The 134,059-nt window shown below is 33.5% G+C and overlaps 21 protein-coding genes across 44 annotated transcripts in view; 11 read left to right on the top strand and 10 right to left on the bottom strand.

Annotated features, from left to right (window-relative positions):
• Nucleotides 1–12,426: 12,426 nt before the first annotated feature.
• On the bottom strand, nucleotides 12,427–17,870 carry LOC122534235. The gene is made up of 2 exons (XM_043664670.1): nucleotides 17,352–17,870; nucleotides 12,427–15,642 (listed from the first exon to the last, which is right to left on the bottom strand). Exons 1-2 carry the CDS (start codon nucleotides 17,471–17,473, stop codon nucleotides 15,399–15,401), a joined length of 366 nt encoding a protein of 121 aa, XP_043520605.1. The 5' UTR covers nucleotides 17,474–17,870; the 3' UTR covers nucleotides 12,427–15,398.
• A 44,655-nt stretch (nucleotides 17,871–62,525) lies between these two features.
• On the top strand, nucleotides 62,526–68,531 carry LOC122534241 (dopamine receptor 1-like). 4 transcript variants are annotated; one of them, XM_043664683.1, is made up of 6 exons: nucleotides 62,526–62,619; nucleotides 63,143–63,452; nucleotides 63,534–63,675; nucleotides 64,561–64,664; nucleotides 65,249–65,531; nucleotides 67,296–68,531. In XM_043664683.1, exons 2-6 carry the CDS (start codon nucleotides 63,292–63,294, stop codon nucleotides 67,578–67,580), a joined length of 975 nt encoding a protein of 324 aa, XP_043520618.1. In that variant the 5' UTR covers nucleotides 62,526–62,619; nucleotides 63,143–63,291; the 3' UTR covers nucleotides 67,581–68,531. The 4 variants fall into 4 exon arrangements, with proteins under 4 accessions (XP_043520618.1, XP_043520615.1, XP_043520617.1 ...); XM_043664680.1 differs by having other exon boundaries at nucleotides 62,535–62,615; XM_043664682.1 differs by having other exon boundaries at nucleotides 62,543–62,619; nucleotides 63,116–63,452.
• A 213-nt stretch (nucleotides 68,532–68,744) lies between these two features.
• Nucleotides 68,745–72,800, bottom strand: LOC122534240 (methionine--tRNA ligase, mitochondrial-like). The gene is made up of 7 exons (XM_043664678.1): nucleotides 72,361–72,800; nucleotides 71,145–71,300; nucleotides 70,778–71,052; nucleotides 70,479–70,698; nucleotides 70,175–70,401; nucleotides 69,862–70,096; nucleotides 68,745–69,785 (listed from the first exon to the last, which is right to left on the bottom strand). Exons 1-7 carry the CDS (start codon nucleotides 72,614–72,616, stop codon nucleotides 69,223–69,225), a joined length of 1,932 nt encoding a protein of 643 aa, XP_043520613.1. The 5' UTR covers nucleotides 72,617–72,800; the 3' UTR covers nucleotides 68,745–69,222.
• Nucleotides 72,801–73,673: 873 nt separating this feature from the next.
• LOC122534227 (casein kinase I) lies at nucleotides 73,674–78,039 on the top strand. The gene is made up of 6 exons (XM_043664660.1): nucleotides 73,674–74,112; nucleotides 75,178–75,287; nucleotides 76,215–76,437; nucleotides 76,520–76,813; nucleotides 76,943–77,215; nucleotides 77,403–78,039. Exons 1-6 carry the CDS (start codon nucleotides 73,981–73,983, stop codon nucleotides 77,409–77,411), a joined length of 1,041 nt encoding a protein of 346 aa, XP_043520595.1. The 5' UTR covers nucleotides 73,674–73,980; the 3' UTR covers nucleotides 77,412–78,039.
• A 2,045-nt stretch (nucleotides 78,040–80,084) lies between these two features.
• On the bottom strand, nucleotides 80,085–87,845 carry LOC122534222 (dynactin subunit 1). Of its 5 annotated transcripts, XM_043664651.1 has the most exons (15): nucleotides 87,539–87,845; nucleotides 87,213–87,412; nucleotides 86,974–87,131; nucleotides 86,833–86,865; nucleotides 86,624–86,680; nucleotides 86,176–86,320; nucleotides 85,676–85,738; nucleotides 84,619–84,756; nucleotides 84,102–84,239; nucleotides 83,786–84,025; nucleotides 83,468–83,719; nucleotides 83,241–83,357; nucleotides 81,103–83,154; nucleotides 80,844–81,005; nucleotides 80,085–80,762 (listed from the first exon to the last, which is right to left on the bottom strand). In XM_043664651.1, the coding sequence occupies exons 2-15, from the start codon at nucleotides 87,378–87,380 to the stop codon at nucleotides 80,547–80,549; spliced, it is 3,939 nt and encodes a 1,312-aa protein (XP_043520586.1). In that variant the 5' UTR covers nucleotides 87,381–87,412; nucleotides 87,539–87,845; the 3' UTR covers nucleotides 80,085–80,546. The 5 variants fall into 5 exon arrangements, with proteins under 5 accessions (XP_043520586.1, XP_043520585.1, XP_043520587.1 ...); XM_043664650.1 differs by having other exon boundaries at nucleotides 87,213–87,845; XM_043664652.1 differs by lacking the exon at nucleotides 85,676–85,738 and having other exon boundaries at nucleotides 87,213–87,845.
• A 346-nt stretch (nucleotides 87,846–88,191) lies between these two features.
• On the top strand, nucleotides 88,192–90,494 carry LOC122534228 (nuclear inhibitor of protein phosphatase 1). The gene is made up of 6 exons (XM_043664661.1): nucleotides 88,192–88,502; nucleotides 88,631–88,691; nucleotides 88,759–88,912; nucleotides 89,144–89,364; nucleotides 89,439–89,642; nucleotides 89,719–90,494. Exons 1-6 carry the CDS (start codon nucleotides 88,474–88,476, stop codon nucleotides 90,079–90,081), a joined length of 1,032 nt encoding a protein of 343 aa, XP_043520596.1. The 5' UTR covers nucleotides 88,192–88,473; the 3' UTR covers nucleotides 90,082–90,494.
• A 341-nt stretch (nucleotides 90,495–90,835) lies between these two features.
• LOC122534224 (tubulin alpha chain-like) lies at nucleotides 90,836–93,668 on the bottom strand. 2 transcript variants are annotated; one of them, XM_043664656.1, is made up of 5 exons: nucleotides 93,637–93,668; nucleotides 92,577–92,796; nucleotides 92,149–92,450; nucleotides 91,448–92,029; nucleotides 90,836–91,267 (listed from the first exon to the last, which is right to left on the bottom strand). In XM_043664656.1, exons 2-5 carry the CDS (start codon nucleotides 92,779–92,781, stop codon nucleotides 91,028–91,030), a joined length of 1,329 nt encoding a protein of 442 aa, XP_043520591.1. In that variant the 5' UTR covers nucleotides 92,782–92,796; nucleotides 93,637–93,668; the 3' UTR covers nucleotides 90,836–91,027. The 2 variants fall into 2 exon arrangements, with proteins under 2 accessions (XP_043520591.1, XP_043520590.1); XM_043664655.1 differs by lacking the exon at nucleotides 93,637–93,668 and having other exon boundaries at nucleotides 92,577–93,257.
• Nucleotides 93,669–93,776: 108 nt separating this feature from the next.
• On the top strand, nucleotides 93,777–99,525 carry LOC122534221 (ATP-binding cassette sub-family C member 4-like). Of its 2 annotated transcripts, XM_043664648.1 has the most exons (18): nucleotides 93,779–94,050; nucleotides 94,168–94,278; nucleotides 94,354–94,488; nucleotides 94,585–94,789; nucleotides 94,859–95,084; nucleotides 95,171–95,327; nucleotides 95,410–95,659; nucleotides 95,752–95,943; nucleotides 96,025–96,311; nucleotides 96,386–96,569; nucleotides 96,639–96,979; nucleotides 97,056–97,257; nucleotides 97,331–97,547; nucleotides 97,622–97,852; nucleotides 97,935–98,165; nucleotides 98,243–98,544; nucleotides 98,619–99,266; nucleotides 99,340–99,525. In XM_043664648.1, exons 1-18 carry the CDS (start codon nucleotides 93,977–93,979, stop codon nucleotides 99,415–99,417), a joined length of 4,071 nt encoding a protein of 1,356 aa, XP_043520583.1. In that variant the 5' UTR covers nucleotides 93,779–93,976; the 3' UTR covers nucleotides 99,418–99,525. The 2 variants fall into 2 exon arrangements, with proteins under 2 accessions (XP_043520584.1, XP_043520583.1); XM_043664649.1 differs by lacking the exon at nucleotides 97,935–98,165 and having other exon boundaries at nucleotides 93,777–94,050.
• LOC122534229 (DNA replication complex GINS protein SLD5) lies at nucleotides 98,636–100,823 on the bottom strand. Of its 2 annotated transcripts, XM_043664663.1 has the most exons (2): nucleotides 100,105–100,823; nucleotides 98,636–98,870 (listed from the first exon to the last, which is right to left on the bottom strand). In XM_043664663.1, the coding sequence occupies exons 1-2, from the start codon at nucleotides 100,605–100,607 to the stop codon at nucleotides 98,822–98,824; spliced, it is 552 nt and encodes a 183-aa protein (XP_043520598.1). In that variant the 5' UTR covers nucleotides 100,608–100,823; the 3' UTR covers nucleotides 98,636–98,821. The 2 variants fall into 2 exon arrangements, with proteins under 2 accessions (XP_043520598.1, XP_043520597.1); XM_043664662.1 differs by lacking the exon at nucleotides 98,636–98,870 and having other exon boundaries at nucleotides 99,907–100,821.
• Nucleotides 100,824–101,891: 1,068 nt separating this feature from the next.
• Nucleotides 101,892–104,770, top strand: LOC122534226 (rhodopsin, long-wavelength). The gene is made up of 6 exons (XM_043664659.1): nucleotides 101,892–102,079; nucleotides 102,642–102,972; nucleotides 103,098–103,345; nucleotides 103,450–103,708; nucleotides 103,794–103,960; nucleotides 104,042–104,770. The coding sequence occupies exons 2-6, from the start codon at nucleotides 102,649–102,651 to the stop codon at nucleotides 104,178–104,180; spliced, it is 1,137 nt and encodes a 378-aa protein (XP_043520594.1). The 5' UTR covers nucleotides 101,892–102,079; nucleotides 102,642–102,648; the 3' UTR covers nucleotides 104,181–104,770.
• On the bottom strand, nucleotides 104,608–106,947 carry LOC122534225 (rhodopsin-like). The gene is made up of 8 exons (XM_043664658.1): nucleotides 106,497–106,947; nucleotides 106,156–106,394; nucleotides 105,977–106,083; nucleotides 105,790–105,896; nucleotides 105,533–105,680; nucleotides 105,348–105,461; nucleotides 105,112–105,278; nucleotides 104,608–105,011 (listed from the first exon to the last, which is right to left on the bottom strand). Exons 1-8 carry the CDS (start codon nucleotides 106,667–106,669, stop codon nucleotides 104,897–104,899), a joined length of 1,170 nt encoding a protein of 389 aa, XP_043520593.1. The 5' UTR covers nucleotides 106,670–106,947; the 3' UTR covers nucleotides 104,608–104,896.
• Nucleotides 106,948–107,070: 123 nt separating this feature from the next.
• On the bottom strand, nucleotides 107,071–108,260 carry LOC122534230 (COMM domain-containing protein 2). Its single transcript, XM_043664664.1, has 5 exons — nucleotides 107,961–108,260; nucleotides 107,810–107,887; nucleotides 107,661–107,743; nucleotides 107,412–107,585; nucleotides 107,071–107,339 (listed from the first exon to the last, which is right to left on the bottom strand). Exons 1-5 carry the CDS (start codon nucleotides 108,025–108,027, stop codon nucleotides 107,133–107,135), a joined length of 609 nt encoding a protein of 202 aa, XP_043520599.1. The 5' UTR covers nucleotides 108,028–108,260; the 3' UTR covers nucleotides 107,071–107,132.
• Nucleotides 108,261–108,648: 388 nt separating this feature from the next.
• Nucleotides 108,649–109,756, bottom strand: LOC122534263 (prefoldin subunit 6). Of its 2 annotated transcripts, none has more exons than XM_043664733.1 (4): nucleotides 109,538–109,756; nucleotides 109,273–109,342; nucleotides 108,984–109,179; nucleotides 108,649–108,909 (listed from the first exon to the last, which is right to left on the bottom strand). In XM_043664733.1, exons 1-4 carry the CDS (start codon nucleotides 109,538–109,540, stop codon nucleotides 108,780–108,782), a joined length of 399 nt encoding a protein of 132 aa, XP_043520668.1. In that variant the 5' UTR covers nucleotides 109,541–109,756; the 3' UTR covers nucleotides 108,649–108,779. The 2 variants fall into 2 exon arrangements, with proteins under 2 accessions (XP_043520668.1, XP_043520669.1); XM_043664734.1 differs by lacking the exon at nucleotides 109,538–109,756 and adding an exon at nucleotides 109,464–109,482.
• Nucleotides 109,757–110,335: 579 nt separating this feature from the next.
• On the top strand, nucleotides 110,336–112,098 carry LOC122534259 (splicing factor 3A subunit 3). Its single transcript, XM_043664728.1, has 2 exons — nucleotides 110,336–110,605; nucleotides 110,674–112,098. The coding sequence occupies exons 1-2, from the start codon at nucleotides 110,393–110,395 to the stop codon at nucleotides 111,964–111,966; spliced, it is 1,506 nt and encodes a 501-aa protein (XP_043520663.1). The 5' UTR covers nucleotides 110,336–110,392; the 3' UTR covers nucleotides 111,967–112,098.
• Nucleotides 112,099–112,475: 377 nt separating this feature from the next.
• On the top strand, nucleotides 112,476–115,614 carry LOC122534255 (serine/threonine-protein kinase grp). The gene is made up of 7 exons (XM_043664722.1): nucleotides 112,476–112,994; nucleotides 113,132–113,355; nucleotides 113,434–113,754; nucleotides 114,039–114,242; nucleotides 114,829–115,067; nucleotides 115,137–115,271; nucleotides 115,362–115,614. The coding sequence occupies exons 1-7, from the start codon at nucleotides 112,933–112,935 to the stop codon at nucleotides 115,545–115,547; spliced, it is 1,371 nt and encodes a 456-aa protein (XP_043520657.1). The 5' UTR covers nucleotides 112,476–112,932; the 3' UTR covers nucleotides 115,548–115,614.
• Nucleotides 115,615–115,801: 187 nt separating this feature from the next.
• On the top strand, nucleotides 115,802–118,523 carry LOC122534207 (glucose dehydrogenase [FAD, quinone]-like). Its single transcript, XM_043664599.1, has 11 exons — nucleotides 115,802–115,988; nucleotides 116,130–116,329; nucleotides 116,401–116,509; nucleotides 116,570–116,701; nucleotides 116,759–116,874; nucleotides 116,939–117,106; nucleotides 117,193–117,346; nucleotides 117,410–117,570; nucleotides 117,741–117,918; nucleotides 118,005–118,209; nucleotides 118,282–118,523. Exons 1-11 carry the CDS (start codon nucleotides 115,835–115,837, stop codon nucleotides 118,469–118,471), a joined length of 1,767 nt encoding a protein of 588 aa, XP_043520534.1. The 5' UTR covers nucleotides 115,802–115,834; the 3' UTR covers nucleotides 118,472–118,523.
• Nucleotides 118,524–118,640: 117 nt separating this feature from the next.
• On the bottom strand, nucleotides 118,641–119,633 carry LOC122534219 (splicing regulator RBM11). The gene is made up of 2 exons (XM_043664645.1): nucleotides 119,433–119,633; nucleotides 118,641–119,145 (listed from the first exon to the last, which is right to left on the bottom strand). The coding sequence occupies exons 1-2, from the start codon at nucleotides 119,520–119,522 to the stop codon at nucleotides 118,663–118,665; spliced, it is 573 nt and encodes a 190-aa protein (XP_043520580.1). The 5' UTR covers nucleotides 119,523–119,633; the 3' UTR covers nucleotides 118,641–118,662.
• A 701-nt stretch (nucleotides 119,634–120,334) lies between these two features.
• On the top strand, nucleotides 120,335–123,813 carry LOC122534206 (origin recognition complex subunit 1). 2 transcript variants are annotated; one of them, XM_043664598.1, is made up of 6 exons: nucleotides 120,336–121,192; nucleotides 121,406–122,098; nucleotides 122,158–122,431; nucleotides 122,502–122,767; nucleotides 122,835–123,118; nucleotides 123,198–123,813. In XM_043664598.1, the coding sequence occupies exons 1-6, from the start codon at nucleotides 120,363–120,365 to the stop codon at nucleotides 123,362–123,364; spliced, it is 2,514 nt and encodes an 837-aa protein (XP_043520533.1). In that variant the 5' UTR covers nucleotides 120,336–120,362; the 3' UTR covers nucleotides 123,365–123,813. The 2 variants fall into 2 exon arrangements, with proteins under 2 accessions (XP_043520532.1, XP_043520533.1); XM_043664597.1 differs by having other exon boundaries at nucleotides 120,335–122,098.
• Nucleotides 123,673–124,473, top strand: LOC122534218. Its single transcript, XM_043664644.1, has 2 exons — nucleotides 123,673–123,931; nucleotides 124,056–124,473. Exons 1-2 carry the CDS (start codon nucleotides 123,673–123,675, stop codon nucleotides 124,400–124,402), a joined length of 606 nt encoding a protein of 201 aa, XP_043520579.1. The 3' UTR covers nucleotides 124,403–124,473.
• Nucleotides 124,474–124,648: 175 nt separating this feature from the next.
• LOC122534220 (guanine nucleotide exchange factor MSS4 homolog) lies at nucleotides 124,649–127,186 on the top strand. 2 transcript variants are annotated; one of them, XM_043664646.1, is made up of 3 exons: nucleotides 124,649–124,898; nucleotides 125,144–125,362; nucleotides 125,447–127,186. In XM_043664646.1, exons 1-3 carry the CDS (start codon nucleotides 124,773–124,775, stop codon nucleotides 125,513–125,515), a joined length of 414 nt encoding a protein of 137 aa, XP_043520581.1. In that variant the 5' UTR covers nucleotides 124,649–124,772; the 3' UTR covers nucleotides 125,516–127,186. The 2 variants fall into 2 exon arrangements, with proteins under 2 accessions (XP_043520581.1, XP_043520582.1); XM_043664647.1 differs by having other exon boundaries at nucleotides 124,654–124,898; nucleotides 125,144–126,080.
• Nucleotides 127,187–132,286: 5,100 nt separating this feature from the next.
• LOC122534208 (glutamate-gated chloride channel alpha) overlaps nucleotides 132,287–134,059 on the bottom strand; it is a 111,877-nt gene continuing 110,104 nt past the window's right edge. For all 11 annotated transcript variants that reach the window (XM_043664600.1, XM_043664601.1, XM_043664607.1 and 8 more), the window contains one exon: nucleotides 132,287–133,307. In XM_043664600.1, the coding sequence (XP_043520535.1) occupies nucleotides 133,176–133,307 (132 nt within the window). In that variant the 3' untranslated portion in view covers nucleotides 132,287–133,175. The remainder of the gene's footprint in view (nucleotides 133,308–134,059) is intronic.

Below are 134,059 nucleotides of genomic sequence, written 5' to 3'. Positions count from 1 at the left end.
TTCTTAACGCTCGAGGGATTAAAACGGCGGGACAATGAACGCCGCGGGGGAGGGTTTTGGGTTAGGCCGATAATAATCGTAAAGACCTAGCTGACGAGGCGATGTATCCGTCCTAATAATATGGCGGACGAGGATTCACTCCGGTCTCTATGCACCTGCTACCGGTAAATCAATAGCAGATACGCTGTCGCGTAATTTCTGCGAGTAGCGGCTTGCACGCGTTGCGCTCACACCCTCGTGTGCGCACCCCGTGTGTTACACCCTCTGTTCGACCGATGGCAGCCCGATGGTGGTCCGGTCTGGTGCCCCATTCGACCAAGTATAACCCCCCCCCCCTCCCCCTACGCCGTGATACCGTAAGATAAATTCTCTTTGGCACTAATAGGCGTTAAATATTGGTTATGTACCCGGTGGCTCGACAAACGTGGTCGCGCGCAACCGGCCTCGCATAATTCGGTAATCATATCGACATGATCCGCTGGTCAAGCGATCCACCGATCGTGGCGCAACTTCCGCCATTGAACAGCTTATCGAGAGTGCTCCACACGTGACAGCGGGTTAATTATTCCCCAGCGTCATCCGACGCTGTGTTTTTCCTACAGATTCACTGATAAAAATGTTATTACCTCGTACAGGCGTGTCCATAAAGTCTCTTTGCAATGTCAAAAATTTATCACGAGGACAAATGAAAGGACAGGTAAGCGGAAATTATTACAGAACGAGACGTATATATTTAAGTTTGTTTTACCTCATTTAATGCACCTTTTGTATGGGAATCATTAATTGCACGAAGCATATCGGGTATTTGATTTCTTACACGATCGATGTTTTTCTCAGATGTTCTTGGTCGTCCGCTCCTCTCTTTATCGAACACTGTCCCTGCCTCGATAAATTTCCTGTGCCATGAATGAATTGATGGACGGTGGATCTCTTCCATACGCAGTTTTGAAGTTTCGCTGAGTCTGCAGATTCGATTTGGTTTCAATAAACCATGATATACACTATGCCCTCTCTTGAGAAGTAGCCATTTTGTAAAGGGTTCATTTAACAGTATCTTATTTATCAACAGGGTACCTAAAATGCAATGTAATAAAAACTTTGATAACCACTGAGTACATAGAACGAATCTGACGGGGATATCTCATCAATTGCCTTTGTAATAAATTTTTGAAATTGTAAAGAGACTTTATGGGCACCGCGTATATACAGTGGGGTGCAATTTTTTAGAAAAATATTTTTTATTGTTAAATAAAGTATAAAAATATGAAAATAAACTTGACTATCTGATTCTTTATAGTTTTAAGAAACTGAAACTATTTTTTAACTTTTAAGATTAGGTTTCTTTCTGGCTCAAAAAAATTAGAAAACGTAGAATCACTATTGCACCAGAATTTTTTCATAGTCAGATTTACAAGCTTTATCATACCTTAATATTTTGTCCATAAGCCATTTGTTTAGATAATAGCTCTAATACGTTTTGGCATACTTTCAAACTGATCCGGACCCGAAACACACAGCGAAAAGTGTAACTAATTAGCTGACTGCTCAAGCACTTTCGATCTTAGATTGGCCTGCACGAAGCCCTATCGAGAATCAATGAGATATATTGAAGAAAAAATTCTAGACGCATACAAATCTTCTCCTAACTCAGTACTGGAACTACATGTTCGTGTTATAGAACAGTAGAATCAAAGGCCAGCTGATTTCTGCTCAAGACTGTTTGAAAGTATGCCAAGACGAATTAGAGCTATTATCTAAGCAAATGGCTTATGGACAAAATAAGGTATGATAAAGCTTGTAAATCTGACTATGAAAAAATTCTGGTGCGAAATTGATTCTACGTTTTTTAATTTTTTTCAGCCAGGAAGAAACCTAATCTTAAAAGTTAAAAAATAGCTTCAGTTTCCTAAAACTATAAAGAATCAGACAGTCAAGTTTATTTTCATGTTTTTATACTTTATTTAACAATAAAAAATATATCTCTTGAAAATTTTTGTTACTGACTCAATTTTGCACCCCACTGTATATCGCGGCGGAATAATTCTGGTCGAGCGAAAAGGCGAAATCTTCAAAGTGAAGCAGTTGTTGGAAATTTCCGCGTGATTTTTGCGAAAATATAAACATTTCCGTGTAGAAATGAGAATGTTGATGAATCGCTGCTCCGCGAGCTTGTACATTATACACTCGGCTTATACTCGGCGAGTTTCCCCGAGTCATGTAAAAGTTTCACGCGGCATAAAACGAGCACGAAGCGAGTAGATTCCTCTTTTATGAATTGTAATTACGGTCTTTGCGTTTCGTGCGTTTCACTTCGGCTTTTTGCGCGCACTTTCGTAGAAAGTACTTACCGTTTGTCGGTATAGGCGATTCAAAAGCGCGGCTAATTAATACATTTGCCTGTTGCGTTGATTGAAAAAGCAAGTACCCGGTGTAGGTTGTTCGAACGTGTACGTACTTAAAAATTTTACACTTTGTGAGTAGAAGCTGTAGAAGATACGAAGAACAGAACAAAGAGCAATATTTGGAGTGTACAAGTTTCAAATGTAAACGTATTACCGAATACTTTCAAACGTCATTGAAATAGAAACAAACGAATTACAAAATATTATTTATTGTAATATTCATATATATGAAAATAAATATATATATATATATTTTATTTTCATATATATGAACATTACAATAAATAATATTTTAATAAAATACATATATATTTTATTTTCACATATATGAATATTACAATAAATAATATTTTATTACAAGATCCGACTGAAAAGAGCGAGAGCAACATTTCATTTTTGCTAATCCCTTCTCTAAAAGGGGAGACTTTTGCATAGTTCATTAACATCAATAAAAGTATCGAAGTATATACTAATCGTCTGTTTTCATTGAAATACGTCGAAATACATTCGGTACGTACGGACGCTCGAAGGGGAAGAATATTGAACCGGGCGTGCAAAAACATCAAAGAGTATATTTCCTTTCATCTCTGCTCGATTGCGATTTCAATGGTGCCGGATCGAAATTTTCCAAATCTAAAGCAAAAAGGCTGGCTCGATCGGGGTCCGGCTCTATCGTTCCCGTCCATTCAAGCAACACAACGTAAAAGTTCGAATGAGAAAGCGGTTTGCCGCAACTCGAAGACGAACCAACCGCCCTCCCCTCCTGAAAAGTTAGACCCGTAAGAGCGTAACGCAATTTTCTAGAAGAGCTTTGCATCCTTCCTCAGGTTGCATTGTTCTTTTCTCGTTAACAAGAATCTCGCAGTCTCCGAACGTGAAGTTAGTCTCTCAAAGCCGAATGTTTTCTCATTGGTGCCCCGATAGCGTGAAACTTACTTTTCTATTTATACGTATTATGTGTATTGTGTATTTATGTACACTGAATGGGGGGGATATTTCAAAATGAATACGAAGAGATAAAAAGGAGAAGCATTTTTATTAAACAAGAACATCAGAAAAACGACAAGTCAGAGATAGTTGTTCTTGTTTAATAAAAAAAAGATCAAATACCTCCTTTTTTTTTTCTATCGCATTCATTTTGAAATGTCCCCTGATTTCAGTGAGCAGTATCTATATTATATGTATATATGTTTATATACATTATATATATTATAATATTATATATATTTATTATATATTTATATATATTTATATATATTATAATGTTTATATATATTATATATATTATATGTATTACGTATTCATATATATACAAATAAAAAATATTATTTATTAATATTATTTATTATATTAAAATATTACTTATTGTAATATTCATATATATATAAAAATAAAATATATATATATATTTTATTTTCATATATATGAATATTACAATAAATAATATTTTTTATTTTCATATATATATGAATACATAATATATATATATATATAATAAACATAATATTATTTATTATATTAAAATATTATTTATTGTAATACTCATATATATGAAAATAAAATATATATGTATATATTTTTTATTTTCATATATATGAATATTATAATAAATAATATTAATAAATAATATTTTTTATTTTTATATATATGAATATATATTATGACTTTAAAAAAATTTAAAAGTTTCGTAAAATTATTTCCTGTTTCGATATAAATGATCTCGTATCTCGAAATTCATCCAAACAACGAAAAAACTCCCCCGAAACTTGAAAGTTTCGCAAAAATGTTTGAGCTGTCTGCGTGTGAATGCGAATTCGACATTCCCCTTTTGCCAAGGAGAGTTCATCAAACTTGGAATATCGACGTTTAAAAATACGCACCTTTAATTAGCTTTCTCCGTCGTTTGACTCGACGATGGCGGCGGCGCCGCGCGTATTTGTGGATCGTCTGGGGTCCCCAGATGCACGCGCAGCCGAGCTTCACTCGAAAATATATTACGTCGACGTTTTGCGTAAGTCGGGTGGCTTTGAAACAGCCCGAGCAGCCCTTTGAAAACGCGCGACATGCACAATCGTCCCTGCCGCCGCCGCCGCTGCCGCGTAATTTTCGCCGGATTAATTACGCCGACGACTATTTTATTTGTGCGCGATTGATCGCGACATTGTGAAATCGTTGTCGCTGCAACGAATTTATCTTTTTTCTTCTTCTTCTTCTTCTTTTTCTCCGTCGTCGCACGACTTCGTATTTGCGAAAAACAATTTTTTACCTTTTTCTTCTTTACGAAAAACATCGGATCGCGACGTCGCGCGCACGGCGCCCGGTGCAATCTCGCGGATTAATTGCAGAAGGAAACCAAAGTGGAAAGAGAGAAATTTAAATAATTACACGAAAATCTCTCTCTCTCTCTCTCTCTTTTCTAGTAACATTTCGTGAGGTAATGGAAGATAAGTTTTTATAAAACATATCTTAATTGGCCGATAAATCCCTCTTGACTTGACAGACTCGTTTAAATAACGGCGATTAAAAACTAGCTGATCCATTGGACAAGAGAAAGAGAGAGATTGGGACATCTTCCGTATCGACTGAAAGATTAATTCGCAAGAGTGGAGGATATCGGAAAATCGAGGGGAAGGATTTGACGCAATCGCTGGCATCTTGGTGATTTCTACTACTATCGCGTCACCGGTGAAATTTTCCCGGGGATTAACGGGACGGCGCGGCTGGAGGATCTCTCGCTCGTCCTCTCCTGGGCGTGCCATTGAACCTCATTCAAAGTGCAAGAGGAGCAGAAGCGGGATGGAAAAGGTAATTCAAGGGCCGAACTTCCGAAAGCTGCGTTTGCATTTAGCATCGGCGACGTTATTTATACAGTGGCAAATTAAATGATCCCGCCCGGCGAACGGGGTGGGTATTAAAATTACAAAAGAGCTCTCGCAGCCATCCGTGGGCCGCGCGCACGACCGGCTGTAGTTTGTTGCACCTCTCATTTACATAAAAAGCGCCCACGATTCGTACTCGCCGACGCGCGCCTGCATGTTTCGAACGGGCAAACTTTTTCGAAAATATTATTTGCCTCGAGCTCGCGAGCGATGGAGGGAGTGGGGGGGGGCTGGACGCAAAATGTGTTTTACGACGACGCTGTAAACGACACGCAATGAATAATACACTCCGAGCAGGGAATCAGCGTCCGATTAAAAAAAATTACCCGCTCGTGCTGATTCACGCGCGATCGCGCGCAACATATTTTTCGAAAATTGCCCGGTGGAATATTCAGCGATATAAATACACAATGCGCAACAACAGCGATAGAATTTTAAACCCGGTTAATGAAATCTTTCTATTATTCACGCACGCTGCGCACGCGAGATTATTGTTTCATTCCCCGCCCTCCGTTTACGTCACTGATAACGAATTTATACGAACTCGTTTGTGGGGGGGGCGAATGTAGGCCGACGTAATGACCAATTTTACGAAAATTGTTCACCGCTTTACTCCCAGTGGAAATTTGTAGGTTTCCTCTGAATCTGACTCGAGATACTCTTACTTTTCTCTCCTCTTCTTTTCTATTTTTTTCTTTTTTAAATGTCTCTCTTGTCCCTTACTGCGCAACTCCATTTACAATCGTCGGTTCCCTTTGTCGGCGAATCGTTCGCCAGGGGAACTTCTCCCCGATACCCTTACTACCGTTTTAAAAACCGATCGAACCAACCACCCCCAGTCGAACTTCCAATTTCCAAGCGTAACGAATTTCCCGGTAAACAGCCGCCGTGTCCAAACGCAGAGCAGGGGAAGCGTTCTCGTTGGCCAGGCCTCGTTATCACTGCAGACGCATAAATTGGGAGAAGGCGAGAAGGAAGAAGGACAAGCTCGTCGCATCGGCGCGGCGCGGCGCGGCGCTGCGAGAAGGGGAACGAGACAACCACCCCTTCACCCTCCGCGACATTCATTAGGTAACTTGTAGAGAGACGCGAAACGCGGGCGTACACTCCGCCCTGCGTTTATGAAGTAATTTCACCTTCGCCGAAGGAAGAAAGTTCCGCAGCTGGTAATAAACTTACGTTGCGAAGGCGGTGGCAGACGACGGTGAAAAATCGACGACGAATCGGCCCTCTCGAAGGGAATGAAACAACTAATAACTTGTGCTGCTGCGAAACAAACATCTGCCTGGCCTCTTTTAGCTGTGAACGACGAGTATACTCGTCGAGAAATGTTATTGCAATTTGAATTGAGCTTCTCGTGGAAATTAAGGCACATATTTGTGAATCTTGAAAAACGTTTTGGAATATTTCGCGACTAGACTTCATTTCAAAACACTTTCTTGCTGTTGATATTGATGTAATTATTAATTGATTATAGCGTTTGTTTTGTTCTGAGAATCGTGCATCGGCGTGCTTAATTATTTTTAGGGGACGATGAGACACACTCGACGAAAACACAGTAAATGCACCTGCTGTAAGTTGAATCATAACAGAGATGATAAATGTTTCTTTTTTGGTGTTTCTTTGAAAAATCTTCAATTTAATTTTATTTTTTTTCTTTTTTTGTTTTGTTGCCTTGAAATATTCTAAAATGCTAAAAAAAATTTTACCTAAATTTGACAATAAATGGCGAAAGCGAATTTTCTTTCTACACGATATAAACGTTTAAAGGATGACGTTGAACAATAAAATTATCGATTTTTCGTCGTCGATTCTTTACAATTCGACATAATTTTTACAACAGCTGCATGTACTCTGCCGAAAGAAATCGAAAGCCAGAAAAAGAAAAAAAACCCGAAAAAGAAAAAGGTTTTCCAGACTTTGTTGGAACACTGAAAAAAAGTCGCAGTCGCGTGGTAATTTGCGCCGGCAGCTCGAGGGCACTGGATACTCGATCGGGTCGCGAGTTCAAGATTATGGCAAACAACGGGCGACGGCATTGCGCGAGGAAACAATAACGCGCGGCCAGGGGTTGGAGGTGGCGGTTCCGTGGCAAACAGGCTTGCTTTCGTTCGGCAGTAAATAGCCACGGAATAAAAAGGGCTCGAAACGCGTCCGATAGGGCGAGCCGATAGAGCCGCTAATCGCATTGTTCGAATTCACACGTCCCCGCAGTGTGCGGTACACACGGCTCCGCCGCGACATTATTACGAGTCTCACGATCGTGACACACCGCTGCTACGCTGCGCTACTACCCCGATCCGCTCATTACGTTTCATTTGTCCCCGGGCCCGTGAGCGCCATTTATGCACGCCAGGCATCATTAACCCTTTTAGCGACGGATGAGCAAGCTATCGATCGTTTCGCAACGCACACGCATATTCGTCGTGCACTCGGATTATGCGAGGGTAGCCGCCGCCGTGCGTGCGGTCGAACGCGCATCGAACGATCCCTGTTCGTTGTGTTCCCCGATCCGATTTCGTTCGAATTTTGGCTCGGTTTGGATCGAGGATCGAACGACAATTTCACGAAAGCAGCGAACGTGGGAAACACTCGAGTGCGTGAAATCATCGATCGAGTATACGATCCGCGCGGCAAATAATCGACAGTTGGACGACAGCGGACACATCACACAAGTTGTGTAACTTCACATGTTAATGATTTATTAACTTATTTTTCACATACAATAGTATTATGCGTGAACGATCAAACATTGTATAAACAAAATTTACAAAATAAAGTATAAGTCTTTACAGCTAAAAGCTACTAGTAGTAGTGGATCACATAGCTTCATACTTTTCCCCGGTCAGGCAAAAAATTGCCCATCCGAGGCTATTCCATTTTTTTTCCTTTTTTTTTTTTTCTTTTTGTTTGTTTGTTTTATTTTATGCTCTATCTCTCGTGTGTGTGTGTGTGTGTGTGTGTATATATATATATATTCATTTATATTTATATATATATATATATATTTATTTATACTTTGTATTTATATTTGCATTTATATTCATATTTATAATCATATTTATATTTTCCGTATTTATATCCGTATTTATATTCATATATTTATAGTCTTATTTATATATATATATATATATATAATATATATAATATAATATTTTATATATATATAAATATTATGCCAAATATATTAAATAAGCTAGCTTCCCTAGTAATTTCTTGTCCTAGCACGGAATTTTGGGAACGCGAAGGATGGGAATGGATGGGGATTGCAAAAATGATGGGGTGTCCATATAAAGGTGTGATAGGTGTACAATACGCACGTGTACAATATGCTTTCGTGGTGTGATGTGTGTTCACTTCTTTTCACAGTACAGACGTATATTACACTCGTTTAGATTCTCAACCGTTTCTTCTATCTTGTAAATATAAAATTATTATCTCTTATTGTATAATACCACTGACAAATGATATCGTAATATGTATAGCTATTATCTGCGTCAAATAGTCATGAGTACACACCAAGAAGTGCATTCGTCGCTGTCCTCTAATTTCTTCTTCTTTTTTTTTTTTTTTTTTTTTTTTTTTCTTTCTTTCACACGGTTAATTGTTGATCATCATTGGATCGTTTCGTTCCTACAAAGTTTCTCATTCTTTCGTCTTTCATTTTTATTTCGGTGCTTCTTAAAACTATCCTCGTTCCCCAAAATTTTCCATCGTTCCTTTTCTTTTTTTTTTTTTTTCTTTTTTTCTTTTTGGTTAATTTAAACTTTTGTTCTCACTCTATCCCTCACTCATCTCACTCTAGCAACACATCACGCGACAATGAAACAAAAGTCGCCTCGCACTCCTCCACTCTTCCTTCTCCTTTATCCTTCTTTAATTCTTTTTTCTTTTTTTTAGATCTCTCTCAAAACATAACAAGCGAACGAAACGCTCCGTCAAACATAACTACATCTTCCTTCTTTTTTTCTTTTATTTATTTTTTGATAAATAATAATAGCAATAAATATTTGCCAAAAAGGACTCGCGCCTCTCTCAGTCACACTTCGATAACTATCGGTATATAGTTCTCCAAAAAGGTTTGTGTCCCGCAGTTACTAGTCGCAGCGCTTGGCTAAACGCGTTAATTATTCTCTAGTCGCTGCTTTGTTTTCTTTTTCTTTTCTTTTTTTCTTTTTCTTTTTTTAATCGTACCCGTCTGTCCGTCGCAAGAAGGAAAAGAAGACGCGAGAAAAGACGATTAACGTAGGCCTCTGTTTCAATATTATTCGTACTCTCTCTCTCTCTCTTTCTCTCTCTTTCTCTCTCTCTCTCTCTCCGTTCTTATCGATTCGACGTTTGATTCGTATTCGAGAAAAAGCAACGTGTTCGACAAAATTTTCCAAAACATTTCACTTAAAAAAGAAAAAAAAAGGGGGGCGAAAGTGAGAAAGAATTCCGAAGAATGACAGTGTGTAAAAAAGAATAGAAAAGAACAGAAAAATGCACAACGAAGACAAACACAAAGATAGATAGATACATAAGCGTTTACACGTGTTTATTCATACATGTTTATTCTCGCCAGAGTTCGCTCCCCTACGGAAACAAATCTCCACTAGAAAACACAGAGACAATGGACAATGATTAATAAAAGGGCATCGGGCTTTAGCCAACAACTAAAATCAATCAAATACGAAAAAATTACACATGTATAATACAAAACGTGTGCTACGAGCTACGCGAGACTGCGTGTACACCGGAAATATCAACACGCTGTGTCGTGAAATAATATACAAAACGTGCGCGCGTGTGTGTGTATAAAATCGATTCAAAAAGTCGTGCGTAGATGAAACGATTCGCTGGAAAAAGAAAAGAAAAAAAAAAGAAGCAAAGAATCTCGTCTCTCACGTCGCTTTTTCCGCGAGCTCGCCGAGGCCCTCCGATGATCTCGTCATAAATATTAAATAAGTGCGCAGATCGACGGTTATCATACAGCGACAATTAAATGTCGACAAGGCGTATGTATAATTATGTACAGTTACGGAAAAATATACAAAGGACGTCGGCTCCTACGTGGTGTGTATACGTACTCTCGATCATAAAGACGTTTGATTCTTGCGTACATTACTGTTACTGAGGTAAGTCTTTACTGTTTTGCTTTATTCTTATTTCTTCTTCTTCTTCTTTTTTTTTTTTTTTTTGCATTTTGTATTTTTGTTAATAAATTCACTTCAAAGGAAAAGAAAAGAACGACCGCCCCCCCATTTTTCGGTCAGTGTTCGACTCGATCGAAATGTTGTCGAAACATTGTCAAAGGGGGGCCGTGAGACGAAATCACATTCCGTCGCACGAAGTAGTAAATCGAACGATAAAATCGAAAGGAAAGAGTGTCTTATTTTTAAACGGTCCCATGGTTGTGTAATAGCGATGATGCCAGCCGTTCGCACGATCCTCCCGCTAGATCCTTCCCACCTCTCTCGGCATTTGCCTCTCACCTATGAGCTCATGCGTGTCGATCGTTCGAATATATCGTCATTCGCGGCCGGTGATATGTCTTTCGCCTTTCACTGATCAGAGAAAAAAAAAAAGAAAAAAAAAAAAAAAAAGAAACAGAAATCTACAAATCTGAGATAATGCATCGTCTTGGTCTTCCTGAGGCTCTAAGTGTCTCTTTGTTGCTGCTTTTTTTTTTTTTTGTTGATTCGTCCCGTCAAAGGGAATATTTTTTTTTTTTTTTTTTTTTTGTCCCCCCAAAGGGAAAATTTTTTTTTTTTTTTTTTTTGGATTTGAACGTGTTCCGCGAGGAAAGGGCCCGGCGCAAGACCACGGTCAGCCTTGCCGCGAGCTTTTGATTTCGTTTGATGTACCGTTCGTTTAGTTTAGGAGGCGCGTGAACAACCGACTCAACTCGGAACAAAGGGAATACTGAACGACGAGGCTTGTCCCTCGATGGAAGAAAAGATAACCACCGGCGGTGTTTCTTCGTCGTTCGAGTTTCGCCGCGATTACTCGTTGCTACGCTCGAAACTCGTACGCGTTATACAGTGGTCCTTGCGTTTAGAATTCGTCCCGTTCACCAATTCGATCGACTCGATCTACCTGTACTAGAGAGATAAAACTAGCTTTCGTAAAGTTTAAGCTTGGTCGAACTCGCGCTCGTTCATCTCGTCGAACATTTTTTTTTTTTTTTTTTTCACTCGCTTCTTCAACCACTTGCGCTGGAACGACGTCGAGAAACGTTTTTCTCCCAAAATTGCAACAGCTTTCTCAGTTTCGAGTAATATTTCAATGTAATCCAGGCAAAACAAACGATATTATTTGATATCTACTACTTCCGAATAATTTCCTCTGTGAAATGAGAAAGAAAGCGACGAATCACTGTATTTACGGTTCGGTCACTCGTTATGGTCCGCGAACCAGTTGCCAGCGCAGATGGTTGAAGAAACCCGATGGATTATTGTTCGATTTACACCGTTCTTTCATTCTCTTCGCCAAAGACTCGACAATTGAACAATTTAGAAAGCGACTTGGTCCTCGGGGGGGGGGGGATTTATTTTATAGTTCGCTCGTGACAATGTCGTCACGCGTTGAAAGGTTTTCGCAAAACACCAGTTACGATAGAAAAATCTGCGAAACTCGCGAAACGAGACGTTTCGTGGATCGTGACGATCTCTCGGCCGGACATTAGCAACGAATAATCGCCGGCTGGATAGAGATTCGTTCGACTCGAGGATGTTCTTCTTCGAAAGTCGAAGTTTCGACAAGTTTCTCTTCGCGGGAAGAGTTCGCGCAGCTCCCCCTTCTCTTTTGATACTTGCATTTTCTTTATTGTCTGTCTGTTGCGTGTGTTCAGATCTATTGGAATCTTAACACGTTGCTCATCAAGTTGACGTGAAAATTGCCGAAAGCAATCGATCTTAGTAGCACGCTACTAGTGGAACTAACTCTGCGTATCACGATTTTCTTGCATACCAAAAATAAAGAGCTGACCTGACGTAGAAATCTGACGGACGACGCGATGGTCGTTTGTCGACGCACTGAGAGATTGAAGAACTATCTCCGATTGACGAAGCAACGTTTCCCTAGATCGATCAATATCTTTTCTTTTTCTCGTGGACAATGGCTCTTCGACCAGATACTCTCTCTCTCTCTCTCTCTCTCTCTCGATCAAATAAAATATCCATTTAATACTCGTACATCCTACTAACTCTTAAACATTCGCTCTGTATGGCTTTTGTACATATTATTTATGCGTACATGCTTTCAAAGGAACATTTTCTCGCGTCTCAGAGTTAAATTGTGCGCTGAACAACGCGGTACCATAGTTTTGGATTTTCGTGTTTCGATACAAAAATAAAGACACGCTAAAATTACACGCTGTCGTACTCGACTGAGATTTAAGAGAGAAGAAAAGAACAAAAAAAAGGGGGGGAAAGAACAGGAAAGAAGAAAGGGAAAAGAGAAAAAAAAATATGGTTGGACACGCACTCAGAGAGAACGTGAAAATGAAAAAGAGTGTATCTTTTTAAATTTTCTCGGCGTTCTACGCTTCTTCCATTGCGTTATCTTCCTCACTCTCTTTTCTTTTTTTTTTTTTGTCTTTTGGTTTTCGTTCTCTGTTTTCTAACTTCTAAGTAAAATTTACTTCAAGTTACTCGAAAGACACCCGATATTTTTTTTCTTTCTTTTTTCTTTCTCTCTCTTTTTGTTAAAAGTGGAAATTCAACGTGTGTCCCGTGATTAAAAAATCGGATAAACGACACTTCGCAGAGACCTCTTTTTTTTTTTCTCCCGTTTCATTAACTCGAATCGTTTCTTATGTACACGTCTAAAGAATACGCCTAATTAGAAAACGATTCACGCGGATCAAAAAACGTCGGCCGTGGTTAAAAAAGAGCTCTCGACGTGTTGCTTTAACTACATAACGCAACACGATGACCTCCCGGGTAAAACTTGGCTTGCTTCTCGTACATTCACTTGTCTGTATAGCCGTTTAAAAAAATGATGGACCGGGAACAATGACTTCTTTTCCTATAGTATACTGTGATGTTGATTCTTTCTCAAAAATATCGTTTAAAAACTACTTGTTCCTGTATCTCGAATGCAAGTGTACGTATGCATGCTCGCGCGAAAAAAAAAAAGAAAAAAAAAAGGAAAACGAAAAATCGACCGTGACGCGTGAGAGTGTGTTCGCCGTTTTAAAATGGAACGCTCCGATCGTAGGTTCTAACTGGTATTACGTTGCACGTATTTTACGCAAGTCTCGAAGATACAAATTGCCACTTACACTCGTATGTTACATTCGAAACAACGTCTCGAAAGTTCGAAAGTTGCAAGAATCGCTCGCGTTCGTTTACGCGGATTTTTATTATCTGCAGAGTGTATTATCTTTCGCGTTACAATTCGAGTTACACTCGTCTTTGCTAGCTGTAAGTCTGGTTTCAGTTCGACGACTCGAAAAGAAAAAAAGAAAAAAAAAAAAAAGAAAAAAGAAAAAGAAAGAAAGGTCTGCACAGTATTCTTTACAATCGATGCGCTTAGCTACGTAATACTTTTCAAACTCGTCGCGTCGTTTCAATAGTTCTCGAACGAAAGAAACTTTCCAGTATCACACCCGATGATCGTAATCACGTAAGTAATCACGCGTGTAACGATACAATCCGGACTCTTTCGTTCTAATAACGCCGATTATTACATTTTCTTTACAACTTCTCCCCCCTCCCACCTTTTCTTCGTGTTAATCCTGACCATCAAAGGAAAATATACACTCGACATTCAACAATTTCGCCGCCGGAAGCAAATTTCTCGAGTAAATATTCTTTTTTTCAAAAATATTCTTAACAAACGAAGGATCCAACAGGCTCTGGTTTCAGAATTAGACGATTAGAACAGCTAAACGATATTACAACGCGACAATGTTGTTCGTGGCAACGATTTGCTTCGCGTAACGCTTTGAACGCTTCACCTCGCACAGTAGGAAATTATGGTGTTTTGCCAGAACGTTGGACGCTCGCCCGCAGTAGCAAATCATTGCATCGCAAAGACAATAACGACAGAATTTATCCTATATCACGTCGAGGACCGACTTTCGATCGATAAAAATCTCTTCGTAACTTGATTACATAGTATCTCTCTCTCTCTCTCTACTTCTACTACAGATTCAGTCGCTTCAATCACATTCGATTGACTTCTCTCTCTCTCTCTCTCTCTCCGCTTTATCAACGTGATGCACCCACACAGTTTCTACAAACTTTCACGCCTTTCGTTATCGTCGACACTCACGTATGTATGTACGCATGTATGTATGTATGTATGTACAAGAAAAATAAACGTGCTCGCGCGTGTCGCAAGAAGAACGTCGATCGAATCGTTCGCGAATCTACGTTTTTCACCTACGTTTCTTTTTTTTGTTTTTCTTTTTTTTTTTTTTTTTTTTTTTTTTTTGATTCTATCAAAAGACAACCGTAATAATTTTCTTCTCTTTCGGATGCTTATGGATTCGTCGATTTTGTTGCTTTGTTCGTCAACAAACTGGACCGCGATATTGGTTTTCTTTTTTTTCTTTTTTTACTCTCTCTCCTGCTTGGAAAGAGCGATATATATGTATAATACTTACTTAGCGCTCCGTTACCTTCTAGAATCGAACAATTCTCGTTTACTACGACAGAGGAAGAATGTATGTACAATTTTCGTTTACTCTACAATCGATCTCGCTTTCGTTCAACAACCCCCCCATCCCCCGGTTTCTGCGTCGCGATTCTCATCATCACTGGAATCTCAATTCTCTCGTCTAGCGTTCTCGCTTACATCTCTCGCGTGCAACACGTGGCTCTCGTGACATTTTACACGATTCGAACGATTTTCACGCGACGATCGCAACGCAGAAAGGTAAAGCTTCTAGGAAAATCCGAATCTTGGTACTTGGAAAGTAAGACCACCGAAAAACCGGTGTGTCGATGTTGAAGAATGTAGAATTTCGTAGAATTTCGAGGCTCAGTTGGTTCTGTCGAGTACAAACAACGCGTTGCGTTAGCGAGAATACGAGTACAGAGAGTCAGTCGGCGAAAAGCAGCAAGTCGCCACTCGGTGACAATCGGTTTCTCATCGCAGAGCAGCGCAGCTCGTCGCCGTGAGTCGATCACCTACACTCGTTCTGCTCAGCCGCGACGTTGTTCAAGGAACCGACGGACTTCTTCGACGACCTTTTGCCCTCTTGCCTCGAAACGGCGCCGCTGCTCTCCGAGCCCTTGCCGCCACCTTGCGTCGTTCTGCAGGACCTGCTCCCGATGATCTTCGGCTCGTTGCTCCGCTCCGTCGCCTTGTCCAGCTCCGCCATCGCTTCCTGTATCGCGTTCTCCAGCTGCATGTTCAATTTACGACTTCTAGAAAAAGAAACCGGGCAAACGAGAGAATCGTGGGATTAGTCGTGGCATTCAGTCATGATCGCGATTCCAATCGGGGGAGGGAAGGGGCAAACGAGCAAAGCCACGATCGCGATCTACGATCAACGCGCTACGCAACTACGGGCACGCTACTTTGGCTGCTCTTTTTTGCATCGAGTCGATCGAGAATAAACGGGAGGAAATTTTACGCTGTTTGTTTCTCCAGTGTTCGATTAATCGGCGTATGGGGGGAAATGAAAAAAAAAAAGAAAAAAAAAGAGAATTTACTCGGACGTGTAATTGCTTTTTCCAATTGTCAATAAGAGCTTCGATCCAATCAACCAAATTTAAATATCCGGCTGTCGGATATCCTTTATAAGCGGATTTCGAACAACGAACGTTCGCGTTATTATTAAAACATTCTCAACCGTGAATCTGTCGCTTTTTTTTTTTTTTCATTCGATATTTCACGCGCATCATTGAACGCTGAATGCAACATCGAGAAGAATCTCATAAAAATTTATTCGTTATCTGTTGCGTAGCCGTATTGCGACAATAAATACTTTCTTTTTTTTTCTGTAAACGAGACACAGGAAGAATTTACTACTGAACAAGGGATACGTAAGTTATGTTTAAACAGCAATACTAAGCGAATATGAATAAAAATTGCGCATGTGTTTGCAGAGTGTGGGCTAAAGTACATCTAAAAAAAGTCGCGCAACTGCGATCAACGTGAAAACAGAGTGAAAAGCGAAATTCCTTCCAACTCGGGAGATTTTTTTCTATAGATACTTGTTGAAAGCATTCTACTGTTAAACGAGTAATAATCGCGAAATGAAAAATCGCAGCTACGCGAAAGGTTTTCCTATAATGAACAGAGACTCGATCATCGTTTTCGATTATTGGCTGTTGGTTTGCTAATAAATGCTTTACAACGTTGCTCCGTTGATACAAAACGCGCTGCAAACGTAATCAACGATAAAATAACGAACAGGAAACGCTAGTTGTCAATAACTACGTGCAGATCAACTGTGTAAAACATTTATCAATCTTTGTATATTTCGATCTATCTCGAATACCGGGTAGGACAAACGATAACAAAATACGAAACAGAATCGCGTTATTTATCTTCGATTATTAAAAAAAAAAAAAAAAAACATTCGCTCGCGTTACAAAAACACACGCGGTACGGGTTTGCAAAAGTAATGCACATAATATTTCATCGACAGGGAAATCCGATCCGCGCGAAAAGTGATTTATTACTTTTATTAATCCCTCAACCAGAAACGCTTTACTCGGATTGCTATGAATTTTTTTGCACGGCAACAGAGACTTATTTTTTTTTTGTTTTTTTTTTTACGGAAATTTTTCAATAACTACGAAAGTACAAAAAAAAAAAAAAAAAAAAAAAAATGAAAAAATTTATACATATACACATGAAGCGCAAGAATGTCGGTGGAATATCTAAAGAGAGATCATGCAACAACGAACATTTATCGAGAGAAAAACCTCGCGTCGTGTTGATCGTTGCGTAAATGGTAATCGTTCATCCCTCTGTCCTCCCCTCCCCCCTCCCCTCCCCCCTCCCCTCCCCTCCCCTCCCCACCCCGCAAAGAGAGAGAAAAAAAAGCAGAAAAAAATTGGACAAAACCCTCTAGATAAGTCTCTATGAAGTTGATGTCCGAACGACTGGTGATGGTGCGACTCACTTCCTAAACTTTTTTCGCGCACGGTGGTGCGCCTCGAGGCCTTCGGAGAGTGACTTGAGAGCCTTGACCTCGACCTGGCTGCGACCGCCCCCGCCCCCGTACCAACGGACCCAGACAGTCATGGTGCCCGGTGGGCCCAAAGACTCGACCTTGCCCGGCCACGCCGGACTTCCTCTTGCGGCGCCCCACACTAGCTCACCCACTTCCAGTTTCCTCTGGCTCCTCTCCTCCGACTTTGCCTCCGTTACTAAAGGGGTTTTGAAACAAGGTACGCTCGTTTTTTCTTTCACTTCATTTCATTTCAATTCATTTTCACTTGCATTATTCTCTCTCTCTCTCTCTCTCTCTCTCTCTCTCTCTCGCTGCACGCATTTCTCTTCTCACTCTCGCTCTAGTTCACGTTACCTCTCTTCGACTGAACGCGGTGGACCCGTGCGAACGATTCAAGACCAAACTCGTAATTTGGAAAAAGCGGGGCGAGCCTCGGGAGATCGTGAAGTTTTCAGCTATGAACGGTGTACTTTCGAGCACAACTGGTCGTTGACACAGTTACTAGTATATAATACTAGTATACAACACTAGTGTACAGTATAAAATACTAGTATATAGTATATAGTATAAAATACTAGTATATAGCATATAGTATAAAATACTAGTATATAGTATATAGTATAAAATACTAATATACAGCACTGGTATACAGTATAAAATACTAGTACACAACACTGGTATACAGTATAAAATACTAGTATAGAACACTGGTATACAGTATAAAATACTAGTTTAGAACACCGGTATACAGTATAAAATACTAGTGTACAACACTGGTATACAGTATAAAATACTAGTATATAACACCGGTATACAGTATAAAATACTAGTACACAAAACTGGTATATAGTATAAAATACTAGTATACAACACTGATATACAGTATGAAATATTAGTATACAACACTGGTATACAGTATAAAATACTAGTATACAACACTGGTATACAGTATAAAATACTAGTATACAACACTGGTATACAGTATAAAATACTAGTATATAACACTGGTATACAGTATAAAATACTAGTATACAACATTGATGTACAGTATAAAATACTAGTATACAGTATAAAATATAACTAGTATAGAACACTATTTTATAGTATAAAATACTAGTATACAATACTTTTCGAATTGCACAGTATTTATGTTCAATAATTAGAATGTCCTTTGCTTATGAGAAATTATCGCGAGCTAGGCGTTGCAAACATTTACTTCTTGAAATTTTATTATTTAGTTGTAATATTGTGTATATATATATATACACACACACACAATATAAAATACTAGTACACAATACTTTTTGAATTTCACAGTATATTTATCCTCAATAACCGGAATGTTCTTTGCTTACGAAAATTATATAATCTCTTATCGCGATTTAAAAGTTACAAATATTTACTTCTTGAAATTTTGTTGTATAGTTGTAATATATATATACACACAAAATACAAAATACTAATATAATATTGTATACAATATAAAATACTAGTATAATATTGTGTACAATATAAAATACTAGTACACAGTACTTTTCGAATTGCACAATATTTATCTTCAACAACCGGAATAAGAAACTGAGAAATTACATGACAATTACATAATTTGTAATTTGATCACTGAGAAATTACAATCTCTCACCGCGATCTAGAAATTACGAGATTATCTACTTCTTGAAATTTTGTACAGTTGTATAATTACGCTAATTCATACAAAAAAAAAAAAAAGAAACTCGTACTACTATTAAAGTATATGTATATTTAGCAATCACGATCCCACGAGTCTTCGTCTGGTTAAAGATTGTGTGTTAATTTCGATCAGTATGGTGCATGACGCATAACAGCGAAATGAGTATGCTCTCGGTGCGTGCCTTGCGAAAGTTACGAGATTACTCCGGGACACTTCCTAACTGTAATAACCACTACGTCTGTATCTGTAGGGCTGAACTTTACGTTTTGCATTGAGATGTGCTTCTTGCTCGCGCGTGTGCTCGTTAAAAAATGATTAGTAGCTTCATTCAAACTGGTGGTAGGCAAGATCAGTGGCAGAGAATGAGGTATGTATGTATATAACATATCGGAGTATGGTTTCTCGAGCACATGCAATATGACTTGACTCCATTTTCGACTCGGCGATTAAAAGCGAAAACGAAGTTTCCTTCGTACAGTTTTCCCCTCAAGAATAACACACACTTACGAGTGTGAAAAAAAATTCGACGATCAGATCGTTCCCCCGTTACTTTCACAGATGCGAATCGCTCGAATTCCAGACGTGTCGAATTTTCGAAAAACTTTTTGGAATTGCGCGATAAAGCCGAATTGCGGATTTAGCGTGACGAATTCCTGCTCAACGACACATACGAGTCCCGAGCTTTGTCTCTCGGCTTTCAAACGGAAACAACGTGATTCCCCCTCCCTCAAAAAAGATGTTGCACATGCGACGCGTGAGAAACGTGAGGATGATTATGTACAGGGGAAATGGGCCGCAACGAACGTAACAAAACCACGGCGAGCCACACCCGCGTGACGAGAAATGAACGTGTGTGACCGAAGCCCCTTGGCCCCATCAATTGGTACGTGACAATTACGTGGAGAATGAACATTAACAAACCTGACAGCCAATTAGTAGAAAAAAAAAAAAAAGAGAGAGAGACGCAGGAACGGAGCAAATCCTTCCAGCAATTATTATTTACAATTCAATTAATTCAACGTCATCGTCATTCAACTTTATCTTTTTTCCTTTTTTCTTTTCTTTTCTTTTTTTTTTCTTTTTTTTTTTTTTTTTATATCTATTCGAGAATTACAACGGGGCGAGAGAGTTACGGGAACGAGTAAAAAATATCTGGACAATTTGTTTCCCGCTGGGAGTAACTCGATTGTAAAGTTACAGAATGATCGTTTTACGAAACAGTTTTTACAGTTTATTTTTCTAGCAGATGCGAAAGTTGGATTTTTTGAGGCACATTACGTTATATAATATAATAAAGATATATAAATAAAATATATAATATAATAAAAATTATAAATATATAAATAATATAATAAATAAAATAATAATTTTATTATATATAATATATATAATATAATAAAATTATAATATATAAATAATATATAATTTTATTATATATAATATATATAATATAATAAAATATAATATGTGCGTTGTGAGTGAAATATTTTTTAAATTAACACTGTAACGAGACACGATTGTTATGATTATATTGGCGAAATTTACAGCATGAATAACTGTTTTAAGTATAATAAAAGTTAAAAAATTATATATAAAGTAAATATAAAAATTAATTATATAAATATATAAAAAATTGTGAAAATTAAAAATTGTTTATATACATATATAAATAAAATAAATATATATGTATATATATATATAAGTTAAAACTGAATATTCAAGTTACAATGCATTGCTATTACTATTTCAATACTTTTGTCTGCAATATACTATATATTTGCATTATTCTCAGAGCTTCTTCAAAATTCACATGTCATTGTGCTAATAAAATTTCGTACAACACACGTAGCATATTCATAAAAAGTTCCAACAAACGTTCGAATACTTTCATCGTGCGAGCAACTGCAATTCTAACCTCATCATACGATGGTCTCTCGCTATTAACAGATAATTAAAAGTGTCATTTTGAATATCAAGGAACTGTCATTATTAAAAGAAGCGTCATTGACATCATTCTTAATTATCTACTTTGTCACTTTTTAAAAGCCAACCAATTACAGTGAATCAGATCATTCAACCACTTGCGCTGGCAATTGATTGCGGACCATAACGAGTGACCAAATCGTACATAATAATTCGCCGTATATGATATCACTGGATAGAAATTATTGAGAAGTAACGAATTTATTATTTCTTTTGCCTATTTTGTTCTTCTTAAATATACTTAAAACTGAGAAAGTATTGCAATTTTAGGCCAAATATTCTCGACGTGCGTCATTCTAATGCAAGAGGTGAAATGGTAGGGCACTAAATATTGAAACATATAATTTTGTAAAAAGGAATTGTACAATGGTAAACTTGGCATCATTTTGAAGCTTGGGGCCTCTACTTTCGAAATTCATCATTCATGCTATTTCAGGATGTTTTTCCATTACGAGGGAAACATGCTATTCAGGATGTTTTCCATTCGTGCTATTTCAGGATGTTTTCCATTACGTCAAGATGAAGACACTTTTCTTCTCGAAAGTGCTGGAAATTATTATTGAAACATTCGTTTCATTACTAAATCTACAAGCTTGAATTTGAAAATTGAAATGACTGTTTACAACATACAATTTATCGAACTTTGAATGATAGATGTAAGCCTAATGTACAAAGTTCAATAAAATGACAAAGAAAACAAAGTCACTCAAATCCACTATAAATTCAGTCATAAAAAAAAAAAACTTTCCAATTTTTTCATATACCATTACAATTAACATTAGCCTGTTACGCGACGCAAAAGCATTTTAATAATAATACGACAAAACACGTTTCGAAAGTGGTGGCCTCGAGCTTTAAAACCAGCCCCTTTTACAAATTATTATTAAACAGTTTCATTATTCAGTGTTCGAATATTGATGGGAGTCGCTGTGAAAATTATACGCTTCGGCCACGTGGTATCATTGACGCGGCCTGTAATTTATCTGCGGTATTTCTCCCAATTTTTCACCAAACTTGATCTCGTAATATTCCCCTGTCCTGACAGCGGGTAAAAATGAGATTCATAAAACATTCCCAACGCGAAAATTCCGGCGCGAAAGCAAAATACGGACTGACACTTATGCGAGCGAGAACAGTACACATGTGCATCACTGTATTCATTGAAAACGTTGTAAAATATCACTGCTATTTATGCAAAGATTCAACCGCGTTACATCTTCTTTTTTTTTTCTGTCGCTATTCAGCCTTCAGGTGAAAAGTGGCAGCCTTCAAAGTGACACATGAAGATTCAAGTGCATATTTCTGCGGGGGAGGAGGGGGAGAGAGTTCGGATATTTTCGAAGGGAAATTACCTTTCGCTCACTTTCCTTTTTTTTTCTTTTTTTTTTTTTTTTTTTCTAACCGTGGAACGTAACGAATTTCTTTGGAATCGAAGGAAAAATTGCTCTCGAGTTTTAATAGCGAGCGTACCGGTTTCCTTCCGGCGGCGGAATAATTCCCTCCGCGACTCTCTTCCGACTCTCTCCCTCGAGCACTTGACCGAGAATGCAAATATTACAACGCATCTCGTAAACCCGATACTTCTCTTTGTAGCGGAAATAAATGTCCCTTTATTGCTCCAGTTTTTCCGCGGCGTTTTCCGCTCGAATGCTAGAATCTTATCGCCGTGCACGAGAAATATTCGACTAGAGAGATTACTATCGCTCTTACTGTAGAGTTAATTTGATGGAACGTCTGTCTTTCTCGTCTACCACGTTTCGGAGAAGGACAGAGAATCCTATGCAAATAGACACGCGATACACACATCTTCGACGCCATTAATCACTCGTTTCTATAGTGCAAGCATTCATTTGATACGGAGAACAAGTCTGCTGAGGTCGCTCGCCTAGTTTTATCGCAGGAGCACAGTGTAAATAGTTTAATAACTTTTGCTCCAGATTTCAAATGCCCTGGCAATCACACCTCGGCATCTTATTCCCTGATTGTATTAATGATTAATGGAATCCTCCATCCGATCTTTCCAAGCGCTCGCTGGAAATTCTGTTCTCTCTCGTCTGGCTCTTTCACAACTTCCATTGTATCAACGCAGATTAGTCTTAACATTTATTAAGACGCAAGGAGATTTATCAATATTTGCAACTTGCAAACGTTCTCCAATAATGTTAATTTGATCACGTTGTCTTTTTTTTTTTTTTTTATTAAGAATAATTAACTCTATTAACTCTCAAGCGATATTATTGGACGGTAGTAGATCACCAAAGTTCAGAATATTTGATTTTATTTTACACTTCACATTCTTCGTAACGAAGATTGGCAGCGAAATTTAAACTGAAAATATGAAAATTTTCACGGCCCTCGACGACCTAATAATGCCAGTTAAGAATTTAATAATTGCACGGTGATATTCAACTCTCATACGTCATTCAGTTTTCGGACATGATTTGTCTCTCGACAAACTGTTCTCGAGTTGACATAATAGCAAAGAATTAATACCTACGACGAGAATTGTATTTGCAAATTCTCAAATTGACACGCGACACTTCCATCAGATATTTCCATTAAAGTAAAAAAAAAAAGAAAATAGAAAAACTTTTTATTATATATTCGCGGAAACTTTTATTTATATATTCGACGAAAAATCATTGAAATCTCTAAAATAAAATACACTGTGTTTCGCGTGTATGAAATTTCTAAATTATGGTCAATTTATTTATTTGTCAATTGACAAATTCACCATACGTATTAACGATAAATGGACTAAATTCCGATTCAATTAAACTTATCGTAAATATTTCACACCATGATTTCACGCAAGAAAAATGTGTCGGAAATTTGTAGAGCCTCTCTCGTGTTACGAAGAGTGAACTCCACTCTTTTTTTCTTCCAACGAAAGTCCACTCGTTTGTTCCATCAGAACGATCTGCTCTTTTTGTATCTTATTACTTGTTAAAAATTGCGTGGAAAAGCGCCTAAAATGAACTGCTACCACTACTCGAATTCAGGATCAGGACAGTTTCTTATGCGGGGCAAGACCCCTTTTTGCCTCGGTCGTTCTCTAAAGCCGACCGTACTTACGAACTTCCTAATACAATGTATTCAACGATGAAAAAAAAAAGTTGAGCTCGAAAAGGAATGAGAAAAGTGAAAAATTGCAGACTGTGGTCTCCAGAACACCATTTTCTATCGGTCGTACAATACGACTCTCTTTCGTTCTTAGAAGAAAGAAACCTGACTCGCGAAACAAACGGTGGCGAAGGAAACGCAAAGATGGAACTGACAACCCCGAGAGGAAAAGAAATTCTCAAAAGCATTTGTTTATCGATGTTTTCAACAACCGTGGCGACGATTTGAATGAAATTGTAAATTGAATTTTTTCAATTCTCTTCGCCTTTCTTTTCCCCTCTTCCCTTTGAGAAAGATTAGTCTTGTCTTAAAAATCTTAACACGTATACGAGAATTTTTTTTCAATTGTTTCTTGCAGAGGAAGAATTACATTTGCAATTTATATTACGCGACTTTTTACGTTGATGCTTTTTCCAAAAGATTGCGCCACCTGGCGCTAAATGAGTTTGAAAGAAATATTAGAAATATCAGCCTGGACTGGTTACGTTTGTGAGTAATTTATAGATGCAAAAATATACATATATACATATATATACATTTTCATACGTTTATGAGTAATTTATAGATGCAAAAATATATATATATATACATTTTCATACGTTTGTGAGTAATTTATAGATGCAAAAATATATATATATACATTTTTATACGTTTATGAGTAATTTATAGATGCAAAAATATATATATATATACATTTTCATACGTTTGTGAGTAATTTATAGATGCAAAAATATATATATACATTTTCATACGTTTATGAGTAATTTATAGATGCAAAAATATATATACATTTTCATATGTTTGTGAGTAATTTATAGATGCAAAAATATATATATATATATACATTTTCATACGTTTGTAAGTAATTTATAGATGCAAATATATATATATACATTTTCATACGTTTATGAGTAATTTATAGATGCAAAAATATATATACATTTTCATACGTTTAGGAGTAATTTATAGATGCAAATATATATATATACATTTTCATACATTTATGAGTAATTTATAGATGCAAAAATATATATATACATTTTCATACATTTGTGAGTAATTTATAGATGCAAAAATATACGCAGAAAACAACAAAGATATATGAAACGTTCAAAAACGCAAGTGAAAGAAGTCTGAGAGTGCACGCTGTTTAATGCAAGTTTGCAGAAACGCCCGCAGATACTCGGAATATTCCGGTTAATTAAATCATCCGAAAGATCTCTGCTTACTTTCTCGGATAACCTATATAATCTATTTTCGACGAGGAAAAATTGATTTCCCTTAAAGGCGAACGGCCAACAAACAACGTTCAGCAACGATTAAGCGAGAGGCGGAGGCCATCTTCCATTTTCCACGTTATTATTCGGAAAAATTGCGACGCACTGCCGAATTTTCACGAACGACGACGATGAATACGTGTACGCGGCGTGCCGTTGCTTATAAATCGCGAGGGAAAAGCCTCGGACGCGACTGAAAAGCAACACGACGCTCGCTCGATCGATATTCCAATTTTGCAACGCTGATCGATCTGGCTCTGGAACCGAAATAGAAGGCTCTATCGGATGAACGGCAGCGTCCATGCAATGTAACCACTCTTTCCTCCGGGGCTATCCGAGCGAATTCGCCGGCGAAGACGATCGACGAAATTGAAACTGATATATTATTTTCCGTCTGAACGGGATGCAGATCGCCCGGATAATCCTTTGCCACTCGGATGTCACGTTCTCGTTATCTCGTTCGTTAAGACCCGTTCGCGATCGATTCGCCGACGATCCGCTATCCGCCATGAACATTTTATCGACATTTGAAATTCCATTATTACAGCCCGCAAAACGGGAATTGCGCTTCAACCGTTGGGCGCAATTGGAAACGGAGCTGGGAGCACGAGTGTGTTATATTTTGTATCTCTTGCGTGGACGCGAGCGCGAATAAAGATATACGATGCTGTGCTCGTCGTAACAGCTGAACAAACAATCGTTGGAAAATTAGCATAGCTGCAGTCGATGATTGACTGTTTTAATAATAAAACGGAAAATAGTTTCTATTTATAAAAAAATAGTTGTGTTTGATAATGAAAATACATTTAATGTTAAAGTTATATGTTTATATGTTTAATACATCAAAATTGTTATATTCGACAAGGTGTAATTTAATTGGAAAAAATTAACAAATGGAAGGAACTAGATCGATTTTATCACTTGCCATTGTAGTTATGTGACACGATGAAATTCAGTCTCAATGATAGTTGTATTTGACAAAATGCAACTTAATTGGAAAATATATTTAATTATATTAATTGTTATAATTAATTACAACAATTACATTAATATATATATTATAATTATAATATTATTATATTATATTATTATTAATATATATATTATTTAATTATTATAGTTAATTACAACAATTATATTAATATATATTATGATTATAATATATTATATATTAATTATTTACGGATATATCATTTGTAAAATTTAGTCTTAAAGATAGTTGTATTTGACAAGGTGTAATTTAATTGGAAAAACTATAAATTACAAATGGAAGGAACTAGGTCGATTTTATCACTTGCCACTGTAGTTATGTGACACGATAAAATTCAGTCTCAAAGATAGTTGTATTTGACAAAATGCAATTTAATTAGAAAATATATTTAATTATGTTAGTTATTATAATTAATTGCAACAATTATATTAATATATATTATAATATATTATATATTAACTATTTACGGAGATATCATTTGTTAGATAGAATGTTACGACAACGCGATGAAATTTAGTCTCAAAAGTTCATACATTTACGTACGTTGAACATTCATCACTCTAATGACCTAATTTCCTAGCAAAGATGTCAACGCGCGCTGTAAAACATTTCTAATACATCAAACTTGATGTTTGATTTTTCCAAAGTCACACCGGGACGCACCGATGTTACGCAAAGCGTCTAATACGGTGTAACTGATAAAGTGACCACGATCGATTTTACAACCTCGTTACATCGTTTCTACCCACTATCCTCGGAACATCTACTACGAGAGGTGGAGCGAGCGAGCGCCGAGTATAAAACTTACACGTCCTCATCCAATACGTTCGCGTGTTGAATTAATTCTATCGTACTCTCGAGGTTCAATCTCTCGCGCCGAAAACGCTGGAATTTCCTTGCCCCAAAATTGTAATATTTTCTCAATTTCAAGTGCATTTAAGTTAAAACAAATAAAATAGGCAAAACAAATAAGAAAATTCATTGCTCCTCAATAATTTCTACCGAGGAAGAAAGCGACGAATTGTTGTATATACGGGTTCGGTCACTCGTTATGGTCCGCAATCAGTTTGCCAGCGCCAGAGCGGTTGACACATCGTCGTAACAAGTAGAAAGATAGGCGAATCACCCGGCCACCGTTGAATTACCGGGGAAATCTCGACGGATTTCGGCAGTACGAATGACAGCGCGAAAGTATTAAATGACCGTGGGATTTTGCGATTCAGGTGGATGAGAAATGGCCAGGAATTATTGCAATATTATTCGGGCCGTCTTCGCCGCAGGCAATTAACCAGCTTCTCCCTTTAATATCGCCTCTATTTTTCACTGCCAACGGCAACGAATTTATTGTAATAATTATTGCCTCTGTACATGCTGCTGACAGATGACCGTATCATCCTGATTTAGAGGGACTTTGGTGTCGTTTTATGATAATTATTCGTTTATTTATCAATTGATTGACGGTGGGTGGGAAAAGAAAAAGAAACGATTTGCAACTGAACGATACAACATGTAAAATACGTAGTACATGTGTCTAATCGAATATATAGGAGAAGTTCCAGACTTTTCTAGTCTTCTGTCGACATATATATAAATAGGAGGCAAACGTTATTGTATGAACGTAGGTTGTCGGAAATTTTATTAATAGTCTGCGTGTGAATGTTTATGCATAATTCATATTTTCACGAACTCTGTATTTTGAACTGAAGTTGGAAAAAGAATATGTGCCACCGAAGCAGAAATCTCCTTCGCCTATTGAATATCGCGCTTATTCGAATATTTTCTACATTTTTTGCATACCACGCGCATTCTGTGTGCAGTCGTACGTATCATCTATTCGAAACACTATTTTTTTTTTTTTTTTTTAACACCTAGAACCATCGACGATTGAAGCGCAAAATTTCCATCAGAGACATTAAAGTAAAAACTATAGAGAAACTTTGGACACACAATGGAGAGGAGAAGCTTTTGTTAAAATTCATTTAAATCTCTTTCCACTTTTTTTTAAAAAATTTCAAACTCGTCGTTTTGAACAGTTCGATGGTCCCGGCGTTAAATAAGAAACAACTATCCGGACAATCGCTCGAAATTCGATTCTGTTCTAATTTCTTTTTATTTATCACTCATATATTGATAAAGTTCGACCAGAAAACTCGAAGTGTTACTATATCGTTCAGTGTGATTGTTCGCGTCGATGAGCGTATTTCCGAACCTCGTTTGCAGGAAGCTCGTTCACAAATTTCCGGCAGCCAATATTTCAGTCAAATAAATGGAATACGTTTCGTCGGTACATTCTGCCGAATATTAAAAATTAATTTTATAATCTCCTTCGTTTCGTTAATTCGTCGTAACAATGAAGAAGGGAGGAAAACAAATATTTTTATGTAAAATTGTCAATGTTTCAGCTATTTTAATATTTCTTCTGTTACTGACACATGCCCAGCCCAGTTTCAATTATTTAAATAACACAATATAATATAAATTCATCGCAATAACGACAAAGGGAGATTAAAGAAATTATTTTAATATTTCATAATACTGTCGATTTTAATATTTTTCCTGTTACTGGCACGTGCCCTGCTTTAAATAACAAAATATGCGGCTCTCATACTATTTGACGCCCTAATCAGTTAAACGAACGTGTAATTCCAAGGATGAAGAATTACAACTTTTTACTAGTGAACGTGTTATAAAGATATTAAAATAAAACCAATCCACCGAGGCGACAGTATAGCGTCTCCCGTTGAGAATTAAAAACAGAAAGAGAACTTGACGGCGTCGTAAACACGTTTATCATAGTTCCGCAAGCGATCGACTATAGGATAGAATGCATTTCGCACTCGCAGCACGCACACGGACCGCCTTTTTACGATTTCAACCAGCCAGCCAGCTCCGTGCCAATAAAATTTCCTTTTATACTTTCGACTCTTCGCTCGTAAATTCCGCGATTCTTGGAAAAAACGATGAATTTACAATGATCGTCATTGATATGTGCATAGTACGATCATCGTATTTTAAAAGTGCAACGTCGTTTTTAATTCTCAGCGCTCCGTAAAAACAACGTAGCATTACCGTCTGCCATTTATGCACGGTACATCTAATCCAATTTATATCACACGCGTCTCTTGACAGCTTCTATTCACGTATTGTGCCCTGATTCTTTTTTTTTTTTTCAGAACTTTATATGCGATGCATTCGAACATATTTTTCTAGAAAATCTAGTATACAAATATAAATACACGAATACGTGACGAAAATATGTAAGTGAACAAACAACGATGAAACATTGTCGATAATTTAAATTAAATAAAAGGATATAACTTCTACTTTGACAAACGTTTTTTTTTTTTTTTTTTTTTTTTCAAAAAAAAGTTTTTATATTGCGCCGCGGGAGAAAAAAAAAAAGTGCTTTTTTTTAAAAAATTTTTNTGTTGCGCTGGATTCGAGAATCCTCTGGTTTCCGTTTTACTCTACGTTTCTGCGCGATTCAAACGTTTTTTTTTTTTTTTTTTTTTTTTTCTCAAAAACGATTTTACATTACGCAGCGCGTGAGAAAATAAAGATGCTCTTTCTTCGAAAATTGTTTCTGAAAGCAATAAAAGAATTTTTTCACAGCCAAATCCATTATTATCTTCAAGAGTGAGATATTTTTACAAAAATCTCCGAACGATTTTTTTTTCATCATTTTATCAAACTTTAAACATTAGGATTAAACGATCAATTTCTCGTTCAAAGTTCAATGAAATGATGAAAAAAATCGTGTAGCAAATTCTAAGAGCTTGTTGTAAAGAGAAAGCTTCATTTGATCGCGCATTTTATCACGAGAAAAATTTTTCAGAGATTCTTTTTCCAAAGCTGTTTGAATTTTTACAATTTTCGAAAGAAGAAAAGTATCCTCGCTTTTCCACTCATTTGAAAAGAACCAACTTTGCATTAACAAAATAGAGGTTCTACATATAGTTTAAAATGAGATCAAACAAACTATGATTTTCTCTTACGAAATTACAACAGTTGAAATTATCGACCATTGTTCATCATTATTATAGTCTTCACTTGTATATATTCACACGTACAGTCCTTCCAGACAAAGTCAATCTCCAAATGGCAATTTTATCGAAAATCATAAACTTTCCCAATTACGCACAAATTTCGCTCGAATTTCGATTATCAGAACTAATTGGAATACACGTGAAATTGGTTCGGTTAACAGGCCCTGATTAATTCGTGTCCACGTACGCTGTAAGTCTCCTATTCGTTCGACTTATAAACGATATTTAATTCGACGAAAAACCGACGGTCGGAATTCATGAATAAATCCCTCTGATTCGAGGGACATTCGGAAAACAACATTTTCGCTTGTTCCCCTCTTTTTCACATATTCGTTCTCTTCCCCCCTCTCTCTCTCTCTCTCTCTCTCGTTTTCTCCTCGTCCCATCGCCGAAGCGCACCCTCCGCACGTGTTATCGATCCTCACATAGATACATACTTGTCTTCTGTCGTGTAGCCTTGACAATTTTCTCCACGAGATCGTGGACAAGTGAAAGCTTCCGCCACTACCTCGGACATCCATTTCCCAAGTTCGAATCTCGGACCACAACTGCCACGGCTCATTTCCATTTCACGCTTTCGTTCCCGTAACTAGAAATAGGATCGAGTACCTCGAACAGGTTCAAATCTTCGTACTATTTCGTTTGTTGGTTGTTTTCTTTCTTTTAAGATTCATTTTATTAAAATAATTGAAACGTATATTGTAATTTAACTAAACAACTAATGTAGAAGATAATACGGAAGAATTGATAATTGTTCGGATGATCAGTATGAAAAATTACAGATGGACGATTTTTGACATAGATCTGTGATATAGGAACATGCTTCTTTATAACCTTTTTTTGATAAATATTAATGCCTCACGCATATACGTGATTATGCATGTACAATACAAGCTGTGTTACGTCCGATCTTTGGAATTCTCCTTTAGGTGCTCGACAGAAAGGAATTTGTAAAATTTGAATATTATTTCTGAAAGTTTTGAGAATTTTGCAGGCACGTATTTGAAAGACCTGAGAGACCTGACCTTTAAAATGAGTGGGCACTCACTTTAAACTTTAAAGTCAGCTTCTATAAAACGAATATATTGTTCATGCATTGAACTACTTATAAATACGTAGCTCAATTTCGTGACTCGTAGCTATTCATTCTAGCTTTTGAAGTCATCTTATATAAAACATATTGCTCTCATACATTTTACCCATGTATTATACTCATAGAATGAAAACAATATGTCATTTGTACAAAATCCATTCGTTGCTCTATACATTGTACTCATTGAATAACTTATGAGTTTTTAAGACCTGTGTACTCATTCTAAGGTTTGAAACTAACTTGTATGAAATGAATTGCTCTTGCATTGTTCCTGTACAATGAGAGGATCAATATATTTGTATCAAATGAATACATTGCTCCCATACTTTATATTCATACATTGTACTCATGGAAACAAATACTTAAAAGTATATTTTCAAAATTTATAGATACTCGTTCTGAGATTTGAAACCAGCTTGTATAAAATAAATTTACCTTTTTGATACATTATATTCACACAATGAGAACATGAATACATTGCTCCTATATATTCCACTTATACGTTGTGCTCATTGAACTAAATACTTATGAGTATATTTTCAAAACTTGTAGATACTCATTCGGAGATTTGAAACCAGCTTATACCGGTATAAAATAAATTCACCTTTTTGGTACATTATATTCACACAATGAGAACATTAATACATTGCTCCTATATATTGCACTCATACGTTGTGCTCATTGAACTAAATACTTATATTTTCAAAACTTGTAGGTACTCATTCTGAGATTTGAAACTGATCTGCATAAAATGAGTTCATTGTTTTGACACATTATGGAAACATACATTGCTTGTATCAAATGAATACATTATTTCCATATATTGTACTCATACATTATATTGGTACAATGAGAACATCAATACAAATGAATACAATGTTTTCATACATTGTACTCGTGTATTGTACTTTACATTGATACATTGTATTTGTACAGTATATTCGCATATTGCACTCGTACACCAATACACTGTGAACGTTTACTCATTGAGACATACCTTCGAATAATATACGAGATCTATGAAACGAAATTTACCTCAGATTACTAAATACATATTGGGCTTGGTCCTCCATCCCTCAATTCGTAATTTCCAGCCGGCCGATTGAATTTATAGCGGTTCAGGGCCGCGCGTCACTTCGCAACGTTGTAAATCCAGTTTCCATCGACTTTTCTTTCTTTTCATACGGCTAATTACAAACAAACCGACCTGATATCTCTAATTCTCAACTCGCAACCTGCGCTTTTATCCGCGTTCAGTCCACGCAAATCCTCGCGCGTAAATTCGCAAATTTTGATTTTCTACGCGCGTCGAATAGCTGTTAATTGTCCATCGAAATTTCGAGTGCCACGGCCAGGCAATAATTTTCGCGATGTGCACGATATATAGCGCAATTCGCGAGAAACCGTCGTGGGTAATTAATATTTGGAGCGGAAACGGTTGGAATTCGGTTCGACAACGTTGGTCGAGAGGCGAAATGGCGAGTTGCCGAAGAATGGGCTGCTAGATAAAACTCTAACAGGAGGATAATAAGGCTTTTCAGACGAAAGCTTGGTGAATGGCAAAACGCGGCGAGTGTTTTGCGTTCCACGGTGTTTGCAATATACAGGGTGTCCCGCACATTTTTCCGCACATAATTCGGCAGTGTGTTCTACAAGTAACAGTCTACAAACATTGCGTTTGAATTGATGCTTACAGCATGTGGATTATTACAAAAACAGTAAACATGTCCCAGTGGAAAATTAAAATCGACGCAAACAAATCAGCACACATCACATTTACTACCGGGCATGTTAAGTCAGTCTGTACAGCCAAAAAATCTTGATACATAGGACTGTATTAGATACCTTGGTCTACACTCACATAAAAAAGAAGAGAAAGCAACTTAACCACAAAATGAAAACTATGTATTGGATCCTGGGACGAAAATCTTACATTGTGCAATAAACTACTCCTGTATAAGGTCGCCATTATTCCAATTTGGACATGTGAGATACAACTCTTGGGATGTGCCAAGAAAAGTACATCATCACAGACATCATCCAAAGGTTTCAGAAGATTCTTGAGAACTATTGCCGCTGCGCCATCGTATATTTCCCACATAAGGATCTAAGTGTACTGAATATCAAACAACAGACAGGAAAATTCGCTACAGCCCATAGGAATCGACTGTTAAATCATCCCAGTAAATCTGTCAAGAATTTAATTCACAAACCACAATACAGAAGACTAAAACGGTACGAGCCAATCGACTTGCGTAAAACGTAAGTTTAAAAAGGGCATCACATACATTGTTAGCGGCAACGAGCCACCTCGAACTTATCAAATCTGCTAGTTAGCTTCATGAGGCTAGTTGCAGATATATTATAATAATAAAAAGAAATATCCCAATCTACGTGTTTAGGTTACTTAACATAGACATTGCGGATACCGTCTTGCCCTGTATTAAACTGAGAGAAATAGCGTTGTCATAGTTTTCACATTTCTTATTTCTTGTCGTAACTTTTCAACGAGTCATTTATGGATACTTTTTGTTATATAACATATCAGTCTTATTTATTGTAGAACACACTCCCGAAGTGTGTACGAAAAAATGCGGGACACCCTGTATATAACACACCGGATAAAACCGGTAAGCCCGCGCAGCTTTATGCGGAAGTTTTTTTTAAATAAACTTCCCCGTATTATGACTCGGCAAAGCTCTGTCATTCATGTTTCGCGATGTATAATCGCTTGAGAGAAGCGGAAACGTGTAGGAAAATTGTTAGCAGAGAACAGAGAAACCGTGACGAAACGTTATAAAACTGTCGCTCGTCACACGCATAAATTAATCAGACATTTACCGAGACAATATTTATCGTCCTCTTGTAGAACGATCAACTATAGTTTGGAAATTCGACTTGAAGATATCCCAAGCTACTGACCTCAAACATTGAATCACTTGGACTGAATAGAACAGAAATTTAATCCTATTTAATCCTAGTAACTTCGAAACTCTCGGTCTCTGACTCGTGGTAATTTATTAACGTGGAAACAAATATTTAATTTGTTACGAGCTTTATTCAGCATTTCGCGTCCACGTTAATTACTTAAAATGCCAATTTCACCGGTGACGTGTCGCTAGAATAACAACGCGGAATGCAGTCATTTATTGATGAGCTACAGAATTTTGTGACTCCCTGACGTTGCGATTAAATTACAGCGACGTGAAAAATGATCGAACTGTCCGAACATATTTGAGGGCTGGCGTGTACGTTGCATCTCGTCACCGAAATCAGGCGTAAGTTGCAAACAACGGAACGCTCGACAAACAGTAATTCCGGAAAGTGCGGGTAACGCGACATAATGCACGCATCGTATCGCGACTACGCATTTGTAAATTCCGTCGTCCTATCTACAAATATTAATCAGAGAGACGAGGGGAGCATCCGCGGTTGTCCTTGCCACGGCACGCGAGAGCAAACCTGTATCATTTTCATGCGACAATATCGGTTTAGAGAACCGGCCACCTCTGCGCATCATGCAAAATCATTTGCTCGTTTCAACCTGCTGAACTGCTAAATAATCGCTTAACGCGCCTATCATTCCTCGCTGCGAAAATTATCCTTCGAATTATCCACGCTTGTTGGCGATCCGCGTTCCTCTTTTCAATTCGTCGGTCGAGTTTCTGTGAAACTGAGCCGCTCGACGTCGACTTAAATAACATACTTGAATAATCTTCAGTTTGCGGTGATCGTTAACGCCTGAAAAGTGATTTTAGTTGATTGAGGATATCCGACTGTATTCGATCTCTTGTGTACTTGATTTTTGTAAAAATTGATCGGGCGATTTGACACTATATTTGCTAATATTTGCTATTATATACTAATTGATATATACTATTAATATATTAATATTATTATTATAAATATATTATATATTATATATTATATATAATATGACTTTTGTAAAAATTGATCGGGCGATTTGACACTATATTTACTAATATTTGCTAACATATACTAATTGATATATACTATTAATATATTAATATTATTAGTATAAATATATTATATATAATACTACTAATATATTAATATATATTATAACATATATTATATATAACTATTAATTATTATAATATATTATATAACTATTAATATCTCTTGTGTATTTGACTTTTGTAAAAATTGATCGGGCTATTTGACACTATATTTACTAATATTTGCTAATATATACTAATTGATATATACTATTAATATATTAATATTATTATTATAAATATATTATATATTATATATATAATACTACTAATATATTATATATTATAATTTATATTATATATAACTATTAATATATTAATATATACTATATTGACTAATATTTGACTACATTTGTCGTTGTGAAAAATTGACGAGAAGATCTGACGACGAAAATTTCAAATCACACTGGGAATTAATTTTCACCAAAGAGAAGAACCAAAGAGTCTCGCAATCAGTCTCAGGAGGAAGAGATGGGATGAATAAATCCCAAGAATAAATTTCAAGACGAAAAGAATTTCGAGACCAAGAGTGACTTTGTTGAACGGAGCGACGAAGAATGAAAAAAAAAGAAGGAACGTACGCAAGCAGCGTCACGTTTGGTTGTATATTCGCAAGTGTCCATGCATTATCGGGATATCGATTTTAAGCATGGCGAACGGCTTCGATAAAAATATCGGGAATTCAGGCTGAAGCAAGGGACTGGAAAAACCGAAAATAGGCGGCGATGGTCGTAATGACGTTGCTGCAACGACATCCGTTCACAATCCACGCTCACACCCTCAGACAGAGAAACTTTAAAAGCCGTGCGCACGTTTTTTAAAAGCTCCGTTAAATCGGAGCGAAAGCATTTTGCCTTGGAGACGACCGAAATAACGTTAATAAAATTAATGAGAAATTCGAACGACGCGTCTATCTCGCGTCACTTCGTTCTCCACGTTTACGTGATCGATTTACGGTCGTAGATGTCGCAGAAAACCTCTAAATTTAATCGCCACTGATCGCTTTAATTGTCATATCATTCTCGCGGTTAAATCGGATCAGTGTTCAATTGAAGGATTGAAAGCCAGAGTGTTACAACGTGGGCGGGAGTTTGATCAGAATTGTTCCGACTGATTTCGTCGAGATTTCGAAAGAGACAGATTTATGGAAATGGAAATCAGTATGATTGAGTAGGTTTAGAACGATAGTCTTCTGTTAACCTCTTGCGCTGGCAACTGATTTCGCGGACCATAACGAGTGACCGAACCGTCATACGATAATTCCTCGCTTTCTTTTCCTTTTTCAACTCGTCGGTACGATGTCACTGGATTGAAATGATTAAGAAGTAATAAACTTTGTCATTCGTTCTGTCTGGGTTATGTTTAAACATACTTAAAACTGAGAAAAGTCAGGTCAGTTTGCAAGTCAGGTCTTGATTCTTTAACCCCTTGCGCTGGCAACTGGTTTCGCGGACCATAACGAGTGACCGAACCGTCATACGATAATTCGTCGCTTTCTATTCCTTTTTGAACTCGTCGGTACGATGTCACTGGATTGAAATGATTAAGAAGTAATAAACTTTGTCATTCGTTCTGCCTAGGTTACGTTTAAACGTACTTAAAACTGAGCAAATGTTGCAGTTTGGAACAAAAAATTGTCGACGTGCAATTCTTTACAGGCTTCTACACCCCTAAATCTCTGATTTATAAATATTTGCAAAAAGGGAAGCCACAATTGCTACGTTCACGCATGCAACATTAAACGGAGGTTTAATACTGAGATTTGCATTATCGCAAATGATTAGTGTTAAGCCGAGCATTGATTATAATCGAACAATCACGCCAGACTTGGCAATGGTTTATTTGTAATCGGATTATTTGTAAATATCAGCAAGGCGGATCCCTTGAGAGGGATGAACATTCATGAAATTCTAATATAAATCCCACGGTTCGATTAACAGCCATATAAGGTAACGTTTCAACGTTGCTTGGATTATCAGCCAAGGGTCGAGTTTACGTTGCTCGAATATCGATGAACGATCGGTAGCGAGGGAACTGCAATAAATTCGGAGGTGAATTAGAGTACGTCGAAGGTGCAAAGTAAAGAGAAAATATTCGAAACCGAAAAAAGTGATTCCTCTGGAGAAATATACACATGCATGCACCCAGCGTTTGTTCCTCGAGCGTTGTTGTTTTGATTCGAATGCAATTTACAAACTCAAGACGCATATCGCGCTTTTGGTCGCTATGCATGCATAATAACACATATGTATATACCGTGCATATGCAGCTTTATCTATCCGTGGGCATTGTTTTGGCCAATGGCTGACATTGCTCGATATATACGCGAACTAATCCAACTTTGCATGTTCGTTTCCACTAAAAAGTGTTCGCCGTACGGTGAGCAACGATCAGGTTGCAGTAATTGGAACGTAAACTAGGCGCTAATCAAAATTGAAAACGATGTAAACTACTGTGCTGATATTCGAAAGGTTTAATTCGTGGCAAATTCGAGAAACAGAGACGTGAATTGGTAGAATGCAAACACGGAACGAGTGAATTCAAATATGAGATGTTTGAACGAAACGGAAGGATTGGAATATTAATGATTGTTCTAATAATTTGATAATAATAGGATATTAATTAAAATTATAAACAATATTAGAATATTAATATTATAATATATAAATAATGTTATAATATGATACTATTGTATATCAGTATTATAATATATAAATTAATATTATAATATGATAACATAAATAACATTGGAATATTAATAAAATTAATATTCGATTAATTAAGATATTATTATTTACTGATACACTATACTGATTACTATAGAATATTATTATAAACTGAAATTCGAAGGAAATTCTATATATACACCACGCGATTTAGGTGTTTGCGATGGATGTGATAAAACATTTGAAAATCTGGTTAATTAGACACAAGTGACAGATCGATAAAACCACGATTTAACGATGAGTTGCGATGATTTGTATTCAAATATAAAATAGAAATAAAACCAAGTGAAAGGAATAAGACGAAACTCGAACTACATGCAATTTGGAAAGTTAAAAATTGTTAATTAACAATTAGGAGGCCCATGAATAAATAGACGCATATAAAATCGATGAAATCGCAATTTAATGAGTTGCGGCGATTCAAGCATAAAATAGAGAAATTGAAATGAAACGAAACTGACGAGGAGAGAAATTAGCGAAACTCGAAATGCACCGTGCAATTTAGAAAGTTATAAATTGTTAATTAACAAGCAGGAGGAGTAAATAGGTACAGATATAAAATCAATGAAGCCACGATTCGACGAATTGCGGCGGCTCAGCTGTAAAATAGAAATGAAACTGAAAGGGAAGAGACAAATTAGCAACTGGAAAACTAACGAAACTCGAAAGTACACAAGTGCAATTCAGAAAGTTACAATTTATTAATTTAACAGTAAAGGATCTGAACAGAGTGGGCACATAGATACATAGAATAAAAATGGAGGAAACAATTTGTACAGCGACAAGCAGCGATGATTCGATTCCGTGAGAATAGAGATTAAAATGAAACGGAACCGGCGGAGGGGAATTAGCAAACGGAAGTGGAAGTAAGCCGGAAAACTGAGCAAACTCGGAATACACCATTTTAGAAAGTTACGGTTAATTAATCAACAATGGGTGAATCGAGCGAGTGGATATACAAATATAAAATCAACGAGATCACAATTTAACGACGATGACACAAAAATGGAATTTTTAACACTGAAAAAATGAAACGGAGTAGGCGAAACAGATATTTAGAGACACCGCGCAACCTTCGGAATTTATCGATGTACGACGATGACTAAAATTTTTCTTCTTCTCGAGAACTTGAAGCACAGAAAAATTTACGAACAAAGGTACAGATACAGTTGACACATGACCTGAGAATTAGCGAGACTACCCGTGGGAGCAGGTGCGATACCGTTTCGTTCTCGCAATGGCGTGGTTGCGGCGATACGCGGCGCACGTAGCGCAATGAAATTCCGCGTAGGCTGCTTGATTGCGTCTACCGTGCATCGAGCACTGCGTCTATCGACGCTAGCCACGCTAGTCCATTTACACACATTCACACTTACAATACCCCGATTATACAGCATGTTACTTGCCACTATGGATTAATATACCAGCCATTCGATGCACCCTGCCGTGCACACCCACGTAAGATATGCAAGTGCTCCTACCAGTCCGGTAACAACAACGTACAACCAGTTGTACGTTGTATAACTAATTAACTCGAAAATCCCTTTGTCTTCTATCCTCGTTACTGTTATTACCGCCCGAGCCGGAATAACACGCCGATTCGATCGTTTATAGCGTCGCATCTGCGACACTAACTATCGAACTCGCGAGGCGGCTCAATGAATATCACGAAATTTTTCCTTTCGAGTCTTTTCTAGAAACATTTCTGGAAACTGAAATTGCTCGCGTTGTTGCTATAAAAAATTGATACGCGTATAACATTTGCGCGTGGCTTCGTTTCGGTGCTTCATTGGCATGACAAGCGAGACAAGAGTAAATTGTACTGATTGAATTTGATATCAATTTGATCGGTGTATGTATGTATGTATGTACAGTAGCTACGAAAAGCATTTGCACGTATCTCTTAACAGTATGCAAAACTACCAAAAATGATCGATTTGTAATTCTTGTTGGATACTTCGCGTAATGTCGAACGGTGTGTCTTTAATCGCGGAGATTTAAAATGATTTCTCGTAAAATATATAAATAGAAACTCGTGTGCAAATGTACACTGTAACAAGGATTTTCAATTTCTTTCGTTTATTCTTGAATGTTTCTGATGGATATTTGATGCTTTAATCGTCGGTAATTCTAGCGCGGAACTGAGAGATCAACGAAATGAATAATTGATTGTTTAAATACTATCGTGGTCTCTGCAAATCATCTGCATATATATATAGATATATACTTGCATCTATATATATACAGATAGATAGATAGATAAATAGGTATGGATATATACTTACATCTCTCTATATATATATATATATAAATACACACTTATATATATAATATAATATATATATATTAGTATATGTAATATTTTAAGTATATACTTAATATATTACATATATATTATAGTAATTCTATATATATTAATATATATTAATATAAATATATATATCATAAATATATTAAATATATATAAGTATATATGTATTATATATATATACTTGCATTAAATACTTCGTGGCTTTTACGTAACTTAAATACTTAGCGTGTGCTTAAATACTTCGCGTATTACGTTTTATATTTTCAGACACGTTTCAACGTTTATTGCCGTTTCGATTAAAATTGTATCCGCTGGCGAATCTATCGGGTGAAACCGATGACAAAAATGCCGGTGTACCGTCCATTATACGCTCCCAAGTTGACCCAATTTTACGATTATTCGTGTAAATACGTTAGCTTATGTTAAAACTGTCGCTCTGAAACTGTTTAACACGCTTTTATTCCACCTTAGGCCAGGCAGGGAAAAAAGTGAGATGGTAAATCTCGTTGCAGAACGGGCTTCAGAGTGAATTTGTAACTTAAAGAAGATCAGGGCAATGAAATTTCCACGCCGCGCGAGCAACTCCCGATCCTCTTAAAACGTCGTTATTTCTCGCTTCTTCCTTCCTTTCCTACTCTCGCATGAATATTCTCCATCAAAGGTTTCATCTTCCATCACGTTCCCGTGATTCTTAATCGAATCGTGGCGCGACCGCTGCCCCATACAAATAGGAAATTCAGAAAACTCTGAATAAATCCGAATTTCCGATCGGGAAACCATGAAAGTGAACGAGCTCTCTCCGGTTTTCATAGTTTCGAGGAACTATGCCAATTTTTATCGAGACAGCAAATTTATCTCGCGAATTTATTTCCAGGTGCCCGCGGAATACTCTTTTTTCTTTATTTTTACTAGTAAAGGGACGATAGAGAAAAGATCAACTTCGTAATAAAAAGAAATAACTGAGGCAATAGAAATAGCAATATCATAAAAAAAAATCATAATGTCGATATTATATCGTATCTACGATAGCTGTTGGTGCTACTAAATTCCAAATATATGCAAAAATTCGGATATCAGAAAAATGTTATTAATTTTCATATGCTCCTATTATAAAGCTCTTGCACAATGATTAAACTTTAAGCGAATCTTGTATTTACTTTTATCTTAACCAAATTAAGTACTTTTAGAATTTGTTTAGATTAAAAAAGAAAAAAATACAAAATAGTACACATATTTATAAAAATTATATTCAAATCTTTGTCAGTTCATGGAACGTATAGATTAAAATATCAGAAAAATATTATCAAATTTCACACATGTACTCCTATCATATAAATTTTATATAATGGTGTAAACTTTAAACAAAACTTATATCTACTTTTATTTTATATTAAATACTTTTAGAATTTCTTTAGATCTCAGAAAAAATACAAAAAATACAAAAAATACAAAAAATACAAAATATCTACTCATATCTACAAAATCTGTATTCGAATTTTTATCAGTTCATAGAACATGTATCAGAAAAATATTATCAAATTTCACACATGTGCTCCTATCATATAAATCTTACATAATGGTGTAAACTTTAAACAAAACTTATATTTACTTTTATTTTATATTAAATACTTTTAGAATCTGTTTAGATCTCAGAAAAAATACAAAAAATACAAAATATCTACTCATATCTACAAAATCTGTATTAGAATTCTTATCAGTTCATAAAACATGTATCAGAAAAATATTACTAAATTCCACACAGGTGCTCCTATCATATCAGATTTTACAGAATGATGTAAACTTTAAACAAAACTTTTACCTTGACACTACGTAACAAATTAAATATTTCTGGAATCTGCTTAGATTTTAGAAAACAGTGTATCTACAAAAGCTATATTCTAATTCTTATAGAATTTTTTATTGCCTAATAAAATAATTTCATCGATTCGATCCAGCAAAGCCTTTTATCTGCTCTCGAAAAGAGCGTCGTTCAAAAGCCGCAGATATGAATACACATTGCCTATAGCGTATCGATTGCAACCGTTTCAAGTTTGCAATATTCTCGGTGCAATCTAGTTAGCGACCACTTTACGAGATGAATCATAGAAATAAGTAAAGTGCATCGTACCGGTCGACTAGAAGACACACACAAACACAAACACAACCTGGAGAGATCGAAACAAAAGCACGTCTCGCGTGGAAATCGATACGTTTTCACAAAGTAGGACAAATTTGTCTGCGCGTAATTCAGCGTTTAACAAAGCTCCGCGGTAATCAGCGCGGTTGAGCTCCTCAACCGCGAATGTTACTGAACGACAGATCCTTCTTTCAGTTTGCCCGTTCAAGTCACGTGCGCGCCAAAGAAATTCTTTTAATTAAGATTCTAAGGATCTCAACCGGGATTTAAAACCCGAGCTGGTCTCCCGAACGAGCGATACCGGCGGCGAAAATTCAGATAATTAAAATTCTTTAATTAACGTGCAAGCATAAGCGAATAACGCGCGTTATTTTTCACGCCGCGTTAATTATACAACCCGGTTGTGTCCGAGGAAGAACAGAGAGAGATTAGAAGGGAGAACGAAAATCGGGAGGTGAAAGAAAAAAAAAAATGGAGACCGGAAGAAGCGTCAAGTTTTCCACCGGCGTGGAAAATGGAATGGGCAAAGTTATCACAACGATCGACTGCTGCGGCCGCTGAACAATTAATATTATTACCACCGGAGAAAGCTTCCGATCGAAGTTCCATCGAACTCTCATTACATCGAGATGGCGCGATGAAAATTGGATTGCTCGACCGACGGTCGAAGGAATGTACGAGCTCCTCTCCCGGGGCGAAATGTTGCTCCCGTGTAGCTTATTGTTTCAACACGCGTTACGGAGAAGGTTCGTTAGAACTTCCCTCCCCCTTGTTACGTTCACGGGTTCTTCTCGAGGGCGAAAACTCGAGAAATGTGATAGGTCGCACCTCCTTCTGACTTTTATTATTGGAAAACCCATCGAAAATTCACTCCACCTAGTCAGCTAGATTTCGCACTACGTAAATCAATGTTTTTTCATTTGGTTTGGAGATGAAGGGTGGCGTCGACGAAGGCCTGCAGAGTGAGAACGTGACGAGGAATTTTAAAATTCAACAATCGATTCCGTAACGGGGTGTGGGATTACCTACTTACATTTTTGATGCCCTATTGAATATTTGAAAAAAAATTTGCCTGATTGTTTGTAATATTCAAGAGGTATATCTTCGAATCTATAAATTGATTAGTTTTGATAAATGATACTTAATACTTGTTTTAATTGTTTGTAATATTTAAGAGGTATATCTTTGTATCTGACAAATTGATCTCCGTCAATAGAAATATTAACAATATACACAATAGTTATAATTAATAATATTATAATATTATATAATATGATATTAATAATTATATATTAATATAATATTATATTATATAATATGATATTAATAATTATATATTAATATAATATTATATTATATTAATATATATATTATATTTATATTATTAATATAATATTATATTAACATTATACAATATAATATTATATTGTATGTAATAATCAGTAATATTATATATAATATTATATTGTATGTAATAATCAGTAATATTATATATAATATTATATTTATTAATAATTATTATATTTTATTATTATATTATACTGTATATAATAATCAGTAATATTATATATAATATTATATTTATTAATAATATTATATATATATTATATTTATTAATAATTATTATATTATATAATATTATATGATATTATATTATATATAATAATTAATAATATTATACACAATAGTTATACACCTAGTAATATTTATTTTCATGCGAAACTTCTCGAATTCCTAAAGGATAACATATCCTCAGATTTAACGAATAATTTTTCTTCTCTGTAACTACACAGAAATAAGAAACCAATGAATACAATTCTAACATTTCTCCCGTTTCTTCAATCATAAACGACAAGATAAGCGCATTGTCGTGTTAATACTCAATCCTCGAATGTCAACTGTCCAATAATTTTCACGGAGAACGCGAAGTTCCCCATTGTCGACTGTCGCGCTGTGTTTTTATTTCCTCGCGTCGCCGCGGTTCGCATCTGTCATTGTTGTAAAACTCCAATTGTCAAGTTTCTATCGCTGTTTTCGCAGAACGTAGACACGCGACGCTTTTTCAAGCTTCGCTCCGTATCCGTATGAAGTTTCAGCAGCGCCAAGTTCTGAAACATTCTTTCGCTGAAACGACGCGTGAATTCGACGAGTACACGGTACAAATAAATTTTACAGTATCGCGCGTGTAACAGTTTGATTACTGGCGAACCAGTAGTTATATTGGTTGAGAGAAGCGTCTAACAGAGACAGGATGTCGTTAGCAGACAGTCTGCGACAACAGAGCAACCACAATTGTTATCCTGCCTGTTAAACGTGCAAACACCTTGCGAATTGTTGAGATATTTTCTGGGTAATTTGCTTTGCACCGCGAGATTTATGAGACAGTTGTTGGAGTTCAAAGAAAAATATAAATTAATAGAGAAACGACGGACATTGATATGTTGAAGAAATTGATGACAGTCAGCCGCAAAGAACGAAGATAATTGACAACTATCATTACATTTTTTATTCTCTTTCATACGAATTTAACGCCCTATCATTTGCTGCAACAATCTTAAAATATTGCGCAAGGGAAAAAAATTTATCACAACAAAGTAACAATACAATAGTCGCGGTACTAAAATTTCAAGAATTTTCCAAGGTAGAGAACTGATAATTCAGAAACGAATAATACATTATTACAAACATTTTGTATTTAAGAATTTTGTAGGATAACTATCTGTTATTCCCATGTAAAGTTACTGCCATGTTACACATGAATGCAAATACAACCATTAGCTCTTTTCCACGACTTAATATTCTCCTCAGCAGAACGGCGGATATTTATGCAATATGGAACATAATCGGCACTTCTCTATACACATATTGTATATTAAATGCTTGCTGAAATTTAAAGCAAAATGTAACAAAAGAAAAAGAAATTGTCACAAACACCGTCCGTTTCAGTCGAAATATTCAATTCACATTATTTATGCAAACTGTTCTAAAAGCGCAGAATGCATGCTCGACAAAACAGTGAAAATTTATGCGCGATACGTTGTGCCATCCTTTTAATGGACGACCCGCTCGTCCGTCTATTTGATAAACTGATGTTAATCTAAATCAGCGTAATGCACTTGGGGCCTCGATATATTTCGGTCTGGCTCGCCATGTTTTATTTATTCAATTATCGCGCGTTACGATGCAACGGCTGTATCGGAAAAATACCGTTTCGAGACAATTCACAGGACCAATAACCGACTGACTTCGATAAAAAAAAAAAAAAAAAATATCCCCTCAAACGAGGGCTCCGTTTTTGTGCAATACCAAGGCGAGATCAATATTTCCCGGCTGTGGACAAATATTTCGAACAAAGCAATTGACATTTAAGAAGTGGGACAGTCGGACTAATTCAATCAAATCCAAATTTGGTACTGGGGATGATATCGATCGTTCCTACTACGAATCTCTAACATAATTTTCATTCCCGAACATCGAAGAATATATTGTAGCTCGTACGATAAATGGACGGCAGATTTTACGAACACTAGAGATAGAACCTGAATAGAAATTTGTTTTATTTATTATATTTATATTATATTTATTTTTATATTATATTATATTTATTTTATTTACATAATATTTATTTTTATATTATATTATATTTATTATATTTACATAATATTTATTTTTATATTATATTATATTTATTATATTTATATAATATTTATTTTTATATTATATTATATTTATTATATTTATATTATATTATATTATATTTATTATATTTATATTATTTTATATTATATTATATTATAATTATTATATTTANTATATTTATTATATTTATATTATATTTATTTTTATAGTATATTATATTTATTATATTTATATTATATTTATTTTTATATTATATTATATTACGTTATTATAATAATATATTATATTATATATTACGTTATATTTGTACTATATAATATGTTACTTCATATTATTATATATTATTGTATTATTACAACGAATACTCTGCCTTAGATATTTTACGTATTTTTGCGGCTTCCAATTTCCCGCAAATGCATGGAATCCAGTAACAATATTAGAGCCATCGAATCACTCTTCGTAATTACGAAAATCGTGCGCAGAGTTCTGACACGAAATTCGTTTTTGACAATTAGCTCTCTTCAAATCAGAGAGAAAAAAAGAAGTGTTGCAATTAAAAGCTCATCTGCTAATAAAATGTGTATCGCGTAGAGCGGCTACATGTCGCGATCAAGCGACAGTAAAGCACTTTTGACAGAGAGAGAGAGAGGCTCTTTGTGCCCGTTTGAAAATATTTTAATAGAAAATTTCTCGCTGGGTCTGGTACACCCGAAGCTCGCGTTTCACAAAAATAAACGTGCTCCTTCAGCTATTTGTCAATAGCATTTTTTGAATATTTGTTCACGAGCTTTGTTGCACATCCACGCTCTTTCCGTAAACAATTTAATTTGACAATGCTCTTTTTCGACGAACCAGAAAAATCGTTAACAGCTTTCTGTGGTGAATGAAAATTAATCTATTGCCATCTTTATTCATCGTAATTCTTCTGAATTACGTCGTTGTTTAAGTCACTTCTGGATCGAGTTGTAATTTTTTTCAACGGGAATCGTTGAAAAATTTCTTCGAAAAAGAGAAACACAAACGAATCGTTGCCGCGCGTTAAATATTTCAGCGTGGCGACTTAAATAACTTAACCGAGAACGTTCGAAATTATTTCGAAATAAAAGAGCAACGCTGTGAATGCACGAAATGCTCGCTCGATATTTAAAACGGTGATCAAACGAAATATCGAGGAATTGAATTTCGTATAATATCGCAGTTAAAACGACCGGGGATAAGCAATGGGTGTATTGTTGAAATCCGGGCATAATACTCTCTCGCCTTTCCATTAACGAAATTAACGAGCATTGTGGAAATTCTGGCTCTCCAAGCAGCATCCATCTGCCTTTTCCCTCGGTACGCGAGTCAGACGCGAGGAGAACAGATTTCAGCCGGAAGACCCATCGACGGAAATTGCTTTCGCGTTATAACACTAGGAAACTGGCTATAAACTAACGCCACGTGATATGAATTTACTTGGCAATGCTCCTCAATTTTGGCAACGAGACGGAAGAACCAGACGGAAGTAATTTGTCTTTGTGTCCGTCAAATTATATTCGAGAGTTCTATGTTTTTGATCACTGGAATTCTATCTTAAGATATTGAACAGAATCTTTCTTTGAAACAGAGATGGGAAAAAACAATGGATCGTTTCAATTAATTTATCATTCTTATTGTTAGCTGAAACGTAGTTTAGGAGGGGTAACTTTATCTTGGGTACAGATCAAAATAAATCATTTACGGATGACCTTTCATTTGAATAAAATGACGAATAATTCCAAAGTAAAGTTCACACACAATTAGGATTAGAAACTGTTTGAGAAATTGTTTGTGGAAACAAATACAAACGTTAATTTATTTAAATGACCAAATGAACTAACGTTGGATTATTTCAATAATTAAATAATTAAATTACATAGTGTTTAATTTATTATAAAAAATAAATATATTATATATATTTATTAATAAATAAAACATAACAATATTTAAAAGTATATATGAAATATAATAAATATATATATTATATATAATATAGTAAATCAACTATATTATATATATTAAATAATTAAATAGGACGATGTGTTGTTCAAATGATCATTTTTAAAATATTTTATACAAATAATGTTACAGACTTGTTGAGACCTCATTCATTGTTATAAATCAACCAATTTGATACTTTTCTGACGATGAAATATAATAGTAAAGCGATACGAAATAAAATCATAAATTTACTGATACAAATTTACATATGTGCAAGGATAAACTTTCAAGTTACACAGTGTTATAGAGAGTTAATTGTCCGAATTACTAATACTTAAATACATCCGAACACTCGCTCGCATTTATTTAGCAATGTTTATTATAATTACGAAGTTGCGAATAAATCAAGTTGCAGCGATTTCATCCCTTATCGTTATTTTCACCTGTCGATTCGATTTCGATACGCGTGCACTAATCGTTAAAGTTGTCTCACTGACGATGGCTTTAGCTTTCACTTCAAAAACAGCCAGCTGAGATCTGGAAAACTTGTTGGAACACAGCGGCAACGTAAGTTCGTAAAGTCAAAAGTGACAGTGTCGCGACATCGTTGAGAGAATATCTTTTTCAGAGGAGTCTCGACGAAGACTCCGAAGTCGCGAGCCAGATAAGAAAGGATCGAGCGAATAGGGAAGAACTACATTCCCAGAGGATGAAACGGAAAATTACATTTTTCGCGCAGAGGAGATGGAAACGACGCTCGATAAGCGCGGCCTAGCCTCTGGCTAATACCGCTTCCATCGCACCCCTCAAACATGCTACTTGCAATTCTTCTGCTGACAAAAAAGAAAATTTTGAACCTCTTTATCGTTCGTAAATATTCGGACGTGTTTCTGTGTCCGTAACATTTGTCACCAAATTTATTAACAAACATTTCAATGTCGTTTCGTGTCTTGGCAGAATCATCGTTATGTCTGTGTCCAGTAAATTTGTCATTTCTTAATTGAAGTACAGGTTGTCTCGCGATTTGAGCATGATTTTGGAAAAGAAGAAGGAATAAAATTTTTTTAAATTAAAGCCTCCGTTATTAAATAGGAAATCGAGTTGGAAATTTTATCAAGTACGTTCACAGTAATTTTTAATCAAACACGTTCACAGTTCATTTCCTTGAAAGCGACATTTTAAATGGGAAAATTTTGTTCTACTCTTTTCACTCATTTTTCTTTTCTTTTAGTTTTTGCATATAGAACATCCTCGTGCCAGTATGAAATTATTCGCACCAGTATGGAATTAGCCAAACTCAAGTACAATTGGTAAATTTTCAAACTCGACTTTCTCGAAAATGGAGGCTTTAGTGGAAAAAATTTTTTCTCCCTTTTCGACACACTTTTAGAAATGTAGAATCACACTTTGCCAAAAATTATTACAGATATATAGTATGATATATAATATACGATATTTGATCTTCGAATAAAATTTGTTACGTCACATCGTGTAATAAAATACAATATCTGCAGTAATACATACAATTATATGACAAAATACAATAACCGATGAGGAAGATGAAAATTGCAGAGATTAATCAGGTTCAATGATTTTAATTACGTCCGTTCAATATTTATAATGGTTACACAACGATTCGAAGGTGTGTTTCAAAAAATTTATACAAATTTTATTAACATGTCACTACAAATAGACACGAAACTGAAACAGATGTGTTCCTTGTCTCGATTTGAACTTGACAGATTATTTGATTCCAATCACGACAAGGAGCTAATAAAGAACTAATAACAGAGAAAGTTCTTCAAGCATAACTTGAATATAAATCTTTTTCTGGTTGTCCAAAAGATTTGCAGGCCAGTATATTGCAACTCTCCGATTTACCGTAGATCGAGAATGTTTTTCGTTCCAAAATTATAATAATTTCTCAGTTTTAAGTATATCTAAGTAAAAAAACAGTAAATAAAAAACAAATAATAAATTTATTGCTTCTCGATAATCTCTGCCGAGTGATATCGTACCGGCGAGTTCAAAAGGAAAGCGACGAATTATTGTATACGGTTCGGTCACTCGTTATGGTCCGCAATCTAGTTGCCAACGGAAGTGGTTAAAACCGCGTTTGATTGCCCCGAACCTGCGCAGCTGTTTCACTCGAAATGCGAAAGCGAAACCAGTGTTAACGCGAGTGGTTTTTACATAGAAATTGAAAAAGAAAGAGGGGAAAAAGAAAGTTTACGCACGCAACGTTCAACGTTGGATGCAGAGGTTGCGCTAGGTCGCATGTGACCTCAGGTGCACCTGCAGGCAGGAGACGTTGGCATATCGACCAATGCCCTGCTCTCCGGTGACCTCCATCTGCCTTCGTTGCTCACAGTCATTTATTTACAATATTTTCGGCTGAAGTCCTATATATATATATATATATACATATACCGTAACGTTACTTGGTATCGATCAAAACGCGACTACACGCGAGCTGCAAAGAAGAGCGAACTTTCTAAATATCAGCAAACAAACTTTTCGATTTCTGAAAGATTCTTCGAATTTTGGAAGATTCTTCGACCTGTTGTCCCGACAAAACTTTTCGTTTCGTCTAGAAACGTATCGCGAATCTCCCGTCGCGATTGAAAACTGTTTCCTTAAGAAGCATCGGGGCCGATGATAAAATCACACGTCGCGATTAAAATATCTCGCTTCCCCACGTGATTTGCGAAATTTGACAAGGAATATATGTTCCTACGTCTCGTGTATATCTGTGACAAACAGATGGCAATATTCATAAAAGAACACGCCTCATAGCATATAGACACGACGAATTTTATGAAGCTCGTACGAACTGAAATATTTGCAGTGCTACGGCAAACTTGCTCTTTCAAACATCGTGTTTCCGAATCGTGCAGCGTGTTTTTACGGAGCGCGTCTGTTATTTTAACATAAGTAAGTCGCTCGCATTTTCCAATGATGATACGTATATTTACATAAAATCCATCATTCTGCTACTTCAAGTGTACGTTACACGTTTGCAACAATTTACAAAGGGTATTTTTTTCTTTCTTTCTCTCTTTTCGAACTCCAGCGTTAACTGAATTCATTCAAAATCAATTCGAGAGTACATGGTGACGAGAAGGTGTAACAGAGTATGACAACGATAAATCTCGGATTAAGTCCCGGTGTTACGAGATTAAGTACACTTATGGCAAGCCATTCGAGTACACTTTACAACCTCGCCGAGTCCTTTATTCCCCTCGATCCGTTTATTACTCATCCCCCTTTAAACGGAGGGAACCTTTCGCTTCGGATGGATTAGCACCGCGACAACTGAACGCGACAAATCGTTTTCGATCACGTCGATCGAATCACTGTTTTCCTGATTTACTTTCCACTCCCTCCCACCCTTCCCCCATCCCCGCTCATTGGCCTTAACCAACCGATGTAATTAGATTCGAATGGATAAAGGATCGAACTGCAGGAAAGCTAACCCCCCAGATGCCTACAATAACGCTTCGTGGTCGGGCACAATCGCCTCGCCGTTGTTATAGTAGCTGCACCATAGCCGTGACAAACGAGCCAGTTAATGCTCTAATTAGCGCGGACATGCGCTCTTACACACTCGAATCCCTTCAATTCTCCAAGCAAATCTCGCCAGTTATTGAGTCTAATAGATTCAGCGCGAAAAGCGAACATGTACTGACCGTCGTAGTCAAATGACGAGAAACGTCAGTTAAAAGACGAGATCTCCAAATTTCGTAGATATTATCATTAAATAAATATTATATATTATCATTAAATAAATATTATATATGATTTTTATATTATGTATATTTGATATGCAATATTATACAATTTAATTTTATATAATACAATATAATATAATATAATATATACTATTTTTATATAATATTATATACAATTATTATTATTATATATATATTATATATATAATATACAATATTATACAATTTAATTTTATAATATTATATAATATATAATATATATAATATGCAATATTATATATTAAATATAATATATTTAATATGCAATATTATACATTAAATATAATATATTTAATATGCAATATTATACAATTTAATTTTATATAGTATAATATAATTTAATATAATATAATATAATATACTATTTTTATATAATATACAATATTATATACAATTATTATTATATATAATATATATAATATTGTATATTATATGCATAATTATATACAATATACAATATACAATATTATACAATTTAATTTTATATAATATTATATTATATACTATTTTTATATAATATTATTATATATAATATGTATAATATTGTATATGTATAATACAATGTATAATATATATATATATATATATATATATATATATAATATTGTTTAACAGATAGGTATTATCTATAAATATTGTATCTCTATTATCTATTGTCGATATAAATATAGATATTATCTATAGATATACATAGATGCAGAATTAGGAGTATCTATTATTTTAACATACAACTTTCCAATGGTGATCCATACGTTCTACCGCTTGATCTTTAATTCTTTAATGTTCATTAGGAAAGATGTTGTTACACGAAGTATACGTTACACGTTTGCAACAATTTGGAAATATACAAACACTTGTGAACGATAATGTGTACAGGGGATATTTTCTCGAACTGAAATTTTCAATATTTTTCACAACAAAATTTGTTGCCGGATAATAATAATAATTTCTATTTCACATTCATATAAAAGTAAGAGATACTAGTTAGAAAGATATTTAATTCAGTTTAAATAATTCGCTTTGTAGCTAAACTGGATTATGAATAATATTTAAATAATTCATATCCAGAACTAACTATTTGACTCGCGATAAATGAAGTGAAATATGTATTGTGTATTTACATTGGAAACTCGACGACCATAGTTTCGTACGATGTTATAACTTTTACTCGAAAGGGAAGTTTGTTCAACCAATGTTAACATTCACATATACAGTGACCATTAATATTCGAACATCTACATATTGAAACTCTCATTACTTTGTCGTACAATAATAAACTTGGGCTCGTAGTTTAATGCTTGAATCCTCTACTTTTAAGATCATCATGTATTTATCATTCATTCTATTCTAAAATGTTTTTACATTTGTAGCAGATGGCAAAATGAAAACACTTTCCTTCTCGAAATAAATTCTCGTACTTTATGATACGACGAAATCATTGAAAAATTTTCTTCGTGACTGTGTCTGCAATGGATTTGAAGATCAAATATCCCTCGAAACTTACTGTTTCGATTCTTTCACGCCAATTTATTGAACGTTGAATGTCAAGCGAAAACGAACAGAGCGTTATAATTTCTTGAATTTTTGTCATCTAATAATTTTGTTCATCTATTAATTTCATGTAATGAAATCGCGAAAAAGAAATCGTACATCAAATTTTTTCAGGTAGTTGTAAAAGGGAAGCTTCGATCTCTCGTAGTTTTAGAAAAAAAACTTTTTCCGTGTTTTTACACGCTATCTCACAGTTTATAACATTTTCTAGAAAAAAAGTTGCTTCACTTATCCACTCGCTCTCGCATGATGTAAAAACATTTTAGAATAAAATAAACGATACATTTCGAAACTTGAGCGGCATCAAATTTTAAAACGTGTACCACACATTTTTTTTTTTTCTTTTTACTAATTTGTAACAGTTTAAACATTTAACGTTTCAATATTAATAATTGCAATAATTCCATCATAAAATTCTTCGAATTATTGTCTTATTTTTTATTTCCTTTTTTTCACTATATTTAGATCTATAGCACAACATTTATTATCCAACAGCAAACCTATTGATGATCTAAATCAATTGTTACGTACATTACAAGTAAATACTGATGCTTTTGAAAAGAAAAAAAAAAAGAAAACAGCATGTGAGATTGTTTCGGAATTTAATCGGCAACATCACGATATCTAATTAATTTCTTCCTGTTGAAAAATGTTGAACACGGTGATTAATAAACAGGCGGGGGCATCAAGGTTGCTGACGAGGTTAATTCGCTCCTAACCGGCGAGATTTCCAAATAAATTATGTGCCACAGCTTAAGCCGCGGATTTGAAAATTCAATTACGACGAAAGATTAATCGCAATAATGCAGCGGAGTCTTTCAAGCGGCGTGATTTCTGTGCAAATAACGCAGGGAAAATGGATCTAGAGCCAGTCGCCAGAAACCTAAAATGCGTTTCATTAAACCGAGGAAACTTCATTCGAAAACGTGATTATCGCACATACGATATTTCCTCTTAATTCGACAATTAAAACCTATTCAGGCATTGTGAATGCAACGTGTCCAAGTAATCATAATATAATTTATGCAAGGGAGTAATTCTATTCTATAACAATGCTCTGTACAGTAAGAAAAGAGACGGTGAAAGAAAATGAAGAAAGAATTTCTTCGTTTCTGACAAAATTAAATTCGAAACAACGACCAATTTCCTCCTGAAAAATCTGATTTCGCAGTTTTTAGAGAAATGCCACAACCAAGTATACAGTAAAGAGCAAAAACTGAACACACACGCGATATTTTAACAAAGATAATTTTTTATTCAATGTTTGCACGTAGAATACAAAAGGAATAAAATACTTGGTATTATCTACAATCTTCTAGCTTTTCGAAACGAATCAAACATTTGTGATGTCATTATTATTTTCGCTTCGCATAATTTTCTTTCGTGTAGTAGGTATTTTGTTCCTTTCGTATTCTACATGCAAATATTGAATAAAAAATTACTTTTGTTAAATTTATTTTGTTATTTTATTAATAATTATAATATTATTATTATAAATATTATAATATTATTATATATAAATATTATAATTAATAAATATTTTTATATCATTGAATAAAAAGTTATTTTTGTTAAATTTATTTTGTTATTTTATTAATAATTATAATATTATTATTATAAATATTATAATATTATTATATATAAATATTATAATTAATAAATATTTTTGTATTATTAAATAAAAAATTATTTTTGTTAAATTTATTTTATTATTTTACTAAAAATTATAATATTATTATTCTAAATATTATAATATTATATATAAATATTATAATTAATAAATATTTTTGTATTATTGAATAAAAAATTATTTTTGTTAAATTTATTTCATTATTTTACTAATAATTATAATATTATTATTATAAATATTATAATATTATTATATATAAATATTATAATTAATAAATATTTCTGTATTATTGAATAAAAAATTATTTTTGTTAAAATGTCGCACGTGTGTTTTGCTCCTTATTATAGTCGCGTGTACTTGACAACTTTTGTGTGAAAAGAATAGCATGAGAAAATTTTAGCGGTCTCATTTTATATAGTTTCCAACTGTAAAATTATTTTTATTGTTGCCTGGCGTTTGTTCTGTCCATGGAGACACTCTGTATAGTAAAATTTGCCAAAAGACGATTCGAGTATAGACATTTTTAAAAGTTCGACGCAAGGAGCCTCGAAATCACGTTCAGCCCTTGGCTTTACTCACGCGTGTCACAGCTCGCGATTTGAAAAATCCATCGGGATCGTAACGAAGGGAACGAAATATAGCAGTGTTTTATGGATTTCCAAATTTCCTGCAGATAAAACGACAGGTGCACGCGGCACGGTCGTCGATTCGACACCCGTATCGCGTCACATTCAATCCGCTCCCTTGACTGCCGCTTTCCGCTACGTCGTTGTTTCTGTATGGTTCACTTTCCGGGAAAAGCACAATGCCGCTTGAATGCTGGCATTCAATATCCGCCGTTTAAATTTCGAACGTTTTGAATTTTCAAAGATACCGCGACATTTCATCGTTTGCCGAGCGAAATGCATTTTCTTTTCACGTATTAACGCAACCGTCGAAGCGTATTATCGTCGCGACGTGGAAAAATTTTCGAACGAATTTCCAGACGATTTTCACCCAAAACGATAGAAATTTCTGCGAACGGAAACTGCACGAGATACGCGAAAATGGCAAAGTTTCTTCCGCGGAATTTTGCTGAATTAAAATTCAGCAAAATTTGGAACGTAATAAAGGGGACGTGTTATTAAACAAAGTATAAATACAGGAACAACCAAGACAAGTTCATGCAATTTTAATATGAAACATACCGATGTTTGCACAACGGAGTTCAAACATTAAAATCGATTAAAATTTAATAAAGTTTTTCAATGCTAACAAAAGACTGAATTTCGAAGATGAATTTTCATTGATGGATTTTAATTTAAAGATGTTTGCAACTTTAACTTGCTGCAAACACACGGAGATCGTTGAGTTCTCCAAGTTTCTTATTCAAATTTATTATCTATTATCGTTTCTATTGCACCACTAGGTGAAACGTAAATAGATATCTTAGATAAAGTTATATAATACTAAATTCCCTTAATTAAAAAACTAACACCCTTCGTGAATTCTATGTTTACATGTCGACACCCTTTCCGAGCGATTCTGCCATGTATCTTGTATCGATGGATCGAATAACAGGCATTTCAATTTCATATCCAATATCACGAATTTGTTACACCGTAAGCCTCTGGCTCACGTTCTGTGAAACAGAATGCCTGTCGCGGTATGTACAACCTGTACAATTGCAAAATACACACGTATTACTGGCTGAAAGTTTAATCGCCAACTGAAGAACGGTTTCTCGCCGAGATTACAAACAGCGATGGAAGTATGTCGTTGCAAAAGCACGAACAACGCAATACAGTTTTTAACTTTAATTCAATTCGACGCGGCAATATGCACGACGTATAATAATATTTCTAATTAAGTTGAGGCACGCGGTTCAAAGGATATACTCTAGAAAAACGAAGCAAATATTTGATTTGCTTTCGCGGCTAACTCAATTATCGGAGCAATCCGACTAAATGAAAATTATAAAGTCGATAAAGTTCAAATTATTCATCGAGAAAGTCTGAACGAGACCGTGTTTCATTTAATTCTCCATTTGACAGAAATTGATCCGACCGTTTAATCCGCGAAAAACCGGCTCGATTTAACGAGATATCGAATCGTTTCTCCTCCCCTAGTAAGCATGTCAACAAGAACTATCAATAATTAATTCCTAGTCGAACTTTGAACCAACAAGTGCTCGAAAACCTCGTAGCTCGTATAATTACCTGGCGAATCATTTTTTGTTTTACGTTTTTTTTATAGTTCAAAAGTATTGAGATACTTGCTTATCTCTGACAACGTTTTAATTTCAAATTATGAATGTATCGAGTTACAAGAATTTTCGTTGTTTGCAAGTATAATACAGGGTGAGCCGAAAGTTCCCATCTATTTTTTTTTTTTTTTTTTTTAATAAAATATCAAAATGTGAGGAGAAACTAATTTTATTAATTTTAAATTAAATTTCAAGCTCAAACATGATTTTCTCATTGCGTTTTAAAAATTATCTCTTTCAAACGTCGACCGCCACCATATAATAAAAGAAATTATGGATTTACTTCAGTAGGAAGTGATTTAATTAATTTTTTCAATGTGTAATAATAAGACTGGTGTTTGCAATTGTGATATTTTGTTTTTTTAAACGTTCTGAATTGTAAGATTACTAGTAACTTAGTCTTCAAAATTGTTGCTCTATTTATTAACACTGTTTATTAATTCAAAATAACCTTTCGTTTCCATCGAAACGTAATAAGCCTCGTATTTGATCAATGGTTCACTCGAATAAATAACTCTCGAATATAATTGACACTTGAACAGCTTGTCAAATAATAACTTGAATGGCTTAATCAAATTCACGTATCGTTACTATAAACTATTATACAGATGCTTTTTCTGAACGATAAAATATATATATATAATGTATAATATAATATTATATAATATAGAATATTATATATATAATATATTTAATATAGATATAATATAATATAAATATATATATATATATAATATATAATATAATGTAGATAATATAGAATATTATATATATATAATATATTTAATATAGATATAATATAATATAAATATATATAATATATAATATAATATAAATATAAATAATATATAATATAATATAAATATAAATAATATATAATATAATATAAATATATATAATATATAATATAATATAAATATAAATAATATATAATATAATATATATATATATATATATATATATAATAGCTGTATGTATGTATGAAACTTTGACTCGATAATTACACGAGTTTGTAATGTTTCAGCGAAACATTAAAATACCGATGGCATAAAACTCTCATCTTCTCTTTCGCTTTCGAGAATCGGCGAAACGATCGCTCATCATTCATGGAGATCTCTCTTTGAAATTATTTTCTAACACGAGCTGAATGTTGGTGATTTTTCATGCAGTCGATCCCTAACGACGGAGGGAACGATAAATCCTAAATCTGGGATCATCAATTGCGCGCCCTCTTTCATTTTTGTATAATAATTCTGCCGAGTATGTTCCTCGGACGCGACGTTTACGCGTCAAAATATCGGCTCGAAATGAATGAACAGTTCTTCTAACTTGCTGCAGAGCGACGTAAATCCTCTGCGTCGGAGAAATAGATGAAAGCGAGGATCACGTAGAACGGGCAAAGACAACTTATCCAAAAAAAAATTGATATTTACGAGCCCTTTATTTCCGTCGTTCTCCCTCGCTCACAAGATCGGACACCTTTCTTTTAGAAAAGCTGGCAAGAGGCTAAGCACAGAATTTTGATCTTGGAAGACGATCTTGTCTCGTCCCTCGAATTGCTATTTTTTTTTTTTTTTTACTTGTCATTTTATCTCTGTGTTAAGCCTTCAACGCCCAAGCTTTCGTATCTGAGAGAAATGTGAAATTGATGCACGCATATTGCATTTTTGTTATTTCGAGACCGGCGATACCAATTTTAAAACTATCGACCTATAACTTGTCCTTTCGCAACGTTTCACTGGTTTCGCACCGAATACTTTCCATGAACGAAATTTGAAACAAGCACTGCCACGTTATTGCACGCTTGATTTCGTTGATATGTAATGATATAGTTAATGTATAATTTAATTAATTGCTGAGACATCGTGGCAAAATGTTTTTGCTCCGTTTCCCGACGAATCGGCGAATGAAAAAAGACGAGTTTCTCGAAAATTAAAATGCCCGTGCCACGATCAAATGTAGAGACATTTTTAAAACGAGCTCTGCATCACTGAGAATCAAAGAATAATTACCTGGTCTACCAAACTTAATCCAAACCTACCTCGACTGGGGCAAAGTTGTCTTGACTTGATTTAATTTCGCGACCGTAAAGATCTCCGATAAGAGAGAGATTAACGAGTTAATCGAATAGAACGGAAACGAAATGGTAAACAGGAAGAGTTAACAGACGGATTAAAAAGGTAATTCCAAGAAAGCTCTCTAATGGTCGTGCAATGTAATTAACACCAGATTAAACGAAACCAGTTTCAGTCGAAAACTTGCTGGTTATCTTAGAGAGAGTGTCGGCTCAACACAATCACAAACGCCGCGAACGCAATTTAATTTCACATAAAACGCGTGGCCGCCGTCAACGATTCGCTTTTGTTGGTCCTGATTTTATTTCTACCTTTTCCTTTTTTAATTAAGTAATAAGTCAGAATGCAGGCAGGAGGCAGCATTGCCGCGACCGCGAATGAAACGTTTCCCCTTGCATATGCATGCGTTAGCACTACGTCCAGAAAATCAATGCACCCGCAAGCAGCGCGAGACGTTTTTTCCAACAGGACAGTCGGGGAAAAAATACCAGCCGTCTTAAAAAAAAAAAAAGAAAAGAAAAGAAAGAAACGAGGGAGAACCAGCAGGATATCAAGCTTTATCGTCAATCTGACCTCAACGTCAAAGATTGGGAAGATCGAATGACCTTAGCGCTCCAGATCGTTGGCTACGTGAAAAGATAAAGGATACGATTCAATTGGCTCTCTGATTTTTATGGGTGATTGGAAAAATATAGTTCAACACGATACAGTCGAAAGGAGAAACGTTTGATTTAAATTTGTTTCGAGCATTGTTCCGAGTCTTTCGATTTAAAAAAGAATTTATGAGAAAGGTAGCGAGTGCGGCAGTCAATATTTTCGGAATTATTATTTTTCGAGAGAGTTGAAGTCAATATTTCTGGTGCAAATACTTTTCAGGGAGGGTTCCTCAAGAGGAAGAAGACAGATTTGCTGATTGATCGACAAAGCAATTGGACTTTCAAATGCTTTCGCGAAAGCGAGAAAGTGCAACACATTTCTTTTCTCTGTGAGAGACGTTAAACAACTAAGCACTCGACGTTATCACAATTGCGCCGACCCGAAAACAACTGGAGAAGAACTAAAACCTACAGAATCGGATTTCTCAAGAAGCATTATAACATTATTCTCAAAGGCGTCAAATCAGACAATGTCAAATGTTAAAGAAGTTATCGCAATGTTGCAGTTGAGCTCGTTCGAGATTGAAATCGAAATTGAAATCGAAGTCGAGTGTTTAAAGAGAAAGCACGAGGCGCGAGGAAAGTTGAATTCCAACGTCGAATCTCTTGCGCGTAAAACAGGCACGCGCGGTGAAAATAATTTACGAGATAGAAAACGAGAGAGGAACGAAATCGTTGAGATTTGCTCGTTAACGTATGTTAATAAGAGGAAAGTGAACTTCTAGAAACGTTGCCGACAGACGACTATTCATAGAGATGTGTGTGCGCGTATGTGTGTGTGTGTGTGTGTGTGTGTACCTACGTAGAAGAGGCTTTACCCTGACACCCTTCATCTCGCGATATTTTTATGTGTCTTCGAGATGGGATAGAACGGCTTGACAGACAACGCGTTCAAGCAGAAGTAAAGAGCCTGTAAACCCAACGTCATCTTGGTCCGTCTGTGGTATCGATTTTCCGTGAATACGATTCTCGAAAGTATTCCCGGTGTATCTACAGCTTTGCCGTGAAATATCGGGAAAATATAAGGAGAAAATAGAAGTAGCGGCGCGTAGGTACGTGCGCGCCACGGGGTGTGCCATTTTCAGTCAGAGAACCCGTGCAACATTTTCAGACAGGCGAGAGACTTTCTATCCCGACGTGCACGAAGAAGAAGATGTAAGAGCAAGAAGGGAATAGAGAATGGATGTGCTCGTCCAACGGAATCGTGTCAAAAAGAATACTGTTTAATTATACAGACTATTCCGTTCTGTATTATACAGACCACGTTCTGTCATTGTCCGTGACTTTACGTTGTGTGACCGATCTGATCGAAAATGTATTGATATTTCGTACAAAAAAGGAGACGCAAGTTAATATATTGACAATCTTAAATATACGTGTAATATTTTAAATATTATAATTTATAATTATACTATTTGATAATAATTACCAATCTGATCGAAAATGTATTGATATTTCGTACAAAAAAGGAGACGCAAGTTAATATATTGACAATCTTAAATATACGTGTAATATTTTAAATATTATAATTTATAATTATACTATTTGATAATAATTGCCGATCTGATCGAAAATGTATTGATATTTCGTACAAAAAAGGAGACGCAAGTTAATATATTGATAATCTTAAATATACGTGTAATATTTTAAATATTACAATTTATAATTATACTATTTGATAATTATTAATATTTATTATATTGTATTTAATTAAATGTTATAAGTATTATAATTATAATTTAAATACACTCTAAAATGTACGTAGGATTTGTAGAATCTTTTATTTTTACACAATGTAGGTCATTTAAAGCTTTATCAAAAGACTAAAAATACAAAATAGAAAAGTAACACAGTTGAGATCACTGTGTGACAACCTAACCCAATTTGTTACCCTGTGAAACTTATTTTAATTTCACTTTGTCTCGATGAGACTCGACAAACTCTTTGTACCATATATATTAACACATTCTTTTTAAGTTAAAAATTGAACAATGTGAAATTGAAGGTCAATGTACTGTCAAATATTATATAGTTTTTCTAATAAAGCGTTGAATGATCTATTTACTCGTGACACAGGTTTGACACTGTTAAATCGTAAGGCTGCTCTGCTTATGTATGTACATACACACATACGTTAAGATTGAAGAGACAATTTTGTAGACTCTTGCAAATTATAACGTACCGGAAGATCTAACGTACATAGGAAATCTCCTTGTCTGTTCACAGAACAACCTGACAGACGGGGAAGAAGATCTGCCTGAAGACACTTTCTCGCTGTTGTCGGTGCTTCTAGTTGGTTCGCTAAACTTCCCATTTGATCGATCGCGACTCGCCCCTCGAAGACAACCCTCTGGGAGGCCCTTCACTCGAAAACTTTGATCTAATCTCGCTATATGTATCCCTCTGTTCCCATCCTCTGTTTCATTCTACGTTCCATCTCTCTTTCATGATTCGTTTCTCTTCCTCTTGCCTCCTCGCCTTGTCTCTCATACTTTCTCTCACGTCAGTCACAATTTGCTTACACCTTTGCACAACGTCTTCTGACACAACGCATCATTCCTTCCCGTCCACGCGATACATTTATCTTACGGTTTAAGATACACCATTTTAACTTTTCTTTCTCATTCCCCACCGGATTACAGTTAGATATATATATATATATAATATATTGTCCAACATCATCATACATCATCATACATCCGATGAATTCTCAACTCAGCTCTTCGAGGGATGAGCGATTTACTATTTTTTTTCTTTTCTTTTTTGAGCAAACACAATCGATTCTCCACTAGCCCAGTCTGTTCGACCGATTCTTTCAGGACTTCTCTTCCTGATCTTGATATTTTTATCCGTCGCGGGCAACATTTTAGTCTGCGTGGCAATTTACACGGACCGCGGTTTACGGAGGATAGGAAATTTATTCCTGGCCTCCCTCGCTATAGCCGACCTGTTCGTCGGTTGTCTGGTTATGACATTCGCCGGGGTGAACGATCTTCTTGGCTATTGGGTGTTTGGACCGCGATTCTGCGACACCTGGATCGCTTTTGACGTTATGTGCAGCACTGCCTCTATTCTGAATCTTTGCGCAATCTCTCTCGATCGTTACATTCACATAAAGGACCCGCTCAGGTAAATATTTCAATTCCTAATATTTCCGTTCGTCTTATAACTCATTCGAGCAAATGCTCTCTTTTTTTTTTTCGCGGTCAGATACGGCCGTTGGGTGACAAGGAGAGTCGCGGTTGCTGGAATCGCTATCGTATGGTTGCTCGCAGGACTCATATCCTTCGTGCCGATCAGCCTAGGCCTTCACCGAGCGGACGAGCCCCTAATTTACGACGATGGTGAAGAAGTATGTACGATAAATATCACTACGCAGATGTTTCCCGCCTACCAGAGTATATCTTTTATAAATTCGACTTCGACAAACGTCCATCTATAATAATACGACACGGCAAGGAGGCTAGTAAAACATAAAATACGCTGATGCTTAAAAGCTTTCCGGACTTGTATATTCTGTGTTTTTTTTCGCAAGATGTAATTTAATTGAAAAATTGTAGAAAAAGATCGATGCAATGATTGTGCAACGATGGTGCCGCACACTATCCACTGAACATGCTAATTTCTCAATTTTAATTTTAATCTTGGGAACATTATAATTTTTTTTTCTTGTTGTACACCGTGTAACAACAAATGTCTCTTTTATAACAATCTCTTCCTATTGATAAAAAAGACCTGCTGCATTTCTGACCATCTTAAACTATTCGACTTTTTGTTTCCAATCTTTTCTAGATTGTTTTGCCTATACTTGAGAGAAAATGAAAATCTATCGACGCCAAATTTTTGTCAGAGGAGAAAACCTTTCTGAATACTCGATTATTGGGAAACTAATAAAAATATCTTATTTCTATCTTCTGTACGTTCTAGAAGCGTTTATTATCGATTTATTATATATAGTACTATTATTTACTTATAGCAATATTATATTTATTCTAACATTGATAGCTTACTTGCATGAACGAAGAGGCAAAAAGAATTTATGCAGTGACCTACATAATATAGCTAATCGAAATCGAGCAGAAAGCCAATTTTCAATGGATATTGAAGCAGAAGGGACGTTCTAACAATTCGCTCTTTGCTCGTTCAAAATTTGATCTGTCCGGCGTGATACACGAATAGAAATGATCCTTCGTTCAAACAGACGCGTCTACTCTTCGTTTTTCGTTTTATCTTTTAGGAACATCCTATGTGCGCCTTAGACCTCACACTCACCTACGCGATAGTCTCCTCTTCTATATCTTTTTACGTGCCCTGCATCGTAATGCTGGGGATTTATTGCAGGTAAGCTTGAAATAATTTTAAGGAATACTGAGAGAATAATGAAGATCGAAGGAGAAAGACATGATAAGTACAGTTTCTCTTGATTTTCTCTACGAATAAAAACTGTTAGACCTCAAAGATGTAAGTTTTTTTTTTTTTTTAAATAACTGACAAATTGACAAGCCAAATTAAAGAGATAGATATACGAAGAGATATAATAACGTTGAATATTTTAAAATCAATCATACATTGGTATTTAGAAAAATGGTTGTAGCATCAAAGTGGGAATTTTCTAAACAACAGCAGGACAAATTTATGTTGCGTTATTGGCTGATGTTACGCTATCGGCGAGTAACATTTTTAAAATTTCGAAGAATACGAAGGAACGCGCGTTGAAATTCAGAAACAAGTGAAAAGGCAAACAGCTGTAAAGAACAGGAAATTTGACTTTTCGTGTTGTTCTCGTGTACATCTTCAAATGTAGACTAACGTCGCGTTATATTTTTTAAGACAGATTAAGGAAACAACGCTCGAAATCCTTTAGTTATCAATAATATACTCTTCAAAGAGTTTTCTCACTCATGATTGTCATTTGATGTTTCCAGGCTCTATTGCTACGCGCAGAAACACGTAAAAAGCATCCGCGCAGTAACGAAGCTGCCGGACACCTCAATGGCCAAGAGTTTTCGTGCGAAAAGCACACGCAACAAACCACCAAAGCCACAAACAAAAACGAAGCCGACAAGCCCTTATCACGTGTCCGATCACAAAGCCGCTATAACAGTGGGTGTAATTATGGGCGTTTTCTTAATATGCTGGGTACCCTTTTTCTGCGTAAATATCGTCGCTTCATATTGCAAGACCTGCATATCAGTCCGAGCGTTCCAAGTATGACCATTTCTCTTTACTTTTCTTACAAGATACGAGGATCGGCTGGGACGAAGAATGAACTTTCGTCTGTGCCTCCGAACGAAATAAAATACAGTTCTGCGTGAACACTCGCTTTATAGCTATGTCTTTTTTGTTACAAACATGCCAAGTGTCCATATCGTTTTGCTCGACACAGTCAGGGTAAATTTCTAGTTTAGCTAATTTCCGATTTTGGCTATCTCGCTACACACTCTTCTTCGTTTTGTTCTTTCAATCTTCTATACTGAGTAACATGAGCATTTCTTTTTATTTGCGCTTTATTAAAAACAACACAGAGAAAAAAATCACTAAATTAGAAATTTTCCAAGAACAGTATTTAAAGATTCAATATCAACGAATTTACGATATCAACGAGATTTAAGCAATGTGTTACGATTTGAGACCCGAATTTGGCTTTCTTGAATTGAAAAAGGACACTCAAGGCTTCCTCTGTCAAAAGTAAAAAGCCAAAATTCTTTGCTGACAGAACGAAAAAACTCGTCACGCGTTGGCAAAAGTTTATCGGGGATTAACGGACATTACGCGGAAAAACAAATATAAATTGTGCTAATGAATTGTACTTTCATTTTCCCCTTTATTCATTTCGATAACTGCTTTCGTTCTCGAGATACAGACGAAAGATTATTACTTTTCAGTCGATTCTTATACCATTTCCAAAGGAAACCAAGTATTCGAATAAATTTTTATATTTCCACACACACACAAAAAAAAAGAAAAAGGAATACTGCTTTCCTTTGCGATTTCTCATTAATCTACTAAAAATCAAAATTGCGTTAACGCAACATTACATTTGTAATAATTATCTTTTCAACCATTTACATTGTCGAATTCGACCCGATTCACATTGGAATGATGAAGAATAATGTACAATGGTCATTAAATTCTAACTTTTTGAACAATTGGTGGTAACAATTCGAGATAAAATAAATTCGTAGATGCATTTCTCAAAGAATTGTAGAAGTGCTTAGAATGGGACAAAGAGAGAATGAACGAAATTATGATTTTATAAAGATTTTCGAATTATAATGGCGCCAATCTAGACCAGTGCTTTCCAAGCGACAGCTCCCCCTGATAGGCGTTATACTGATTCAAAAGGATGATAAGTAATTTCAAGTGCAACGGGCAGGGGGGTGAGAAAATAAAGAAAGAGGAAGAGATAAAAGAATTTTAAAAAGTCGTTCGTGCATGTTTCATCTAATCAATGCAATTGGATGCTTTATTTTTTTAAATAAACACAGAAAATGCAAATTGTAACCGATCAGATAATCTTATAAGTTTAAGCTTCAACGTGTCTTATTTGCAACATCTTCCCTTGCTACGTTGAAGGACGTAGGTACAAATATAGATACATAAAATAACGCGAATTTGTCACTACATTTTTGTTTGTTCACTTAAAAAAGGAAGCCGATTTTCAAAGGGGTGCTAATTTTTTTTTATCTGAAAAGGGCGTAACAGGCCAAACTAGTTTGAGAACCTCTGATTTAAACCAAACGAATGGCAAAGGCGCGCATTACGAATAAACACGAATTTAGTCGAAAGGGGAAGATGGAGGGGGGAGGGGGAAGTGGCAGGGGGAAGGGGTGAACAAGCACTCAACCATTCGATTCGAATGCATTGTCAAGGCTCGAATTATGATTGATGTTATGATCATGAAAATGAAAAGAGGTGGTAAAAAGAAAAATAAATAAGAAAAGAATAAATATGAAATTTGTTATGCAACAGGTACTCACTTGGCTCGGCTACAGCAACTCGGCCTTCAATCCGATCATCTACAGCATCTTCAACACAGAATTCCGAGAGGCGTTCAAGAGAATTCTCACAAAAGGTGCGAGAGCCCGAGGGAACCAACCGTCGACTAGCGAATGCGGAGAATTTCGATCCGTGGTTGTACAGAAACGGAACGGGTCTATGGTCGAATGTAACATTAGCCCAAGATCAAGCGCGGACAGTTGTCAAGTCGGAATAATGGCGCAGAGGCATCGCGATACTATCGTTAGTGCGATATAATCAAACTCGAATCTCCCCCCTCAGATTTATCGATCTTCCTATCGAACGAAAATCGCGCTTCTGCGCGTCAAAGGTGCGCATTTCACCTTCTCGGACATTTCGCCGGTTTAACTGCAATTCGCGATTTTCCATCGCGGTCATTGATCCTGTACGAGTGATTTTACTAACACGTAACACACGTAAATGAAACCATGACAGAAATGATACGTTCTTCCTGTCGTCAGTCTTGCGCGTGGTATTCTACGTTCTTGGTACGAATTGTTTCGATTGAATCGAAGAGCGTTACACAAACATATCCATGTATAATTTTTCAGGTTCCCATACACGGTCATACGAATGGAACAAAATTTACGAACATTTAGAACAAAATTTACGAACATTTAGAACAAAATTTACGAACATTCACAAACACTTAGAACCGTTAACTCGCCGTTCCATCGTTCAGGAAACCGTTACAAAAATCTCCAAATACTTTTCGAGATATCGAATTCATTATCGAACTTCTCCTCGAGACAAGTATTCGATATATTTTTCGTATCGTCCAATAAGCGACCCGAGTTGAACCACCGTAATTTTACATGTAAAATATATTTCAAAATAATATAGGTTTTATCGCAGTGAGCAACAGTCATCACTGTTAACAGTACTACGTTTCCCTTTCTTTTCTTTCCCCTCTCACCCCGAATGACAAAAATTGCATATAAATTTTCTTGCTGGAATATTTTTTTATTCACGAACAGTGAAAGGGGAAGAGAACTTATCGATATATAAATGGACGATTAAGAAGGAATATTTACGTAAAGACAATCACCAAAAGGTAGTTCAAAACATATCCGTGAGACATAATCTGCTCTTACAATAAAAGGAATGAACACGAATTATTTAAAAAAAAAAAAAAATCGAACAGGAGGATATTCAATTTCAAAAGTAAGAGAAAAAGGGCAAGAAAAAGAAAAGAACGAGATGAGAATTAAAATTCATGCGTAGAAAAATTTGAAACTAGTGTTTAGATAACATAAAGCAATTGTAATTATAAAATCATATTAATAGTGCATCTACGATGTAAAGCTGGATGTTACATGAAGTACTAATAGTAACGTCTATCGAATCGTAGCTTATATTAGTACTAGGATCGCGGTGGAATCCGCACAGATTCATTTTCCATCTTGTAAATAGTCATTTATTTATTTTTCTATTTGACGGGACACCAACACGCGATCCACGTATTTTTGCATTGTAAGCGATATTTCGTTTAGGTGCTAACGTGTCGCCAAAACTGTTGCGCAACCCGTCGAATCTAACTCAAATCTGCGTCACTTATCTAAGCGAGAAAAATCCTTGCGAAATGCAACCGACGCTCATTGAGTCTCTTCCATCTATATCAGCGATTCACAATGTGTACTACATTCCGGCAAATGAAAAATTACACTTAGGATACCGTAATTAGATAAAAAAAAAAAAAAGAAAAAAATCAAAGAGATCCTGTGTTTTCTCTGTCGGAATGATATGTGCACGAAGTCGATGTATACTAATGATATATTTGAATGACCGTTCTCTGTAAATATATTAACGTAAGACTTCCACGCGAATATCAAATTTGCAATATTTTATTACATCCTTATCATCCTAAACCTATTTAATATTAATAACTTTTTATTCTTCTAAAAAATAATATATTCTCCGACAAAGCGTGTTTTGTTTCATTCGAAGCATTTGTTAAATGAATCGGTTTTGTATCTTCCCAGGTACGATTTCCTTCTGGAACTTGAAGAAAATCAAGAAGTTTAGAAGCCGAATTTGGTATAATAGGATACAATACTAAACCGGCTATTCGTAAACTTTCCAAAGCTAAAGATACCACAGCTTCAAGTTGCTTTACAGAATCAAGATCTTTTGATTTGCATAAATTCCACGGTTCATAATGTTGAAACATTTGATTAGACGTGCGTAACATATTCAACACAATATCTACTGCATGATAGAAATTATATTTCTCATAGCACATCTTAGCATTGTCACCTAATTCTTCCAAAGCTTTTATATTCTTAAGGGCTATCTCAGATTTTAAAATATTTTTATATTCAGCAAAGTTATATATTATTCTGTCTGGATTAATATTTCCACCAAAACAGCGATTAATTAAATTACCTATTACGTTGGCAAGTTCAGAATTTAATATATTTTGAATTTTCAATTCGTTATAATCTACAAAAAGGAAATAAAGTATTAGGTAATAAAAAAAGAACAATACTCGAAATATATTATGTATTCTTTGTCTTACTTGCATCTGTGTCCAGTACAGCTTGTCGTAAAAGAAAATACCTCAGACCATCTTGTGTATAAGTTCTCATCACGTTAAAAGGTGATGTTACATTTCCTTTGGATTTTGACATCTTTTTATCTTTAACAGCCCAATGTCCATGACATACAAGTTTCCTTGGCAGTTCCAGACCAGCAGCCATTAAAAATGCTGGCCAATATATACCATGAAACTTCAGTATATCTTTTCCTATAACCTAATTTGAAAATATTTTTTGATTTTTATTTAGAAATTTATGAGAAACTTATTTTATGAATGAGATAAAGACATTTACTTGTACAGTTGGTGGCCAAAATTTTTTAAATGAATCATCTGGATATCCTACTGAAGTTAAATAATTAACTAATGCATCCAACCATACATATACTGTATGAGATTTATCAGAAGGAGTCGGAATTGCCCAAGACACTCGTTTACTAGGTCTAGAAATACTTAAGTCTTGTAAATCGTCTAACCATTGAATCAATATATTGCGATATACTGCCGGTTCTATTACATTTTCTAAATATAATTTCAAATATTAAAATTGCCATGTCTTTCAGTTAAGTCAAATTCATTAAATCAAATTGGATATATACCATTTTTCAGCCAACTTTTTAATTCATCTTTAAAAGAAGAAAGTCGAAATTTATAACTTTCTTCATCCATCCATTCTACTAAATCTCCTGATTCCGTATATCCTTGATTGCTATCAACAATCTTTACTACGTCTTTATCTGGAACAAATGCTTCTTCTGATACATTATACCAGCCAGAATATTTTCCTCGATAAATATATCCGTTTTTTTCTAAACAATTCTGTAAAATTTTAACTTCATATATTCATTTGTTCAAAATTATTGATTAATAAGATTTTAAACTTTATAAATTTAACAACCCAAAAATGAGAAACTGCTTCCTGATGTTGTTTTTCAGTTGTTCTAATGAACTTTGAATAATGAACATGAAACACATCGCACATTTCTTGAAACTCATGTGAAACTTGAGTACAATATTGAAAAATGGATAAATTTGTATTATTTGCAGCTTTTTGAACTTTTGTGCCATGTTCATCTGTACCTGTACATAAAAACACAGAATGTCCTAGCATAGTATTAAACCTAGCTATGGCATCTGCTAAGATTGCTGTATAAAGATGTCCAATATGTGGTCCTAAAAAAAAATATCAATGTTTTAATATTAACTGTCATAATGTATATTTCTATGCATTTATAAAACAAATTCTTCTGTTTATAGTAACATACCAGCATTAACATAAAATATAGGTGTAGTAATATATATGCTTTTATTTACATGATCACTAAAATTCCTTTTTTTAGCATAAGTCCATGGTTGTATTCTTGTCATTAAGAATGGGAACGTCCATAAAGACTGAGTATGACAAGATCTTGACAAATGGACTGTAATTAAAATTGAAATTATTGTACAGCAGAAGTATTCAAAATAAAAAAACATTTGCCATTCAACTATAGTTGCAATTAAAGTTAATAAACAACTCAATGTAAATATTTTACTTTATCATTTTATTTTCAGACTACTATATACAAATTCAGTATATCTGCAGTATCAAATAAAATATAATTACAATCCATTTTATATTCATTATTCAATTATTACAATTCTAATTGTATTGATTCTAACTGTGCTATAAGATTCATATGTTTAAATTCATCAGGCTTATTAGTAAAGGTTTTCAATAGTTCTAATCTCTTGACACTGTCTGTACAATAATATAATTGTAATTCATTTACTAAACATTGTGCTTCCTGCACATTAATACATTTTTTATCAAATTCACCCCGCATAAGAACAATTCCTTTTTCATCTTTAAATTCAGTATAATGAACAAGAGTTAAACATTCTGGCGCATTTTCTTTATGTGTTTGATACCATAATAGCGGTGTCATATGGATCTCTAATCCACAAAATTGACTAACAATAAACTCATATCCTTCTTTTCTAGGTAACGGCAACAAAAACGTTGAATACTGTTTTCCACGTTCAAACATTTTATTAAATTGCTCTGGCATTAATATTCCACATATATAATCTTTATCTTTATGATAATCTTTCCAAATGCTTATGATTTCATCCTTTGTTTTATCTTGAATCATATCGAGTTTCATAATGGTATTTAATTGTGCTTGCTCAGGTTGTTTGTTTTGTTTCAAGTATGGTTTTGCTTGGCTTTCATAATATTTATACTCTTCTTCCTGTTTTTCTTCAATTTAATAATATGTATGTCAAAAAATCAAAATAACATAGCTTAATTATGACTAGCTATTAGAAGTAAAAGCAATTTGGTTTGACAATTTAAAATAACATGCTTACACCATTATTTTCTATATTTCTATATTTATTACATTTAAATAATAAAAAAACAAGTATATAATTGAAAAGACAATATATCAATAATAAAAATGCAATACTAAATATGCAATACTAAATAGGTTATGGTACCTCTCCTTCTTTGAATTTTCTCTTCTTCCTTTTCAACCCGCTGTAAGAACTCTTCTGGATTGGTCTGTTGGAATTTTGCTATTTTCTTAGCATACTTCTCGAAGAAAGGATTTTTTTCAAGATTTTCCAAAGCTTTTTCAAGCTTTGTGCAAGTTGTCATAATGTATCTCTTGTTGCAATTGTTCGTACCAACAAAGACGTTTCTCATAGACATTAACAACGGTAACCGTATCGCGTTCTGCGAAGGAATTGCCATCGGTCATTCAATATTTAATTTATTATCAATTTCAACAATATAAATGCAAAAAGGTTCGACACATTCGTTTCATCACGTGCAGCTTAGATGGCGCTAAGTGCTTTATAAAATTCATATTTTATGCTAAATGCTATTAAAATCGTAAACGAGAAAATACTTTTCAATCAAATACATTTTCAAGGTGAAATAAACGATAAATAAAAAGTGCAAAATTTATCTCGTATTAATTTCTAATAAGTAGCACAAGGTTCCGGTATGATCAGTAATGTAGCTATATACAAATGCATATCCTTAAAACAGTAATGGTACTTTTGACCTATATCGCTCTGAAATATATTACATGTATATATAACAAAAATTGTATATACATATCGTTTATGCATGCATCCTTTACCAAGTTCAAATTCTTAAATCAACATCGGCTGTTTCACAAAGGAATTACTTGAGAGAACGTAATTTCATGCTCTTAAAATTAGCAATAAGTACTACAAGAGTATAACAATATTAACTAGAAATAGTTCAAATCCTTTAAAATTATTCGATTTAACTCGTGTTATTTCTCATATAAAATTTTGAAATATAAAACAGACAAAAGGAAAAAACGTAAAGGTGAAATATGAAAACGTAAAATATTCTTGCTTATTATTTTTTTGTTTTCATTGAAGTCTCTCACATTCGACGAGAAAATTTTTCTTGTTAAACGCTAAATAGCTGTGAAGGGAAAAAACAAAATGCGCGACTCACAGTGAAAAAAATTCCAATTTTAACAACGCACTGATATAGACGTCACTGTGAAAGACACGGTGCTTGTTCGAGGAATCGCAGCGTAATTGGTACGGCCCTGAGGAGAATCTAGTACCGCGAATTCAAGCGAGTCATTTCGCGTAATTAAATTTCAAGACGGTAATAAACTCGCAGCTAAGTCAACACGAAATTTTTCTCGTAATTAATATAAAAAGTTCCCAGATGGTTTGATCGAAAAGATAGTGTGATTAATTGGCAACGATTTGTTGATAAGGACTCTGACTTGAACGCCGCCCGCCGTGACGCATCGTTTCCGCAACGTCAGTTGCTCTCGTGCTTCTAGCGAAAGGGAAAATGTCGGCGTATTAGTGGGGTTTTGTTGTGCCACTAGAGAGTGACTTTTGGCTACTGTTTCCCAAACGGATCTCATCGAAGAAAATCTCAAGATTGTTACGGCTTTGGAAAGAGTCAGCATCGTTCAGTTTGCCAGTAAATGGCGTATAAGTCCTATCGGGTACGCTTAGTACTTTAAATCAGGTTTGATTCCGACGTGAACCAGTCGCAGAGTCCGCCGTCGGTTCTAGCGGAGGAAGGACAGAAATAGGGAAGGCAAGAGCAATATGTCGATGCAGTTGGCGATGTCAGTGGCAAAGAATGAATTTATCGTGGGTGGCAAATACAGGCTGTTGAGAAAGATTGGCTCGGGATCCTTTGGCGACATTTACCTCGGTATCAACATCTCTAATGGTGAGGTAAGGAGTACCGTTTCACGTGAGACCGACCTGCCAGCACGTATCTTCCTCCTTTCCTCAGTTCGTTTCTTTTTATCCTTTCATCCCCTTAACAACGTAACAAGTTATTCACCCAGTCGCAATATTGTAACTAAAATTTCCCTTACGATGTCGTTATTAAGCTTCTTACGAAATATGTTTTTTTTTTTTAATGATATTGTTATTGGTTACGCGAAATATCCATTGTTTTCTCTTGGAGGAATTTGCAACTTGTGAATTTTCCATCTCGACGGAGTTACAGTTACTTGGTCAACCATACCAAGTTAGGCTATTTTTAAAAATTTCATTGGTACATTTGTTTAACTGCAAATGTTTGCCCAACTTTTTCCCAATGTGATTAACCTCTATATGTAAAAAAGAACAGTTAATATACATATTGTTTACATGTGTAGATCATAAGGCAATATGTTATTAGAATACATATGTCTGTAATATTTGTTATAAAATAACTATTACAATATAGTAAGTAGTTATTTAAGCATCATTTTTATACAGTCAAAATTCTTCTGTCGCTCAAATCATTCTCTATTTCTTTGCATTTGTATGAAAGTGTTTTAAATAAATTGCACCACAAGTTATTCTTCTTTTACATAAAGAGTTTTTATCATATCTTTTACTTATGAATATTGTATAATAATTTTATTTATAAAACTTATGTCATCTGATTATATCTTATTTGTAAAGTAGAATGTTGTAAAATGAATTGCTAAAATGAAACATTTTATTATTAATATAAGACATATTACATATATATGATATATATAACAACTATTTTTATATTAAATATAGATAGAGTGTATTTTATTTAAAGAATATTAAATGAAAATAATCATATACTATATAGTACTTATACAAATATTATGAATTAAATTGATAACATATGACATAAGAAAAACAAAATTAAACTTTAATAGTTTAGGAGTATATAAAAGAGTATATAAAACTTGTAAATCTATAGTATTATGTACAAATATTTCAATTTAGCTTAATCATAAGTTGTATTACATGTGTGATATGTCATTTTAGGAGGTTGCTGTTAAATTGGAAAGCGTACGTGCACGACATCCACAACTCCTGTATGAGTCAAAGTTATATAAAATTTTGCATGGTGGTATAGGAATACCTCATATACGTTGGTAACTATTATCTTTAATAGCTTTTCTTAATTGTAAGAAATACTTAACTCTTTGTGGATGGAATGATTCCAAGCCTAGCGCTTTGTAGAGTCATTTGAAATCACTTATATATCACTTTTTAAAGTGCAAGTCAAATTGCTATAGCGATATATAGTGTTTGAAATCACAGTTCATACTTACGTGTTTGCACACTATATCACATTTTTAAATTCCTAAGTGAATTTAAATTCAAATTTGAAACATGTGTATATGTGTGAAATTAATTCTGAAAAGTATAATGAGAAATTTATATTTGCTTTTATTCTTGGATTTCTTTTATCAAGATGATGTAATACAAGTTTCAGATTATTATTTGACCATAAAAAATTTGTAAATGTCCACAAAGTCATCAATATTCTCATACTCTGAATCTTCAAAATATATCATTCAACTCTTTTTATTTTATTTATTATTCAAGTTGATCACCTTGATATTGTTATTTATAATATCAAGTTCATCTTCTGTTAAGGTTTTCATTACTTTTATTATAAATTTCTTCTCCATCAGACACAATATTTACTTTATTGCTATCTTCTTCACTTATATTAAATTTTTTGTGAGAATTACAAAAATTTTCATATAATAATCTTTCTGACTAGTACACTGACTAAACCAATAACTCAAGCTTCTTCATAACCGACTATCATTTGTCCACCGTATATATGTGTCTTAGGTTCTATCACTTGTTTCATATATTTTCGTTTTTTTGTTCTATCGCTTGTTTTCTCCAAACACATACATGCGTCGATCGTCCGCAAAGGGTTAATGTTATATGCTGCAATGTTATATACATTGTTATCTAACATGTAGTTAATTTATAAAAACGACAATTAAGTTTAATTTTTGAATGAAAATACAATTTCATAAATAGTTTTTTATTAAATATAGGTATGGACAAGAACGAGAGTATAATGTACTTGTCATGGACCTTCTTGGTCCATCTCTTGAAGATCTTTTCACTTTTTGTACCAGAAGATTCACAATAAAAACAGTCTTAATGTTGGCAGACCAAATGATTGGTAGGATTGAATATGTTCATTGCAAACATTTTATTCATAGAGACATCAAACCAGACAATTTTTTAATGGGTATTGGCCGTCATTGTAACAAAGTATGATTTTAATATTACTTTTCACAAAATTTGTACATTAATGTTCATTAAAATCTAATATTAATTATTTTGAAATTTTTAGCTCTTTCTTATTGATTTTGGATTAGCTAAAAAGTATAGAGATAGTCGTACAAGACTGCATATAATGTATCGAGAAGACAAAAATTTAACAGGTACAGCAAGGTATGCGTCAATTAATGCACATCTTGGAATAGAACAGAGCCGTCGTGATGATATGGAATCACTCGGTTATGTGCTTATGTATTTCAATCGCGGATCTTTGCCTTGGCAAGGACTTAAAGCTGCTACCAAAAAGCAGAAATATGAAAAAATAAGTGAAAAGAAAATGTCCACGCCTGTGGAAGTTTTATGTAAGGTAAGCCTAATATATTTGTGAATTCGTATCTTCGAATTAAAATTAAAATAGATTCTATATTGAAATTTATATTTTTATTGATTATATATTTTTATTATATATTTATATTTTTTTAAACTTCTCATTTAGGGATTTCCTGCTGAATTCGCGATGTATTTAAATTATACACGAGGTTTACGTTTCGAAGAAAGCCCAGATTATATGTATCTTCGTCAACTGTTCCGTATACTTTTCCGTACATTGAATCATCAATATGATTATACTTTTGATTGGACTATGTTGAAACAAAAAAGTTGTGTTGTTGGAGGATCTGCAGGTGGTCCAAGTCAACCTACATCAAATACTCAGGGACAGGGACAAGCCCAAGCTCAGCCACCCGCTCAGACCAACGCTCAACCAGGTGTACTATCTTATATTTCCAATTACATTATCTTCGATATTTATATGTGCATAAAATAACAGCTTGATAATATATTATTTATCTTTTAAAATTTGATATTAATATTCAGTTTCGTTAGTATTAGTTGTCATGTCATCTAATATATTATTCTTCATTTATATAATGTGTAATTTTTACTGTTTGTTTCAGAAAGGATAAAACTATAATTACTTGTCATTGCATCAATCCTATTTGCAGTCACTAAAGTGTCCAAGATCAGGTACTCAACTTTGTACGAATGCCATGCAAAGAGTCAAATCAATCAATCCTCTAAGTTTACATTAAGGAGGAGATTTACGATTACAAGCGTATCGTACACGAGTAAAGGACAATGCCACGGATACACGTTTGTGAATTCGCTGATTAGTGAAAACTTCAGTGTATTCTCAGTGCTTAGAGTTTTGGTTGATCCACCTCTTTGGGCTTAAAATCCAAGTGAGATCAGCCAGAGGTGGCTTGTTCTTATTTTGTTATTACCTATTTAATTCACCGTTGATAATAATTGAAATAAAGGTTTTGATGCCCCGAAGACCTTTGTAAAAGATTACACGTAACGGTGTAATGTGTGATTTAATCGAAACTCCGACAAACAATTTTCATAGAAAGAAAGAGAGAACGTTTTGACTATTCTTGAACATTCGGGGTAATTAATTGAGTACGTCGTATAAAATTTTATATCTATTCTACAAATAGAGAAAAGAATGTAAGGATGAGTGAATGATTATGTGAGAGTATGAAGAAAATATATAAGTGTACTGAGAGATAAATACAGTTTGTTGCTTCCTGATTTTTGTTTTATTCTCAGTACAATACAGTATAAATATGACGAATGTAACTTTGAGAGAAATGTTAATATTTTTCTTACATAAATTATCATGTCAGTAGTATCAAAGATTTTTCTTTGATATTATTTATTCTAGTAATTTTTTTTTTTTTTTTNTTAAAGCAGCAATTTAATTTTTAGATACGTTGTATCGATCAAGAAACGAACAAATTAATAGCGAGTCTGACCTAACAAACTTCACTCTTTACTCTCTTTCTTTCTGTGAGTATATTTAGTCGATCATGGTAAATGAAATGAATATTAAACAGACTTTTCTGTATTGGAGATGGATTACAGGTTTGCTTTACATTTAAATTAAAAAAAATATATAAAAATTAGTACATAAAATACTTGATGCATGGAAGGCAACTCTGTAACCAGATCCAGCCAAAGGACTTCTTCCGTATAGTTTTAATGGCAGAGACTGTGCAGTGGTATTTCCCGTGCTATTGCTTCGATATTAAGTTTATATTACGTGACTTCAATCGGTTAGTTGGTTGTTGGTATGCATAACGAAATGTCGTATATGAAGTCACGTTTCACACGGTAGAAGTTTCAAAAAATCTCGTTTCTGTCATTGAAAATTTTCTTTTACATCAACCATTCTAGTTGCGCCAATATTCACGTCTATGTTCCAAGCACTACTTCCAAAATGATGTATAATCAATAGTGTTAACTCATGTCAACTTACTATAAAAATATTCTTAAAAAAATAAAAAAAAAACAAAAAAAAAACGTCCGGTCAACCTTAGTACGAACCAAGATACAAGGGATAATACAACTGGATCTTGTGTACCATTATATATTTTGGAAAGAAACTTTATTTGAAGTTTTTAGACAGTAATTAAGAAAAGAGATATAATCGCTAAATATCTTTCAGTGAACGTATGGTTTATTATTATCATTAATATTATTATTTTTATTATTAATATTGCTATTATTGAAAATTAAAAAACTGAGAAACAAAATTAATGAGTAAAAGTGTGTACTACTATGCAGTGAGAATGAATGATCTAGTAAGTTAATGAATAATTAATAAGCACTTATTACTATCTGGTATGTATGTGTGTATATATAGGATGTCTCGCCAGGTATTCAACAGATTTTTCCCACGTGTTGAGCAAATCGTTCTGAATAAAAAAGATGTCATATACTCTATAGGTCTATTTAATTTCGTTCTCCAATTATATTAAAAACAACATAATGTTAGGTGAATAGTGAAGTAATAATTCAATTGCATTTTTTTTATCTTAAATATTTTTTAGATAGATGATCTTTAATTTATCTATGTACTAATCACTGTTTTCAATAAATATTACAATTGTTTCTATATTATAATAGTGTTCTAATAAAATAATGATATAATAGATTAATTAATTTTACAAATATTTTTATTATAATAATATTTCTTATATTTTTTATATTTCACTTACTGAAAAAAGTCGTTCTTATATGTTTTTAATATTATAATAATAATAACTTGCCATAGTAAAATTTGTATATGAACTTGACATCAGTATAATGTACATTTTATACACTGAAAATAAACAATTGAACCATTATACCTAAAGCAAAATTAAATGTTTATGAAAATTACGAAACGGAGACCTATAATGTATATCTTTCTTTATTCTTAATGACTTAATAAATACATAAGAAAAGTTGGTTGAATACCTCACAAGACATTCTGTATACAGATAATGCTTTATATATGTACATACATACGTGTGTGTATGTATAATAAAATTATGACAGTAATTAAGACATACGTTATTTCATAAATAATGAAAATCATCAACAGTTTATTGCTCCTTTTATCGCTATAAATAAAAAGTGGAACATTGTATTATAGTCTCTATTTCATTAAGTGTCAATTTTGATGGCAATACACAATTATCGTTATCCAGAATGGTAGTAACATGTTGTTCAAAATGAACGATATACTTGCTCCCACAAACTGTGTTGCGATATTCTTGACACATGGGATATGTAAAGGATATTTATGTAAATATTTTTAAGTCATATATTTGACGATTCTTAAAAGATATACAGAAGCCACAGAGGCGTGTAACTTTATCGTTTAAATTGTTAATAGTAATAATATTTGAGTTTATAAGGTAACAAAATGTGCTGCAGACTACCAGCTACAATGCACCGGTCATCGTGCTGTAGTCAATTCGAAAATAAATAAAAATCGCACGCTCCAAAATTATGTTATCGCTAGATTTAATCCGTTCCTTTCATCGGATATAAAAAAAATAAATTCTTCATTTTGTTTTTGTACATACAAAATATATTAACTGTGTATATAAATGTAACAAAACAAATTGGCTACCACAGCTTATGCGTAAGTGACAAAAAAAAAAAAAGAACAAAATTAGTACTTTACGAACACATTGCACTTACCACTGCTTTTGTGGTAGCATATTCTGCCACGTTAATATGTAATACTAAAAATTAACAAATGAAAATTAATAGCACAGCAAAGTATGAATTTTCCTAAGTTCCTGCGTTCCTACGTTAACAGTAAAAACTTGTTCTTGACCTTCGTGAGGAATTGCGATTTCGGCAGCAAGCAATTGATTTTCATGCATCGCTGCAGCCATTTCACGATTTGGGAATATTGCGAAATTAGCTTCAGCCATTCCACCTACTGTTCTTTGTATAACTTCTTCAAAAACTTCGTTCTAAAAGAAAACATAAAATTTTTAATTTTTATTTACATATAACTATAATAATGTATACTTTTCTACTAATGAATGACTTACGATTAATTGATCAGTTCGTTCTTTTAATTCTTTCATGACTATTTGCCGTTGTAACAGTTGATAAACTGGCATTGCTTTTTCTAATGTTGGGCCTTCCAAATCACGTGCCTTATTACGTCTTAAATCAGGAACAATAGGGAATGTCATGACTTGTTTAATATCCTGAAAAACAAGAGAAAAATGTTGATTAAAAATTAAATAAATACAAAAGAATATTCTTTGAATTTTTCATTTATATAATAATTATTTTGTGAGTTACTTTAGTAAGATCATTAGTTTTTTGTTTCAATTCCTGTATTTTTGCATTAACTGATCCCTGTCTTAATGGAGGAGTTATTGGATCCAAACTTTCTAACTTCTGGCGTAATACATCAGACATTAATTTCTTCTTTTGTTGATTCTCACTATTTAATGCTTCTTTAAGAGCAGTTATCTCTTGCATTAAGAATTTATTGTCCATTGATTGCATTCCAGATGCTGTTGTAACGCTTCCAGACATATTGTCTGCTCCAGATACAGACATCATCGTCTTCTTTCCAACAGATTTTAATTTTTCCTTTAACTGGCCTCTCTCAATTTCTAAACTATCAATATCTGTTTGAAGGTGATCCATTGTTTCCTCAAATTCTTTTTCCTTTCGTTTTAATTGATTCATTGCTTCTTCTAATTTTCTCTTCAATTTTTCTACATTCAATTCATGTTCATGTTGTTGAGTTGCAAGTTTCTTCTCCACTACATCTTTCCTCAAAATCATTTCACACAATTCTTCTTGTTTTTCTCTAAGAGCTAATCTCGCTTCAAGTATGTCACTATCCCTTGCTTCCAATTTCCTACTAAGTATCTTAATTTCTTCAGCTTCTTTTTTCGCTATTTGCGCTCTTACTTTAATAGGCTGTAAAGATTCACTTTCCGGAATTTGTTCTCGTTGTTGTGATAATTGTCCACTTATTGCTAACTCGTTTTCACATTCTGCCATTTTTTGTGCTAAACTGGCCGCTAACTGTTGAATGCTTGATAAACTTCCTTTAATCGTAGCTACCGGTCCGACATCTTCTGTATCATAAACTTTTTCACATGCTATAGAGGCCATTTCTTTCAATTTATCTGCACTGAGTCCTGTATCTAAGTCACCATTGACAATAATTGTTTGTACAGCGTTCTTCAATAAAATTTGTAGTGTTTTCATCATTTTTACAGCATGTTGGTAACACGTAAAAAATTGTTCGCTACAATCTTTATCCAAGCCTAAATTAGATTCTGCGCTATGAATTGCAACAGCATGATCAGTCAATACTCGTCTCCTAGCTGACTTTAAATGTTGTTGAATTACTTCGCACGTTGTTTCCGCATGTTGACAAAGGAGACCTATGTCACCACTGTCTCCTTGAATTAAAGTTTTGATTGCCGCGGCGTCAGTCGTAATAGCATCACAAGAACTATCCAACATTCTCGTACCATTAACTATCAAGCGAGCTTGGTTAATGGTTTCTCCAAATAATACAGAAAACATAGTGCAAAAGTATCCACAACATTTCTCGATAGCATCCATTGGTAGATTCTCGTCTAATTGATCTCTTTTGGCCAGTTCTATCAAGGAATCCAAAGATTTTTCTTGTGCTGCCATTTCAGGATAAACTGCTCCAGTTTTAAGTAACATTTCAGTATTACATACATTCAATGCAGATTCAAAACAACCAAGGAACGTTTGCAACGCATACATATACGAACAAAGGCGTGATCTGAAAGTATATTGTGCTACTAAATGACCCTTTAACACAGCTGTTCTATCTACTTTATCTAATGATCTATATTTTTCTCGCACTTGCGACATAAGTATTTCGGTCTTTTGTATCATTCTTGGTATGAGTAGAAGTGTTAAAATAGCATCGTGATCACCACCGCGTGCTAAGAATGCAGGAGGCATGAAAGATAGTAAATATTTCACATGATTTCGAGCCTCTTCGGCTTCCAATCGTCGTAATTCAAGATCAACGGCTTTTGTTTGAGCACGCGTTTCAGCAAAGGTTTTTTGGAAATCTAAAATTTCCGCTAATTGTTGTTCTGCACCTCCCATTCCAAGTTTAGATGTTTCTGTTGATTGTACACGTTGTTGTAATTGCAAGCATTGATCCTGTAATTGATGAGTGAGTTCGCGGAACTTTGTAATCGTAAGTTCACGATCTGCTAATGTCTCCAAAGCTGCATCTCGATGACGATAAGCATCACGTGCTGCTCCAAGTGCTAAATCTAATTCTTCCCGCAATTCTAATTCCAGTTCTTTTGATGACTCAGCAAGTTGATCAGACATATCCTAAATAAAAAGATAATTATTAAAATAAGTTATTTAAATATTATTAATTAAGTAAGTAAATTAAATAATGTTTAGAAAAGACATACTTGTAACGCTTCCAAATCTGCAACGGCTTCTTCCAATTCGGCGACCTTCTCTTCTAGTGCCATTTTTTTCTCACCAAGTACTTCAACCATTTCTTCAGCTCCTAATGCTGCATCAACCTGTTTTGGTAAAAGAACATATTTTTATAAGTATCAATAAAGAGTTATCCATTAAATGTTATTTATAAATGTTGTCGTATGTATAAATATTATTTATAAATGCTTCGTACTTGTTCTTGCAAATCTGCTATCTGATGTTCCATTTCTTCGACTCGCGTAGACAATTTCTCCTTTGTGCGGCCTAATTCTAATATTTCTGACTTCTTTTGATCCAAGTCTTTCTGAAGTTTTTGAAATTCATGCTTCTCATGTGCAGAAAGATCTCGCATTCTAACGAGAGTTTCTCGTAGCCGGTTGTTTTGTTGTTCCAACTGTTTTATTTCATAACTTGAAACACCAGTAGCTGAACCTCCTCCTGCACCCTATAGTAATTATGCAATCATTTATATATTAGTAATCGTAATAACATAAACTATCAAATAATTTACCCTTTCAGACACTTCGGTTCGTAATATTTCTAGGTCTAGTGTTTGTTCTTCAAGCTTTTCTTTCAGCTGTTCTAATTCAATTTGCAATGTCTCAGCCTTTTCTTCGGCCATTTCCTTATCTAATGTTGCCATTTCTACAGTTTCTGCAAGATCTGCCATTTCTTCTTGGAATTGTTCTCGAGCTGCATGTGCCTCTCTAGCTTCTTGACGCGCACGTTGTAGTTCTCTTTGAAGACTAGCCTTTCAGAAATAAATATAAAAATATTAAAATTAACGAAAACCTCTTTCATTTAATACAAAAGCTTCCATCACTTACTTGACTTTCCATAACTTTCGTCTTAAACTCAATGAGTTGTTCAAGTTGAAGTTTTGTTTTTTCAAAATCTTTCATTCTTTCTTTATCTTGCATTCTCTTTACTCGTAAAGTTTCCACTTTTTCAGTAAGATCACGAACCTGTGTTAACATACATAAAATATATTATCTTATATTTGTTTTATATTTCGATATATAAAACAACTAAAACATAGAGAATTAAAGGGAATATTTTATTTCAATCTTTTCTTCAATTGGAGAATAGAAACTTGAGAAATATTATTTTCTAATTGACCAACCTGAAAAATGCCCTAAACTTCTCAATCTTTAAACTGATTTTTATTATTGAAAAACAAATTAATGATAGTGTTTAAAGGAACATCCAACACTTCAAATGCATACAATAACTAAGCAACAGAAGTTGAAAAAAATTTATCTAAATGTTATAAACTTTTACAATGAACAATTTTCCAATAATATTTAAGAAAAAAATAAAATTTGGTTTATTAATATAATTTACCTGAGATTTTAGATTCTCATTTTCTTGCTGAAGTTGTAAATGTGATAATTTTTCTTCTACTACATTTGCAGCTGCTGCAGAACCTGCCATGACTTGACCAGGTACAAATTGTGGTTTCAGAGTCTCTACAAAACCTGTCTAAATTGTAAATAAATTATAAATGAAATTATAATTTAATATCAGGTGTTTTTTTTATTATCGCACTGAAAACACATACATTTTACTAAAAAGTTACATTATGTACTTCAGCTGAAGTACCTTAGAATACTTTATTTCAATTAAATGATATAATTATAAATATAATTTTCTATTGGCGGTAATGAAAAAAACACCCTGTATTTCCTATGTAAAACATTATGTTTCAGAAGAATGTTGTTTTTGTATGTACATTCAACAGAATTAGTCTATTTCAAAGTGATTAATGAGATTAATTGTGACAAAAGACACCAACAAGCTACACCAAATATTCTATTAGTTCTAACAAGTGTAGGAAATTCAGTCAATGAGTTGAATTGTTATATGACACTGCAGTTTACAGTAAGTATAATACTAAGTCATCTATCATGTCCTAACCATTTATAAATGTCAACTGCATTTATATTGTAGGGATAAGGTTCTTGATAAATAATAATTAAATAAAAAGAAAGAATAAGGGTGTTCCAAGTATGGATCACAAGTTTATATCGCAATGCTGTTAAATTCCTATTCATAGAAGAGCTGTTAATATCACCTCATTAATATAACGCTAAGGGGGATTCAGCATCTAATCGTTAAAAAGAAAAATGATAATTATATATTTGAATGCCCCTTCTCATGAGAAATTTTAGACTAAGCATCACAGAACTCAATTAACAAAGCAGATCCTTAATGGAACAGTGAAAATAGTGAAGGATAAATCAGTTCCATAATCCATTAAGAAGAAGTAAACCCATCAAAGTGCAGTGATGCTAATTTGAAGTCATGTGTTACAATGCTTATGATCAACAAACAACTAGTATGAGAAGGTTTAAGGTCAGATGAAAAAATTTAGATATTACAATTAATGAGTATTAATTACATTATTGTGATCATCTTGGGCCTTTGGCTTTTTGCCGGGAGGCGAGCTCGTGCTAGGGGACTTCTGAAACACGTACGTGCATTCCCATATGAATCATTCTGTGCCAACGGAATTATTTAACATGTACTCAAAGTTTAAAGTTCTCTATTCTGCCTTATTAGTTTGTCTAACATTTTAATTATTTCTCTATAGAATTTTTTTATTTATTACCGAGTCACAGAATAAGATTCTTTGAATATGATAGTAACAAACATATAAGTTACTTCAAATAGTTCAAAGATTTAAATGTAGCAAAGCCAGTGATTTTCTATTAATCATGAGAATTTATCACATTTAGACGTATATTCCTATTTTATGGAAGACTATATCTCATGTATTCATGCCTTGTTGAATCCTCAGAATAATTCATTCACTGTGTTCACATAAATAACTGATATATCAACTTATTGAAATTAACTATATAAAAATAACACAAGCATGATCAGAACAAAAAGCAATACCTCAATGAATGAAGCTCGTTTAGTAGATGTTGGGGCTGGTATAAGTGATTCTCCTCCATCTTTGCGTTCGTGCTGTGATCCAGATAAACTTTCTGTACTTGGAGCACTTAAAAGTGTTCTACTACCAGCCAACGATAGTCTTGAACTGTAAAAAATACAATATCAACACTTTTTTAGCAAATATAACTTAAGTTCTGACAATATTTACAATTTTAGACACATATCACTTGCTATAATACTTCTTCAAAAGTGAAGAAATGATACAACAATTGCAACTGTTTATTCATATGCTTATTTATATTCTATATACATTTAGTGTAATAGGGAAAGCTTACAAATACATAGAAAGTGAATAGCAATTATAATTTTTGGCTGTTCATACATACAAAAGCAATTAAGAAAAACATTAAGACAAAATTTTCAATCATCAATTTTCATGAAATCTTACCCAGATAACTTGTCAGATTGTTGCCTAGTATGGGCAGGAGATGTTTTTCTCCGTACTCTTTTATGACCAGCATATGAATTTTAAAGATTTATTAATTATACTTGCCTATTTTTTTATTGTTTCTCATATAAAATACTGCACAATGAAATTCAACAGTTCATTTTGCAAATTAAAAACTTAAAAATTAATTAATCGATACAATAACTTACGCAGTAGGTTCATTCCTTCGACGTGTACTTATGCTAGCATGAAATTTATGACAATATATAAGTCAACATCATCGCAGATGATACGTAATATTATCTTAACAAAGATTCAATGAAATTTAAAAGAATTGAGAACCATATTACCTATTCAATCGACTTCTAGCACGCGCTGCACTGGTTTCATCTGGCGTAGTAGCACTGCTACCTGCTGATGATGGACTAGCAGGTTCAGTTCTATTACCTGCTTCATCCAGTAAGATAAGTTGTGACTGTCGTACAAACATTCCATGATTTTCAGCACACTGGTACAATAAAAATATACAATATGTAAAATGTGATTGTACAATTTTTATATTTTACACACACAAGAAAATATAATATACTTTAAAGTAACATTGTCCTTTGATAGTTCCATTGTTTTTCCCTTTAGGTTCGTCAAGTATAACTCCAATCCATTTTCCTGGAGCAAAGCTTGGATAACCAATATAAGCAATTACTCCTTGACAATCTTTGCCAGGGACTTCGACACGCTGTCCGATTTTATACGACATCTCAACCGTGTAGAATTATCACATCTAATTTTCTATAATTCATCTATCGTTGTTTTATCTTTTAGTCGATTGTATATTTGTTGCTTATTAATTATGTATCTTGATTTCGTTACAAATAGTTCAAATGACATAAATTCTCAAATGAACTGACAACATACATTGCGTTACTGTACCAATTTTGTCAATTTCCTCACATTGTTTCTGTTTTACGTGCAACTGGAATCAGAAAGTTCGAAGTTTTCGTTTCAAGTTAAACAATTTTCGTTACGTTTTACTATTCTACTAAAACTTCAATTGTTAAAATTCTAATTTGGTCATTCAAAACGTTATATCATTGATTCTTGCTTCTAATGACACACCACCCTGACATTATACAAATTGCTGTTGCTATTTAGATTTATTTCAAACACATCCAAAAATTCGAAAATACACATTTTCTATCATCTTATCTTTTCTTTTTAATCAATAACATTTTGTTCAATCTACTTTGAAATATTTTCATTAAAAAGATGTATGATTCACGAACTCGAAAATCCAAAATAAGAACACTACTCGTACATAGAAGAATATCAGGATAGTATCAAAATAAGAAATTTATTTTTTTACTGATATTATTTTATTAGATATTAAAATTTTATTCTCACAGGTATTGAATAAAATACGAGATAAATCATTACGATGAAAATTATATTAGAATATGCGCGTTAAAATTACTTAAAAATTTTTGCTAGAGTTATACGCGGGGTGCAAAGTTATTCAATTACACCTTTGAACCATATATGTATCTATATATATGGCATACATAGGATATATGTATATATATATATATGGCATCAAAATAATACCTTATGTTAAAGTTCTTGAAAAATAACTTTCTTTCAGGGTGCGTATATGTATGTACCTTGCTATTCACAGTAAATATTTTAGTAAATATCTACGAAATGGAAACGGAAATTGTTATGAAAGATTGTCATAAATTTTATTAACGTTTGGTTAATATGACGTTCTGTTATCGCTGACATCGAATGTATTTTTCTCCCCGGTTAATTTCATTAATCCATTTTATAGTATAGCAAATTATTCCAAAGTGGTGATGGCTAATCATTATGAAGTTCCCAATTGGTACGTTTGAAAAACCTTTATTAAAACGTTCCAAGTAGTTAACCTTTTTATAGTTGATGTGTAATGATACCTGTAGATGCAGAAAGTATTAAGTACATAGTACATAGTACATAGATTATGTTTTTCAGGGCTGGGAAGCCACCAGTTGGATTACATTTAGATGTACTGAAAAATGACAAATTAATCCAAGTATGACAATAATGCACTCAATAATTTAAGCTTGTGAGTATATATTAAATATATCATTTTGTTACAGAAATTAATGGTGGATGAGAAAAAGTGTTACTTATTTGGCCGCAATCAACAATTGAACGACTTTTGTATAGATCATGCTTCCTGTTCTCGTGTACATGCTGCTCTTGTTTATCATAAACATTTAAATCGAGCATTTCTTGTTGACTTGGGTAGTAGTAAGTATTGTACTGTCAGTTTCAAGTTACATCATTTCAGACAGTAGGCAACGCATTGTATGTATTTATGTAGATATTTAATTTGAAATTAAAAAAGCCAATTTATGAAATCTACTTAAGCAGTATATGTATATTGTCAATGATGTGAATAAATATAAAGCTATATGTGTTTTTTAAAGAAAATATTAAAATTTATGTTATAAATGTTACAAACTTTGATTGATTTCTTAGCACATGGAACTTTTATTGGTAATCTTCGTTTGGAACCACATAAACCTACACAATTGCCAATTGATAGTACATTTCATTTTGGAGCTTCTACCCGATATTATATCATTAGAGAAAGGCCACAAACTGGCACTAGACCCATTATTGAGGAATTAGAAAAACTGTCGGAGGATACAGATGCTGGTGGTTTATTAGGTTTACCTGAAACAGAAACAGAACTTGATGTATGTCTTAAGTGATTTTTATTATTTAATTATATTATTACAGTATAGTTTAATAATTATGTTATTAATTACAGAATTTAACGGAATTCAACACTGCACATAATAGACGTATATCTATGTTAGGAATAACAGATGATGAAATTCACAAACCAACTAGGAAACGAAAAAAAAAAGGAATTACTTTCAATGATGATGAAGAAGTAATAAATCCAGAAGATGTCGATCCATCAGTCGGAAGATTCCGCAATCTTGTACAAACGACCGTCGTTCCCAGTAAAGTAAGAATCATTCTTAATTGATACTATGTCATTTATGTATATTCGTTTACAAATTTATTGTTAATTTATGTTTTAGAGAATGCGTATGGAAGGAGGTTTAATATCTTTATCAGAAGATCACAATCCTTTGAAACATCTTCAACCTACAACAACTACACCTCAACTTTATCAAGATTTACCACCAGAACAGTTCACCCCATCGTCGTTGTCTCTTAATCCATTTTCTAGTGCACTGTCCTCGTTATCGTCTCGACTTGGCATTGCGCTACCAAATCCAGCACCTGAGGTAGAGATGACACCCAATCAGATACAAACGGAAACGCCACATGTACCAGAAATACCAGGACCTACTGATACACGGACAATGGAACCAAAAAAGAAAAAATACGCCAAAGAAGCTTGGCCTGGGAAAAAACCTATTCCAACACTTTTGGTGTAATAACATTAAGGAATTTATTTTTATCAGATAGTTTTATTATTTGAGATTTAAGAATTAAGTTATATAAGAATCTGTGCATAAATTACTCGTTTAAAGTTTCAGGAATATATTTAGTTAACTAACTGCATTAGTATCTTAAAAATTCAATTAAATTTATTTTTATATAATATAAACTATACAAATGTATTTTAAATAGTAATTCATTCATTCAAATTTTAACTTTTTTTCGCGGACATCAAAAATCTAATTAAAATTTTCTGTAAGATAAACAAACATAAATAAATAGAGATTACTTTAGCATTAAGGAAAATGTAAATGTAATGTTAAGGTGTTACAAAAACGTGTTTGTGACACAATACTTTATCACAAAAATTATCTTCGTTAAATACAGCCGGAAAAGTTTATTATATTTACTTATGAATAATGCACTTATTATATTTACTTACTATATTTACTTATGAATAATATGAATATTGCATACGTAAGATAGCATATATTCTTTGCAAATAACATTACGATAATATCGTCGTCAGGGAATTTTAATTTGTTTTGTGAAAGTGACAAATCATTGTCTCCCGCGTACTTAGTGCAATAATTATACTAATTTTTGAGAAAATTACGCAAACAAAGAACGCATTATAAATTTTACGTGTTTTCCAAGTAAAAAAATATTATTTGTAGTAAACAGAAACTAATGTAATAATATACCATTCAAAGCTAATTGAGGGGTATATTTTTGTTTATTTTATTAATATATTATTTTATTTATTTTATAAAAAAATACTTTTATTAAAAAGGTAAAAATAAATAAATAAATCACAAGACAGAAGCGTAATATAAAATTATGATTCCGTTTGCACACACAATTAATTTGATCATATATCAGTTTCTTTCTTTGGGTAGCTGGAAAATGCCGAAATACTTGCACGAATTATGTGCATTTCTGTTAGTATTCCAACGAAGCATCTGGTGTGGTTGATGACTCAAGTGCGACTTCCTCGTAATCTCTCTCCAATGCGGCGAGATCGTCACGCGCCTCTGCAAACTCTCCTTCTTCCATACCTTCCCCAACGTACCAATGAATGAATGCTCGCTTGTGATACATCAGATCGAACTTATAATTTAATTTAGACCAGGCTTCCTCGATAGCTGTTGTGTTCGACAACATTGAGACCGCCCTTTGTACCTGCAACGTATTAATATATTTAATCTTATAATTTCATTTTAAAACTAATTTGTAAATTCGCTAGAAAAACAAAAAGCAGTTTCAAACGATCGAAGTGACTTCAACTTAAGAATTAGTTATATATTAAAGGAACAAGGAAGTTGTACCACCGATGGTACATATTTACGTAATAATTGATACCTTGGCAAGGTCTCCACCAGGCACAACGGTAGGTGGCTGATAATTGATGCCGACTTTGAAACCAGTCGGACACCAATCAACAAAGCGTATGCAACTTTTCCTCTTCATCGCCGCAATCGCGGCGTTCACGTCCTTTGGCACCACTTCCCCGCGATAAAGCAGGCAACATGCCATGTATTTCCCTTCGCGAGGATCGCACTTGACCATTTGATTGGACGCCTCGAAGCATTCGGACGTTATCTCCGCTACGGACATCCCCTCGTGAAAGGCTTTATCCGATGACACCACCGGTGCATATGTCGCCAGTGGAAAATGAATCCTAGGATACGGCACTAGGTTCGTTTGAAATTCCGTTAGGTCTACATTCAGTGCACCATCGAATCTCAGGGAGGCGGTTATCGACGACACCACTTGACTGATAAGACGATTCAGATTCGCGTATGAAGGTCGTTCGATGCCGAGCTTCCGTCTACAAATATCATAAATTGCTTCGTTGTCCACCATAAACGCGCAGTCTGAATGACCGATCGTAGTGTGAGTGGTGAGAACTGCATTGTACGGTTCCACAACGGCGGTAGATACCTGATTTTTTTTTTTTTTTTTTTTTTTTTTTTTTACATAAAAATACTGTGTTACGAGACGTTCCTATTATACACAAGGTAACTATAGAAAGAGAACAATTTCTATGGATTTGTTCATACTTGCGGCGCCGGATATACGGCAAATTCTAACTTGCTCTTTTTCCCGTAATCGTCGGATAGCTTTTGCATAAGTAACGAGGTGAATCCTGACCCGGTGCCCCCTCCAAACGAATGAAAGACGAAGAATCCTTGAAGTCCAGTGCACTGATCCGTCAACCTTCTCACTCGGTCCATTACAGAGTCTATCACTTCTCTACCGATGGAATAATGACCGCGAGCGTAATTGTTCGCGGCATCTTCTTTGCCCGTGATTAATTGTTCAGGATGGTACAATTGCTTGTAACGGCCTATTCTTACTTCGTCTATAGAGAGAATGTTTGGAATATTCGTAATTTTTAACACCACGTTTGTAGCTTCCCGAATTGTTTCAAAGGTTCGTTCTACAAGGTTACAGTTAACATTTCCTTTTTGCGGAAAATTGAACTAACCGACGACTGTGGGCTCTAGGTCGACCATCACAGCGCGCGGTACCATTTTGCCAGAGCTGGTTTCGTTGAAAAAAGTATTGAAACAATCGTTTGTCCCGGACACTTTGTCTGATGGTATCGTTCCATCCGGTTGAATTCCATGTTCGAGACAATACAACTCCCAGCAAGCGTTGCCCATTTGAACACCTGCTTGGCCCACGTGCATCGAAATACACTCGCGCTAGAGCAAGATTCATAACTTCCGTTAACAGATTGACAATTAAATAAAAATAGCCTTGCCGTAATCAAAGAAATCTCTCGCATTGTTTGAAACTTGAAAAATAAACGTAATTCGTCTCGCATTGAACCGAACGTTGTTAAAACAGGCATAGAAACGTGCTTCTGTAACAAAATGCCGTGGATTTCATATTTGTACGTCGTACCATTTTGATTACTTCGTTAGGACACAGTATCTTGAAATGCTATTTTAAATTTTCACGAATTGCCGAGCCGAAAAAACGTTCAAAGATTTTTCTCAATTACGGGGAATTTTGGAACCCTGTCTTCCGCTACCCAGAAAGAAAAATCCTATGACAATTTATTTCAGTTGTCTGGACAACGAAACTGTGCAATGAGAATAGAAAAAAAAAAAAAAAGAGAGAGAGTTGAAAACGTCATGTACATTCGATATTTGATCTTTCTTTTATCGAACATGATCTTAAATGATATATTTTGTATATAGTCTATATAAGCATACAAGTACTTTTTATATACATTAATTTAGAAGCGTGATAAGTTTATCTACAATTACACGATAATACAAGTTTCATAATTTGTAGCATTTATTACGCTGAAATTATTCTCTCTGAAGTATTATCTAGTGATGGTACTTTTTAATAAAATGTACGATGAATATTTTCAGTTATGTTTTTTGAAAAAAGTTCATCTTCTCATACTACGTATGATCTATTATATGATACGAGTAACAAAAGAAGTGTATATATTTTTTTTTTATTACATTAACATAAAGTCCAAAATTAGACATATAATTAAAAATAACTTGTAGGAATGAGTCAATGACCTTGACATTTTCGTCACATCACATCTTCCCACGAACACGCTGTAGTACTCTGTGATCTCGAAAGACTTATGTAATTACGTTCAATCGATCGTGTGCGTGTTTTGCGCACGTGTCATGATTCGTTGAATCACTTCTTAATAGATTTCTTACAGAAGAATCTTAGCCGTCGGTCAAGAGAAACGAAATTATTACGCGTGACTCCTTGACGATGACGCGAAGAATTATTGTTGAATTAAAGCGAATGTAATGCTTCAGAGTGACTCGTGAACTATTCGAATTCTCTAGTGCGGCATGGTTTACTCTCGCGCAAATAGTTGTAGTATATGTAACAGGATCGATCATGGATTCTAGTAAGAAGTATGACAATCCTAATCCAAAATTATCGGCGAATTTTTTTAGTAAATTGATTTTTTGGTGAGTTTTTCATAATAATTCTTCTCAATTGTAACTACTGTTATATTTAAAATATTATTAGCAATGCCTATTAAATACTAATGTTGTTGGTAATAATGAGATTGAATTATATTTAAGGTGGTTGAAACCTCTATTTTGGTATGGTAAGAACCATGATCTTGAGATTAAAGATATCTATAACGTTATGCCAAATGATGTTAGTCAACATCTTGGAGATAAACTTGAAAAGTAAATATTAAACAAGCAAATATATTCATAAGATTAATGTCAGTATCTTTGAACAAACTATGCTTACATTATCAGGAATTGGATTAAAGAAGTTAAGTCGGCAGAAGAAGCAAGTAAAAATCCCAAATTTTTTAATGCTTTAAGAAAAACATTTATGTGGTCATTTGCTTATTATGGAGGATGGCAGTTCTTTTTAGCAGTAGTTTTAAGGTAATAATTTTTCTTCTATATTATTGTTTATACAAGTTATTATAATGCTTATATGATTATAATATCATTGTATAATTTTTAATCATGATATTCTAGAGTTCTTCAACCATATGTATTAGGTCTTCTTATCTGGTACTTTGATCCTAGAGCAACTTCCAGTACTACTGAAGCATACATTTATGCTTCAACTGTTATACTTTTAATCTTATTTGCAGCTTTAGTTGCTCATCATTCTAATTTAGGTTTAATGGAAGTTGGAATGAGAATGAGAATAGCATGTTCCTCTCTAATGTATAGAAAGGTGAAACATAGTATTACTTGGAAATTTGTATTTATCAAGTATTGTTATTTAAAATACCATTATTTACAGATTTTGCGTTTGTCAAAATCCTCTCAAAATGTTACTACCCCTGGACAGATTATAAACTTAATGTCAAATGATGTAGCAAGATTTGAACAGTTGTTTATAACATTGCATTATATTTGGATTTTACCAATCCAAGGTGCTCTGATCACTTTCATGATATGGGAAAGTGTAGGAATTGCATCTTTGGCTGGTGTTTTTCTTATAAGCATCCAAACTATACCTCTTCAAGGTACATATTATTATTTATCAGTATTACAATTCCGTTTGTGCTTTTGCAATAAGAAAGAAAAACTAATTAATGTGATTTTATTTTAGGATATATAGGAAAATTGGTATCAAAGTTAAGATTAAAGATTGCAGTTAGAACAGATGAGAGAGTAAGATTAATGTCAGAAATAATTAGTGGAATTCAAGTTATCAAAATGTATACTTGGGAAAAGCCATTTGAAAAACTTGTTAGCTTTGTTAGAAGGTTTTTTTTCTATACTTTATTATTGTTACACAAGTATCATCAATTATTAAATGTGTTTAAATGCATAATTTTAACTTTTTAGTCAAGAGATAGACGTCCTAACACTTGCATCGTACTTACGAGGTTTTACTTTAGCTACTTTTGTGTTCACTGAACGTACAACGTTATATTTTACTGTTATGGCATATGTACTTCTCGGCAATAGTATATCTGCCGATAAAGTATTCTCGATAGCACAATATTTTAATATTCTTCAACTTACTATGGCGATATTATATCCTATGGCTGTATCAGCTGTTGCAGAGGCTCATGTATCTATTAAGAGGCTTGAAGTGAGATAAATAGTTATTATTGTTTTACTCTATTTAATTCTTATATAATCTTATTTAATTTATAACATGTAAATCAATATTATTCTTTTTAGAAATTTCTTTTATTGAAAGAAAATAGTAACACAATTCTACCACAACAAAACAGTGGAAATGGCAGTATTGTAATGAAAAATATTACAGCATCTTGGACAGAAAACACAATTGCAAATACGTTACATAATGTCAGTATTCAAATAGAACCTGGAAAACTTTATGCTATTGTTGGTTTAGTTGGTGCAGGAAAGGTAATATATTAAGACTTCAATTAATACTCCCATATATCATTTGTAATATCAAATGTTGCTAATCCTCATGTTCATTTTCAGAGTTCGTTTCTTCAATTAATCCTAAAGGAATTGCAACAATCACATGGAGAAATAAAAGTGAATGGTACTGTATCTTATGCTAGTCAAGAAGCGTGGTTATTTTCGGGTACAGTACGCAATAATGTACTTTTTGGACAGACTTATGATAAAGAAAAATATAATGCTGTTGTTAGAGCATGTGCTCTCATTAAAGATTATCAGCAATTTAATTATGGAGACAGAACTTTAGTTGGAGATAGAGGTGCATCACTCAGTGGTGGACAACGAGCAAGAATTAATTTGGCTAGGTACATATTGATTAAAAAAAATATATATCTGTACATCAATAATTTAAAAATTACTCAAATAACTGTTACAACAGGGCTGTATATAGAAAAGCAGATATTTATTTATTAGATGACCCATTATCTGCAGTCGATACTCATGTAGGAAAACATTTATTCAATGAATGCATCAAACATTATCTTCAAGACAAAACAAGAATTCTCGTAACACATCAGGTTCAATATTTAAAAGATTGTGATTACATCATTCTATTGAATAATGTAAGTAGAAATAATCAGAATTGTTATTGTATTATTATGCTATCATTATTAGCACAATATTTATTTTAGGGTAAAATCGAATGTGAAGGTACATTTGCAGAAATTCAAAGCAAACGTACAGATTTTTTACATATGCTTTTAACAGAGGAAAATAAGGGAGATGCAGAAGTCACGGAAATTAATGATAATACTAATGCTGATATATCTATTAATTATGGTAATGGCAAAGACGATGAAGAAGCAGAACCAAAAGAAACTGAAGAATTAATGGCTAAAGGAAACATTTCTAAATCTCTTTATTGGAAATATTTCCGAGCCGGTGGTTCTCTTTTAATGATCCTGATTTTTGTATGCACTTTAATTTTTGGACAGATAGGAAGCAGTGGTTGTGATTATTGGCTTGCTTATTGGTTAATATCTATTATTATATTTTCTTTTTAATGAGAGGTTTTATACGACAATCTCTTCTATTTCATTCTTTTTTAGGACAAAACAAGAAGAAATGAGTATTAAACGTAATAGTATTAATCATACGCTGACAATATTTGAACAAAATCACACAGTTCCGATTTTCCCTGACAGAGATGCAAATAAATTAACAAACGAAACAACTTCATTTGAAATGGATGATTTTAATAATACAATCTCAGACTTATTATCAGTGGACAATAGCAGTTCCGATAATGCTGTTAGTAATTTTATTTCACTTTTATTTTATGCAACAAATAACAATTACTCTCTTGCTTTTTTATTTTATATAGACATGGACTATTAATGCAAGATCCAATTCATATTATCTCAGTCATGAAACTGCTTTGTGGATTTATGGAGGATTCATCATTGCAAGCATAGTACTGACAACAATAAGAAATATCGCATTTTATAAAATATGTATGAACGCTAGTAAAAATCTTCATAATCTAATGTTTTCCACTTTGTTAAAAGCGCCAATGTTATTTTTTGACACACATCCTTCTGGTAAGTATTTAAAATAAAAAATTTTCTAAAAGAGAATGATATAAAATAAAAATAATTGTAATATTAAATATTAGGTCGCATTCTAAATCGTTTCTCGAAAGATGTGGGATCGGTAGACGAAATTTTACCAAGAACTATGATAGAATCTATCCAAATATTTGCAGTAATGGTTGGAATATTAGCTCAAGTGCTTATTATTAATTGGTGGACTGTATTTCCAATGCTTATCATGGGTTTCTTATATTGGCAAATACGAAATATTTATCTTAAAACTGCACAAAATATGAAACGTTTTGAGGGAATTAGTAAGAATCTTGTAATTTATTAGATAAATATTATTTCGAATATTATTAATAATATTATTAACAATTCTCCATATAATTTTAGCGAAAAGTCCTGTTTTTTCCCACGTTAGTTCTTCCTTATTAGGATTAACAACAATTCGTTCCGCTTGTGCGCAAAACATGGTCCGTAAAGAATTCGACGTTCACCAAGATCTTCATACTAGTGCTTATTATTTGACTATAGCAACAAGTACAGCTTTTGGATTTGCATTAGATATCGTATCTATTTGTTTCATTGCTTTTATTACGTATAGCTTCATTGTACTTGACGATGGTAATATATAAATTTATACCGTTATAAAAAAAGTAATTAGCATTGTGCAATTGAAATATCTATTTATATGCTTTCAGGAAATACATTTGCGGGCAATGTAGGATTGGCCTTGTCTCAAGTATTAATCTTATGTGGAATGCTTCAGCATGGAATGCGTCAAACTGCAGAGACAATAGCACAAATGACAAGTGTAGAACGAATTCTACAATTTACACAGCTCGATAAAGAGGGACCATTTGAAAGTGAACCTAATAAGAAACCGTCCGCACACTGGCCTTCTAAAGGAGAAATAAATTTCGATCATTTGTATTTACGTTACGAAGATTCCGCGCCACCAGTTCTTAAAGATTTATGCTTTACCATTAAATCTGGCGAAAAAGTAATTTATTGTTGTTTATCGGCAAAATTAACATACTGTATATTAAAATTAATTATTAAATTTTATATTTTCAGGTAGGAATAGTCGGTCGTACTGGTGCCGGCAAAACCTCTTTAATATCAGCTTTGTTTCGTTTGACCAAACTTGAAGGTGCTATCTACATAGATAAATTGGATACAAAGCAAATAGGTCTTCATGAATTACGGCGGAAAATTTCGATTATCCCACAAGAGCCTGTATTATTCTCAGCGACGTTGCGAGACAATCTCGATCCATTTCATGATTTTGATGATATTAGTCTTTGGGCTGCTCTCGAGGATGTAGAACTAAAATCAAGTGTTTCTTCTTTAGATTATAATGTCGATCAAGGTGGCGTTAATTTCAGCGTTGGGCAAAGACAGCTTCTCTGTCTAGCTCGAGCAATTTTAAGAAATAATAGGATTCTTCTTCTTGATGAAGCTACGGCCAATGTCGACCCTACAACTGATGCTTTAATACAAAAGACTATTCGACAAAAATTTAAGAATTGTACAGTATTAACCATAGCACATAGATTAAATACAATTATGGATAGCGACAAAGTGCTAGTTATGGATTATGGAAAAGCTATTGAATTTGATCACCCATATGTTCTACTCAAAAATGAGCAAGGCCACTTCACTAGTATGGTTAAAGAAACTGGAAAAGTGATGTTTGAACAACTTAAGAAAGTTGCAGAAAAGGTATAATGATATTTTCTCTTGTTCATAATATTCATTTATAGTAATCTATATATAAATCCTTATCAAATTTTAGGCTTATAACGAAGTTTATAGTAATACAGAATTACAGTCACTACGAGTTCTCAATGGTGAGACAGTCAAAGATAATTAGAATTTTGGTAAATACCAATATTATTCCTACTTAAATGACTTACTTATGTACCATGTACTTCTTGTAATCAAAACTTTTTATGCGAATTATACACAATATTTTATGTAATTTTTTCAAATGCTGCATCTATACACAAGTACTATAAAGCATTGTACTTCATATATAATATTTTTTATATTATTTGAATATTTTATAATACAAAATATATTTTTTACAGTGTAGAAATCTATATGAAACAAAATGTGAATTTAATGTACAATTATTTTTTAATAAAATATATATATATGTATGTATATATATACATACAAAAATATATATATATACATGTTATAAAAAAATATATATATATACTGTTAAATATATATATATATACTGTTCCAAAATTTGTTTACAATATTTTATAACTGATTAATCATATAAATCTATTATAAGAATATATAAGTTTTATATATTGTAAGTAATAAGATTTCATTGTATGATAATGACTATAAAAAATAGATTTCTTTATTCACATTATTCAGTTATATAAAATATCAAATCAATTTAACAGCACCACTTTTAACTAAATCAGCTACAGCACTGTATTGTATAATATGTTGGGAGCCTGGTTCAAGATCTATTTCTTCGTCCATTGAACCAGGAACTATGATTCCATTAATTCTATCGTTAGCTCTTAAGAATACGTACGCCTGTAGATTAGGTTTTACAGTTAGTGTATCAACTTCAAATGTCTGAAAATTTCCAGGCATGTGTTGCAGAGCAATTGTTTTAAAGAGCATCTCAATATTTGCAAGGAACTCCTTCGCAAATTGAAGCTCTGCAACCGTTAAATAACATTCCTCGGAAGATCTAGTCGCTTCTTGAGAAAGTATATGAATGGTGTATTTTTCAATTTTTTCTAACCGGGCTCTGAGGTAATTAGTTATCACATACTTGATCCTATCCAACTCCATTCTGTGTATCATCAATCTCAGATCTTCTTTGTCTAACCTCTTCATGTTCTCTTCCATGTGCGTGATTTGTTGCAGCATACAGTCAACCAAATCAGAGCGGTGTGGTAAAATCTCAGGTGCGAATTTCTCGTTCAGCCAGGCTTCCTCTATTGCTAATAAAACACTTTGAGCAGTTACTTCCTCCTCTTCCTGAACATCGTCCTCTGCTGTCATTTGCACGTCTCCATTATTTTCCATATTTGAGATCTCGCACAAGAAGTTATTTGTTATTAAAAATTTTTCAGTACTGCTCCAGCACTTTAATACGATAACTAAATACCATACGATATATATCGCTTAACCACTTAATAGGGTACAAGAAATCATTGTATCTTAACCCCTAAAACACGAATCATGAGATCCAACAGCGCGATTTATCGGGACTGGTTATGTAGCAAGAGATCGCCAGGCTGCATATTTCGAAGGTTACCATATGTACTAAAAATTGCAAATTATATATGTATACGAGAAAAAATAGTAAACGAGACAAATATTGTTACTTATTTCTGTACTGCATTTATTATATAAAATTGTTCATCTATAAAGTACGTATATAGCAAATACTAAATAAGGTTGAATGCAACAAGAATTTTCTTCTCGCTTTGCTACGTCTTACGGATTAGTTACTAAGACAATTATTATTTTATGATGAATACAGACTATCCTGCGATTATGTGCATTATTAAATTTGGCGGATTTGAAGTAACCCGGTCGTAAGAACGAGGAAGTTAACTACGCACCATGTGACTAAATTCGATATTTCTCGTTATTTAAACTCGAACCGCGAGATGAGTTTTTAACCTCGTCGAGCTTATACGTTCCAAAATATCACTAAAACGTAGAGGATTCGATAGAATTTTACTCGATACACAAAAGGTAGTAAAGTTTCGTCGAATTCTCATGATGTTGATGAATTCACGAAAAAAAAAAAAGAAAAAAACAATCAATTCTCGGGAAATTCGCGCGAAATATCGAAAGATCTAAACGGCCAGAGGTAAATAAGAAGTGTACGATACATACGCTGTCATAATAAGCTTCTTACAGCATGAAACCATATTAAAGTCTACATAAAACTTATACAGATCTCGAAATCGCAGGTCTATCGATATATATATACGCCTGAATGTTTCATTTCGAATCGGGAGGAACGGACGAGGAAGGGAAGACGAACGGGTGGCGCTCGTTTCTTTCTTCGAATGTGTTTGAACAATTTCAAGAAGCCGAAGGCAACGATTACCGTAGGATTATGGTTCGAAATTGAATATAAAACAGTATAAAACGATGTTAGATGAAGGGTACCAAAGGATAGATGTTCTATTCCTATTTCAGCCTCGTAAGGTTTCTGTGTGCGGCGCTGAAGATACACCAAGGTATTCTTAAATCCTCGTTAACTTAATAAAGTCCTTCTTAAGACTGTTTACCGTCTTAGATCATAACAACATATAGAAAACTAGACGTAAGGGTACATATGGCTGGGTCGAAGCAAGAGGTTGCTTCATATTTAAACAGAAGTCGAACGGCGCTGACACGAGCCGCATCCAACAGTGGACCTAACAGCCTTCCTACATCCTTCTGTTAAATTCTTCAAAAAAACCTTCCAACCGAAATCAAACTGAGACGTGTGCTTGGATTAGTTCGTTCTATCACGATTTTCTCCAAGTAGCTTAAAGGTGAGACGTAGAGGCGGTGTGACGATGTTTCGATTTCACTTCGTGCGCTGTTTGAACGAACCTGGTGTATTAAAAATTTTTCTGCACTGTTGCCGTTTTATCAGATAGTTTTCCTTTTAAACACAACACGGATTTAGATAGTTGGTTATTTTGTTCAAATGTCTAAGCTTGATGGAAGTTTCTTTGTTGAAGAGATTGAGAACAAATTAAAGAGATAAGGCAGTTCGAATAAATCTTCAGCTTTCTTTTTGTTAGTTTTTCTTTTTGACACTGTGTAATTTACTTTAAGTACAAACAAATGATTTGCTACAACGCGCACTTGTTACAAGAATACTAATAATACTAATAATATCGCGAAGTTACGGTCGACCGTAGATTGGATAATAGAGGCTCAGCTATGAGTTAAATAGATACAAACGAAGTGCAGATAAAATTCTACTTATTGTTGAATGACAACTTTAAAGCACTAGTACGAACGTTTAAATAATCAAAAGAAAAAAAAGAGGGAGAAGAGAGAAAAGAGGGCATGCAGTCTTAAAGCAGTCGTTTGAACATTTTACAGAGTCAAGATGCTTCCTGTTTCGGGACCCAGCTACGAAGCCTACTCATATGGAGGTTCAAAGTTTGGAAATCAAACGGTGGTTGACAAGGTTCCACCCGATATGCTCCATCTAATCGACGCCCACTGGTATCAGTACCCACCTCTAAATCCAATGTGGCATGGAATCCTTGGATTTGTGATAGGTTTGCTTGGTTTCGTCTCAGTTTCGGGAAACGGCATGGTCGTCTATATATTTCTTTCGACAAAGAGCCTTCGTACGCCAAGCAATTTGTTCGTAATCAATCTTGCCATCAGCGATTTCTGTATGATGTTGTTCATGTCTCCACCTATGGTGCGTAAAACAAGCTTTTACTTTTATTCTATTCAATCACTGAGACAGCTCGGATCGGCTATGAAAATGATAATGCCAACTTAAACGTGTAGTAATAAAATTCGATACGATTCGCTGTTCGATAGGTGATCAGTTGTTACTACGAGACATGGGTACTTGGACCTCTCTTCTGTCAAATTTACGCGATGTTGGGCTCGTTGTTCGGATGTGGCTCCATATGGACAATGACGATGATTGCGTTCGATAGATACAATGTGATCGTTAAAGGTTTATCCGGTAAGCCATTAACCATTAACGGAGCTCTCCTCCGTATACTGGGCATATGGGGGTTCTCTCTGATTTGGACGATCGCGCCTATGTTAGGCTGGAATAGGTAAATCGCTTAATCGTGATAACGTTCTTGTTGTCGATAAATCTTATTGACATTTCATTCGAAAGTTGATTACGAATAACAAAATGTACGATTCTCCCCTTTAGATATGTACCAGAGGGTAACATGACCGCATGTGGTACCGATTACTTCAGCAGAGACATAGTGTCTGTTTCTTACATTATATTATACAGCATCTGGGTTTACTTCATTCCGCTGTCCCTTATTATCGGGAGTTACTGGTACATCATCCAAGCGGTAGCTGCCCATGAGAAGAATATGCGCGAACAAGCCAAAAAGATGAACGTGGCATCTCTCCGATCATCCGAAAATCAAAATACTAGCGCGGAGTGTAAATTGGCGAAAGTATGAACACCTAATTTCTAACGCAGTGAATACTTAATTTTTAATTCTCTTTCATTTGTAACGAAATGTTTTATAATAATTCTAGGTTGCCCTTATGACAATCTCTTTATGGTTCATGGCTTGGACTCCATATCTGGTCATCAACTGGTCTGGCATCTTCAATCTTGTTAAAATCAGTCCGCTTTTCACCATCTGGGGCTCTCTGTTCGCCAAAGCCAACGCAGTTTACAACCCAATCGTTTATGGAATTAGGTAGATATGATTTCATAAATCTGAATGAATATGAAATTATTTAAACGTAATATAAAATTTTATTATCCTTTTTTTTCTCAGCCATCCGAAGTACCGAGCTGCATTGTTCGCGAAATTCCCATCATTGGCATGCGCCGCTGAACCAGCACCAGCAACAGACGCTACATCAACCGTTTCCGGTACAACTACTGTTGCGGACAGCGAAAAATCCAACGCGTAAAAAAAGAATATGCTACGGCTACACCTTACTTTTATTTGATCCATGCATAACGCAGAAGATCAGGAATTAACAATGAGTATAGATTAAAATATACCTCATTAGGTAAGGATAACAGCAAGTTTTATTACAGACACGATTTGTAAATATTAACATCCGACATAACAAATCTTTTTTATCGATACCAAAAATATTAATGCGGTCAATCAAATATCCAAAATTAATGCACTTTAAATCGAATGTGTTCAAACATTCAGAAATACAGTCTAACAAGTTGCACATCTGATTCGGTGAAGAACAACTCCAGTATACGAAATTATTGTATACGTAATATTGAATGAACAATATTTGAATCGCCTGTAACTGTATGTATGATTTGCATTTCACCACAATGCAAATCATTTTACATCAATTCATAGGTATGATTTCAATTTTGTACATTTATTGCGTAACAATATACATGGTCACTTTGGTATAGCAGGTACCAGCTCTATGTTTACTAGATTAGTAAGCACATCACATTACTATGAAATATGGAGGGAGCATCTGTATCTTAATTTTATAAGAATAAATAAATTCTGCAAGCAGCTGTATCCCTTTCATTAATCCCTATAAAAGTGCGATCACTTCCTTAAATTAATTTTCAAATAACATTTAATTTACAAAAGATTCTGCATATTTACAAGAAAATAGAAAGACATTTAACTTTTTGCTTCGTTTTATGAGTTTCCACCACCTTCCGAAGGTTTCTCTCCTCCAGCGGCTTGTTCTTCCGTTGAACCACATACTAAAAATGGTAGCTTTTCCTTTAGCGCAGCTCTGTATTTTGGATGACTGTACGGCACATTTAAAAAATATATTGTTAACATTATTTTTTTATTCATTGTTTTTTATTAAAACAACACTAATGATCTTGTATGTATTGAATATGTACCTAACTCCATAAACAATCGGATTATATATCGCATTCGCTTTTGCAAAAAGTGAACCCCATATGGTAAAAAGGGGTGTAATCAGAGATCGATTAAATATTCCAATGTAATTGATCACGAGATACGGTGTCCATGCCATAAACCACAGCGATATCGTCGTTAATGCTACCTAAAAAATATGCGTGTATGTTTTTATAGAATTAAAAGTAATACTTTAAGATAAATAATAATACGGTACCTTTGCTAATTTTGCTTCAGCACTAGGACCACCTTGATTTTCTCCAGACCGCAAAGAAGCAACATTCATTTTCTTTGCTTGTTCTCTCATCCCTTTTTCATGTGCTGCGACAGTCTATAAAATAATAATAAATTTATATATATATATATAAATACACTAAACTAACATAATTTTGAAATACTTACTGAGACAATAAAGTAATAACTGTAAATAATGGTAAATAATGGAGTGTAATAAACAAAAACAGAATAAACCAATATGTATGACTTAGAACTCCAATCTTGCGTTAAATAATCTGTTCCACATGCTGTCATATTACCCTCTGGAACATATCTAATTTATAAATGCAGTATATTAATAATTATTATATTTCAGATACGTTGTATAATAATCAAAAATTATGTAAAATATAAAAATATATTTATTATAGTCAAAATATTACCTATTCCACCCTACTAGAGGTAAGATTGTCCATATTGAACCAAAAGACCAAATACCTAAAATTTGAACGATAGCTCTTTTGATGGTAAGTGGAGTTCCAGACATTCCCTAAGAATATTTTACTTTTTTGTAATATTATTGTAATTATTAATATATCTATTTATATATATGTGCAGGTGCATATATACCTTCACTATAACATTATACCTATCTAAAGCAATAGCTGTCATGGTCCATATAGAAGCACATCCACATAATGATCCAACCATTGCATAAATATCACACATTAAGGTACCTAATAAAAATTATCAAATTAAAACACAAAAGTTTTGTGTCTTTCTATAATTGTATAATCAAAATTTCTTACCAAGAACCCATGTTTCATAGAAACAACAAATTACCATAGGAGGACACATAAAACCCATCATAATGAAATCGGAAAAAGCAAGATTTACTACAAGAAGATTACTTGGTGTTCTTAGAGCGGGTGTCATTATAAATACATAAACCACTACACCATTTCCACACCATCCTATAATACCTAATATTATCATAACTAAGCCTAAGATTTTATGCCATAATGGATGCAACGGCGGAAACTGATACCTATATTTTGAAATTAAAAAAAAATAACATTAACATTCATTAGATTATTACATTAAAAATAATAAATGAATAATAAATTAACAATAAAAAATAATAAATTACCAATATGGATCAATCAAATGCAATATATCTTCAGGTACTTTACTAACAACTGTTTGATTATTGAAACGCATCAATTGCCTTGCAAAATGTGGTCCAGTAGTAGTTGCTAGGGTGGAAATGTTTAAAGGCATGGCTCCAATAAAACAAGGAATTGTTGTATTGAACGTATCCATTAAAAACTGATTTTTACAAACAAAATTCAAATTCACACTAAACTAAAATTTTGTATAACACAGTCCCCTTTTACTATTCACATTCTATAACTGCAACTGTAACCAGAAGTTCTAAAACATCCTCTTTTATATGCTTGATAAAGTAAGATCCAATAAAGTCATCCAATAAAATATTCAAATGAATTCATCTACAATCCTAATAAATGCATTTGTATTGCTCTTACATAGGTTTTAGTGTAGTATGACGTATGAATAGTACCGTCATTTTAAATTTAGCATAATCTGATCAAAGTGAAACATTATGTATGCTCTTAAATATAAATTGGAATAATCAATATCGATTCAGTTATCACATGATGACATATTATAAATGTAATTAAAAAGAAAATAACTTAGATATATTCAATGTATATAATTTATATATTTTATTGTATTTATACACTTAATTAATAGTACAGTATTATTATTTTATTGCTCTTGAAAGTCTACGAATGTGCTGACTGTAACCTTCTTGAAGAGCCTCTTCTAATTGTTGCGTTATGTGTGCTAGATTAACAGGGTCAGTTTGAAGTAATACATGCTCAATGTTCTCATCCTTGTCAGAATTCTTTATTGATAAATCCAATGTAATAAGTGGGGCAACTTGTTTCAACAATGCTCTTGAAGCGATCTATAAAAAGGTGCATCGTATACAATATAAAACTCTGAGGATACAAAATTCAAAGACAAAATAATATAATACCTGCACTTCAAATCTCCATTCCATATCATGGTATTCTGGCAATTTAAATCCAATATCTTTGAGTGTATTTGATATTTCATCTTTTTTAACATTATATAATTTACTTAATATAACTTCTTGTTGTTCCGAGAAACCTAAAGATATTATTGAATCTCTAAAATCCTCAGAATTTAACTGGAAAAATTACATATTTGTTAAATGATATCGTATAAATTAAGAGGAGTACAAGTAAAATGATATGTTATATACCTTATATCTACAGCTTTCTATTAATAAATTAACAAGTCCTTCCACCGAATTCTTAATTACGCTTACTTCAACATCCAATTTTTCTAAAAAAATAATTCAACAACAACATTAGACGTTTTTTTTCCAATTATTACAATATTTCTACTTACGAGCTGCTGCGTTATATAATTTAGTATTTGGTCCTTTCTGTAAATAATCTAGAGCCAACTTACAAAAATCCTGTAAAACTGAAAAAGAATACGTGATTATTATTTTAAAATATATAAATAAAGCAACAATAAAAATGATAATTTTACATACCTTGCGGTGTATGCCCCGTAAGAAGTAATACATGTTTTTTATGATCTGGCTTTAATGTTAATAACATTATGTTACTTTCTATAAAAAGACACTGTGTAATTGTTTATATTAAATTTGATATGTGAATAACGGAATTGTCAATCATAAAACTTATAAGCGATGAACGAACCGCCATATTTCTGTGGAAAATCGCCGCATGTCACATGCTTTCACTTTCGAGATATTATCATTTAAAGTTCATAACCAGTTTTTCTTATTAGCAATACCTTGCTCTTTTTTAACGGTATGAATCTGTATTTATTTTCATTCATTCTTTCGTTATAAATATATATGCTCTATAATCCGTTATTGCATAAACAAATTTTTTAAAATTGTGATATTTGGCATCTTTTTTTTACAGTTACAGATTTATAAATGTAGTACTTCACATTTATATTCTTGGATTATGAAAGAAATATAAAAAGCATCAAACTTTTTATTTATATTAAATACATTACAAATTTTGACTAGAATAAATTTTACAATATATTACACAATACATAGGAATATACCATATATTCTATAAATATTTAATACACACACAAATAACACTAGGTTAAATAATTTTAATAGCTTTCCAATATTATTACAATTTTATTTTCAAGCTTTAAAATAACTGTAAGTGCATTAGCGTAAATAAAATAATATGAAAGCTTCACAAAAAATTTATTAACAAATTTAATCAGGAATAAAGATAGTGATATTTATGGTTACATGATATTTCTTATTTTGTGATATTGATATAACAAGCGACAACATATAAGTTCTTTATATATAAAATTATGCTTTTGGTTGAGACAGGGACGCTTTCATTTGGGCTTGTTGGAACATCTGTTGATATTTCTCCAATGTTTCACAATGTGTATCTTGTTTTTTATCTAATGTAGTTATTAGCTCGTCTACTCTTTTCCTACAATTACAATGTAATTAATAATCAATTTTGATTTTCTTACATGCATGATATTTTTGTATCTAATGATTTACAATTCAGAGGTGATATATTCCATTCGCTTAGCAACATTTTGCTTAGCTTCTTCCACATCTTGCTTTATGAGAACTGGTCCAATTAATTTAAAAACATCATCCTCTGGTTTCAAAAGATCTAACTCTTTTTTAACTGCAATATTCTCATTTAATTGTCCATCCAGCTGTCGTCTTTGATTCAATGCTTTGTGGTAATCTGATACAAACAGACTCTATGTATAACAGGATATTTAATTAATTACAATAAAATTGCACAAAATATATTAATATATAGAAATTAATATAATACCTTTTTGAACCTGCTTATATTTGTCTATCTCTGTTTTCAAATTTTTTTGAATTTCTTCTGTCATATTTGTCTGAAAAAAGAAATGTATTAATAAGAAAAAGGTTATATGATAAGAAGGTTAAGTAAAACATAAGTATCATATAATACTTTGCATATTAAATGCATTTTATTATAAAAACGTAAATAAACACCATTTTTTTTTAATATGCGAATTGCAAATTATAATTGTCCGAAGTTTTTACTTTTTATTTTAAAAATATTTTACCATGTCAGAATAGTAATGTTTTAAACACTTTCTCAGTGACTATACGATAGATATTTGCTAGTAAAGAATAAAAAACGTAGGAAATTTTATTATATAGATATTCCTTTTAATTGAATTTCTTTAATCTATTTTGTTTCAATCTTCGCAAATGTTGGCTAATTTAAACGTGTATTCGTTATATGACACATCCATAAACATCATAGGGATGTACAAATTAGGAAAAATCGACTGTGTGAAGTAACTAAATAACTTTTTCATTGCGTTATGAATTAACTTTATTCAAAACAACGTGATTTTTAACATTTAAAAATCACATATTTTTATAAAATATAAAGAAATTAGAAAAATGAGAGAATATAATAAGATTTCAAGTATGTAGTTAGATTGTGTAATTCATCAATCTTTCAAAAATCTGATTTAAAATCCGATACTGATATTCCAAATACTAAAATTTTGCAAGATGTAGTTATAAACTCTATTTAAAAATTAAAGAATCTTATATTCTTCTTTTTCTTTTCTTTCAAAGATGCAACAAAGATTGGAATTATTGGATTAAATATAGCTAAAAAGATATCAATATAGGATATATCAGGTGAATTTGAGAAAAATGCAAAATTATTTTATATTTCATATTTTGTTGATAAAATCAATTGTATAATCAAATTAATAAATATTTTTTCAATATTACATAATTTTCATTGCTTTAAATTAAATCTCTATACTACCTTTTGTAATGCTCGCTAGATGGTAATACAGTAAGTGACTCAAATTTCTCTTCTACGATATGACATCTATATGAAATTATTAAATTTGTATGTTGTATGTCGACAACTTGTTTTCATATAACCAGGAAAGATGGAAACGATCCTAGAACAACAACGGCGTTATCATGAAGAAAGAGAAAGGTTAATGGATGCAATGGTGAAAGAGATGCTTTACAAAAAACCAGGACATAGAGAGAGTATAAATTCGGAACATCGGTTAAAAATGTTACTCGATCAGTACATGGATAGTACATCGCACTTGCAGGATTTGTACGAAGATAAAGATGGTCAAAGAAAAGAAGAAGTAAGTTAAATATAGTTTATTTATTGATAGTTTATTTACAATTGAATAATTAAATCTTTATTGTTTAGGTACAAGCACTTTCTGGACCAAACGAATTTTCTGAATTTTACTCAAGATTGAAATCTATAAAAGAGTTCTATCGTCGACATCCTAATGAAATAAGCATTCCAATGTCTGTGGAATTTGAGGAACTAGCTAAAATGAGGGAAAATCCAACGGAGGAGTTATCAAATCTTGTTGAATTTACAGATGAGGAGGGATATGGGAAATATCTTGATCTCCACGAATGTTATGAAAAGTACATTAATCTCAAAGGCATTGAAAAGATAGATTATATTATGTATTTATCAACTTTTGATCATCTGTTTGACATACCAAGAGAAAGGAAAAATGCTGAATATCAAAAATATGTGGAATCTCTGTTGGATTATTTAACTGATTATTTAAGTAGAGTTAGGCCTTTACTTGATATAAATGCAGAATTGGAAGAGGCGAACAAAGAGTTTGAAACACAATGGGAAAACAATACATTTCCAGGATGGCCAAAGGAAACTGGTAGTGCTCTGACTCACGTGGGTGCTCATTTGGAACTTTCTGCCTTTTCTTCGTGGGAAGAGCTTGCATCGCTTGGTTTAGACAGATTAAAGTCTGCGTTAATGGCCTTGGGTTTAAAATGTGGTGGTACGTTAGAAGAGAGGGCTCAAAGACTTTTCAGTACAAAGGGGGAAGCATCACTGGATCCGAATTTATTAGCTAAGAATAACAGAAATAGAAAGTCTGGGAAAGGAAGAAATTCTGAAAAGCAGAAAGAAATTGCACATTTGGAAGCTCATGTTTACAAACTTGCAGAATTGGTATCGACCCAACGTGTAGCTACAAAAGAGAATGTTCAAAGAAAACAAGCTAGAACAGAAGGTGAAAGAGGAGATTCTGATGCTGAAGCTAGTGCTAGTGAGTCTGAAGAAGAGGATGATAACGAAGTCCCTTATAATCCTAAAAACCTTCCCCTTGGTTGGGATGGTAAACCTATACCATACTGGTTATACAAATTACATGGCTTGAATATTAGTTACAATTGTGAAATATGTGGAAATTTCACATACAAAGGACCAAAAGCTTTCCAGAGACACTTTGCAGAATGGAGGCATGCGCATGGTATGCGCTGTCTTGGTATTCCAAATACTGCACATTTTGCTAATGTAACACAAATAGAAGATGCCTTAGCCCTATGGGAAAAATTGAAAGCTCAGAAACAAGCGGAACGTTGGCAGCCAGAGCAAGAAGAAGAATTTGAAGATTCTCTTGGAAATGTTGTTAATCGTAAAACATATGAAGATTTAAAAAGACAAGGTCTTTTATAACAATATTTCAGCACATTAGAATATCCCATACATCTCAATTGTTTATTTATTATATGTCTATTATAATCCATAGTAATATCATTTGTAATATTATGTATATTAAAATCAATTTAATAAATATCTTTATAAGAACTCAAAGCAGCATTTTTAAAATATTGTAATATATGTTCATTATTTGTTTTATGTACACATGTAAATAAAGTTTAATAAAAATTAATTTTTTTAAAAATAAAATTTTTAAGAATTATAAAAATATTGCAAAAATATTCAAATATTATATTACTACAAAAAAATTTCAATTTAATTTTATTTTAGATTTTAAAATCTATGCTTTTTAACATTAAAATCGTTTAATTTTTCAAATTAATGTTTTTGAATTTATATTCAACAACTAAATGTCCGTTTATAAACCAGGGACTTTGAGGTTCTTTACAAATTTTTCTGACCAATGAGAATGCAGTAATTTTATACCCAGAAATTCTAGAGTATATGGTTCATCGTTTTCTAGAGATGAATACCTCTTTTAATGTCCTATAACGTAACGTACTTTGCTACAGTAATTTTTGCGATCTTGCGAAGAAAATATTTTAAGTTATTGACAATTTCTTTTTCGGCTTATTGTTAACAAGATTAGTAAACCACGATTCAAAGAAAAATCAAGCAATTCTATGAGCATACACTTTTAAATGTAACTTGTTATTATATTACGTTCGGTTCGATCGAAAGCACGATGTTTCATCGACGTGATTAAAACCACGTGCTTCGAGAGACCGACCGTTTTTATAAGATGTAATATATAATGTGAGCATTTTATTGAAACAGAATTGCTGTTGTATTAATTTGGATTAATTATCTTAACAATTATTCTTTCTTTGTAAAAGAAATAATTATAATCGGTTTATAAACGAATATTAATCAGAGAAGAAAAATTCTTGCTATCATTGTAAAACGGTATGCTGAAACAGAATGACGGAGTTCGTAGAAGGTTGGTTACTCGGACATACTTTGGGAGAAGGTGCTTACGGCGAGTAAGTTCCTATATTTTAAATTTATACAAAATTAACTCCTATTTTAGATTAATAAAATGTTTTTGTATTTCAGAATATTGAAAATATTCTTTCTGAAAGGTCTTTTACTACTATCTAATTTCGTTTTTTATTTTCAGGGTAAAAATGGTTGTAAATAAAACTACAGGTGTGGCAGTTGCTATGAAAATGATAGATTTAATAAAGCACCCACATGCCCAAAAATCTGTTCGTAAAGAAACTACAATTCACCGTATGCTCTCTAATCCTCACATTATACGATACTTTGGGAAACGTAGTGAACCCAATATGGAATACATATTTTTAGAATATGCGTCAGGTGGAGAACTTTTTGATAAGATTGGTGAGATATCAGATTAATTATGCAAGACAAAACTTAAAAAATTATAGTATTATGAGATTTTTGTTTGATTCAAAATAGAACCAGATATTGGTATGCCAGTTTGCCAAGCACAGAGGTATTTCAAACAATTAATCTCTGCTGTAGAATATCTTCACAACAAAGGTATTGCGCACAGAGATTTGAAACCAGAAAATTTGTTATTAGATGAACATGATAATTTGAAAGTTTCTGATTTTGGTATGGCAACAGTATATCGTTTACATGGCAAAGAACGTTGTTTAGAAAACAAATGTGGAACATTACCATATGTAGCTCCTGAAGTGTTATCGGGTTATTATCGTGCAGAACCAGCTGATACATGGTCATGTGGTATAATTCTTGTAGCTTTACTAAGTGGAGGTAAAGTTTATGGCAAAATTTACTTTAAATTATAAAATATTATTTGTCTGAATGGTAAATTTCAATTAATACTAACATGTGAACATCTTTAACTAACTAATGTATAAGTAGTTCAAAATATTTCATTGTTCAAATGTATATTACATTGTATAAATTGTTGATATGGATGATAATCCCTAATTTGTAAAATGCAGACCATAAAATGTGATCCTTAGTGTGGTGGTTTAAGTCTAATGTATAACTTACATTTCTTAGTTTTTAACTGGTCCATATCTGAACTATAGAACTGCCTTGGGATCAGTCCTTGGCAGAATGTCCGCAGTATAAGGCATGGAGAGATAGAAAATACATGTCTATTAAGCCATGGCGAAAATTGGATAATTTTTCACTGTCTTTGATAAAAAATATTCTTATGCACTCACCAGAAAACAGATTTACTATAAAGGATATTAAACAACATAGATGGTTCATCAAAAATTTCGAGGAAGGTATGCATCGATTTGTATATATAAGCTATTGTATGTTTATGTTTGAATGTGTAAATCTTCTACAAAGCTTCAATATGGGTATGATAAAACAAATATTTACTTAGTCAGGTACTGAGTGACTCTGAGTACATATTAAATTACTCAAAGCAGCTTGGTACCTAACTGAGTGGATATTAAATACAACTTCTGATGTATGAAGTAAGTATATAATAATCCGGTTTTTAATTGTTATTAGATATTAAATAAATACATTAAAATATAATCAATATCATAAGTTTTCAAGATAATCAAAGCTTTTGCCTTTACTTTGGTAATACAGCTCTATGATTTTAATTAAGGATCATAAAGCTAGATTACCAAAGCAAAGAGCACTAGCATTATGCATCCAAATAGAATATTAACTATTTCGGTTGGCATATGTATTTATGCATATACATACATGTACATACATATGTATATTTCATACAATATGTTATTATTGTCAATTGTTCTTTGTATTTTTATGATACAATTTTGAATAATGTGAGACATAAATTATAAACAAATATAAAACGGTAGTCAATAAAATTAAAATTCTGTATAATAGCTGGGAGTATAGAAGGATATGTTCGATCTGATGAAATTGATTCGAAGCAAATACTACAAGATGAAAAGTTAGCAAGATTCTGTCTATCACAACCAGAATTACCTGCAATAGAAAACGCTAATCCAGTACAAATTAACTTGGAAGAACGACCTGGATTTTCATTCTCGCAACCTGCGTATATAGAAGATTTATTGTTATGCACACAAGTACAAAATAAACCATTTACTCAAGCAAGTCAGGTAGTACATATTTTAAACGACTAATGGAATTTACATTTCATCTTTCATAATTTAATTTTATGTTTACAGCAAACTACTTTCCAGCGATTAGTACGACGTATGACAAGATTTTTTGTTAAAACCGAGCTGAAATCAACTATGGAACGTTTACTAAATTGTCTAAAGAATGAAAATTATACGTGTCGAATTAATAATGTTGGCATAGTAAGTTATAAAATTATCATTTAAGAATATTGAGAATATTATAGTATCAATTATAAACAACTCATAATTTACGCGATTATCTTTTTGCAGATCACTGTAATAGCAGTCGATAGAAGAAAGATGCCTTTAGTCTTTAAAGCAAATACTGTTGAAATGGATGGAAAGACATTAGTTGATTTTCGATTGTCTAAAGGCTGTGGTCTAGAATTTAAACGAACATTCATAAAAATTAAATCTTTACTAGACGATATTATATTAAACAGGCCTATTTTATGATCTATTGTTGAATGCATGCCTTAATATTGTACACAATTACATTTTTTAATAAATTTTCTATATCTTTCTAAAAATATTTTTTTATTCCTTTTTGTATGTTTATTTTTTTAATTTTTACTCTTTTATTCAATTGTTCAATAACTAAATGAAATACATACATATAAACTAAAGATGATTATGTATATTTTTATGAATATTCATAAATTTTTGGTTTCCTTCTATCAAAAACCGTACATGCCGACAGAGATGTTTCAAATGTTTCTTAACCTCAATTTTTAAGTGTTACTATGGTGTTCTTTTTACACTGCATCATATTTATAATTACTAGTGTAATTGTATTTATGTTTTCTAGCTATCTTAATTTTACATATTTTTTTGATATTTATAAACAATGGTATTTTAATGACATTAATGATTTCCAATTGTACGATTTTATTATTGGTAAGTATCATATAAACATGTATATTTTCTATATATATTTTATAATAAATAATTTAAATATAATTATGAACATACATGTAAAAATTAATTAAAAGAAAAAAATAAATCTGGTAAAGTTAAAAATATTATTTTCCTATTCAGTTGGAGCTGGTACTGCAGGTGCAACTTTAACTGCAAGATTAACTGAAGATGGATATAAAATATTGTTACTGGAAGCTGGAGGAGCTGCACCACCTTTTTCGGATATTCCATTGTTAGCTCCTCTTATTCAAAATACTCCATATGACTGGCAATACATTACTGTACCACAACAGAATGCTTGCAAGGGTTTAAAGAATAATGTATAATATGTAATTAGTAATTACAATGTTATTAAAACATGTTATTAAAATTTTTTTACAATTGCTAATAGCAAAGCAAGTGGCCAATGGGTAAAATCTTTGGTGGAACTAGTAGATTAAATTATATGCTCTATGTACGAGGACATCCCTTGGATTATGATTGGTTTCCAAATTTGATTGGTAATTAATAAAGCTTATTATTAGTCTGTATTTACTATTGTAATTTTAAAATATTTTCAGAACCTATTAAAAGAAATAATACAATGCATATAAGTGATTTGGAATGGAATACTGGTCTTGCTGATATAATTTTAAAAGGATTGCAGGAATTGAATCAAGATATTGGCAATATCAATGATAATTTCAAAAATGGTAATTATTAAGCAAGAAATAAAAGATATTTGTGATTTGATTGTTTGATTGATTTAGGTTTCATGAAAGCACAATTATTTATGGAAAATGGGAAACGGTGGAGCACAGATAAATTATTATATAAATATTTAAAAAATAAGCTGACCATTATTACTCATGCTCATGTTGAGAAAGTAAGTTTAAAGTCAAATTTGTAATAATTCCAATTTTCATATTGTCAATATAAATTATTTTAAGGTGTTAATGGAATCAAACAGAGCAATAGGAGTGCAGTTTATTGCATTAAATAAGACATTTAAAGCAATTGCAAAAAGAGATGTCATTCTCTGTGCTGGTGCAATTGGTACACCAAAAATATTAATGCTTTCTGGTATTGGGCCAAAAAAACATTTGGAAGATTTAAAAGTAAAATTTACTTTTTAGATATTAGTTTCTTTATATATGTTTTATTATTTTCTGTAATGATATATATTAATTCATGTTATTTTTAGATAAATGTTATTAAAGATTTACCAGTTGGTCAACATTTAGTAGATCATGTACTTACTGGGATTGATCTAATTATGCTTAATAAAAGTACAGGTTTCAGTATGACTAGTACTTTGAATCCTATGTCAGCATTAAATTATTTTCTTTTCGGAAAAGGTAAGATTTATTTAAAATTGAACATTGCCGTCATTTATATACTTTTTATACATTTTATGTTAGGACCTTGGACATTCACAGGAGTTGAAGTTTTGGGTACATTTCATAGCTCTATGCAGAAAAATACATCAAGTATACCAGATTTACAAATAATGGTAATGCCACTTGGGTTATCAAGGGATAATGGTGTTGTTTTAAAAGAAGCTATGGGAATTTCTGATGAGGTATATTATAAAATTATAAATATAATATATATAAGGTATATTACAAAATTATAAATTTATAAATATTATTATTATAAATTTATTAATATATAAATAAATTTATAATTCCATGAATTTTATCTACTATTAATTATGTATTAATCAAGTATAATTGAATGTTAATTTTATAGGTATACAACGAATACTTTGCCCCTAATTCATATAAAAACACAATAACTATTGCTCCAGTGTTATTACATCCAAAAAGCGAGGGAGAAATTAAATTAAGAAGTAATAATTCTTTTGAGTTACCTTTAATTGATCCAAAATATTTTTCAAATATGGATGATATTGCAACTCTTATAGATGGTATTATATTCAATTAAGATAATATAATACATATAATGCAATAAAACACATTATTCATAATAAAACACAGATATTAAATATTTTAGGATTGCAATTTATAAAGAAACTTGTTGAAACAAATGCTATGAAAAGTATTGGTGCATTTATTTATAAAAAACATTTTCCTGGTTGTGAAAATGAAACATTTGATAGCATAAAATATTGGGAATGTTACATACAACATTTAACTTTAACTTCATATCATCCTGCTGGTACATGTCGAATGGGTGATGTTGTTGATGAAATGTTTAAGTAAGTTATTAAATTTCTTAATTTCATAACTGTTTCCTAACTTAATAACTGTTTTTCTAAATTGTCTTATAGGGTTTATGGTACAAAAAATTTATATGTAGTTGATGCATCTGTACTTCCAGTTTTACCAAGTGGTAATATCAATGCTGCAATTATAATGATTGCTGAAAAAGCAGCACATATAATTAAACAAAATGCAAAAGTTGTAAATTATACAAAATGTTCTAAATCATATAACTATTATTATATATTTAACCATTAATATGTAATGATATTAATTAATAGTGTATATAAGAAATAATTTATTGAATGTTTTATTTTATTTTAATTTAATTTTAAATCAAAATGGAATAAAAGGAATTATGTTATGCATCATTTCATAACATTAAATATCAATAAATTTAGAAAATCAGATTCAAGATAATAACACATTATTTTATATTCTTTTATTTTTTATCTGCCATTTTTATATCTAGAGTGGTAATAATGTCTAGAAGAATTGTGATCTCTATGATGACTAGCACTTTTAGGATTTCTATCTCTCTGATAAGGATGCACCCGTCTGTATCTTCTATCATCTTTGTCACTAGAAGAAACATAATCCGAGTATTTCAGAGGTGCATCATATATTATATTTGAGACAAATGAGGTTCTTCTTAAACGAGGCATATCAGTTCCTAATAATATTTCTTGACCTAATATAAGCATTTCATTGGAATTCGCATGATGGATTAGATTCGTATTTTGTGAATTAGTTTGTCGTAATTTTATGTTTCTTCTTGCTCTCATGTTAAGAGTACGATTAAACAGAGATGTACCATCGAATAGCTTTAAAGCATACGATACAGAACAAAAATGTTTGTATGTTATGAATCCGTATGACCTTTGTTTGCCTTCATGATCTTTAGGAATAGAAACTCTTTGTATAGGCCCACCCTATAACATATTTTTGTAAAAGATTTTTGAAAATATTTTTGTAAAGGATAAAATTTTAAAATAAATTATGCAACATTATAGGTTGATTTATTTTCAGTTGAAAGTACAGCTGAAATATATAACCAAATTAATTGACATCAAATCGTGTACGAAGAAGCGCACATGAAGAATGTTCAATATAAAATTGTCGCATATGCTTTAGATGTATTTCTCCACTTACTAAAATATTCAGCTTAATAAATATTATTGGGAAATGTTTGTTTACGCAGATACATGAATCTACAAACCTGCAAAAATAATTCATATAGTATTTCTTCTGTTATTCTAGTGCTTAAATTTCCACACCAAATAGTTCTATCGTCCGTGTTAAAATCCATGAATGTTGAATATTATAAAATTTATTGAGAGTACAAAAGTAATTTCAGTAATAATTAAACGAAGTAAAAATTACGTAGAAGGATGAATGCATTCCAATGATAATTCATACGACTGACACTAGAGAGCATTATTGTTTGCACATATGTAGTAATTATGATGATAATTTAAATTTATATCACAATACTACAAATAAATAATAACTCCGTAATTAATTTTAGTAGTTTATATAAAAATATTATCAATATAACAAAATATATAATTACTAATAATAAATATCAAATAACGAAGATTAAATAATGAAAGTTAAATAACGAATGAATAATTTCTACTATGGTTACAATATATATAAGTGTCTGTAAACATTTCCATGGTAATAATAAAATTACTAACAATTTTTAAATATTCTATTGTTTATATTGAATACACATTTCAACGGAACGATTTAATGAACATAGATGTCGTTGATCTAAATTCTTCAAAGTAGAGGTCGCTACACATACCAACTATGCAAAGTCAGTACATATGAACTATTTTATTTATGATTGTGATTTGTTTTATGGTTAAAAAAGCAAAATTGGCGGTACCTGCTTATGAGAGTGCCTTGTAAAATAGTGTTTATGTACTATTTTCTTCCAAACCAGGACAATAAATGATAGAAAAAAAAGATATTTATAAAAAAAAGATAGAAACATATCTGTTTTATAAAACTATATAGAAAAATGTACAATGTAATAGAAATTATACTGTCTTGATATTTGATATTTGATTGAGTGAAATATTACGATTAGTACAATAAAACTTTTTTAAAAAAAGTTAAAAGATTCTAATAGGAAATTAAAATGACTACCAGATTAAATAAATGCTCAGAACATGAAATAACAATGATTCTTGATACAGAATCAGATTCTGATAAAGAGCAAAAACCATATGATAATATTACTTCAATTAAAGTGCAAAGAAATAGAAATTCGAATCCACGAAATGCAATACAAAACCTGTTGGATACATCTTCAGATACAGAGAATGTGTTCAAAAATTTTAAGTGTACATTGCCAAAAAATAGTATTTCTCATAAAGATAAAGTATCTCTTAGAATTAAACTTAGGAGATCTACAGAGCAAAGTTTATATAAAATTGATACAGACTCCGAGTATGAAAAGGCTATCTGTAAATCTCGTGGTTTAGGCAAATCTCGAATTCAAAGGCAGAGAAAAAAAAGTTATTCAGAAGTAGAAAGTGAAGGTTCCTATACTGATGGTAAAGACAGTTCTACAAAAAATAAGACTAACAATGACAACAAACACGAAGAAAGTGAGAATGACTTATCAAGGAGAAATAGAAATAGAAAGCCACCTTTAAGATTTTCTCATTACTATTGCGAGATACCTAGTTTGAATTCTCCGTCTTTAAGGGATAGGAAAAATATAAATTACGATGAGGATAAGTTGTTTATTAATTCTATTGTGTCTAACATGAAGACTCAAAACAAAATGTTAAAGCAACAAAGAAAGGAAGCTTCAAATAGATCCACTGGAAGACAGAATGTACAGGCTGAGCCTGTATCCTCCAATGTAAAAACTAATAAAAGAAACCGTACTCCATCTATAAAAGATGAGGAAAATGATAGTAGTGCAGATATTAAAATATCAAAAAAAAAATCATTGAAAAAATCTGAGAGTAGGAGTAAGGTGAATCATGATCCCATAAGAAATAAGAAAAACAATATTAATGATACAGATTCTAAAATATTAAATGCAAAGTTACTGAAGAAATCCAATAGATCTGGAAGCAAAAATGATAAGTTGGATCATGCCTCAATGAAAGATGAGGAAAATGTAAATGGTACAGATTCTAAAATATCTAACATGAAAGTAATCAGAAAATCTAATAAATCTGAGAGTGGCAATAGTAAGTTGGACGATGTTTCAAAAGTATATGAAACGACAAAGAAGCAAGATTCATTAATATCAGTATCTATAAGTAGCACACCTGTCAAATCTAGACAAAAAAGATTAATTTGTGGAAACATACCAAAACAGATGGACTCTGTTAATAATAATGACAATAGTAACGAGGGAGAATGTTTAACTGATTCATATAAACGTATTAAAATTTCATCAGCGATTAAAACTGACTCTGCCAACTCTACGCCTATTAAAACGAATAAACAAAAGGGTGAAATTTTTAAAGAAACATCAACAAACGTCCAGTCTTACAGTAAGAATAACAATGATGCACAGGATGAATATTTATCTGACATGTATAAATGTATTCAAATTTCATCCGCAAAGAAAAATATTTTAACCCCTCAAACGAGAAATAATATGCAGAAAAGCATTGAGCTAGGTCTAGAAAATACTCATTTGAGCACTCCAAAATCTCGTCCAAAATACAATAATTTAACACCGTCATTGGTAAAACGAAATAGTGCTCTAATAAAACCAACTACACCATTACAGGAGGCTAGATCCAAATTACACGTTAGCATTGTACCAAAATCCTTACCTTGTAGGGAGGAAGAGTTCAATAATATTTTTACATTTCTTAGAGGAAAATTAGAAGATAAAAGTGGAGGGTACGTTGAAAAAGATTGTCTCTTAAAACATTACATAACTAAATTGAAAAAATTTGCAGATGCATATACATAAGCGGAGTGCCAGGAACAGGTAAAACCGCAACTGTGAATGAAGCTGTTAGGTGTCTGCAAAAGTTGATACTTAAAGGTCAGTTAGATGATTTTAACTATATTGCAATTAATGGGATGAAACTAACCGAACCAAGACAAGCTTATGTGCAAATTTTAAAACAGCTGGATGGTAAAACAGCTACGTGGGAACAAGCGTATCATACATTGGACAAAAGATTTCGTAGCGGCACTTCTAAAATGACGTTGCTTCTTGTAGATGAAGTATAATTCTCTTTAAATATTTTACATTATTATCGTTATTTATTTGCTAATATATATGTCGGTCTTACAGCTTGACCTGCTATGTACAAAACGTCAAGATGTTGTTTACAATTTATTAGATTGGCCAACAAAATCAACGGCGCAGTTAGTTGTTATCACTATAGCCAATACTATGGATTTACCTGAAAGAGTTTTCATGGGTCGTGTAACATCACGCTTAGGTCTAACACGACTAACTTTTCAACCTTATAATTATAAACAACTACAGGAAATCGTCGTATCTCGACTTAAAGATTTCGATGGTTTTAGGAGTGAAGCTATACAGCTTGTTGCACGGTATTGCAAAACTTATATTACAGTATCGTACCTGTATTGTTATTACTTATTAAATGTTTTATTTTAGAAAAGTTTCTGCTGTATCTGGAGATGCCAGGCGAGCTTTGGATATATGTCGTCGCGCTATGGAAATCACAGAGTTGCGAAACGGCGAAACAATCTCTCTTCAAGATGTGTCAGAGGCTATATCCGAAATGATTGCATCGGCAAAAGTTCAGGCTATAAAACACTGTTCAGAAATGGAAAAAATATTTTTACAAGCAGTATCTGCAGAAGTCACACGAACTTCGATCGAAGAAGTATATTTTAAAGATGCGTACAAACAAGTTGAATCGTTGTGCTCATTTGATGGTTCGTTTATTTAATACGAGATTAGTCAATATTTGAAAAGATTATGTTTATTTATTCTTTACTTATTGTATTGTTACAGGTATTGAAATTCCCACTATAACAGAAATACTTGCAGTTTGTGGAAGATTAGGTTCTAATAGATTGTTAATATGTGAACATTCGAGGAGTGACTTATATCAAAAGATTTTATTGAACGTTTCTACGGATGATATTCACTATGCAACTCGGGAATTAAATTTAAATTGAAAATAGATCATAACTTTTTAAATGAATGAATGTATGAAACGTGTATGTGTATGTGCGAATGTATATGTGCCTTAAAAAAAAATAGAGAGTGCCTTAGTGAAGTAATTTATCAAACTTTTATTATCATTGAGTTTTGTAATATAAATTATTTATTACTAGATCGAATTATACGTATAAAATAAGCGATCGGTATCATTAACAAGTTATCGGTCATATTATACAAGTATATCGATATGTCATAAATACATATTACCGAATTACGTAATTTAAGAATCTCATCTGCAAATTTTACGGGCTATTAATAACCAATGAGAGGCATAATCATGGTTAACGAAAATTCGGTCGACAAGCAAATTTTAACGTTTCACAATGAACAAAAATGGTTGGATATTGTTAATTTGAACTGTACTTTGACTAAATTAAATAAAAGCAGATTATTTTGGGTGCTACCGACTATTAATGATTTGCATTGGATGAAAGAAGTAATTGATAAACAGAATGTGGCTGGATTAGTGAGCATAGGATGTGGTTGTGGTTTATTTGAATGGTTATTTGAAGAATATTCCGGTAAGATATTCATAAAGTATATTTATAATTTCTAAATTGTTCAGGAAATTTAATTTTCGTTCTTCATCAATATATATATTTTCGAGATAAAATTTTCCATCTTTAATTGGTTTATTTATTTAAGGTTTGAACGTGATCGGTGTAGAATTAGATCACTCTTGGTGGTGTAGTAAATATTCACCGCCATTGTTTCTAAAAAATATCGTTTTCATTCGTGAGAACGAAGACAATTCCTTTCTATCGAACGAATATGCCCTTCTATTTTGTTATTTTAACAACGCGTCGGCATTCTGCAATTATGTCGAAAATTATAAAGGGCGTCTTATTTTTGTTATTGGACCAAAATCAAACGAAGATCGTTGGACGGATCCAATGCCATTTGACAAGAAGTTCGATGAATATGGTTGGAAATTAATTGGTAAAAAAGAGATGGAACGTACAAACGACTATATTACAGTATATAATAAGTGATCGAATTTCATATAAAAAGACGGACAAAAATTTAAAAGACACGCTGATTTAATTATTTATAAAAAAAAATTTATTTTAAATTAATGGTTGGCAATAAATTTTAAAACATGACATGAAATATCAGTAAGTTAGAAGGTAGAATATTTTCGAAAAAGACGAGAAACAAGTTTGGCGCATTGCTTTGAAGCTATCTTCGATAAAACGAAATTTGATCGTTCGATTATCGAGATGTCATCGAGTTAGTATTTCTGACAGTGATAATAGATCGCAGTCCGACTAGTGCTTTTTGTTTGTCAAGTGTCAACAACATTAATGTCAAACAGTTGTGCGACTAATATTCACGAACGTCGAACGTCTAAAGTAGAAAACTATGACTACGAACGAGGATATTAGCACGTTAAAGGACCAAGATGAAAGGAACAAGCTGAAAGTTTACTGCACATTTTGCCCGTCGAAAATGCTCAACGCTGGTGTAGCCCGGCTAGTCAATATCGAGGTGAATCATTTGCTTTTTTTTTCTTAACATAAAGTGTCAATATAATAAACGTTAAATTCTCGTTAAAATCTCGTCAAGAATAATGCAGCCTTTTAGATGCATTTGAATCCTAACCTAACCTAAAAATGTTCGCATCCTTCGTAGTTCCCTTTTTGGTTAGATTTCCGTTATCGTGTAAACATAAGTTACAATGGAAGGGGAAGATACTTAGTAGCTGAGCTAAGATGCATAATGCAATATTTTAGTTTAATCTACCCTATATCCAACGTAAAGGAGAGGGTGAGGCCGATCAACAGGAACTAATAACTGATTACTGGTTGGTGGAGGACATGTATACATTTGAAAACATTGGTGTTTCACACACAGTAGACAACGTAAAGTATCTAGCGTGCGCGGATTGCGAAAGGGGTCCAGTGGGTTGGCACGATTTATCTACAAGGAAATCATACATTGCATTAAGTAGAGTTAAGCACGAATGATGTATATTAAATAAATTTGTTTTCTAATTTTATATAAAAAGGTGGCCTAATTTTTTTTTTATCTCGAAGGATCTGTTACGAAACAGAAAGAAGAAAAACAGAGTGATATTTCAGCTTTCAAAGTCTGTTACAAGATAAGAATGAAGAGAAATTGAGAAGCTCGGAGGTAGCCAGCTGTCAAAAAAGAACGACGTTGCGATTTAAGTTGATAATTTAATACTTAATCACGTACGTTACAAACACAGCCGATAAATCAGATAATCAATCGTCGTTACGATATAATAATTCATAAGTTTACGCTTACGATTAAAAACGACTTTAATAATCGCACGCATCAAGCGTGCATTCCCGATTTTATCGTAATAATGCATTGATGTTTTATATCATTGCGGTCGCCTGATCGCAAAAATGATTATTCATTGTGCATATTGGCTTAATTATTTTACGTAATGCGTTGGTAATGCGTGAATAATATCTACGTGTACGCATTCGTTTGTGTGTACGTATATGCATGTAAATCAACGTTCCTTCGAAAAAAAAAAAAAAAAAAAAGAAATAATCACGGTAACTTGAATTTTACGTGTTTTTGATATATTTAAGAAAATGTAGGAAACGAACTCTTTCGTTCATTCTTCACTGCACATTGTACATTCTTTTCGAAGAGGGAAATACGCTTGAAAATACGAACTATTTTTACAATTGATCGATCAACTTTTTCTTCTTTTTTCCCCTTGATTTTTGTGTCATTGTCAAAGAAAAGAAAAGGGTTGTTGCGTGTTTGTAGAGACTTTTGAAAAGAGTCAATTACAATTGTTCATTTGTATATTCATTATCACTTATATTCTCCTTCCATGTCGCGTTATATTTGCGTGAAACGTTGCAAAAATAGTCGTGCATTCATCCCGCCTTGCAAATGACAAAGCTTCTCTTTCTCTTCCTTTCTTTTTTTTTTTTGTTTTTTTTATTTCTCGTCTACTTCTTGCTCCGTTCTGCATTTTCATTAATCGCGCGCGAGTTTCTTTCATGTTAAACGTGCATAATACGTAATCGTGAACGAGCAATCAATTTATGGTAACTGTTAATAACGATCGCAACGGTGAACATCAATTATCATATATAATCACGCGATATGGCAACAATGATAAATTTCTCGGCACGATGGATAAAATAGCGACGAATAATAACGATAAACCTAACGGATATAAAGACATTCATAGAATAGTTGAGCTCGTAGTAAATAATAACATATTCGATAAATAGTAACGGTGAAAGGTATTGGATTCAACGATGTGGTTATTAAGTTCTACCCTAAAAAGAGAATTTTCTTTTTTTCGGAAACTGCATACATACATACATACATACATATATACACACACATATATATATGTCTATATGTATATACTCGAATGTAATATAGTAACATTGATAAGGCTCATCTAACGCTCCTCTTTCTTTTTTTTCTGCTCCTTCGCATCTTCTCGTACATGTCAGATGTGCACATTCTTTGAACATAATACAATGCATACCCTAATATACGCAAATCAATAAGCAGTCATCGATATCGTGTATCGAAGAAGTGAGTCTACATCGTACTGTTCGCGTTATATAGAATCCGTGGTTTTTTTTTTTATCCATGCCTTCGACAGATGAAGTGGAAAAGGTACAAAAATAACAAGAATAGAATCGGATAGACTAGACACAGTCGAACAAATGTACACAGTCTGTACTATCGTAAAAGTCCAATAATCGTTCGTTGCTGATTCATTGATCAACCTAATCTTCGAATCATCTCGGACAGTTATTTATACAGATATCTCCTCCAGTTTCTATAGACCTTTCGTTTTCTTTCCTCTCTTTTCTTTCTTTCATTCTTTTCGTTCGATTTCATTCCCGTTTTTTTTCTTTTTTTTTCTTTTTTTCTCCTAAAGTTATTCTTCTAGCTATCATTAAAGTGTTCCACAGCGTTTCAATGGCACTCTGAATGACTTTATTTCTCGTTTCCTCTTAGACGAGAAGGAATAAGCGTAATCAAATACATCGCTTTTCAACGAAACAAGAATTATACACGGCACGCTTCGATAGATAATACGAACTCGCGAGTGTTTTACACACGAAACGAAAGTTAAACGGATTAAATTAAACTCCATGATGTTGTCAAATGAGAGAGAGCTCTACGATCTTTCAATTTTCGTGTTTCACAGCACGTGTCGGCTGACAACGTACCGGAATTACAATAATCAAAATACAATTAGTTGTTTGAAGAATTCTTCAAAATGACACAGAGGCGATCTCTTTTACCTGTTTGTGTCGCCACTACAACGAATCGTATACCCCGATAACGATTAGCCTAGCAATAAGAAAGTTTCGATGCGAAACACAGAACGAAAAATATGTACATACATACGTCTGCCTTTGAACTGTTCAACATTTTGCTAGCTTGTACAGTTGTCTCTCTTTGTTCGAACCCTTTCGAGACAGCATCTTTCCTTATAACAGTAATTCCGTTAATGGGATGTGTAATTGAATTCGTAACAGGATACTATGACCTTACATCTAGATGATATTTCGATAATTTTCCTAAAAGTCACTTGTAATTTGTAAAATTCTTTGTAACCTTTAGTTCGACTGGTGTTGCATCATTGGTCTCGCAAGGGTTAAAAAAAAAGAAAAAAAGAAAAAGAATTACTCGTCACTCATCGATTATTCATCGTTCTTTCACACTGTTACGATCTTCCAGTTCGTCGTTGCCTAGAAAATCAGTTCAACTAACTGTGACCTCTATTTCTCTGTAAACTAACAATTTCTCAGGGATTGAGAATGTGTTTCGATCTGGCTAGTTACAAAGCGCTTGGCGTTATCGTTTCCTTTTCTTTCCTTTTTTTTTCTGTTTTCTTTTCTTTTTTTTTTTCTTTTTTCTTTAACGAGAACGCTGATCAAAAATGAATCTATCAGATAAACTTTCGACGATATATTATTAACGGCGATACATTAAAAATCGGGCAGAACGCGTCAGTGAAAGCTGCCTAAACGTCTGGAAAAGATCAAACTGTCGAACGTACGTCGATTGGTGTTTGGAGAGTTAATTAATCTCGGAGAATTTGACGACGCACGACGAAGCTCGAAACGTTTGCATATTCGACGGTGATTCATCCTTCGTTTCGTTCTCCTCCCCCTTGTTACAATATTTTTAATACTGTCCGGACCAGCATTATTAAGCGATACTTATACATACGAATCTCCATGAAACTGTCCCTTCAATTTCAGTATCGAACGGCGTACGTAGACAAAATATAAATACAGTTTGAAAAAATAAATATGCTTCCGCGCGAAAAGTAGACTCGTTTAATTGCAAGTCGTTTAGTTTAATGATATTTCACGTTTAGAGAGTGTCAATCCATCCATTACATTGGAAATGTTAACGGTAAAAAAACTAAGAACTATACGAACATAGTAATTTCGATTGATAATACTTAAATGCACGTACGTTCGTCTTTGATCATTGCGTATAATATATAGATAAATGTATAGGTGTATATCCCTGTTCGTAAGTATCAGCATGTTTATAAAAAGAATTATTTGAGCTTGAGTATTCATTAAGATTATAGTATTATATTCCTTTCGTAACTGTTTTTACAAAATTCGATCGTTATTTTTCTCCGATAATTAAGATCGGATGTCACGTAATTATCCATAATTTCTCCGATAATTAAGATCGGATGTCACGTAATTATCCATAATTTCTCAATGAAATTTTACGAGACGCAAGTAGCAATTAAAAAAAAAAAAAAGAAATAAAGTAAAGATATCACAATTTTTGCACGTTATCCTGATTACCTTATTTAACGTGAAAACTTCGAGTACCTCTGAACGTGAGAGTGTAAAAAAGTGTAGTTTTGGCAAAAAGCTGCAGGACGAGTTGCCAGAAGGAGATCGGCGCGCAACGAAGGATGAATCCCGGCTTTCTATGCGATCTCGTAGGAGGCATTGCCAAGTGCAGCTCTAATTGTACGACGCTAAAGATTTAGGTTTACGTGTTTTTGGTCCGTGGAGTATTAAACATTAACGACATTAATTGATTTATTTATCAACGCATCCTATCATCTAAACGACTGCTTGTTCACTCGCGGCAAATGACGACGCGTATATATATAAAACATAGCATAGATAGGTAATCAACGATCATTCCTTTCTCTCATCGATTCGTCGCCAACCTCGGCGAAATTTTCGCAACATTCTTCTTTGCCTTTATATATACAATTCTATCCTTCTGTCTTTGGTGTGTATCTTTCTCGGATTAAGAAAGAGAAAAAAAAAAACAAAAAAAAGAAAAAGAAAATTCACCGAGTTGGATATTTTTCGTTCGCTCGTCCAGACTTGCCGACTGAATGAATCGAATCGTTCTCGTTCCTTGATCGGTTAACTCAGGCTCTACGCAATATATATATATATTCGTTGTGTCGATTACGCTGTTATTCTCATATATTCTCTTAAGATCGGCGCCATAATAATAAGAGAAGCTTATTTTTTTTTCTTTTTTTTTTTTTTCTTTACGATGTGCCCGCGTAGCACTCGCAAGATCAACACCTACGATCCTAATTATCGTAATTGTTAATAAATATATAGCGATAACGGTACAATTACATCGTTCGCATCGAAGTGACGCGTATTTCTTGATAATTATAAAAGCGGCTGAACGTTTTATCTCCTTGTTGATTCTTATTACAACGAACGAGTTGTTGAATGAGTAACACGCGAAAGATGAAAATTAAAATCCGAGGTGCGTTTTGCGATCGATATAATTATATAGGATTTTTGGATTATTCTAAACACGTAGTATGTGATACGTTGTTTCTCTCTCTCTCTGTTTTCCGCGCGACTCGTACACGATTGAGCTTAGTGAAATCGTTCTAAGGTTAAAGAAGAAAACTTTCTTCAACGATCGGCTCGCTCGTTTACCCGTGGCTCGACTAACTCCGTTGAAAGCACGATAGGCGATGGAATATTTGTTTGGTCTGCGATTAATATTGCTGAATGATCGAGCGAATGGCACGCGCGACTCGAAATCGCGCTGTGTAAACGCCTCGATGTTCGATGTTCTCCCCTTGCCGCGTGTTCTCTCTCGTATAATATAATCTCACCGAAATCTCCCGTAATAACGAATAACGCTTAGCGATAACGATATAGTTAGCGCGGTAGTAGCGGCGGTATTTTAGTAACAGTAATAGTTATTTCTTTTTTTTTTTTTTTTTTTTTTTTTTTTCCTTTTTTTGTTTCAATGACAACAGTATTAATAGTAGCGGTGTTGATAAGTAATAAATGACGTCGACGCGGTGGAGAGATGACGATGACGACGAGAACGACGATGACGAATGGCGGTGATCGACAATAATAAGAACAGTAACAGTTAATACGTACGTTAATAGTGTCTAAAGATACGCGGATTACTCGAAGAAACATCGAATGTTAACTCTGGAATTACGTGCTAAGTCTCTTTTTGGTTTCGCTTCTTCGCCCTTGGTTTCCTTTCCATCGAAGCTCATACCGTATTATTTTTCATTTCGAGAAACGGTGTCGAATGGCGTGCTTAACTTTCGTTATTGTTCTCTACGTGTGCTCTCCCTAAATTAATATATATATATATATATATATATATATATATATATATATATATATATATATATATCTTTCGCGGGCAAAGCATCAGCGTCGCTCAAGAGCATCGGAGCATGGGCACTTCGTTAAATCTAATACATAGCAAGCTTTACCCGTATTGAGTTAATTCCTCCCTGTGTGTACGTGATCCTTTCGTCGTTAATTTCGTTTACTCATCGATGAAGTAATTTCGCTCGTGTACAGTTCAAAAATACCACTTGCAGAAGGAAAAGAGGTTTTTCGAAGGTATTCGAATGGTTACAATATACTTTGCGAAGTTCAATGGATCGATACGAAATTTCCTGTGTCGTGATACATTGCTTTCTCTTGCTCGTCGAAACGAATCCGAGGGTGCCCGTAACGAGAACCACCCTTATTTACTCATGTTTGTATCATTTCCCAATCTTTTTCAGACGAAATATTCATCACGTTACGTATATTCCTTATACATTAATTACATTATTGCGTATCTGTTCAATTAAATCGTGGCGAAATGTTTCATTAATTGTTATGAAAAATCGTGACAGAATCAGTTTTAATATTCATTGCTTCTTTTTTTTTTTTTTTGTAGCTAGAACGTGTTATTATTGTTATCTAAAAAGCTGAGGAATCTGGCAAAGATCGTTCTTGTTACGAGCGCCTCAGTTTCTCCTGATATTCCTCGAATTACATCGATCGTATAGAGTTTATAGATAAAATATAAATCGTAAAAGTTATTTATACGAATGCTACCCTGAACGATTGAAAAAAGAGGGGTACATATCGTATGTACTGTGAAAAGCTTTGATGAAACGACGATTGATTAACTATATTTATGTGTGTATCTGTGTGTAATGTATGTATTCGCGTGTGTTGTGTGTGTATGTATATATGTATGTATGCACGTGTGTATGTGTGTGTGTGTGTGTATATATATATCATATTATATATATATATTTTTTTTTTCTTTTTGTACAACGGAATTATATGCTTTGCAGCCCTTCTCTCTCGATTGAAAGCGAACGTCTTTTTTTTTCTTTTTTTTTTTTTTTAAAGGTCTACGAATATAGAGCTAACTTGCGATCACGTTGATTTTTGCCACGGTATCGTAGATCCACGATAAAGTACAGAAAAAAGGTCGATATTTAAGTAAAAGGCGAATCACGAGTTAGCGATTTCATGGACGACACTTACATCGACCTTACCTATTTGTAGTGAGATTACAAGTATTAACATTCCTTAAGTACGTAAATTTGATTTCTTCTTTTTTTTTTTTTCTTTTTCTTTTCAGCTAGTTTTCAGAGAAGCATCCTCGAATTAGCGACATCACTAGATCCGATAGTAGAAGAAAAAAAAGAGGTTTTTTTTAAAGAGTGTGTCCGCGTTTTTTCTTTTTTTTTTTTTCGTTCGTCCTTTCTCTCGCTCTTTCATTCTTTCTCCCTCTCACTCTCACTGTCTCTCACACATACTCTCCCTCTCTATTACTCTATCTCTCTTCATACGTATGCCCCTCGTTCGATTGTTCTTCACCGGACCAAGCTTTTTTTTTTTTTCTTTTCTTTTTTGTTTACGATAAAGAGTGCTTTTAAGAATTATCACATGTGAGAAAAGATGAGGAAGAGGCGAATTTTCCATCAATTTTCTCTCGGCCCCGATGTCCCCCTCGAAGCCAAAGGGAAAGACAGCCAACTTACGGTACGATCTTCGCCTAACCACGCGCCGATCGACGCGTTGTTTCAATATATATCGTCGATACATTTCTCCTTTCTTTTTTTCCTTTTTTCCTTTCCTTCAACGTACGAGACGTGATAATTTTGCTTCGAAAGCATCGACATTTCGCGACACTTCTCGCGAATCCTCTTTTCTTTCCTTTTCTTTTTTTTTTTTTCATTTTCCCTCGAGCGGAGAAAAACGATCGCCGAGCACTTCCTCCTTCGGCGTCGAGTTTGTCCGACGTTTGTCCCCTCTCTGCGTTCGACGCGCACTCTCGAGGAACGACTTCCGGGTCACCTACACCCCCCCCCCCTCCCCCCCTCGAACCTTAGCCTCGGATTCTCTTTGGTAAATTGAAATTGAAATAAAATTCACGCGGAAAGACGGTGTCTTTGTTTTCGATGATCAACGGTGGAATTCTTTTCGAACTCTGGTGTGCCTCTGGTGTCGGTGTCTACGATGTGCCTTTGTAGTGGATGAAGAAAAAGGTGAGGAACATGAAATAGGCGACCGGAAAGGTGATTCTTGCTATCACGTCGATCGTCTTTGCCACTCTTATCGGATGCGGTGGTTCCTTTTTCCTCAGCTGAAATAAAAGGATTCGTTGCTGTGACTGTCCGATATACAGCAGGGATTGCGGGAAAAAGATGACGGATGAAAGGACGAGGAGTGTGGATACTGGTCGTGTGTACCGGGTGTCTCGAGCAGTCGAGGTTCAACTTTGAGAAGCGTGTGTCGTAGAATTCGCTGAAAAATGAGCGGAGAAATTTTTGACAAACCTAACGTTTGCTAAATAAAATTTAATAATAAACAAAACCTAGGGTTTTTTTAAATATAGTTAATGATACTTTTTTTTTTTACTATAGTTAAATATAGTTATAAGGTTTTTAATATAATTTTTTTAGTTTCAATTTAATATAATTAATATAGTTTTAAAATACAATTTCTGGACTTCTACTGTTCAACATAGTGACCGATTATAATTTTTATTGCAAACGTTTTTAGGTTCCTGAAACTAACTCAAAATCTTTATATTGTCATTCTTATCAGTAGCGGTACTTAATATATTCGACCTGACTGATTTATCAGGTCCTTTTTATTATACACACTCCTCAAATTTGACACAGATGCCCCAGTACACTCGTGGAAAGAGAAATCTGACATTTCGTAGTATATACAGAGTGTTTCATAACTTGTAGGACCCACTTCGGGAGCTGATTGTACGCCTAAAAATAATGAAAAAAAGTCATATAAATGTATGTCCTGTCTGTCTTCGTTTATGAGATATAATGAATTTTCTGTTTTAATTACTTTTACAAAAGATGCTCGAAATGACCA

Source organism: Frieseomelitta varia, unplaced genomic scaffold (assembly GCF_011392965.1).
Source record: "Frieseomelitta varia isolate USP_RPSP 00005682 unplaced genomic scaffold, Fvar_1.2 scaffold_580, whole genome shotgun sequence".
Taxonomy (NCBI): Eukaryota; Metazoa; Arthropoda; class Insecta; order Hymenoptera; family Apidae; genus Frieseomelitta; species Frieseomelitta varia.
The sequence above is the reverse complement of the archived record's forward strand: the minus strand, read 5'-3'. Positions and strand labels throughout refer to the sequence as shown.

What these genes read in the sequence shown, in the direction of transcription:
- LOC122534235 (XM_043664670.1), bottom strand. Translation starts at nt 17,473, where the DNA reads ATGACTGTCTGGGTCCGTTGGTACGGGGGCGGGGGCGGTCGCAGCCAG. An exon ending in GCGCGAAAAAAGTTTAGGAA is followed by an intron (nt 15,643 to 17,351) that starts GTGAGTCGCACC and finishes TTCTTTTTCTAG; the next exon opens with AAGTCGTAAATTGAACATGC.
- LOC122534241 (XM_043664683.1), top strand. Translation starts at nt 63,292, where the DNA reads ATGACATTCGCCGGGGTGAACGATCTTCTTGGCTATTGGGTGTTTGGA. An exon ending in TTTACGACGATGGTGAAGAA is followed by an intron (nt 63,676 to 64,560) that starts GTATGTACGATA and finishes TTTATCTTTTAG; the next exon opens with GAACATCCTATGTGCGCCTT. An exon ending in TATCAGTCCGAGCGTTCCAA is followed by an intron (nt 65,532 to 67,295) that starts GTATGACCATTT and finishes GTTATGCAACAG; the next exon opens with GTACTCACTTGGCTCGGCTA.
- LOC122534240 (XM_043664678.1), bottom strand. Translation starts at nt 72,616, where the DNA reads ATGGCAATTCCTTCGCAGAACGCGATACGGTTACCGTTGTTAATGTCT. An exon ending in TATATTTTATGTTAATGCTG is followed by an intron (nt 71,053 to 71,144) that starts GTATGTTACTAT and finishes ATTTTTTTTTAG; the next exon opens with GACCACATATTGGACATCTT. An exon ending in AAGCAGTTTCTCATTTTTGG is followed by an intron (nt 70,699 to 70,777) that starts GTTGTTAAATTT and finishes AAAATTTTACAG; the next exon opens with AATTGTTTAGAAAAAAACGG.
- LOC122534227 (XM_043664660.1), top strand. Translation starts at nt 73,981, where the DNA reads ATGTCGATGCAGTTGGCGATGTCAGTGGCAAAGAATGAATTTATCGTG. An exon ending in GGAATACCTCATATACGTTG is followed by an intron (nt 75,288 to 76,214) that starts GTAACTATTATC and finishes TATTAAATATAG; the next exon opens with GTATGGACAAGAACGAGAGT. An exon ending in TTGGCCGTCATTGTAACAAA is followed by an intron (nt 76,438 to 76,519) that starts GTATGATTTTAA and finishes TGAAATTTTTAG; the next exon opens with CTCTTTCTTATTGATTTTGG.
- LOC122534222 (XM_043664650.1), bottom strand. Translation starts at nt 87,380, where the DNA reads ATGTCGTATAAAATCGGACAGCGTGTCGAAGTCCCTGGCAAAGATTGT. An exon ending in CGAAGGAATGAACCTACTGC is followed by an intron (nt 86,681 to 86,832) that starts GTAAGTTATTGT and finishes TGGTCATAAAAG; the next exon opens with AGTACGGAGAAAAACATCTC. An exon ending in GAACCGAAGTGTCTGAAAGG is followed by an intron (nt 83,720 to 83,785) that starts GTAAATTATTTG and finishes TAATTACTATAG; the next exon opens with GGTGCAGGAGGAGGTTCAGC.
- LOC122534228 (XM_043664661.1), top strand. Translation starts at nt 88,474, where the DNA reads ATGGCTAATCATTATGAAGTTCCCAATTG. An exon ending in TCTTGTTGACTTGGGTAGTA is followed by an intron (nt 88,913 to 89,143) that starts GTAAGTATTGTA and finishes TTGATTTCTTAG; the next exon opens with CACATGGAACTTTTATTGGT. An exon ending in AAACAGAAACAGAACTTGAT is followed by an intron (nt 89,365 to 89,438) that starts GTATGTCTTAAG and finishes TATTAATTACAG; the next exon opens with AATTTAACGGAATTCAACAC.
- LOC122534224 (XM_043664656.1), bottom strand. Translation starts at nt 92,781, where the DNA reads ATGCACGTGGGCCAAGCAGGTGTTCAAATGGGCAACGCTTGCTGGGAG. An exon ending in CCTAGAGCCCACAGTCGTCG is followed by an intron (nt 92,451 to 92,576) that starts GTTAGTTCAATT and finishes TTCTCTCTATAG; the next exon opens with ACGAAGTAAGAATAGGCCGT. An exon ending in CCGTATATCCGGCGCCGCAA is followed by an intron (nt 92,030 to 92,148) that starts GTATGAACAAAT and finishes AAAAAAAATCAG; the next exon opens with GTATCTACCGCCGTTGTGGA.
- LOC122534221 (XM_043664648.1), top strand. Translation starts at nt 93,977, where the DNA reads ATGGATTCTAGTAAGAAGTATGACAATCCTAATCCAAAATTATCGGCG. An exon ending in TATCTATTAAGAGGCTTGAA is followed by an intron (nt 95,660 to 95,751) that starts GTGAGATAAATA and finishes TATTCTTTTTAG; the next exon opens with AAATTTCTTTTATTGAAAGA. An exon ending in TTTTGACACACATCCTTCTG is followed by an intron (nt 97,548 to 97,621) that starts GTAAGTATTTAA and finishes ATTAAATATTAG; the next exon opens with GTCGCATTCTAAATCGTTTC.
- LOC122534229 (XM_043664662.1), bottom strand. Translation starts at nt 100,607, where the DNA reads ATGGAAAATAATGGAGACGTGCAAATGACAGCAGAGGACGATGTTCAG.
- LOC122534226 (XM_043664659.1), top strand. Translation starts at nt 102,649, where the DNA reads ATGCTTCCTGTTTCGGGACCCAGCTACGAAGCCTACTCATATGGAGGT. An exon ending in TGTTCATGTCTCCACCTATG is followed by an intron (nt 102,973 to 103,097) that starts GTGCGTAAAACA and finishes GCTGTTCGATAG; the next exon opens with GTGATCAGTTGTTACTACGA. An exon ending in CCTATGTTAGGCTGGAATAG is followed by an intron (nt 103,346 to 103,449) that starts GTAAATCGCTTA and finishes TCTCCCCTTTAG; the next exon opens with ATATGTACCAGAGGGTAACA.
- LOC122534225 (XM_043664658.1), bottom strand. Translation starts at nt 106,669, where the DNA reads ATGGATACGTTCAATACAACAATTCCTTGTTTTATTGGAGCCATGCCT. An exon ending in CTATGAAACATGGGTTCTTG is followed by an intron (nt 106,084 to 106,155) that starts GTAAGAAATTTT and finishes AATTTTTATTAG; the next exon opens with GTACCTTAATGTGTGATATT. An exon ending in GTTATTACTTTATTGTCTCA is followed by an intron (nt 105,462 to 105,532) that starts GTAAGTATTTCA and finishes ATTATTTTATAG; the next exon opens with ACTGTCGCAGCACATGAAAA.
- LOC122534230 (XM_043664664.1), bottom strand. Translation starts at nt 108,027, where the DNA reads ATGTTATTAACATTAAAGCCAGATCATAAAAAACATGTATTACTTCTT. An exon ending in TACGGGGCATACACCGCAAG is followed by an intron (nt 107,888 to 107,960) that starts GTATGTAAAATT and finishes ATTCTTTTTCAG; the next exon opens with TTTTACAGGATTTTTGTAAG. An exon ending in ATTATATAACGCAGCAGCTC is followed by an intron (nt 107,744 to 107,809) that starts GTAAGTAGAAAT and finishes TTATTTTTTTAG; the next exon opens with AAAAATTGGATGTTGAAGTA.
- LOC122534263 (XM_043664733.1), bottom strand. An exon ending in ATATAAGCAGGTTCAAAAAG is followed by an intron (nt 109,180 to 109,272) that starts GTATTATATTAA and finishes TGTTTGTATCAG; the next exon opens with ATTACCACAAAGCATTGAAT. An exon ending in GAATATATCACCTCTGAATT is followed by an intron (nt 108,910 to 108,983) that starts GTAAATCATTAG and finishes TTGTAATTGTAG; the next exon opens with GAAAAGAGTAGACGAGCTAA.
- LOC122534259 (XM_043664728.1), top strand. Translation starts at nt 110,393, where the DNA reads ATGGAAACGATCCTAGAACAACAACGGCGTTATCATGAAGAAAGAGAA. An exon ending in ATGGTCAAAGAAAAGAAGAA is followed by an intron (nt 110,606 to 110,673) that starts GTAAGTTAAATA and finishes TTTATTGTTTAG; the next exon opens with GTACAAGCACTTTCTGGACC.
- LOC122534255 (XM_043664722.1), top strand. Translation starts at nt 112,933, where the DNA reads ATGACGGAGTTCGTAGAAGGTTGGTTACTCGGACATACTTTGGGAGAA. An exon ending in GGAGAAGGTGCTTACGGCGA is followed by an intron (nt 112,995 to 113,131) that starts GTAAGTTCCTAT and finishes TTTTATTTTCAG; the next exon opens with GGTAAAAATGGTTGTAAATA. An exon ending in CATCAAAAATTTCGAGGAAG is followed by an intron (nt 114,243 to 114,828) that starts GTATGCATCGAT and finishes TCTGTATAATAG; the next exon opens with CTGGGAGTATAGAAGGATAT.
- LOC122534207 (XM_043664599.1), top strand. Translation starts at nt 115,835, where the DNA reads ATGGTGTTCTTTTTACACTGCATCATATTTATAATTACTAGTGTAATT. An exon ending in ATTGTACGATTTTATTATTG is followed by an intron (nt 115,989 to 116,129) that starts GTAAGTATCATA and finishes TTTCCTATTCAG; the next exon opens with TTGGAGCTGGTACTGCAGGT. An exon ending in CTCATGCTCATGTTGAGAAA is followed by an intron (nt 116,875 to 116,938) that starts GTAAGTTTAAAG and finishes AATTATTTTAAG; the next exon opens with GTGTTAATGGAATCAAACAG.
- LOC122534219 (XM_043664645.1), bottom strand. Translation starts at nt 119,522, where the DNA reads ATGGATTTTAACACGGACGATAGAACTATTTGGTGTGGAAATTTAAGC. An exon ending in TATATGAATTATTTTTGCAG is followed by an intron (nt 119,146 to 119,432) that starts GTTTGTAGATTC and finishes AATATGTTATAG; the next exon opens with GGTGGGCCTATACAAAGAGT.
- LOC122534206 (XM_043664597.1), top strand. Translation starts at nt 120,363, where the DNA reads ATGACTACCAGATTAAATAAATGCTCAGAACATGAAATAACAATGATT. An exon ending in CGTTGCTTCTTGTAGATGAA is followed by an intron (nt 122,432 to 122,501) that starts GTATAATTCTCT and finishes TCGGTCTTACAG; the next exon opens with CTTGACCTGCTATGTACAAA. An exon ending in GCTATACAGCTTGTTGCACG is followed by an intron (nt 122,768 to 122,834) that starts GTATTGCAAAAC and finishes GTTTTATTTTAG; the next exon opens with AAAAGTTTCTGCTGTATCTG.
- LOC122534218 (XM_043664644.1), top strand. Translation starts at nt 123,673, where the DNA reads ATGAGAGGCATAATCATGGTTAACGAAAATTCGGTCGACAAGCAAATT. An exon ending in GTTATTTGAAGAATATTCCG is followed by an intron (nt 123,932 to 124,055) that starts GTAAGATATTCA and finishes TATTTATTTAAG; the next exon opens with GTTTGAACGTGATCGGTGTA.
- LOC122534220 (XM_043664646.1), top strand. Translation starts at nt 124,773, where the DNA reads ATGACTACGAACGAGGATATTAGCACGTTAAAGGACCAAGATGAAAGG. An exon ending in CCCGGCTAGTCAATATCGAG is followed by an intron (nt 124,899 to 125,143) that starts GTGAATCATTTG and finishes GCAATATTTTAG; the next exon opens with TTTAATCTACCCTATATCCA. An exon ending in CATACATTGCATTAAGTAGA is followed by an intron (nt 125,363 to 125,446) that starts GTTAAGCACGAA and finishes TTTATCTCGAAG; the next exon opens with GATCTGTTACGAAACAGAAA.